At 33.2% G+C, this 122,296-nt stretch overlaps 1 protein-coding gene across 2 annotated transcripts; it reads right to left on the bottom strand.

The window, feature by feature from the left end:
- Positions 1 to 6,094: 6,094 nt before the first annotated feature.
- Positions 6,095 to 95,798, bottom strand: WDR17 (WD repeat domain 17). 2 transcript variants are annotated; one of them, XM_051964800.1, is made up of 29 exons: positions 95,676 to 95,798; positions 92,286 to 92,469; positions 81,051 to 81,281; positions 78,050 to 78,301; positions 74,959 to 75,081; positions 71,196 to 71,380; positions 65,500 to 65,668; positions 61,853 to 61,944; positions 59,588 to 59,670; positions 55,845 to 55,931; positions 52,510 to 52,674; positions 50,550 to 50,752; positions 49,647 to 49,796; positions 49,433 to 49,563; positions 48,954 to 49,079; positions 47,313 to 47,468; positions 45,288 to 45,352; positions 39,934 to 40,066; positions 38,579 to 38,670; positions 33,110 to 33,209; positions 32,298 to 32,437; positions 30,595 to 30,615; positions 27,691 to 27,802; positions 19,737 to 19,878; positions 19,252 to 19,354; positions 17,302 to 17,403; positions 11,308 to 11,406; positions 10,800 to 10,983; positions 6,095 to 8,907 (listed from the first exon to the last, which is right to left on the bottom strand). In XM_051964800.1, exons 1-29 carry the CDS (start codon positions 95,796 to 95,798, stop codon positions 8,788 to 8,790), a joined length of 3,873 nt encoding a protein of 1,290 aa, XP_051820760.1. In that variant the 3' UTR covers positions 6,095 to 8,787. The 2 variants fall into 2 exon arrangements, with proteins under 2 accessions (XP_051820760.1, XP_051820761.1); XM_051964801.1 differs by lacking the exon at positions 30,595 to 30,615.
- Positions 95,799 to 122,296: the final 26,498 nt, after the last annotated feature.

Genomic DNA, 122,296 nt, shown 5'->3' with positions numbered 1-122,296 from the left:
ATCACTTGGCATACATATATTTAGTATCAATATTACTTCACTGACTATGGTACATCTTAGCAAGATTCTTTTTAAATTAGATCTAGTTTTACTTTTGTTTTGTCTGAGATTGATTGCTATCTACAGTTTTTAAAACCTCAGCTGAAGTATAATAGATTCCTTTCCAATCTTTTTTTTTTTACTTTGCATGTCTCTCTCCATTTCAAGTATGTTTTTTATAAACAATATATTTTAGGATTCTAGTTTTCATTCCACTCTTATATCTGCTTCCATTTTATAAGTAAGTTCATCCCATTCACTATCCATGATGATTACTGTGAATTTCCATCCATCCCATTTCCAGTGTTTATCCTTTTTCCTCTCTCTCTCTCTCTCTCTCTCTCTCTCTCTCTCTCTCTCTCTCTCTTTCTCTCTCTCTTTCTCAAATCTCTCTCTCTCTCCTTTTACTTGTCCCTCCTCAAAATTCTGTTTTGCTTATTTCCCCATCCCCATTACCCCCTCTTTACTTACCCTTTTCCTCTCCTATTTGATTTGAAATATTCAAGTTGTTTGGAGGAGAATTTGGGAGAACTTGGCCAAGTCCCATTTATTACTCTCCAATCTTGGCAACATACCCCAAAAATATATTCTTGAAAATGTAACATCCTACCACTGGTATGAAATGAATAAAATATGACTTTTTTGCATTTATCATGTTCATTTCTTCTTTAATTTCTTTGTTTATTATAGCTTTTTATATACAAAACATAGGCATGGATAATTTTTCAACATTGACCCTTGCAAAAATTTCTGTTTCAACTTTTCCCCTCCTTCCTTCCACCTCCTCCCCTAGATGGCAGGTAGTCCCATACATGTTAAATATGTTCAAGTTTATGTTAAATACAATATATGTATACATATTTATATAGTTATCTTGATGCACAAGAAAGATTGGATCAAATATGATTTTTAAGTTGCTTTGTAACATGATATGCTATGACTTAACAAAAAAGTAAGATATCTATGTCTCTCACTCTGTGTCTCTGTCTCTCCCTGGTTTTCTCTTATCTCTTTCTCTCAAACTTTTAAGAGAATTAGACACATAGTCAAGGAACTTAGGTTTGATTCTTGGATCTAACAATTATTTGTTGTGTACACTAGATAATCTATAAGGTTTCTCCTAGTTCTTAAGTATGTGAGTCAGAGCCTCAGGTTTATCTTCTCTTAAAATGGGGATGATAATAACACTTATATGTTTACATAATTTATTAATTTTGAGTAGACTCTGTGAGTATCTTTATATTATTCTAGATTCACAGAATCTCAGACAAGAAAATATCTACAAGGCCAATTCATCCAATCAAACCTGACCAAACATTCTTTCTGCAATGTCCCCAACGAGTGGTTCTCCAGTCATAGCTTGAAGACTTCAAAGGAAAGAGGATTCACTTTTTTATGAGGTAGCACATTTCACTTTTAGATAGTCCTATGCAAGAATCAAACAATTATTTGTTGTGTACACTAGATAATCTATAAGGTTTCTCCTAGTTCTTAAGTATGTGAGTCAGAGCCTCAGGTTTATCTTCTCTTAAAATGGGGATGATAATAACACTTATATGTTTACATAATTTATTAATTTTGAGTAGACTCTGTGAGTATCTTTATATTATTCTAGATTCACAGAATCTCAGACAAGAAAATATCTACAAGGCCAATTCATCCAATCAAACCTGACCAAACATTCTTTCTGCAATGTCCCCAACGAGTGGTTCTCCAGTCATAGATTGAAGACTTCAAAGGAAAGAGGATTCACTTTTTTATGAGGTAGCACATTTCACTTTTAGATAGTCCTATGCATTTCTTTGTGTCAAAACTAAATCGGCTTCTTTTTAATTTTGGCTTTTTCTCTTAACTGTGCTTTATAGAGCCAAGGAGTCTTGATTCTTCTTCATCCTTCAGAAACTTGGAGCTAGTTGTAATATCTTCCATTTATACAGTCTCTCCTCTAAACTACATAATTTCCAAACTTAATCTCATGTTAGCTTTTATTCCACTGCTCCCATCACACTGGTTCCTCTTTTCTGGATACACTCCATTTTGTAATTATCTTTACTGAAATGTGGTACTGAGAATTGAAAAAAAATACTACATATGTGGTTTGCCCAAAGCATACTATAATAGGATTATTTTTCTTGTTCTGGACTCTAAGATCTCTTGTTGTAGTATAGGAAAAGTTGACATTTCACATTTACAATTTATATTGATATTTCCCTCATTCTTTTTTTTTTTTGAATTTGATTTTTTAAAACCTACATGTAAATTTTGCATTTATCCTTGTTAAACTTAATACTATTTGGTTTGACCTATCATTTTGGCCTGTTGAAATACTTTAAAATCATTGAGACTATCATCTGACTGTATTCTTCTTTGTATTCTATCTGTTGAACAAACTCTTCACCTATGCATTTGTTCAAATCATTGATAAAAATGCTGGATATCACAGAACCATTGACATTACTTCAGATAATCTACTCAAGACACCTTGCTCAAATTGAAAATGAGTCATTAATGACTATTTTTTATTTCAATTACTCAATAGCTACAAATTTTACTTAACTACATACTATTGAATAGCCTCTGCATCTTTAAACATAGAATGAGAGACTGTTAAATACTTTTTGCCAAAACTAAGTTTACTATATCTGCAACATTTTTTGATCTTTTAGGATAGTTCCTCATCTAAAAAAAGGATAGTTTAATCTGCTGACTTGTTTCTGAGGAAGCCAACTTGGCTTACTGTGGTCTTGACTTCACAAAATGCTTACAAACCATCCCCTTACAAGTACATTTTAGGATTTTTCTAGAAATAAAAATCAAGTTCATTATATACTTCATCCCCCCCTTCCCCTTTATTGAAAATTGAAACCTTTGCTCATCTTTTGTACTTATATTTTCTGTTTTCTTTCAAAAAGCAATCATGTCTGCTAGTTCTTTTAGTAGTATAGGATATAATTCATATATGTGAACTCTTTGAGGATAACTAGATGCAGTCTGATCATCTTATTTGGGGCTTCAAATTTCTCCTAACAATTTTTGTACTAAATATGATAGTCTATAAGTTACTCTTTTGGGGAGAGAAAACAAAAGCAAAATTTTCTGACTTTTTTCTCTTATTCATTATCCCTATTTTTATACTATGAGTAGAAGTTCTGTTTCTTCTTTGAGAGAGAGTCACCATCACTTTGATGGGGGGAGGGGGGACAGGATATGTAACTTTTGTTTTTTGTTTTGTTTTGCTGAGGTAATTGAGGTTAAATGACTTGCCTGGGTACATTATGAAAGTATTAAGTGTCTGAGGCCAGATTTGAATTCAGGTCCTCCTGACTTCAGGGCTGGTGCTCTATCTTCTGTACCATCTAGATTCCCCTGGATATGTAACTTTTTAAAAATACCTTTTGTTACTCTTATTAATCATTGCTAACTTCAGGTCATTCCCAACTTAGAATTTGAGACTCCATAGAGGGTAAGTCACCATTGTGCATTCATCCTGTTAACTTGCTCTTGCTTTTATCTATTACATATTTATTTTTAACTGAGTCTGTAATTACAAACATCTTGTTTTTACATATGCACCTTGTGTAGTATTAGAGCACTTTGTGTACATCAGTCTCTTTTAGCATCTCTCTTTTCTCCTCTTAATTCAAATTACTTTTGCTTCTGTGTTGAGAATTTTGTTACTGAGAGTTTAACATCCTTCTTAGGCTAATTTTCTCTTTGAAATTTGCACCTTTTGAAATAGGATTTCCTTAATTTCAAACTTTGTCACACACTTCTTCATTACAATCTTTATGACAGAAGGGCTAATTTGTCTGTAATTCCTGTCATTTTCTTCTTCAGTAAGCAGCTTCTTGTTGAGAGATCCAGGTATAGTTTATCTTTCACCCTGTTAATTTTCCTTTATCACAAATACACACACATAAAATATGTGTATAAACACATATATGTATCCGTGTGTATGTGTATATATATATACACACACATATATATATATATATATATGTATGTATGTATGTATGTATGTATATGTATATAGAGAAGATAAAAAAGAGAAGAGAGGAGAGGAGAGGAGAGAAAGAGATCTGGAAGTTGTGGTTCCTCTGTATAATGTGATGTTTTCATACCAGGTTTGTGATCTGCATCTCCAAACATCTGATTCTTCATCCTAGCATCCTAGGTAATTGTTAAACTAATCTGACAACAGTATCGATTCTAGTTTTACTACTTTTGATACTCATTCACATGTTTAAACAAGTTCCTCCATTTAGGTCCTTAGATTTTCTCATAAAAATTTATGATCTTAATATACACTTCAATGATATCACTACTTCCTACCCCTCCTAGGCACCAGATTCACAGAATGACTTGTGGAGTCCTTTTAATAGGTACAGAGGAACAGCTCTTGATTTTTTTTCAGGGATATATTATCAACTTCCTGGTGGGTTTTACATTGACCAAAAATAGTAATTAAGTTAAATGAGGAGTAGAACAACAGTCTTTTCTATGAATGTCCTTAAATGTAGCTTCACCTGGGATGAAAGGACAGGAGTGGCATTCTTAGTCTATATGCCCTTGGCCATCTCAGATAGTTGTGTGTCTATCATTCAGAATGGGAATAAACTCAAGTACAATTGAGGTACCTTACTAAATATTTTCCCAAACTGTTTGTTCCAGCTTTATCATTTATAAAAATGGGGATATTAGCATCCATCACTAAAGACTGTTGTAAGGATTGAATGAAAAAGTATTTGTGACACATTTAGCAAACCTTTAAAGTTTTTTGTAAATGTTAACATTATTATTAGCTATTCTTGATTCATGAAGGTATATAAACTATTTCTGGAAGGGAAGCATTAATTAACCTCAATCGACATTTAGCAGGATGGGCAAAATTCCAAAAAAGAGGGATATACTTTTGCTTTGGGAAGATTCACAGAACCTATTTCTGAATGCTCAGGGGTTTGGATGACACAAATTATTTCACAGGTATCAGCATTTCAGTCACTTGAGAGAACTTTAGGAAATTTCCTTATTTTGCTAGCTAGGGTAAGATTTGGGATAGGGCTGAAATCTCTTGTCTGTCTCAAGGACAAAGTTCCTCAAACACATTATAAATATCAAGAAGTGCCTAGGAAGAGTTAAAGGTACTTTAAGACAACTCAAAGTCTTCATCTCATTACATGACGTATATGGAGTCAATACTTAGAATATATAGTAACTTTTAAGATAGGATTTATGCTGGTGGAAGACTGTTATAGTGATGACTGGAATTATTACATATTAGTACCTAGACCAACATGTCACAGTAAAGTAACAGCTAGAGGAACAGGTATATAAGCTCAAGATTATATAGAGAGAATATAGTAGGGAACTCTCTCTTGAGAGAGAGAGAGAGAGAGAGAGAGAGAGAGAGAGAGAGAGAGAGCGACCTGTGGGAAGGCCAGATTTTCTGCCAACACTGTAGCATTGAAGAAATCTTTATGTGGGACTTGAAGCTACTATGATATGTTTCTGTTCTTAATACCTCGTGTACTTTTGTGTGACCTCTCCATGGCCCAGTTAAAATTCTTTTTTGGAACATTACAGTCATTATGCTTGCAGAAGAATAGTTGATATCACTTTTCTTGACTGTTGGGTTTGTAAAGGAGGCCTTAAGCCTATAGAACCGTGATACCCACCAGGTTATTTGATGGTTACTACTACAGACATCTTTGACATGAACATTACAGATGTGGTTCCATTGGTAGATTGAATTAATACCTCCCTTTAGCATTTAACTCGTCTTTGGACAATATGCTGTTTTTTTTTTACTTGAGTCACATAGATAAAACCAACAGTCTCTATCCTCAAGGATCTTTCATTCTACCAGGAATCAGAAAGATGAACACCTATAAGCACAGCAAAACAATCATTAACAAAGGAAGAACTACTAAGAACAGAAATCAGATCAGGCTGCATAAAGACAATGGTGCCTAAGATGAGACTTAAAGACAAGGATTCTGAGAAGCAGAGACTAAGAGAGTACATTTTGGCACAAAGTTGTGTCTGTGTAAATTCATGGAGGCTGCATCTTGTGTTTGGAGAACAGGTGGGAGTTCAGTTTGGCTCTTTGATCTTGCCTAGTAACAGCCAGGAGGAACAGTGGATAGATAACTAGACTAAGAGTGAGGAAGACCCAAGTCATTTAACTTAGGTTTACCTCAGTTTTCTCATCTGTAAAAATGGGGATATTCACACCTGCCTCAATATTTGAAATATTTGTAAACTTTGAAATAACTCATAAATCCTAACTATTATTAGTAGTAGCTATTCAGAGTTTTCAAGGGAAAGTAGTATGAAATATGTCTGGAAAGGAAGAGAGAAATAATCAGATTGTGAAGGGATCCTAAATGCCAGACTAAGAAGTTTGCATATTATACCATAAGCAGCAGAGAGCCTTTGAAGGCATTTAAGCAAAGAAAGATAAAATGGGACTGAGGAGTCTCTATCTTGCTATTTTGATGAGTATGCATTGAAGAGGGGAGAGATTGGAAGCAGGGAAAACAATTAGGAGAGTATGATAGTAGTCTAGGCAAGAGATGATTATCTGAATGACAGTGGTGACTGAGTGGGGAAAAAAAGGACGATGTCAGAGTTGTTGGAGAAACTATATTCCATTAATTGTGAATGACAAAAGGTTACATTAAAAAAAATAGTATAACTGCAAATGCCAAAATTAACACAGCATCAGTTACAGCAATATAATTTCATTTTTTTATACATGGTACAATAGAATTATTTACATAGAAACCTTTTAAAGCTAGCCAACACCATCATGTTCACATTGTTATGTAACAATGCTAATAAATAAAGTATCCTTTTAATTATTTGGTTTTCTAATATTCAAAACTGAATAATAAAAATAATATTTAATGAATTGATTTTAAAGAGAAATTAAATCTGTATTGCCTTCTATACTAATGTCTCCTATATGTTAATGTCCCCAAATTGATTCAGTTAAGTAGCATATTTACAATTCTCAGAAAAATTAATGGTCATAGTACATTATATTAATTTACCATTTATGTTTAGAATATCACAAAATATTTTAAAAATAACAATGGAGGTTGAATTGATCCTTTCAGGTTTAATTTTTTCCCCAACAAATACTGTTTATGATTGTTTCCTTTGTCCAAAATGTTGTTTAATTTATCCATAATTTGCATTTTTACTAAAGAGTAATATTTAATGTTTATAATTTAATCCAAATAACACAATATTTGAAAGGTTTAATGTTTAAGCAGTAACTGAGGATAAACTGTCATTGGCTTAAAAAAATAAGAATGACAGTAGAAACTTGCTTTATTTTCCAAGGCATAGGATTTTTAATATTTACATAGTTATCAAGCTTTTCTCCACTTGGTAAATAATAGTTGAAGAAAGCTTTAAACTTTAGTAGAGTGAAAATTTTATTTGTGTATATTCATACACATCAATGGGAACAGGAAAAAAAAATTGAAACCCCCTTTTTGAGGCAGTAAAAATAGTCAATAAGAATATTTAAGTGTTTGTTCTCAATGCCGGCAGGCTACTCAAAAAAGGCATAAAGGGACTTTGGAAGCAGTTTAAAAGAGGTAAAAAATATTCTAAGTACAGTCTTATGCTCCCATCCTCTTAATTAGAACATTCTGTGTTATTATTCCCAAATAATTGGCTGAGAATCAAAACCAGAATATCTGTCCTATGTGTGTTTAACTTAAAAACCTTATCTATAGCTAAATACCAGGAGAAACCCGATCTAATTAAAATATTGTCCTTGTATTCAAAAGAACAAAGAGTTAAATTTACATAGCGTATTCCAATTGTTTTAAATAAATATGTGGTTTCCTTATAACAATTTCTTCCACATTGTTTTCATGAATACACTTTGTAGTATCTCAAAATTGTTAGTTAAGATCACACTAGGGATAGGTTCATTATATACATTTTAATGTTAATCAAAATAAAATTATGCTGTATCTATGTAATTTCAAGTATCTAGGTGAAAAGTGAGTAGTTGATTCACAGATTCTATAAATTCTCAGATACCTACTTGAATTTTATAATTTTGATCAGTGTGTTTTGTCAATATCAAAATACATTTGAGTGTATGTGATTAGATAGGTGAACTTTTAATGTGATCTTGAAAATTGTATTGATTGAACTATGAACACATTTATTTACACTTATCTAATTTCTAAGAGAAATATTTTATTAAATATGAGCCAAAGATAAAAAGGGACAATTACACATTTTACAAACCAAAAAATGTAAGTAGTCAGGTAATTTAAAACCCACTGTAGGATGGCAGAACTTAATGCTTATTTAGCCTTTTTATGTATTTGAAACATAAATGTCAGTGTTTTAACTACTTGGCATTTTGGTATTGTTCTTAGCGTGCAAAGGATTTTCATTCTTTGCATATAGTCTTTCATAATTTAAATATTTTGACTGTCTTATAAAAAGAATATTAACTTTTCTTTCCAACTTGGCTATCAGTTAAATAATGTGATAATTTTCCTTTAAATAACTTGAATATTTCATTTTCATCAATTTTTCATTTTCCTTTCCTTATGTGTGTAAATTCCACAATTCAAATACATTTGCCATTCAGGATAAAAATCAACTGTTATTTTTCTGTACTTCAGCATTTGAGGTTATGGTAATATTAACCTGCAGGAACTCTTCCCTCCCTACCCCTTATGCAATTTAGTAAGGAGAAAAGTAATTCTTTCAGAATGGATTAAGTCGTATTCCTGTCCCTAAGGGGGAGAATGGATTCACCTTTGCCCACATCAAAGCATCATTCAGTGAAACTGCTGATTTTCCATCTTCAAGGAAAAAGACAGGACCCTATAATACAAAAGTAATGGGAGAAATAAGAAAAGTTTATAATTAAGAAATTTGTTTTAAACTTCTAGAAAATAATCACTCTCAAAGTTAATATAAATATCAAAGGAAATGAAAATACATAGAGAATTACTACTAGTGATACAGACATATATACATATCTTAGATTATATAAAATGGAAGTCATTATATTTTACAATCCAAATCCTTATGTAAATATTAGTGATATCACTGAAAAAAGAATATTTTGAAGATATAGTATAGTTTACCTAGTTTTAAAAGAAAGTTTGCCCAGTGATATTGTGTGTGTGTGTATATATATAATCAAGTAAGCATGTATTCAAATGAAAATTTCCCCATTCACTGAGAAAAAGTGAAAGCACATGAATGTTTAACATCCTTACTAGGATTATTCATATATTAGAATATATTTATACTCCTAGCCCTCTTATGAAGAGTAACATACTATTTTGATTAAACTAGATTCAATAGATTAGATTAGATTGATTCTGTTCAGTTGTTTCAATCATGTACAATTCTTCATGATCCCATTTAAGGTTTGCTTGATAAAGATACTGGAGTAGTTTGCCATTTCTTTCTCTAGCTCATTTTTCAGATGAGAAATCTGCCAGCAAAGGGGATTAAGTGACTTGCCCAGCATCATACAGTAAGTATCTGAGGCCAGATTTGAACTCATTTGACTTTGAGTCTTAACTCCAATTTGAGTCTTTCTAACTCCAGGCCCAGCACTTTATCATGCCCAAAGGTAGAAACTGAATTAATTTCATATAATTGAATATTTTGGGTATTAGAAAACAAAACAAAGTGCTATCAGTTTTCATTAATTAAATTCATATAGTACTATGAGTTCTTCCTGTAAGACTTTAGAAATACCATAGTAGTACCTTGTGAAAACCTTAGCATGTCAGTTGGTTGTGTTTTGTGTGTTTTAATTCAAAAGGTATGAAGACCTTCCTTCCTCTTTAAAATACTTTGTCCATTGGCCATATAGTTTATCTTTGGGAACTCATTTCTTGGGTATGAAAGTTTTTTGATCTTCAATGAAAATTCCTTAAAATTGGGGGGCAAAGAATTGAATACCACAGGGGATAAATGCCTAGGAAGTGGCCATCATCAGGTAAAAATTCTAATGAAGACAAATTTTAAGTAAAATAGCCATACTGCTTATACTGACTTATACATGTTTGAGTTCTACCAAATGTCCTTAAGACATGAGATGTGTGCCATTTCGGTGTTCTGGTCTTACCAGAATTATTCTTTTAGATACTGGTGTCATTTCTTTGGGCACTCTCCAATTCCTTCCTAGTTAGCCTTTCTATTTTTGATTCCTGAAAATATTCATGGCTGATATTCTAAGGGGAATGTGCTATCCTGCCAAGAACACATAAGGGTCAACTTTTTAGTATATTGCTGTTTGTGGACTTGTAAGGAAAGATGATCAATTCAACCATATTTTCTATAGATAGATAGATAGATAGATAGATAGATAGATAGATATGTGTATATATATATATATGTATGTATGTATATATATATATATATTTGTATGCACCCAGTTCTGTTTATCATTTGGTTTGATCTCCCATATTATAATGCTAAATTATTTGAGAACTAGCTTCAAAATACCTACATGTAAATAATAATAATTGTGCATATTACTGAAAGTATTTCTATAAAATAATCACTGGCATTGTGCTTTAGAAAAGAAAAAAAGATATTTAAATCAAACACTGGAAATTGCTGAAATATAGATCTCTGCTGGATCCTACATTTTAATAGTACATATTAATTTTTGATAATCATATGCTTAAGAACATATTTTTAAATTAGATAAACTTATTTTTAATACCAATTTGCATAAGATAAGGATATACCTGAATCTTTAATCCTGTCAAACAAGAGATATGGATATCTGAATGACTTGGAAGATTTGATCCAGTGACAGAGTCTGGTCCAGTGATACCTATGAGTGGTTCTTCCTTCATTTTCTTTAGCAAACTTGCATAAATCATTCTTTGGGAGTCAGAAGGAGGGGTATGTGGAGGTTCTTCTGTTGATCTGTGTATACAATATATGTTAGTTTTTAATGGCTATGGAATCATAAAATGTTAATGATGTAAGGGGACCTGAAAAATCACCTATTCTAACACACATAAATGAGGAAAATTATCTATTTCATATTAATAGAAAAAACTAACACCTATAAAAAAACAACAAAAGGTTATGTGGTTAATGTAATTCAGAATATTGTTAAGTAATTTAAGATTTATTCATTCTGCCAACAAATAATGACTCAGCTATTTAATACTTTATTAAGGATTTATTTTCTGAAAATAAGACGCCATTTTCCTTTCTGCATTTCATTTTCTACATTATACTCACTTGTTGGCTGAATGTAGGCAAGCTCTCCAGGCATCCAGTTCTTCAGAAAGTTGTTCAATTCTCAAAGGCACTAACACATCCCTCCGTTTTAAAAGTTGGCTGAAATAGAGGAAAATAATTGATGTTTTCATATCACTTGAAGGTTTGCAAAATGCTTTACATATTCACTTGATCTTCACAACCTCCCTCCCCATTCCCTGCCAGGAGTTATTATGATTGTTATTTTACAAAAGAGGAAATTAAAGATCCCAGAGGTTGGGTCCATGATTATAAAGGTGATAGATCCCAATGACATGTTAATAACACGACACTCCATGTCAACTAGAAAAAGGAATGGTCAAATATTAGATTTCACCATTAACCACAAATATTTGGTTTCCCTATTTAGAAACTCTTGATATCCTCTTTCTGACAATAAACTTTTATCCTTCCATCTCTCCCAACTCTATTATTAATATTGACAACTTTTACTAAGACTTTCAATTTCTCCACCCCCAATAATTTCTAAGGTCATCATTCTTGTTCAGATTAATTTTTCTCCTCTAATCTCAACCAAAGAGGTAGCCATTTCATCTCCACGGGTATTTTGCTTTTGAACCTCTTGCCTCCCCATCCTCTCACCACTCATCTCTTGCCAGAACTCTGCCCTGAATAACTCCCACCTACCTCCCATCTACCTTTTCCACTCCTGTTTACAGCTGGATGCAGCTGAAATCTCATACAACTTGGCTATCTGGTATATGACACAAATTTGTTATCTAACCTCAATGGGCCCTATCTGCAGCAAAGGAATTTATTCCTTGCTGATAATTGTATTTTTCACAAAGGCTATTCAAAACCTGCTCTTTCTTTCTCAAACCTTGCACATCTCTTTCCCCCAAAGTTTACTTTTTATTTTACTGAGAAAATTGGCCCTGAAAATGTGTCCATTCTATGGTCCCCTCCCCTGACTGGTGAGTTCCTGGCCTGGACCATCATTTCATCTGTCTAACAATTCAGAAATCAGCAAACCAAAGCTCGATACATTGTTTTGTTGATTGTTTAGACTTAAGTGATGGAGAAAAAGTCTTAATAGTGAAGATCATTAAAAAGGGAAAAGGACCCACATATGCAAAAAATGTTTGTAGCAACTTTTTTGGTAGTGCCAAGGAACAGGAAATTAAGTGGATGCTCATTATTTGGGGAATGATATAATAAGTTATGATATATAAATTTTATGGAAAATTATTACTCTATAAGAAACGGTGAGCAGGCTGCTTGCAGAGAGGCCTGCAGAGACTTACATGAGCTGATGTTAAATGAAGTGAGTGGAATCAAGAACATTGTACATAGCAACAAGAAGATTATGTGATAATTCTGATAGATGTGGATCGTTTAAACAATGAGGTGATTCAGGCCAGTACCAATAGACTTGTGATGGAGAGAGCCATCTGCATGCAGAGAGAAGACTATGGGGTCTGAATTTGGATCACAACATAGTTTTTTCACCTTTTTGTTGTTTGCTTGTTTGGTTTTTTTTTCTCATTTTGCCCCTTTTTGATCTGATTTTTCTTGTGCAGTATGGTAATTGTAGAAATATGTATAGAAGAATTATACATGTTTAATATATATTGGATTGCTTACTATCTAGGAAAGAGGATGGAAGAGAGAAAAATTTGCAACACAAGGTTTTGCAAAGGTCAATGTTGAAAACTATATTTTTAAGTAAATAAGCTATTATTTTTAAAAAATGTATATCATGCATATACCTTGGTTTTGGAGAAGCTCGTGTTAGACTTTTACCAGCATTCTATATATATGCAATGTATATTGCCTCCCAAAATTAATACTTGAAAATAAAAAATTAATGTACCGTAATAGCAAATGCCATTTAAAATAACATATTATTCAAATCTTAAGCTTTTTCTTTATAGCAGAAAAATGTAGGAAGCATTAAATGAATATATCAGTCAATACTAATAAAAACACTGGTAGGAGTGTTTAACTTACAGAGAAATAGAAGGTAAAGACAGGCTGAAGTGCTTTCAAATGGAATAAGAAAGCAAGCAGAAAAGACTTTTATTTCCTGTTTTTATTGTTCATGGAAGAAATATTAAAATGTGTAAAATAAAAATATATGGTCAATTGAAATTTGAAACTTAAGTATCAATTTAGAGTCACAGATGAGAATAGTAAGCAGAATTAGGAAATAACACACACAATCGCAATAACACACACAAAAAATGAAAGGTAGCTGTACTCAAATTAGTTGCAATGATTATTCTTAGTTCTGGAGATGAGAAGATGAAAAATATTTCCCTTATCTCAGCAGAGGAGACTACAGAGATAGCTTTCCAAAGGAAGTCAAGCTGTTGGTTTTGCTTTGTTACAAGAAAAATGTTCAGTTTGCCCCTTTTTTTTTGGGGGGGGGGAAGATTATATTAGGAAACAATTATGATGTAAAAAAATAAAAACATCAGAAAAAGTCTGAAAATGTTATTGGTGCAGTTGGAAAATATGGAGACTTGGACTTATAAAGAAAAATGTTATCTACTTTAAGAGAAAGAGCAAATTAGCATAGTAGAGTCTTTTATAGATGTATTATGTGCATGATTATAGATACATGTGTGTGTATATATAATATACACATATTTATGCTTATATGTATGTATATATGTATATGTATCCATGCTTAATTATCTTCTTTGGGGGTGAAGGGAAGAGGAAAAAAAGAATAAAGTAAAAAGTGCACAGCAGAGAACAAAAGAAAACCTACAAGGAAGCAGAGAAAAGATGGACAATTCTGAGTACAATGTGTAGTATTTATTATATAGGCTTTCTTGAAATGGAAATTTATTGTTTTATATTTTGAACCCTCATGTTGTTCTGTAAATATAGCAATATTATGTTTTCTTATTTTGTATTTAAGTTTAAAATAGAAAGGAAATATTATAAGCACATAGATGGAAAATTACATTTCAGAACAAAAAGGAATTTTATCAGTTTCAACCCCATCATTTCACTGATAGAGAAATTTGAAGCTCTGAGAGGTTACATGATTTGTCGGTGGTTACCAACGTAGTACCAAAAGTCTTTTGACTTTATTTATTTTTCAGAGTTTTCCAGGTTTGTCATTGCTCTTGCTATTTGTTATTTTTCAATGAAATTGCATTTTGAGAGAACTCATTTTGAGAGGGTTCTAAGTAGAAGAAACTTTTTACTAAGTATGGTTTATTGTAATCTTTTCTGCTTATGTGTTATCTTTGAATCATAGCAGTGTATAATCTAACACTTTTGCAGATGCATTTGAAAATAAAAATGCAACTCTGCCTGACTTTGGGATGATCATTTCTTTGGGCCTTGTTGTACTCTTTTGAAAATTTAGGGGGCTGAACTAGATTGTGTCTGAGTTCTTTTTACAATTCTAAAAAACTTGAAAATTGATCTTTCCCAATCATAGTGCTTAATCTACTTCATTTATGTGAAATTGGAAAATGTTAAATATAAATAAAATTGACAGTCAAAGTTAGGTCTCATAGGGAAAAGACTGAAAACTAAGGAAGCAAAAATGTTTTAGATGAGAAAAAATAAAACATTAAAACAACATTCAATGCAATATCAATATGAACAAAAGGGGAAAGAGTGAAAAATCAACTACATTTAAGTCTAATGTAGTCTGAGAAGGCCTAGATTAAGTATGACAAACATGCAAATTCATAGTTGGGATTCCAAAGACCATCTACTCCAACCTACAACTGCACAGAAATCCTCTCTACAACATTCACGAGAAAAAAGTTTTTCTGGCTTCACTTAAAAGCTACACAAGACAGTCCAATCATTTCTCAGGACAGGTCTAAAAAGGTATTTTCCCTTAAATTGAACCCAGATCTACATCTCTGTAGTTTCTACTCATAACTAGCCTAAAACGTCAGGTTTTTGGTGGTCACACCGCTCTACTTTTTGTTTCTCTCACCTTTTCTGTCTGCCCTCCAGTAAATCTTCCTGTCATTTGGACAATGAATTTCTTTCTCTATGATTTCCCCAATACTTTGTCAGAATGATGCCACCTCTTATTGCTTGCCAGAAAATTCTCACCGTGTGGATACACCCTTTATATCAAAATAGGAAGCTTTATAAAATGATCAATACGTGAGAATTATGACAGTATTGTTTCAGAAAAAATGTAGGAATCTTAAAGGTTAGAAGAGTGGTAAAATTTCAATTGATTGGAAGCACTAGTATGCTAGTATGAATCAACACCTAAATCCACTTTTATGACACTGTGAAATATCAAAAACAAGATGGCCTGCTGTGGAAGTGGACAAGACAGTGGAAATAGGGGTTTTAATTAGGGATTGATTCATTGCTTTAAAGACCTGAGTAAACAATTTCCATACAATTTCCTCTTTCAGTTTATCAAGAATCTGTGATTTCATCAGTGTAAAAAGTCCCTCTACTGATGCAGATTGCAACCTTTCTGACTTGGTAAAGCAATTGAGCTGCTGTGGTCAAAAATATGTCACCTTGTAGCCATCCTTCTGGTGATGTTCCTCTCGAAAGTCATCTAGACTGGTCCCAGGAAGACAAACATACAGTCTATCACTAGATCCCTCCTGAAGCCTTTCCCTTAGAATTGCCATTTTGTTCTCTGTTGGCATAACCTTCCAGAGGTAATCTTCCTGCTCTGCCACTGTCGGTATGACCTTAGGAAAGCTGTCTTGTAACCTTTCTGAGCCTTCAGTGCCTTTATTCATAAAATGAGGGAGTGTGAATAAAATGAATTCTTAGGATGCCTTTCAACTTTGTCTTTAAGCACATGAATTTTTATTAAAATCTCTAAAAAGAAAAATTTTTAGCAGGTTTTCCATGGAACCAGCTACCAGAAACTCAACAGGTATTTGAGAATAAAAGAAAAAGGAACCTAGAGATTTCAGATAAAGTTTGAAAAAGGTAAATATGTGTGGTGAAAGTTTGCTTTCATGCTTCCTGAAATGAAATTCCTTACAATTTGATAAGATTAGAAAGGTAAAATATGACCCCCATACGACCGTGTATGTTTACATCATACAAATCAGTTGTATAACATATTGGGTTTTCTCAATTACTAGTTTTAACCCTAAGTAACATAGCCAAAAATTTAACTAAAATTTTGCCTAATATAGCTAATATTTGAATTCATTTTTAATAGATATAATTTTCTAGATTATAATTTTTTATCTATTCTTAGAATATTGACATATGATCGATCATGTTTCATTCTTTGTTCAAGCTAAGATATTTCAGCATGATTAACAGTCAATTCTGGGAAGAAAACCATCTCCATCCCTTCTACTCCTATGATTATATATTAGTTTTTTGTTTTCAAAGTACACCATTGATATCCTGGGATCGTGTCTTAAATTGTACATGAATTTGTTTTAAGCGAGACAGAGTTGTTCCAGAGTCATCAAAATCCAGAGGCAGACAAAAGTCAAGATGATCTGGTGTGACCAAATAATTTGGAGCCCATAATAGAACTTGCATCATCTGCCTTTATGACCATTGAATTAAATTGTTCTCATCCTCTCATTCCTTAAGAAAAAGTATTCATAAGTGCTTTGGGGGAAGATCCTCATAGCTCACCAATGGGTTTGAGGCCTGTTGATTACGCTCAATATGGTTTAGTTCTTTTTGGGAGCCACAAGTAAGATGTGGACACCAAAGCACAAGAATGAGCAGTCCTCCTCTCTGAACACTCTGTATATGTCTTTTATCTATACCAGCAAGGAGTTAATGTCTTTCCCATCCTGTAGAACCAATGGGAAAACTGGCACTACTAAACACTCACTGATCTATCCAGCGTTAATCATTTTCAAGGACAGTCCATTTGGCATGGTAACCCTGGAATAAGAAGAATATTCCTCTTGCTCTCCCCACTGAATAATTTTTATTGGTTTTAGTCAAAGAAATAAGGAAGCAAGGGAAAAGAATGACTTCAATTCCCTATTTTGAAAAACAAATTGCTTTTCCAAGTACCTTGTGTACTCATAAAGGGCTGGAACGATACTCTGATATTGTCTTCTGATTGCTAGCAAAGCACCAACGTAACCACATAATATCAGCAACTCATTTCGGAGTCTAAAAGAGAACACATATATTTAAATGCAAGTTATCTGGGGACTAAAACATTATTCTAATGTTCATATAATAGCATCTACATATATCTAAAGACATTACTAAGCATGATTAAAATTTCAGTGAAAGCTACAACTTGAATTGTTGAAGATGTGTAGCTTAATGATATTTCATAAATGTTTTCAAATTTAAAACGTTTAATATCTTAAATGGAAATTCTCACTAACCACTTACTTTACACATCCCACTTTTCTTATGCATACCAGGGACAAGGTAGGGTCCTGTGGGCATGTCTAGAAATAACATTGAACTACACTGTTTTTATATTTAGTAGAGATCTACAAGGAGGTTTCCTTGCCCATTTACTACTTAGGCTTCTTAAAGCCATCCTAACCATTTCCATAAGGAAATTAAAATAGGATTATCCCTAGTGGTTTTCTACACGGTCACAAGTCAACAAGAATTCATTAAACTTCCTGGATGCCAGACACTGTGCTAAGTGCTAGGGTTAAAAAGAAATGCAGAAAATGGCCTCTGCCTAAAAGAAGCTCACTGAAGCTTTGAAGTCCATGATACCAGTTCTTAACACTGGCTAAAAGTTTAGAACTAATTCTGCTTGAGCCATGTGTAGATTTATGCATCCCTATTATTATGTGGGGTCCTCTACACCAGTGATGTCAAACTGAAATAGAAATGAATTCCTGTTGCTGCATAGTGACCTAGAAAATCCATAAATTAACATCATCTTTGTTGTAATGTATTTTTATTTCATTCGATAAACATTTCCCAATTAGCCTTTACTCTGGTACCGACACCAGAGTAATCCAAGCATGTGGGCTTGGAGTTTGACACCTCTGCTCTAAATGATATTTCACAAACTGTGCATACCCTTTGATCCAGCAGTGTTTCTATTGGGCTTATACCCCAAAGAGATACTAAAAAAGGGAAAGGGACCTGTATGTGCCAAAATGTTTGTAGCAGCTCTGTTTGTAGTGGCTAGAAACTGGAAAATGAGTGGATGCCCATCAATTGGAGAATGGCTGGGTAAATTGTGGTATATGAATGTTATGGAATATTATTGCTCTGTAAGGAATGACCAGCAGGATGAATACAGAGAGGCTTGGAGAGATCTACATGGACTGATGCTAAGTGAGATGAGCAGAACCAGGAGATCATTATACACTTCGACAACGATATTGTATGAGGATGTATTCTGATGGAAGTGGATTTCTATTACAAAGAGACTTAACTGAGTTTCAATGGATAAATGATGGACAGAAACAGCTACACCCAAAGAAGGAACACTGGGAAATGAATGTGAACTATTTGCATTTTTGATTTTCTTCCTGAGTTATTTTTACCTTCTGAATCCAATTCTCCCTGTGCAGCGGGAGAACTGTTCGGTTCTGCAAATATGTATTGTATCTAGGATATACTGCAACATATTTAATATATATAGGACTGCTTGCCATCTTGGGGGGGGGTGGAGGGAGGGAGGGGAAAAAACGAAACATAAGCGAGTGCAAGGGATAATGTTGTAAAAAAAAAAATTATCCTGGCATGGATTCTGTCAATACAAAGTTATTATTAAATAAAATAAAATTTAAAAAATAAATAAATAAATGATATTTCACTTCAAATTGATTCCACTGTAATTTTCCTAAATTCTATATTACTCTTACCCTTTTGCCCCTTCCATCTCCACCCCCATGGGACAATTTTAATGAACCAGATGCTCATTCATCAAGAAAGAAACCATCTCAAACTAACAATAGCTTAATACTAACGGTAACAAGAAATATCTTTAGAAAGGAAATTCAATTTCAGTATCTGAAAGAAAAATGTACTCACTCACTACATTTATGTAGCATTAGTCTTTCAGTGCGGACATAACTCAGAAGGTCAAGAACTGGATACACTGTATCCACAGTCCAGTCTGAATGGCTCATTTGTTCTGATTTAAAGAAAGAAAATATTTTGCAATTAAAGAATTACCTGCCAAACTATAAACTACGTGTAAAAACATTGCCCTTCTCTTTATAAATCAATTTCAATACTAGTACTGCTTCCTAAACCACTAAAGTAGATCATGAACATTTACTTAAGGCATACTCACTCAGAGTTGCCTCTGAGATACTAAGTCCTAAGCAGACCGAACTAAAGGAAAGAAAAAGCAGCTCATCAAATTGAGTCCAAGTCTTCTGCTGGATTTTCTTTTTAAATTTTAGAACCATGGATTTCTTTGTCTTAATACATGAGCTGATCTTTAATTTTAGGACTGACTGCAAAAATGAATGAAAAGAGATTGCACATAAATATGCCATGTAAAAACTCACGTTTGATGAACTGAATACCAATAGGAAGGGCTTTTTCAGGTTCTTTACTTAACAAGTAATACTTTATAGTTTCAAATATATTTCCATCTGCAAGGGCAGTCTCTGCTAATCCTGTACATTCTTCTATTGTGGGTAGATTACACTAGAAAAGAATTGTTAAAAGAAGAAATAATTCTAGACATGTTAATAAAGAATTTAGGGGAAAACAACTAAAATTACAGTTGTAGAGAGATATACAAAGACAAGTAAAGTTTCATTGTTTTCTTTGACAATGGCCTTCACTTGGTTCTATCATCCTGACTTTCCTCAAGCTATAATCTGACATATTTTCTCCCTGTCAGAGTGACAGCCCAAGAAAAAGTGATTTATGGTCATCGTTCCCACTCCCTTATCTCCAGTTCATTTTTCAACCTTTTGAGATCTGCCTTTCATTATGACTGTTGAACTGAAAAAGTTCTCTTTAAAATAACTTCTTTATTGCTAAATCTTTATTGCTAAACAGATTTTTCTCAGTTCTATTTCTTTATCTCTTGACAATGTTTGACTTTGTTGACTACTGCAGATAGTCTTTCTGGGTTTGTCAGGCACTGCTCTGTGTTGGTTTTCTTTTTATATGATTAGTCTTTCTCAGTCCTTTTTTTTTTAGAAATGTCATCTACATTCTCACCCATTTTATGTATCAAAAGCATCTGCTGGGGCCCTGTTCTCTTCTTATTCCCGATTTCATTAGCAATCATGTCTTTACATATAATTCCCATACTACATATTCAGTCTTCAATTCTTTCCTGAGTTCTAGTTCCCAGTCTCATAATTGTCTGGTGAATGACTATAATACTTATTGAAATGATTGAAAAAGATTGAGAGATAAAGGCCAGATCTGGAATTATCAATAAAGTCAACTTGGAGGGTGATCTCTAGTGTGTGATATCCTTAATCCCATTTTAAAAATAAAAATGTTTTTATTAATGACTTGAAGAAGGGCAAAGGCAATCACATTTTTAAAAGGAGCTATGGGAGGGAGGGAGAGAGAGACTCTGGTACTCAAAAGTTTTGCAAACAAATGTTAAAAATTATTTTACATGTGACTAGGAAAAAAATAAAATAATAGAATGTTAAAAAATGGAGGCAGGCATTAACACATTAGATAACAGAATTGAAATACAAGTATGCTTCAACAAGCTGATGGGTTGGATCTAATAAAATGGAATTAATAAAATGAAGAGCAATTTTAAAATTCCAAACTTAGGGTAAAAATCTTCACTAGTAATAGTTTGGGGAAGGCATGGCTTCCATAAAAATATCTGGATTTTTAATGTACTGTAGCAATATTAAGAATAGGTCACAAGAATCTAAACAGATAATGCAATCTTAGGTTTCAAATTGGAGGATTAGCAACAAGGATAAAGGGGGGGGGGCTGAGATCACCTTCTTGTATGTAGTCTGCCTAGGTCAGAATATATCTGGAGGACTGAATGAGTTCTGAATGTGATATTTTAGAATAGACATTTATCAGATGAAATGAGTCTAGATCAGGCCAGCAAGGCAAATAGAGACATGTTTGGCAAATAGAGACAAAGGCTTGGCAGAAGGAATTGGGAATGTTTGTTCTGGAGAAAAGAAGACTTGAATGAGATAGCTGCTTTCTATGATTTGCAAAGCTGTTACATGAGAGGATTTGTTTTGTTTGGTCCGAAAGAGAAGAAGCAAGAAGTGAGAATTTGTTGCAGAGGGTAAATTACGACTGAATAGCAAGGACAAACTATTTAATAAAAAGAACTGTGTAAAAGTGCTTTCAGCTTCTTTCTGAGTTAATCAGTTCCTCATCACTGGATGCATTCAAACAGAATCTGAATTTTTCCAATTTGTCAGAGATAGTGTAAATGGTTTTACACTTTTAGATTGAGATTGAGATCTTTTCTAATCCATACCAATAAACCTTTAAATTATGAAATTCTGTGATTCTGATATCAGTTATATGAACCAGCTCTTAGTCCTTTTCTGTTCAATAATTTTATCTATAACTGAGATTAAGTTGGATACTTCTGTCTCTAAATAAATTTCTTATCAAATTTGGGACTGACACAAACTGGGAGAGGGAACTAGAATCATGAAATCTCAGACCTGACAGGTCCTCAGTGATCAAACAATTCAATAATCCACACTTGAATCACCCTTTCTACAACATTTTCCTAAAATAGTCATACATTGCTTCTTGAACACAGCCAGTAAATAGGATCTTAGCACTCTAAGGTAATCCAGTCTACTCTTGGACTAATTTGTTACAGTTTGCTTCCTTATATGTAGCCAAAATTGTTAATTTGTGACTTCTGTTCATTTGTTCTAATTATATATTAAGGCTAAGTAATAATAATAACAATAATAATAATGATAATCCTAAATTTTCTTGCACATATCAATTTCTTAAATATTTTATTTTAGCGATTACTAATAATTTAATCTTTTCCAACTTAAAAATCCCCAATTCCTTCAGATCTTTCTTTTATAACATGATTATCAGTTCTCTCACTATCCTAATCACTCTTCTCTATTCATACTACAACTCATCAATGTTATGCCTGATATGAGAAGTTAACAGTGAATACCATATTCCAGATATGGTCTTACCAAGACAAATGATTATACTTGTATATATGGTTGCCATTTCACCCTAACTCCTCTACATCTGTTTCATGCCAACTGTCATCTACCCATGGTTTCCCTATATTATACTTGTAGAATTTATTTTTGAACCCAAATATAGAACTTCATACTAATGTCTATTAAATTTCATTTTGCTAGATTTGTGCTACTATTCCAACTATCAATATATACTTGATAAGATCTCCAAAGTAATCTCAGCAATATGTCTGAGTATTGTGTACTATTTTTTTTTAAATTTTATTAAAAAACAGAATTTTTAAAAAAAGGAAAACAAAACAAAACAAAATATTGTCATGTGCTCCGTAGGACATCAGGGAGGATTCAAAATATATAACAACAAATTACTAGTTCAAGAAAGGATATATATTATGGTAGAAGAGATTATATTCAAAAGTGTCCATCTTTTCATTATTTCCTTGTAGATTATTTGTTGTTGCTGTTTTCTGCTGCACAGTATTTTTACTTTATTCTTTTATTCCCTTTTCATCCTCCCCATTTTCCCCAAGCAAGGATATGTGGATGTATACTTAGAGAGATATATTACACACACAGCTCTCTGTCCCCCACATACCTTTTCTATCTCTGATAATTCTCTGCTTTAATTCTACTCCTCCAACTTACCTTGCTATTATTTAACCTCCCCCCATTCATGGATCCTTCTTTTGTCATCTTCCTCTACCTTTTGCTTCCCCTTTCCCCCATCCCTTCCCCCTTATTTCTTTTATATCCTTCATTGTATATATAATATATATGTATACCTCTTTATCCATTCCCGATCTGAGTAGGTTTTTAGAACTATGAGCCCTGCTCATGCCTGTGTATCTATTTTTCCTCTGCACTTCATTTGTATAACATAATTACTATTTTTACCTTAACTTTGACCTAATCTTGAGCTACCCAATTGCTGATGTCAACTTTAAACATGGTATACATTTCCATGTAAGAAACAATTTGTTCATGTTAAATTCCAATCAGCAGCTTTGTTGAATGTCCATTTTAAAATTCAACATAATGAATAATTTTGGGAGATATATTTTTGGCCACAGCCCTATTAATTGCCAGTATATATGATTCCAGGTCTTTTATTATGGCTCCTGATAAGTCCTGTACAATTATAGCTCCAGCACATTTGAATTGATTTTTTTCTTGTTGAAAATTTTTCTCTTTGATCTGGGGGTTTCAGAATTTGGCAATAAAATTCCTATGTGTTTTCTAATAAGGATTTCTTTGATGGGGTGATCATGAGTTTTTTTTTTTCTTTTTCTATTTCCCCCTTATGTTCTATCATGCCAGGACAATTTTCTTGGATTATTTCTTGCATTATTATGTCAAGGTTCTTTTTTTGGTAACAGCTTTCAGGTAGTCTGATTTTTCTTATATTTTTTCTTCTTGATCTATTCTCCAGATCTGTTGTTTTTCTTATGTTTCACATTCTGTTCTATTTTTTTTTCATTCTTTATAATCTGTTTTGTTATTTTTTGGTCTTTTATAGTTTTACTGGCTTCCACTTGCCTAATTCTAATTTTCAAAGAGTTATTTTTGTCTTTTAGACTCTGTATATCCTTTTCTAGTTGGTTAATTTAAAAAAAATTCTTCTTGTTTTTCTTGAATGGTTTTCATTTATTTATTTACTTACTTATTTTAGTTTTTCCTCAATGTCTCATATTTGATTTTTAAGTTCTTTTTAAACTTCTTCTATAAATTCTCTTTGGGAAAGGGAGCCATTTAATGTTACTCTTTGGGGTAGAAGGTTTTTTGTTTTTGTTTTTTACTTCAGTGTCCTCTGAAGACTCTAACCTATTCCCATAATAAGTTTCTATGGTTGGATTCTTTCTTATTTACTGGTTCATTTTTTTTTTCAAATGAGAAGTATTAGTGTAAGCACCTCTCACTGTTGGGTGGGAGATGCTATTTCTGCCTTCACGCTTCACTTCAGCTCCCCTTCTGACCTGGAACCCCAAACCAAAAGCTCTTCTCCCTGCAAGTGACCTCAGCCAGCAGCAGCATCCCTGCCTCACTGCCTCTGCAGTTTGCTGGCTTCTTCTAACCCAGGGCAGGGTCTTTGTATTGGGCTGGTGTTCCTAATCAATCAAGGCTCCTCACTCTTCCAGATACAGATCCCCAGTAGGCACACAGTCTGGAAGGTGAAATTGTTTGTGGTTCTCAAGGAGTCTCCACCCAAACCCAGCTAGCCCCAGATATTCCCACTTGGAGTTTCTGGGGAGCTAAACATCTGTAGATATTTGCACTTCACATTGGCTAATCCCCAGCCTAGTATCTGTCTTTGGATCTTCTTGTGCTGTTCCAGGAAGATCTCAGTTCTGTCCTAAGTCTTGATTTTTCATCAGTCTATGTCCTAAGGCACAAATTTGTTCTGTTTGTGGGGGAAATATGAAGAGCTTGAAATTTATCAACCTAACTCTGCCTCTTTCCCAGAATTCTCCCCTCCTGTACTGTTTTTAAAAAGCAAATTGCATCAATAAAGAAGCAACTCTTGTCTAAAAGCTGAAGAATAGTTCCTCACCTATATTGGTAGACAAAGATTTCCTTATCAGAAGTTTCTTGCTCCAGTGAAATCACAGAATGTGGGAGATGTGCCTATATTATATAATTCATATGAATAATATCTGATTATTTTAATGGACTATAAGCTTAATATAACTCAGTAAAAAAAAATCTAACATGATCTTTGGCAGCATTAGCACTACTAATTCAGGAAAAAGATACTAATTTTCACTGTACTACTTGCTAGTTAGATCACAACTGTAACATTGTTTTTAGGTATGATGAATGTTTTAGGATGGATCTGGGAACCAAAAGAGACCAAGATGGTAGAGAGAGAGATTACCAAGATGGAAAAAGGACTTAAAGTCATTTGAGGGATCGAAGAAACGATAAACATAGCTACAAGGAACAGAAGATTTAGGGTAGACGTAGGATCACAGAAATAGAGCTGGAATAAGCAAAGGATTATAGATTAAAAACTGAATCTTAAATGTCACGTAATCTAACCATTTTATTTCACAATTGAGGAAACAAAGATAGCTAAGCGGAAGAGCTAGAAACTAAACACTATTTTTCTGCTTCCAAATGCAGTATTCCTTCTGCTACATGGATGATTTCAAATATTTTAAACGTACTATAGAAGCCTTATATAACAAAAAGTCATATTCCAACAATTTAGCATGGCATAGAAGTGATCCATCTGGAAATGCAAGAAGGAAAAATGTCCATTGTCTAGATCAGATCTGTCAAACTCACTGCTCCAAATATAGTGAAGCAAATTTAAAATATAATTGGGAAATATTCCACAAAATAAATAAAAATATGTTATAGTACAAATAATATTAATTTATAGTTGGTTAAGCCAATATGCCATAGGGATCTATTCCTATTTGATTTTGATACTATCGGTCCATACTATCTAATATAAAGCTGGATGAACAGCCCATATACAGCTGTCCCCTCAATATGTACATTTTGGGCAGGCAATGTAGATGGTCAATGATCTTGATCCAGAAACGAATAAGTAAAATTGTTAGATTATACTTGGAAAATTCCACAGTACTCTCAATGATCCCAAGTTTCTCCCTGAAACAAAAACTCATTTAAAAAACACTAATATATAAAACACTATAAGCTCTTATAGAACAGTTTGCCAAAAAGTAATGAAGACACACTTGGTAGAAATATCAGGAATGCATATTATCTGTGATCATATGCACCAAGAAGTGGCTTACAAGATTTGCACTACCAGAAATTATTTCAGTCGTATATTGAAATGAGGATTAATGATAATCTCTAAACAGCCCACCTACAAAGCTGGTACACAGGTAATATTCAAAGACCTAAAGAAAGCTTGGCATTTTTGTGGATTTCAGAGAGGACATGAATAAGAACTTTGTTGGAAAAGTTTGGATGGATTTGTCTGTACACAGCTGGACTAAGCACTGAGCATATGCATCCACTAAAAATATTGAGGTGGTGTAGTAGTGTTTATTCTGGGCAGCTGAGAATAGACCTCAAACAAGGAGGGAAGCAAATTTTAGCCCCATAGCAGATCTCCCTAAATAGAATAGGTGTGAGCCCTGTCCGACATGTGCATGAAGGCTCACAGTTAAAGTGTGTTTCTTTACACTTTATTCAGTTAAAGAACTGAAGATGTATCTATAAGGATGTATAATTTCAATGACATAAGGAAATCCCAGTATGGGAACTTCTTTTACCAATACAAATGAGCAACTTATTCAGCAATTAATTGGCTTAGAGAGTAGCACAGGGACAGTAAAAGGTAAGAGACAGCCAGATAGCCAGTGGGTATTAGGCAGAAGTTAAACCAAACTTTTCCTGTCCTGAAGCCAGTTATCTACCTATTATGTTATATAACACTCTTGTTCTACTTCTAATTGTCAATATAATTAAAAGAAAAATATTCTCATCAGATTAGGATCACTGATTTATTTCTTTATATGCTATAGTTTCTTAAGTACAAAGAGAAATTAAAACATAGCAGCCTCTGTGTCCATCAAAAATATTTATTCTCACTAGTTTATCTTCTCATAGGGCAGCTAGATGGCACAGTGGATAGAATTACAGGCCAGGAGTCCGGAGGACCTGAGTTCAAATTTGATATCAGACATTTACTAGCTGTGTCACTCTGAATGGGATAAACTGAGTGAAGACCTCTCACAAAAATATGGCCTTGACCTATGCCTTAGTTGTGACTAGAGATTTTGCAATAACAAGTTGAGTTATAGCTAAAAGCTGCAGGTGTTCAATCTGCAGATTATTGAATTTACACCTTCCCCTCTTGTTTCCACCCCCCACCAACTTTTCATTAGTATTTAAGTACCTAATACAGTAAAGAGTGTGATATTGACTATTAGTTTTTGTTTCTGAGCTCTGTGTAAATTAGACCTCCCCAGCCAATGGGAAAAAGATGAAAAGGCAGGGTGGGAGCTTCTGGTTAGGGTCTATATAATCTTGTATTTTTGAATTTGCACTTTGAGCTCCTCTACTGACACCTTGTCTGTTGGAAGTTGCCCTTTCTCAGGATATCGTAATAAATTCTTTTTTGCTTTTTACTTTGAGAGTCTCTGATTTTAATTTGGGTAAGGATCGCTATCCCACACAACCCTGTGCACATCACTTAACCCTATTTGCTGCAGTTCCTCATATGTAAAATGAGCTGAAGAAGGAAATGGCAAACCACTCCAGTATCTTTGCTAAGAAATCCCCAAAGAGGGTCACAGAGAATGGGATGTAACTAAAACAACTCAACAAGAAAACATACCTTCTCATGTAGGTCATTTATCTCTTCAGTACATCCTGAGTAGAAAGCACAAATTTTTACTAAGTGTAGCTCATTATTAGGTATCCTCAAGAGAAGGTCTGTTGCCAAATCCCTATTCAAATGATAAAAGGGGGGGATGGGCAGTTATTCAGGAAAATCTGAATATAATGTTTCTAAAATTTTCAAAATTATAACACTTTTAATATTTCTTCCTTGCATATCTGTTTACATAAAAACAGTAATTTTACACTGAATCTTAAAGCAAATTCATCAAAATTAGATACATCAATTTATTAGTAGATTAAAATACAAAACTGGTTTGAGAGATTTACAATTTTAAATAGACTTTTTAAAATGCAACCTCCTAAGTCACAATGCGAAAGTTTTCAGCTATTAAAGAAAGTATATAATAGTTTTAGAAATGTGCATAATTAACACAATAAGTTGAATACAAAGTTATACAAAGATGAATTATTATTATTTTTTCTGGTTCTTTGCTTTTCCTTCTCTTCCTGCTTCCTATTTTTATTATTTGATATGCAGACTTAATAGTAAATGAAGAAAAGGAAACTTTTAAAACTCAAAACTATTTGAATAATAATGTCCTGTGAAAGAGGCAGTTTGAAGACTGTTCAATGTTATAGTATATGAAATTATTAATACTGTGAAATTATAATTTTATATTAATAAAACATTATATTTATAAATAACAGAATCTTACAATATTTCAAACCAGAAATTCTTAACCCTTTTGTGTCATACACATGTTTGGCAGAAAGTGAATGAAGCCTGTGGATTAACCCTTCTCAAAATAATGTTTTCAAATGAATTAAATAAAATGCTTAGGCTTGAAGAAGGAACCCGAAACTCTCTAAAACTCCCTGAAGGAGAGATTCTCGAACCCTATATCTGAAGGGACCCCCACCTGAGGACAAGCAGCTTCATTCTGTTGTCTGGGTGGGGCTGGAGATACCAACCTTATTCAACTGAAAATTTTCTACTCAATTCCAACTCCAATCACCCGCTTCATCAGGAGGGGGAGCGGGCCTTGGAATGCAGCCAAAGACTTCCTTATAAAAACGGCAATTAAAAACTCATTTCTTAGCAGAGCTCCTAACATGCCAGGCCATGCCATGCCATGTCATGCTATGCCATGCCATGCTATGCCATGCTATGCCAAGGAAACCTCTGCCCACTGGAATAATATTCTCTTCCAGTGCTACCCTCTCTTTATCCTCACCTAGTTTCCACACAAGACTTTATGCCTCTCTGTCAGTATTTCTCTACTAGAAACTTTACTTAGGCTGACTTCCCAATGCCAATAATAAACCTCTTTTATCAATCTAGGTTTTCGGGTTTGTAAATTCCTTTATAGAGAATCTCTGTACCACCAGAAGGGGGTTCCAAAACTTCCTATCCTCGTGCCGAATCCCAAGAGGGTATAGGGGAGCCAAACCTCTCTATTTGGTTCCCTGAACCCCAAACCTGCTACTAGACCTTATTATTTAACTCCCTGACACCAGAAATCTCATTTTGGTTCCCTAAATCTAGACCTCATCATTTGGTTCCCTGACAAAGGGAACCCCAAAAACCTAAACCTCATCAAGGATTACTAAGGAAAAAAATTAAATTGAAATATGGTTGTTCAGTTTTTTTGATAATTCACAGAACCCCTAAAATCTATTACCAGACTCTAGGCTAAGAATCTTCGTTCTAAACTAATAAAATATTATCATTCCTTACTTTGAAACTTCAAATACTTAATTATATTTGTGATTACCAGTGTGGGTACTTTTACATAGATGCAGATTATAACTCTATCCATGATTTAGTAGAAGATCTTCTTGAGTTAAGGTGGAAAAACATATAATCGTCCTTGATTAGTTCAGATCCTTCCTTACTTGAAGCTTTTCAGCTCAAGTTCAGCAGGACTTGCCAGAGCTTTGGCTCCACTAGCATACTCAGAACTGATTGCCCTTATTGACAAAGTTACCACTAGCCAGTCTAGTCATGAGCCTCTCACATACTGGGGATGGCCTTTATTGACAAAGTTATCACCCTGTAGCTAGTCTAGTGATGAGCTGCTCCAATACTGGGGATGATATTCTTCAGATGCCAGCCACATTGCCTGTTGTTAAGCCCATACTTGAAGCTTTTTCAGTGGGATATATGTTGGGATTCAAATTTTCCCCACATTGCTTGTTGACCTGTTACCATAATCATTACAATAATTTAAGAAGATTTTTATGGGCAACACACGAATTTTAAAAAAGAGAAATTTGTACTTTTTTGTAAATTTCCCACTGAAACTAAGAACTTATTAACGAAATAAATTTTACTAAACTTATTTAAGGTATTTTGTGTATTTACTAAACTCATTTAAGGTATATTATTTTATAAATAATCTGTATTATTTATAGTTAAAGGGGGAATTGGAATTTATATTAAATGTCTTAGGTTTGCAGATTCTCTCCTCCTACTCCTCCTACCCAAGCTTGTAAAGCCACTGGAACAATGAAATTTACTTATAATTATTTCTTGAAGTGAGGCTTATAAGACTTATAACTGTACTTTAAGTTTTAAACTGACTTACTTTAAGATAATTACACATAAATACCAATGATAAATTACTACTGATCTGTTAAAGACTACACAAAAAAATTAAAACTCCTAATTTTTTCTCAGAATATACTGGATAATTTTTTTTATTATATAATATTCAAAGCAATTTATTAGACAAGATATGGATATGAAGTAATAGAATTTATTTTCATGTGTGACACTGGAAACAGCCTCATTTCTTTGCAATTTGGTATAGTAAGAAAAATAATAATTCATGAATTTCAATAATGTAAAACTGTGTTTTTTAATGTTAAATGGCAGCTTTATAAAATTATAAAATACCTGTATCCAAGAAATGGAAAGCTAAAAGGGAGATGTTAAAATAGCAATGAATACCCAGAGGAATCAAATTTTTCATTTTAAACCCTAAATGGAAAAAAACACATACTTTTATTTATTAATAATGATTAAATTTATATTCTTATATTCTGTTATGTGAAGGCTGATCTAAAAGTATATTTTCATCATCTATCCTCTTTTAGAAGCTACAAAGATTATAGTTGCTCAATGGAAATTACTATGATTCTAAATAAATGCTTCTATTTTCAACTCCTCTCAGAAAATATGTATACATTACTGTGACATAAAATACAACTGGAGAATTGGAAGGGATTTTTGAGACTCAATTAATCCATGAGCATCTATATTAAGTACCTATTACATTTCAGGTACTGAGGATATAAAGACAAAATAAAATAGCTGTTGTCTCAAAGAGCTTCTATCCTATCGGGGAAACAAAATTTACATATTATACAAAATCTTAATATCATTTTACTGGCAAGGTATTAGCATTTGGATGGATCAATAAAAGATTCACATACAAGGGAGTTTGAGATGAATATTGATAAACATGGGGAATTCTAAGAGGCAGAGATTAGGAGAAAGTAAAGTAATATATAACTAAGCTAAAAATATTGAGAGTGGGGAGACAGCTGTGTGGTATAGTGAATAGAGTATCAGACTTGGAGTCAGTAAGACCTGATTCAAACCTGGCCTTTGGCACTTACAAACTGTTGTGACCCTGTCCAAGTCACTTACCTCCAATTGCCTCTACTTCCCCCCCAAAAAAATTTGTATTAGATCATAGAGGTAATAATATTGGAATTTCTTAAGTAGAGGACTAGCATAAGCAACCCTGTCCTTTCATAGTTACATGTACTATATAATGGAAAGGGAAAACACAAAAAGCAAATAAACTATTGGAATAATCTAGGTAAGAAGAGATGAGAATCTTAAGCTGGATGGTACCCATATGAGTAAAGGGAAGGATACAAAATATGAGAGATGTAGAAGTAGAATTTTGGGGTACCTATGAAAAGGAAGAGTTAATATTTTTATACATTTGGTTTAGCTTTACAGATCTTTCATTTTTAATATCACTTCATACCAATTTTTTGGCTAAGCATATTTTTCTTTTTTTTCAGGATATATGTTTACTTTTAATTTGGAATAACTGCTACCTAAAGGAATAATCACTGAGAGGTAACTAATATAAACTGGTTTGTTTCTGTGCTTGGGATAAGCTGTGGCCACTAAAAAACTATTATAATCTCAAGGGACAACTAGCATTCAATGACTATATTGTCAGATGGGTGTTAATAAAGATTGGTTATGGGACAACTTCACATGCTACTGGTCCTCTGAAAGGTGGTAGCTTTTAAGTAGAAAAACCCTAGGAGATCTGATTCAAGATAGAGTGATGCTCTTGATATTTGCTGCTACTAGAGAATTGAGCTGCTTGATTATAATATAATGTACACCAAGAAGTTCTCATTATTTTAACATCATAGCTCATTCTGATCATCTTACTTTTATTTCATTCTGATTTCTGGTCACTTCTTTCACATATTCTTTTTTTGTGTGTGAAGAAAGGAACCTAGATCCTTCCACATATTTATTATCCAAAGCACCTAACAATTATTATTTTTTTTAAAGAAATACTTGACAAGATCTGATGAAAATCCTTGAGATTTAGAAATCCTTACCATGTTGTAATTGTCATACACTTTCTTGCTAGTAATTGTAAGGCGTAATGGGTTGCTGGTGCCGCCTTCTCTCCTAAGACGGTGCCCACACTGACAGCCAATTCAAGTTCATTTCCACGAATCAGGTATGCCATAGCAAGCTGTCTCAATAAGAAAATATTATCTTCAGTAACATAGATTCCAAACAAGTTCATTTTTCACCCTTCTCCACCACCTTTTGTACAAGTTATATTCACAAAAATGTCAATCTCATTAAACCATGGGGTCATATAGTCCTTATAAACTAAGTGAGATTAGCTACATTCTTTAAAGAAACAGATTGAAAAAAAGGGAACTGAGGAAAGTATATAGCCACAGGTTTTAATGTCAGAGGCAGATTACTCTAAGGTACTACTGGTATTGTTATTTTTGTAATTAATACCAGTCCCTCTCAAAATATGTTTATTGTTAACTTTTTATTAAGAATTATTAGGAACAGTTTATTTTTATATACTATTTGTTTGATACCAAAAGTTCAAATAGCTCAAAAATTAATTTCATATTAAGAGTTTAAATATCAAGAAAAATTATTATAAAATTAAGATAATTTTTATTTTAATTTGATAAATTAATTGAAAAAGTTCATATTTTCAAAAATCAATCAAGCAGTGAGGATTATTCAAATGTGAACTTAAGTATAATGTACTAAATAAATAGTTCCTTTCCATATAAAATACATTTTAAAACAACATTTTTCCTGAGCACTATTATATTTTATATCAAAAAGAGCTACTGGCTTTTAATTTATATAAAGAAATGCACAAATGTTGTACCTCAATATTATCTATAGCCAGATAACAACATGCTGCCAGCACTGCTCGGCCATCTTGGAAATACCATTCTGCTAGTTCTTTACTGACTCTCTGTAAGAGACTGGAGAAAAACAAAAACTATAAATACTTTAACACAAGCAAAGAAATAAGCCATTTTCCATTCTCATAGGTTATTAAAAATAATCTTTGGATAACTAAAAATAGGCACTTTAAGATGGACAGAAGAGTTTCCCCACAACCTAGGTAAAACAACTGAAACTTACACAAATGAAGGGACTTGTTTGAGGTCCCTCCACATGGTTGAGTACCAGAGGATGAACTCAAACTTAACTTCCTGACTTGAAGTTCAGTGATTTTTTTCCTCTGTACCAAAATGTATGCAATATGAGCAGGTAGACTGTTAAGTAGGTTTCTGTAATCAGAACAGTACTCAAGATGGATCACGAGTCAGGGAATTTGTCCTAGACTGCAGAAATTTTAGGGGCCATTAATAAATGTTCTTATTACTGCCTCTAAAAAATTCCTACCAAGGAAGAAGTTGAGGGATAAGGGGAGGAGATAGGATAGATGTAGAGTTGGTAATCAAATAGTCAAAGGGAAAGCAAAAGTAATTTTCTTGATTGTTTTGGAGATTCCTTTATTTTATTGACCAGGACCATCCTGCAAAGGGCGGAGTAGTGCATTTCAAGGATCCTAGAATTATTTCCACAGATAGAATAGATAGAGAGCCATGGCTTCCTGAAAATACCTTTGATTTCGCTATCCCTCCCTGAGACTTTATCTTTAAATCTTTACCCCCCAAGCTTCCTAACTTTTTGGAGGAAAAAGAGGGATTAAAGTTGTGGAGAGCAGGAGGTTAGGTTGTTCCTACAAGGACTGAGGGGCTCCTTCCTTGTTTCACTGCTTTAGTCAGGAAATCAGGAGCCACTGCTTTGGAGGGTTAGTGCCCTTCTGCCTTCGAGGAAAGCCAAATTTCAACAATTTGGCAAAAAGACTACTGGCCTGGGACTCATGAAAACTAGGTTCAAGTGCTGCCATGAAACAAACTCTAGGTCTTTCTTTACTTTTCTATAAAATGAAGGAGTTGGAAAAGTTGCTTCTAGTTTCTAACAAGTGCAGTCTATGAAATTTGAGTTTCATATGACTATCTCAATTCAACCTCAATTTCAACAAAGGTTTCATGAATCTCTTGTAATAATAAGTAATAAACTTTGAATAAGTAACTTCCCTTCTCTGGGGATTCACTTTCCTTCTTTGTAAAAATCAAGAAATTAGATTAAACTCTTAAATGTTCAGAGGGTTTGGGGAGTTGATTTCAAGCTTTTTTTCAGGTCCCTATCCAAAACATCTATATGTTTTCTCTAAAACTTATTTCTCAGGTTCCAGTAACCAACCTTAAATATCTATATCTATGTAGGTAAATATAGATATAACTAGATATAGTAGATATATAAACAGACAGAGCCATATATATATATAGCTATGAAGAAACAATTAATTATGACTCATAAGTAAGTGTTAAGGTACTTTAAATAGTAAGCTGGTCTTTTTTTCATAGGAATAGTATCCTAAGAACATGCTTATCCTGGAGTTTCTATCTCTACTCCTTCCCAATTAAACTTGTATTCAGTGATGTTCGTGCTTGTGCTATTTGCCCCAGGTGCAAAAATTCCACCTATACCCCCAGTTTAGGAGCTTATGCTGAGGTAAAATCCTAATTGCTGGAAATCCAGAGAAGCAGGGCTTCCTGTTGCATGACATCTATAAAACCCCACCATTAACTGGGACATATAATTACTTTGCAAACATTCTAATCTTAAATCTTGTTCTTCATTCGACAATAAATATTAAATGTTTACTGTGTGCAGAGTACTATGGTAAACAGTGAGGAATAGACAATGACTAAATAAATCAGCAATAAGCACTTACTATGTGAAGTAATTGGGATACAAATAGAAATGACGAGGGAGCCCCAAAACTTTCTAAAATTCCTTCAAGGAGAAAATCTCCTTGAATCTTGGCCTCTGTAAAAAACCCTGCCCGAGGACAAACAGCTTCATTCTGTTATCTAGGTGGGGCTGGTTGAGTCCGGAGCTGGAGAATTCCAACCCTATTGAATTGAAGAAACACCTTCTATTATAAAAAGAGCCAATTTTAAACTCAGTCTTTGGCAGAGGACCTAACATGCCATGCTATGCCAAAGAAACCTCTGCCTGCTGAAATAATATTTTCTTTCAGCGTTACCCTCTCTTTATCTCATACCTCATCTATTTCCCTAACAAGACTTTACTTCTCTGCTGGGACCTTGCCACTAAGGAATTCAGCCTTTCTATTCATGCATAGCAAAGGCTGATTTACCAATGCCTATAATAAATTTCTTTTTATCAGTCTGGCCTTTCAGGTTCCTAAATTCCTTTATGAAGGACCTCTGTACCACCAGAAGAGGGTTCCCACAACTCCCAACCCTGCGCCAAATCCTAAAGTGATTTAGGGGAGCCAAACCTCTTCATTTGGTTCCCTGAACCCCAAACCTGCCACTAACCTCATCATTTAACTCTCTGATCATCAGGAACCCTAATCTCATCATTTGGTTCCCTCACCGGGAACCCCAAAATCTAGACCTCATCAGAAACATAAAACATGATCCGTGCTCTGACTTCCAAGTCTTATTTCTTCCTTTATGTTATACTTTTTAGCTCTTTTTTATTCCTATTTGATAGGGGTTCCAGAATTTCTGGCATAGCCCTGGCATTTGGGTGGCACAGTAAATAGAGTGCCTGCCTAGAGTCAGGAAGATGAGTTCTTCCCGAGTTCAAATCTATCTTCTGACACTAGCTGTGTAACCCTGGACAAGTCACTCTACCATGTTTGCTTCAATTTCCTCATGAAGACAGAATGAAGCCAGATCATGAAGGGTTTTTAATGCCAAAGAGAAAATTTTGTATCTTATTTTAAAGGCAATAAGGAGCCACTGAAACTTTTGCTTTTTGGTTCATTAAAATATAACAATTCCTATAGAGTCCTTTAAGATAACTAAGGAATGGATATTCAAGGAAAGTCTTCTTAGATTCAGATATTTTTATCTTCTGTCAATGTTCTTTTGCCACAAATTCTAGCAAGAACAAGGCTTGATTACAAAGCCCATAAAGGGAAAAAAAGAAGAGATATTAAAAGTATCTAGTCTAGTGCTTCATTTTACAGATAAAATTTAAGCCTCAAGAGGTTAGACACCATTCTCAAGGATCTGTCCCATAAGCAGCAAAATAGGAGAATTAGAATTCAAACCCAGATCTTCTGAGTTCACATCAAAAGATGTCAACCCCACAGTCTGCAGACCCCATGCAGCTAACATGTCTCTCTAATCAGATGACAATGTAATTGAGAAATTTCTAACAAAAGAAATAAAAATATAATTCAATGTAGATATTAATTGATGGTTTTCTAGGTCTAATGCTAGAAAACAAAACCTGAATGTATTTCTGAAGTGATACAACATAAGGGAATTACCTCCATAACAACCTCAGTCATTTCCTTTCCATAGGAAGTTTCAAGTATTGGGCTACGGCCCAATGCCAAGAAATGCCCTTCTTCAGCCCTCAGGGAAAGATAAATAAAACAATAAAAAGAGAAGAAGCATCTTATTGACTATTAATGAGCTTCTGTGAATGCTTAATTTTGTTTTTCCATTTTCTGTGGAACAGAATAAAAACTGTTATTCTGTTTATATGGCACCTATGACCCGTTTCCCCACATGAGGGACATGGGCATAAGTTATTTTTTGAGATGTATTTTGAGATTTCATAAAAGCCATTCAGAGTTAGAAAAAGCAAAGTAATATGATTTGAGGGGTCATACCAAAGACTGAACCAATTCTGTAAGTCCAGAGCCAACCTTCCTGGCCATTCCTAACTTCCCTTAATATATTTCTTTTTTGAAAGATTTCATCCAGGAATCTTCCCACACAAGTTTTGGAGATAAATGATCCTTTTCACATTAGATTCTGTGCATTTTGAATGATCAGGCAGCATAAAAAAGATGAGAGGGAGGTCCCTTTCTCAGAGTTCTTTTTTTTAAGCAAGGCAAAGAAGTACTTAAACCAAGAATCTTTTCTTTCTTTTTTTAATCAAGTCTATGTCATTTGATTCATATTTATAACATATTCATAATAAGCATCTATTTATTCTTAAAAGATTGTATGACAAAGGCTCTGCTGAAGTTTTGTTTTTAAAAAAAGGGTTTTTTCAACTATAAAACATTTGGGAACCACCAGGTCAGCATCTAAAGAAAAACATATTTCTAAAAAATACAATCACATTTCCTTGAAACTGATAAGGTACATAGGAGCAGTTTGTTTGGGGAATTGTACCATGTTCCCAAATATGATGTTGATTTAAACTTTATGAAGCCCTAACATAGGATGGATTTTTTATTGGTCACAATGATTGAAATTAGGACTCTCCCAGGAAATCTGAGTAATTATAGCTACAAAAACCTAACTGTTAGAGTGGAAAGGCAGAATGTACTCCCGGGGTGACGTTGGCCAAGGCACCACAATTTCCTCAGCTACAAAATACAATTGGATTAGATGACTCTCTAATTCAAGATTCATAATACTTAGAGAATCCAGACCAAGTAAATAGAAGAAGTGAAGAATGTTCATGTTTCAATGGTGGGCTATTCAATGGCTCTCCAAAACTACATATTATTAAGTTAACTTTGCATTGTTATCATTTTCCACCAATTTCTTAAGTCTAGACAAAATAACAAAATAATAAATCAAATCCTAATAATAGTTAATAGTGTTACAGATTTCCATGATATAAATGCTTACACTAAAAATTTCCAAATACATTCCTGAGAAAGTGGATCTAGCACATCCCTACATCTGCAGGATACTTATTGCTTCAGCAGTGTCAATCTCCCCAGGTCTCAGTTTCCTTATATGTAAAATGAATGGGTTAGACTGGAAGTACCTTCATACTCAAGCTCTATTATCCCATGAGTAGTAGCAAAGTAGAGGGTGGTAGCAATGATGATAGTAATGGAGAGAAAAAGGAATAGAGTGGGCTATTGGATGTCAGAGCTGAAAAACCCTATTTGGATTCCCATTTTATAACTAAAATTTCTTCCATTTTTACAATGAAATGGCAGAATCCCAATTTTTAAAAATACAATTACTTCCTTATTAATCCCAAGTCCTTCAAATATTCTCCAAATTCCCTACTTCCCTCTTTCCTCATTATCTTTAGCTTTGCAAACAGCAGCTTAGAGATGTGTATAAATTGCTTCATTCCTTTTCCCTTATAGGTTTTTGCAAAAGGCCTAAATGAAGGAGAAAATTATAAGGGATTGTATAAGTCATCCCCCTTCTCTGTATGGGTAAGAGAGTGAAGGCCAGAACCAGGAAATAACAAATGGCAACAACAACAACTAATACTACATATGTATAGATATACATGTATTACTCACTCATTGTAATCATCCATGTTATTTGCATCAGAATATGAAGATTCATTATGTATAGATACTTGTGGAATCTGTATATTTCCCTCACAAGCAGCCTAGAATTAAATTAACACTGGTAAAACTGTTTTTAGTTTTCAGACAATTTCAGAATATTTCATTTTAGAATTAAGTAATATAAAATGTAATACATTAGTATGTAACAACTTATTTGAAACACATTTAACAATGTGGAATTCTAGTAAGATAGAGACTATCCTGGGGTTTTTTGGAGACCAGATCTGTTATGTCACTGACATAGTAAAAACCATCTACTGCATAGGTCCATAACTTATCAGTAACCTTTCTATATAGGCTTAGAGGTGCTTCAAGGCACTGACAGTTTAAATCTCTTATTCAGATTCATTTAATTCCTAAAAGATTGGCAGGAGGACCTGAGTCCAAATCTTGCATCAGATACTCAACACTTCCTAGCTGTGTGACACTGGGCAAGTCATTTAACCCCAATTGCCTTAGCAAAAAAAAAAAAAAAAAAAAAGATAAACCCTCAAATGTGTATACAGGGCAAATTCTATTCAATAAATCAGGCAAGAGACTGGTAAAATTTAACTTATTTCCTTTTAAAATTTTTATTTTTAATTTATGGAATAAAGTAAGCATTTCTATAACATAATACAATAAAAAGATAATTGGACATAGAACTGCAAATATACTATATACATCATGTAATTCCTTTCAAATATACAACAAAATTATTATATAATTTTTTCTTCTTTCTCCCACAGCCCTTGACCTGCCCTAAAGTTGGCTATCATTAGACACACACAAGCATATATGTTTACATTATATACTTTCTTCTATTTATCAGTTTTTTTCTCTTGATGCAGATAGCCTTTTTTTCATATGTCCTTTATAGTTAATTTGGATATTTAAAAGTTAGTCAAAATGACTTATTTGTTCAAAATTGTTCTTAAAACAACATTGCTATTACTGTAAAAAAAAAAAAAGACTGAACTTGAACTAGATCATCCTGATTTTATGGCTGCTTCTCTATTCACATGCCATGATGCTTCTCAGAAAGGAGAGAAGTTATCTTTCAAAAATTATCAGTAGCAAAAATATGAATAAGCCTATATTTTACCAGCAGAAACAATTTTAAAGAAATGATTATTTTTAAAAAGTTTATTCCAAAAACTCTATGTGTGTACAATAAATATGTGCAGATATATCACACACACATATAACATCTTTATGTTATATATATACAATCTTGTAATTTTTAAAAATCTAGTTTTCTACTTCCTAAAATAATCACAAACTCTCTCATGTTGTAAGAAAGTTATATTCGTTTTTTGTCATACCTGTGCAATAAGTAGGGCTTCTTTAAGTTGACCTCTTGAAGTAAAAAAATTAAGTAGCTTTTTCACATCCCCAGTAGCTATGCAATATGGGATGACATCATCATTTACTTCCAGGATTAATTGCTCTGCTCTCCTGATAAAAAACAAATATTCCAGTTACAAAACTTTAACAATAAATTAATATAAAGGCACAAGGGCTCTAAAATAATTTTGCACACATTATCTCATGTGGTACTAACAAGTTTTGTTGGTATTATTATCCCTATTTCACAGAGAAGGAAATTGAGGGTCAGACAAAGTGTGTGATCATGCTCACTTGACGGAATTGTCAGAATGGAAATTTCCCCGTGTTCTTACATTAAAACACACTCACTTTCTCTGTAGAAGAGAAATTCACAGGTCAACTAAGATAGATTTGGATGCCCACCTAAGGTTTCTGAACTTTTTGAATAGGAATTTAAAGAAAAAACTTTATTCTGGAAACTTCTTCTCTTCTGTCTCCATCAACTCTTATATTCACATGAGAAATATGGTCTCAGCAGAGTAATCAATGTCTTGGTTTCATTTTGAAAAAAATACCCATTCTATAACCTCCCCCAAAAAACTCATACAAAATCAATAGCACAGTGATATTCTTGAACTAACATCTAGGCCAGTTAGAAAATGGAATGAAAACTCCAAATGATAGCTCACTTTCCCCTAGTTATGCCTAAGACACAAAAGAGGAATAATAAATACTTTAAATGTTTCTTACTGATGAAAGAAAGAAGCTGTCCTATAATGAAAATGCCCTCCACTAACCTGTGCTTCACTTCACTGAAGATAAGTGAGTTGTTCAGTTTTGTAGCTAAGGACTGAAGACCTTGAGACACTGTAATCTTAGGGATTTTACTTAAAACACAAGCCTATGGCAGCAGCATTCACCTGTAAATAAGAGCTTCTGTTCCTTGTAGCCGTCATCACAGTTATGTCAAGTATGATAATAGTGAAGTGGGTAGTAATGTTTTCATTGTCATGGCAATCAACAACTAAAGATTTTGTGTCTAGTCTTTACTTTTAAAAAAAAAAATTTGGAGGAGGCCTAAAAATTTTTTGCAGATCAATGACCCATGGTAGAAAAAATTATTCCTTACTGTGCCTTAGAGGTGTGTAACTACAGTTCATAAATGAGAGTGGTGAACAGAGTTAATAAATCTCACTAAATAGATTTATTACTATCCTTCTTAAAAATTTTATTAGGACACTGGATCCTAGCATGGGAAGGGAATTGATTTCATGAAAATCCTTTTATTGCATCAATATATTCTCTTATACTCTATGAAGAAAAGAGACAGGAATACCAGAGATAATTTGAGGAGGGGGAGTTTATAGAGTGGGTATTTATTTTCAAAATGAAACCAAGAACAAGTGATGATCCCTGGGGTAATTCTTAGGATTTCACTTTTCTCTTACTTCCTCAATTCCACAAGGACAAATGATGACTCAATGAGGTCCTAATAACTAGCTGCCAAAGAGCCCTTTGTGCCAATTTTTAAGTAGTGGTCACAGCTGTATACATCCATCAAACTTTGGAATCCAATTAGTTAAACTATATAAATAATCTCACAGTTTGGGTACTTGGCTTATTTGGACATAGAATTAAACCTCAGAGAAGTTTAAATCAGGTTCAACTTCCTGGGCTGGCTCCAGGAAAGAAAACACTGAGCTCTGGGAATGGTTTGAGCAGAATCATCTGTAGTTCCTCTCCAGTTTTGAAAATGTTAGTTATATATAATTATATAACCACATTGGAAATGAAAAAAGTTAAATTTATGTCCTAAAATTATATTCTTTGATTTATCCTTAAAACTTTATCCATCTTTGAAAAACATCAACTTATCTTATGGCTTATCTAATTTATCCTTTTTTTAAAAGTTGCTACCTTTATTTTTTAAATTCTATTTTGAAACTTTTATTAATCTTTTCTTTGATTTTCAAGATTTCTTTTTGTTTTTAATCTATTTTTTAAAATACACTGATTTTCTAGTTAATCTGTTTTTTCTCTTTTGATGATAAAAGTGTTTCATGATATATACATTTTGGTTGTATCCCCAAAATTTTTTTAATATGCTATCTATCTCATTGCTATTGTTACTTTAATGAAATTCTGTATCCTCTCTCTGACTTGTTCTCTGACCCACAAGTCCTATAGCTAGTTATTCTAAAGTTAATTTTTAATCCTTTCTTCAATGGTCCTATGTTGAATGTTATTTTATTGCTTTATGGCCAATAAGTTTTAGCTATTTTTCTTCTCTTCTGCATTTGCAGAGTTTTTATGCTTTAATACATAATTAATTTTTACAAAGATGCTATGTGCAGATAAAAAAAAAAATGTATGTTTTTTCTATTCCTATCTAGTAATTGCCAGAGAGCTATCATATCTAGATTTTCTAAAATTCTATTCAGATCTCTTAATTTCTTTTTTATTTTCAATTTGGTCTAGCTCAAAAAGAAGTATATTGAGGTCCCTCACTATTTTAATTTTTACTGTCTATTTCACTCTGTAATTCATTTAGTTTTTCCTTTAAATATTTATATGCAATGCCATTTAGTGGATATACATCAAATATCGGCATTAATTCATCACTTTGGGGAACTTTTGAGCAAAATGTAGTTTTTCTTTTTCTCCCTTTTAATCTAGTTGGATTTTGTTATTATCTTAATAAATGAGATAATTGTAATTATCTTAATTAATTAAATTATAATCTTAATAACTTATTTGTTATTATCTTAACTGCCTATAATTAGTAGATAATTATAATAGATATAATTATTTATATCTAATCAAGGTAGAATATGATTGCTACTTTGACTTTTTCATGTTCCTGATCTAACTATAAAAAGTCACATAATAAACTAATTAGAAGAACAAAAAAGAAATGAATTTTTGGATCTATGGCTGGGGAAGAGTTTATGACCAAACAAGTAATAGAAAGAATTCACAGCAGATAAAATACATGATTTTGGTAAGATACAATTTAAAAAACTTTGTACCAACAAAAATAATGCAGATAAGATTAAAGAGAAGTTAATTCAGAAGAGAAAAAAGAAACTTCTGCAGCATGTTTCTCTGATGAATATCTCATTTTCAAATTATTTAAAGAATTATTCAGATTTATGACAAAAAGAGCCACTCCCTCATTGCCAAATGGTCAAAAATTACGAATAGGCAGTTCTCAAGGGAAGAAATTCAACTTAGCTATAGCCATATTACAAAAATATTTTAATTGCTAATAGAGAAATGTAAATAAAAACAATTTTGAGATTCTACCATATATAAACCATATAGATAAAGTTGACAGAAACATAATGACTGATATTGGAGGGTCAGTAGGTGTAATGACCACGTATTTAAAATCAGCCGGAGTCAGGAATTCAGGTTAAGGGAAAAATCTTCAATCTTTATTGAAGTGAAGAGATGAATAAGGATTGCGATAGCAATATGGGCAGCTGCGACGGGAAGCCAGCTAACAGAGAGAGATCTGAGCTGAGCAAACCATCGCAATGGCAAATGCAAGCAGTCTCTCCTCCCCTTCCTTTTCCACTTCTCTGCCTCCACCCACCAAAATCGTCATTTCCTATACAACACATCAGGACCTGCACAAAGAGTGGGCGGGGGCCATTCTTTCTCCAAGCTTATATATTAATAGAGTATGGTCCAATTACTATTTAGCCTCATGTGCTTGGGACCTCAGTGCATCAACTCAAGCCTCAGACCACTACAAGTAGGAAAACAGCACATAAATGTACTATTGGAAGAGCTATTAATTGGGCCAGCCATTCTCAAGAGAGGATGTGGGGGAAGGAGGGAATAAATGCAAGTTCACTAAATAGAAAATAATTTTAACTGCACTTATCTATGGAGAAATCCTACTTTTGATTGAGTCCTTTATCAATGGGGAAAGAGAAGCTGGCCAATCCAAATCACCATATGACACAAAAAACATTCCATAAACCCATAACCTCCTTAGCACTGCACCCAGGTTAAGTTTTGTCTCCTCTTTTGCTCCTTTACAACTACTGGAGAATCTGCTGAGGACTGATGAAAAAGTCAAGAACCAAATAATAGCAATAATAGCAAGAAGAAGGAAAGTGCTAGATCTTGAAGCCCCTTCCTTCAGGAGTTCAATAAAATCAGCATTCATTAAATTCCTGTGTAATGCATTACATTGAGTTTGGGGAAAAATATGAAGTTTAGCTTAGGAATGCAGGCTAACTGGAGTGGAGAATAAGATGTAAACCCAAGTAGCTATTATTCATAATAAGTACCCAGAACAAGAAAAAAAAAAAATCATTGTTTTTGGGAAGGTCATAGGAAGTTTCTTGGAAGTCGTGGCAGTGAAATAAGGCTAAAGTTGGAGGCAGGGGAACTGGGTTCAAAGCATCACTTTTGAAATTTTTTGAAAAGTGCATAGATAGAATACTTGGAATCACGGGGAATGGATTCAAACCCCACTACTGGCAATGGCTGTATGACTCTGGATAAGTCACTTAATCTCTACAAATCTGAGTTTCTTCATGTACAAAATGGAGGAGTTGCACTAAATAGTCTTTAAAATACCTTCCAGCTCTCAAATCCATGATTCTAAGATTCCCTCCTTTTACAGATGACAAACCTGAGGCCTACTGAGGGTAAATCATTTGTTAAACAAAATAGGAAGTTGTAAAAATAGAATGATCATAGTAATCAATTCTGAAAGAAAATTCAAAATCCACCATTTTTAGTTTTTCATTTGCAGCTTTCTTAATATATGAAGACTTAGTGGTCCCCTAATTCTGTGATTTGATTTTGCATATGAGTAGAGGGATATGACTGCTGACTGAATGAGAAACTTCAGGAATAGAGAAGCCATCCAGAGATCACTAAGAATTGACTTACATGAAATGATTCTCTCTCTAGTTGAGTTAAAATTTCATTTTGTTTCCAAGTTGCCTACCTCTCTTACACATTTTATTATTTAAACTAATAGATATGGTTTTCTCAACAACTATCTTTTTTTTTTTTCTGATAAATGTTTGCTTACTACATGATCACTTTTTGTGTAGTAAACATGTGGTGAGAAAGGGAAGATAAATTTAAGATTAAAAGTCAACTATTGCCCTCACTACTGGGAAGATTAACATCTATCTAAAAAACAATGTTACCCTACAAGTTTAGGATGCATTTACTTCCCTTTTATCCTGAACTCCATCAAAGAATGATGCATCTAAATTTCAAATATTTGTCATATAATAGATATAATTCTTTTGAAGATAAGAGAGAAATGATAATCTAGAAATGACTATCTGCTAACTACCCATATATTTTGTCTTACCTCTGCATTAACTTCTTCCAATATTTCATTGAGACCCCTGGTGCAACTGATAATGCTTTGTCCCACTAGAACAGAAAAACACACCATGACTAATCTGATTGCAGTCACATTTCACTCAAGTATTTTTTCACTTTCCAAAGCAATAGAAATTTTCAAAGCATTAATTCAAAGATAATTTTTATGCCTCTGTTTCATTTTATGTATAGAAAAGTTTTCTTTTTTCTTTGAATAGTCTGTTAACAGTGAAACAAACAAATATTAATATAGAAGTAAAGAAAACCTGAGTTTTATCATATTCTTACTAGCTGTGTGATCTAGGCAAGTATCCTAATCTCTATCTGCTGCAGTTTTTTTCACCTTTAAAATGAAGATAATTATAGCACCTATTCTCTGAGTTGTGAGAATAAAATGAGATAAAATTGTCAAGTGCTTTGCTTTAAGGCTTTAAGGCCTTAACTATCAAATATAATATAAATGTGGAAAAAATTAAGAAAATCACGCACTAGGATATATTTTTCTTTTGCATTACAAAGTTTTGAAGCCTTTCCTAAGAATATGTTTGCTAGCTATCAAATGAGAAGAATTTACCTTTCTTTAAACTATTCAGAACAAAGAAAAGAATGCTAAGTATGTGAGTGTGCACAATTATTTTCAAAGGACTAAGGACAAAAATACTTAGGATTTTGAAGCTTTTGGATCTCATGATGTACTTAACCCCAAATGTCAAGCAGGAAAATGAGATCTTTCAGTAGATGCCTAGATGAAGTAGCCATTTAAAATGTGAATTGGGGGAGCTAAATGATGCAGTGGATCAAATCCAACCTCAGACACTTAACATTTACTAGCTATGTGACCCTGGGCAAGTCACTTAACCTCAATTGCCTTACCAAAAAAAAAAAAAAAGAATTGTGATTCTAAATTAGATAGATTATAACTTGTGAAAACTATATTTTCTATCATTTTTTCTATTTCCTCCTTGACACTGAATTAATTTTATACAAAAAAGTGATCCTCATAATATCTAAGTACCTAGGACTTAATTGCTCAGATACTTTCAAATACTAAAGTTGGATTTTTTTGGGAGTAATTTGTTAGAATTCGTTAGTGTTTAGAACACTAAATTTAGTGTTTTCTCAAAAGTTTTCACTGTACTAATTTAAAATAAGAAATCATTGTTCAACTTTGAGATTGACACAGATTGAACACTAGGATTCCAACAACAGATAAAATAAATTTTAAAACCTGACTTACACATCTCTGTGTATGTAAGTGTATGAATGTGTGTGTGTGTGTGTGTGTGTGTGTGTGTGTGTGCGCATGCGCACCCACACATATTAAATGTATAATAGAGTACTTTGGAACTTTCAATTAAAAAAAACACACAACACAAAACATTTATTATAATGATAAATTGTGAACATGACCATCACAAAAAGTTTTTAAGTTTGTTCTATAGCATCAGAATTATGATAGTTTAATTTCTGAGGCCCTTTAATTGATACTTTTTGGTAGAAATGCTTTATCTGGTTATTTGAAGTTCAGCTGTTAGTATTACCCTGGAACTACTTCCCTCCAGAACAAATAAGAAAAGTTAACGTTTATACTGAATCCCACCAAAGAATGATACCTCTAAATTTCAAATATTTCTTATATAATAAATATAATTCTCTAGGAGACAAGAGACAAAAGAAGTGATCATCTAGAGATAATCATTCTCTAACTACTCATATGTTTTGTCTTAGCTCTGCATTAACTTCTTCCAACAGTATTCTAATGTTAGAAATGAAATGGTAGAAACAGGCCAGTGTGTGTGTGTGTGTGTGTGTGTGTGTGTGTGTGTGTGTGTGTGGCGGGGGGGACAAAGTATTTAAGCAATTTAATTAATTCTACTTCCAAACTTGTATTCTCTTTGTACAGATGTATATGTTTTCATATGATTTTTAATCTGAAATTACTATATAAATTTAGTAAATGCAATTTATAAAGCTCTCAGTTGTGAGTCTTACTTGCTTTGAGGCATCTTACCTCTCCAAGTTCAACCATAAGCTCACAATATCTTTGAATGTGCCCTAATCTCAAGTGAATCTCAGCAGCTTCCTTTAGGCGTTCATCCTTACTAGGTATACCAATACCACCTCCAAACTTGGACATCTTGACCTTTGTTAGTTCTTGAGCTTTGGACTGGAAGAAAGGAAATTATTTAATGAATTCTGTGATTACAAATAGAAAATAATAAAAATACAAGAAGGACAAAAACCTCAACCAAAGAAGCTTTAAATAATGGGATCATGAAGTCTATTTTAAAATATCTATGAATTAAAGCTATTACTGACACTATCTCAAAAGTTAAGAAAAAGTAGAATTAAGATTTTCTGGGGACAGAAGGAAAAAGATGACAATTTTAATAATACCTGGGTATAAAATAAAATTGCAGTTACAAAAGCTAGTAGGGGATGCTAGGGGCTAAATTATACTTTTTGGATCCAAAGATGGAAAGTATTTTGTCTTTCAAATGCAAAAATTATTGACCCATTCTAAATAGCCAATATATTTTGAGTTATCCATCCCAAAATGGTTTGTAATGAGCCAACAATTTCCTCATCCAGTCTTTGTTGTGACTAATAGCACTGTATTTATGAGATGAATACCAGTTTAAGGATTCTATCTTTGTAGACCATTTTTCCCTTCTCTCAAACACTAAGCAACTTTAAAAGTCACATAACATATCTTGTTTATTGATCTCAAACTCTAAATAACAATTTTAAGTAATGATATATTTCCACTGTACACAAACACAATATCCCTATTTTTGGGGCTCAAAATTAGGTGTATCCAGAGATGTGTGGCCAAGTTATTATGGTGATGGTTAAGCTCAGGCCAGGTACAAGCAAACCCCAATAAGTAAGTTTCAACCTAGAATTTCAATATGCCCAAAAGAAGCCAAACCCCTAAAAAGGATTTTAATGCTAAAATGTGAGGTTAATGCAGCAACTTTATAATTATTTAATGAAATATGAGGCTAAAGGAATTCAGGGCATCTTCATATATATACACATATATATGGCTTTATATGGCTTTAGAAACAGTGTTACAGAAAACTTATTTATGAGGATAGATTAATTTGTGCTTTACTTACTTCATTTTTTTTCCTTTCACAGATAATCAGCAATGCCACATGATGCCCCAAATAGCTAATGCAATCTTAGGCTACAATAGGGGAAGGAAGCATAGAGTTCCAAAAAAATATATTATAGGGAAGACTTCATAACAGAGTTTTCCAAAGGTAATAATGCTCTACTTAGAAAAGCAGCAAGTCTTCCATCACTGAAAGACTTTCAAAGAAATTTGTTGAAACATTGTAGAGGGAAATGCTACTTAGAAGTGAGCTAGATGTGTTAGGACTTCTTCTAGCCCCAGATAATTGCTCATGGGTCTACATCACTTATGAAAGATGTAGAATATAATGATGTACCGAACAGAAGATGAGTGAATATTAACTCACTCCCTGCAGTGTTTATAACATACTTCTGAGTCTAGAGAACGGCTCAAGAGAACATGAACAAATCTTAGCAACTTTTTTCTTTTTATGCCTGCCTATGAAGAGTTTTCTCCCAACTCCAGCCAGTGTCATGCAGAGCAGCAGACTTGTTTGTTTGCTTTACTTACAGTTTTAAATCTAACCAGATGTTTCATATGCATAATTCCTTTGGAGTAGTCCTGGGGAAGTAAGCTATCATCTTGTCCTTGTATTACTGCAACTAGGTCCCATAAATTTTTGCTGCCTCCTGGTGGCTAGAGGTGAAAATATACATCAGATATATGCAAGTGAATTTAAGGGTTTTTAAAAATACCACCAATCATAATTCTCATTTATATCGTCCAAAAAAGTTTACAAAGAATTTCCCATAGGACTCCTAGGAGGTATATGATACAAATAATATGATTTATATGACTCCTTAAGAAATTGATGCTCAAAGAACTTAATGTGATTTGTCTGCAAATTTAAAATGAGGTCTCCTGATTCTCAATGCTGAACTCATTCCATTATTCTCTACTGCTCAATAAATATTTTTTAAAAAGGGAAAAAAAGGTCCATGGTTGCTAACTATAGCAAAAAGTTCATACTAAAGTTATACAATACTCACTGATAAGCATTCTGAAAACCATCTGAGTTTTTTCCCTCGAAGATTACTTGTTAGTTTTTCTACTTCTTGTTTAATATCTCTTGATACTTTCCCACACAAGAGAGGTGGTGCACCTGATTCCATAGCACGATCTGGAGTAGAAACTCAATGAGTAAGAAAAAAACCCTTGCAAAATATAAGCTAAGAGAATATAAAATTTGTATAAGTTCAGTACCAGTGTTCCCAATGATTTGTTCCCAAGATCTATCTGCTAGGATATTTATTTGTAGAGGAGTGATTAAAGCTGTTAATGACCAGAGTCTCACTGTGGAATCCCGGGAGCAAGATGCCATAGTAAAGGGACGACTTGGATGGCACGTTAACCCTAAATGGAAAGATTTAAAACTATTTAATCTAAAGCAACAATATATCATAACATTTACATTTTATGTATAAATCTAACAAAATTAAACTTGATGTATAAATACTATGAATAATTAAGGATTGAATTTTTCTTACATACTGCACATTGAAAGAATCTTAATATTTTTCTCTGCTTTATTTCTGGAGGGGAAAAAAACCCACAATATGACTGAAACTAAAGGGTTTTGTGTAAATAAAGAAATGTAAGACATGATTTTTAAAACTATAAAGCTATTTTTAAAGGGAAATGAATCTTACCACTCTAGACAAAAATGTGTCAACTGGATGGTGTAGCATGATTTATTAAATGACTACAAAATGTATATGATTGTATCAAGTAATGGTCGAAAGCAAGTTAAGATCTGTGAGATGAATATGTTATTGAAGAGCAATTAATTCTAAATTTGGAGATACCGAAGGAGGCGTACCCTTTCTTTTCTCCATTACTTCAATCAAATGCCTAGCAATCAAATCATCATGGGCTAGGTTTCTCAAAGCAGATATTCTTAGAACCCCAATATACCCCACTGAATTCTCCCAGCAAGAATTTAGGGCCATTGATTTGGATATGGTTAGTGATCTGGTTTCCTGTTCCTAATATGAGATAGTTCGATATTTTAGTCAAATATTATTAATTAAACAAATAAATGGATAATCATAAAATGCAAGAACTATTAATAAAAAAGGAATTTTAAAGGTAAAAATCAATAGTTACCATATACATCTGCACCATGGTCGTATACCGTATCCAAACAGATTCCTTCTCGAGTATCCCACACCCTAATAGTACTATCCCAACTGCCTGATATTAGCAGATAAGGGATTTCAGTGTTCCACATTAATCCCCTCACAGGTGCAGTATGTCCAGTAAGTGTATTTATACAAGTATCTTGTGTATAATCCCATATACGAACAGTACTGAAAAGAGGATAAACATAATAAGTTATAACTTAGCTAAAAAATTAAATTGTCCTAAAAGCATAACATAATCACTCAATAATCTTTTTTTGTTTCTAGAATGCATTAAAATAACCTCTTATTTCACAGCACATGAAAATGAAATTTAACTAGACTGTAATAATACCACTATATGACTTTTGAGTTTATAGCCCATTTCAAAATAATAATGGGAATATTAAGTGGTCTTAAAATTATTGATAATTTAGTTCTCTTAACAAAGAATTTAGCCAATGTAGTTTTTATAGTTTTGTTTTGTAATTCTTAAAAGCATACCAAAAATTTAGTGGTATGGTGTTTATACAAAAAAGTAATTTTTTGAAAAGTAAATGTTCATATAAATATAATGTTCACTATAATCAAAGAGAAAACATAGCTAGTTTGCTGAATTTCTCTTAAAATGCCATTTGCATAGTTTAAAAATGACAATAATAAAATATAAATAAAATAAAATCCCTGACTATTTCTACAATAGAAATTAATACCCAGAAAAAATGTTTTTTTTAATATTCAGGAAACAGTAAATCATTTTGCTTATGGACAAAAACATTATTATATCTTATTTATTTCAGTGGCTTTTTGTGTGTACCAATATTATCTTGGCCAGTATAGAAATACTATTAATTCAAATAAAGTTTTAACTATCACCATGAAAATTAGCCCTCTGATTAAAAATATATTAATTTTAAATATACAAATTTAATTTGTAGATTTATCAGAAGATGTTTATGTATCAATCATCTGTTTGTATCTCTGATATTTAGCACAGTGCTTTGCATGTAATGAACAATTTGAAATAATTTATGCATTCCCTTATTATTTTCAAAATATTTATAGCTATTGTAAATAGATGGGGATAGATTTGGAGTGAAGGACTAAAAGACTTCTAAGGTCTTTTCCAGACTTAAATATATGATACATTTACTCAATGTTTTTGAAGGAACAATAGCAACAGATGTCTCTGACCTTAAGGTTGGCTCTGCATGCCCCACTGCATACATTTGAGGACCATAAGATGTAATAGTTAAATATAGAAACCTAGAAAACCTCATAGTCATTCATTCTCACCCACACAAATCTCCCATTGGGGCAATATTACTACCTGATAAAAAAATCACAATTATAATTATAAGTATCATTCAATTGGGCAATATGCCAGTCAAATCTCAAAATTTCTAAATAGGAATGTATTTAATTATTAAATATTAGTTCTGCTTTAAATAAGTCAATAGATTGCTTTAAAAGAATGTTATTGTTGAATAGACTGGATCTTAATACATACATACATATGTACATATATATATATATATATGTCTATGGAGACACACACATATATATGTATATACATACATATAAGACTAATCAAAGTATAGAGGCAGTTAGAAGGCTCAGTAACTAGAACAATGGGCCTGGAGTTGGGAAGATTTGAGTTCAGATTTAACCTCAGACAGCTCTGTGACCCAGGGCAAGCACTTAATTTTTTTTTTCCTGAAGCAATTTGGGTTAAGTGACTTATCCTAGGGTTACACAGCTAGGAAGTGTTAAGTCCAGATTTGAACTCAGGTCTTCCTGACTTCAGGGATACCACTTAATTTTTTTTAAAATCTATGCTATGTTGAAATTAATGTGTCTAATTTCATCAAATTTAGATTCTAGGAACTAGAATTTAGACATAGACTAAAATAAGAATCAGGCATTTAGAATCCAAGAATACATACCCATCATCAGAACCACTACAAAGTATTCCTTCTCTCAGGGGAGACCATCTTACATGAAACACCTTTGCAGTATGTCCAGTAAACACTTTCAGTGGTTGATCAGAGCTGGTGGCTAAGTAATAAACACGGACATTTTTGTCTTCACAGCCAGTAGCTATCATGTCTCTGCAATATTATCAACATGATCATCAGAATTGGGAGTTTCTGGTTTTGTTAATACAAACTCAAAAATAGAGAGAAGCTGTAATTCCTAAATATGGAGGGAGTTTTGGACTTTATAAATAATGAGAGCTATTGAAAAACTTTGAAGAATGAAATGCCATGATCATAACGCCTTAAAAATTGTTAATGGGATAAGTGAATGAAGTCTTAGAGGTAGTTTTACAAACACTATTAAGAAATTATAAAAGGTTTGACTTAAAGGTTTGACCTTTCTAAACAGTTATTGTAACATTTTTATGTACACGCTCTGCCTTTCTATGATTTCTTATGGTCTTTTTGGCATGTACACATAAATACAGAAAACATATATATCCATACATGCAAATGTACATATACACATTCAGTCAGTTAACAAATACTTATAGGTGCCTAATATATGTTAGGAACCACGTTAGTGCCTAACATATTTCATTACACAAAGAAAGTTCTGATTTGTTGAGTGAACTTCCTGCAAAGTTTCCTAGCCTGGCAGGTTCACAGTTCCTTCTTTATTACTAAAAGTTCTCATAAAGCTTGTGCAAGCTAGCATCTATAGATAAACTTATTTTATAATTGCAACCCTGAGAGGTAGGTATTAATATTATACCCGCTTTACAGATGAGGAAACTAAGGCAGATAGTTAAATTACTTGCCCAGGATGGCATAGCATGTCTGAGGCTACATTTAACTCAAGTATTCCTTGCTCTAGTTCAACATTCTATCCAAAACTTCCTCTATTTGGCTCTAATGGAATGAGGGATGGGCATACCAGGAATAAATGATCAAAGGTATGGGACCTAAACAGAGTGGTAAGTCATTCAAAAAGTTGGAGGGGATAAAGGAGGAGGCAAGAAGGAACAAGGTCTTGGCCTGCTTTAGCAAATTATTCATCTGCTTCCAGGTCCTGCAGCTTCCTGAACTCAAAGACCCATCTCTCTTTCTCATGCCCTTTGCTAGCTGTTTGCTTGTTATTCACAGCAAAGAAGTCTTCTTAGGGGCCCAGGTTAGGAAAGAACTCAAACTAATATGAAATTGTATTAAAACATTTGGGGAAGACCACATCTATGCACACTTCTGCCATGCTGAGCAAGATCCCATAATTCTATGGGAAAATCTTGTGGTTTGAGAAATCTAGAAAAGTTGCTTAGCTGGAAAAACCCTGGGAAGGCCAGACTCAGGAAAGAAGAAAAAAGACTCTGCAGGACAAGGCCTTTTTTCTCTTCGCCTCTATCATCAGCATTATATTGGAGCTCTGAGGTTTGTCCCAGGTCCTTTTGATATTTGGGAAAAAATTGAGGGCACTCAGTATTAGATGAATGTCAAGAGAATGATATTTTCAGTCCTGCAACTGCCTGATTTGGCAAATCCAAGCTAAGAAGTTTAACTCCTTAGTTATCCACTTAAGTTTAAGCATTTAGTCTCCAAATGTAAAATAATAAGGTATTAAGAATCAGTTAGTTTAACCCTGACTTTATCTTGACTCTCAAGAATATGGCTATTCCATACTATACTTTTAAAAAGGTATGCTATATAATTAGTGCATATTTAATTCAATTTAACCATCATTTATTATGTGCCTACTATAAATAAAGCCTGAAACACATAATTTGACCCAGAATTCATTCCACTGTAATGTGAATTATCAGAGTTTTTAATATATTTCCAGTATTTCTGTCTCTAAGTCCAATGAAAAAACATGAGAAATTTCCTATGAAAATCTGAAGAAAATTGCTAAATGTATTATAAATAGTTTGTAAGTACACTGAGCTCAGGGACCATATCTGAACCAAGTGTCCTTAGTATAATTCTGTGTCTCCTGTAGTTTCCCCATAAATAACATTTATTCATAGTTGGACTTGGATTCACCTGTTTTGCATTGGTTATTTGATCAGTGCTTCCTCTCAAACAAGAATATCCTTTCGGTAAGGAAAAAAAAAACAAAACCCTCCACCTATGTTTTGCTTTTTAGATGCCTCAGATCACCACACATTGCAGCAGCAATACAGTCCCTGATTATGATAGGGTAGGATAGGAAAAGTTCATAAATGTACAAGAAACAGCAACTTGTGCAATGCCTAATTTCCTGCATAGATGCCAGAAGGGACAGGATAATGTTGGTAAGGCCAGAAATAAATGGGCTTTACTTCCTTTTATGGATTACAGCTTCACAGACATTAAAGTGAATCCCATTTGCAGAAGACTTGAAAATTTTGTCTTCTTTAATCATCAAGAAAGCACAATTTTAAAATAATAAGATAATTCTTTCCCATTATTTATATTACATGAAAACATAATAATGTTCAAAACATTTTTACAAACATTATATTACAATTATCTAGAGGGAAAATCTCTGGACCTGGGTTCAGTAGAAATAAGTCTAGTCCTTGCTTTATTATGAATTTACTTCCTATATTACTATGAAGATTAAATAAAATAATATATTTGAAAGTGTTCTGACATCTATAAAATTCTCTAAAATGTGTTCTAATTCTAATTATTATTATACAGAAATCATTTTGTTAGGTAGACAGAGCAGGACTTCTTATCCTCATGCTGTAAATAAGGACATCGAGATTCAGAATGTTAAGAGCCCATACTAGAGTATGTGACAAAAGAAGAGCTAGAGCCTTACTCTTATGACTTGGCATAGAGAACCTGACATTAAAACTGATCTGAGCATCGTGGGCCATCTTGTGTCCCCAGTGCAAATCATAACTCCACCCTGTTTTCTCATCCTACATGTTACTTGTTTATATTTTCTTATGGATCTTCCACAGAGGGGCCAGGTCAACATGCTGGAGGCTTTCCTCTGGGTCTCAGAACACTGTCTAGGTATTAGTGCAAACACTCAGATCATCCTCACTGGCAATGTAACTAGCTCACCTCCTTTTCCTGTCATAACTTTCTTCACAGAGTTTTCTCATAGAATGCTACAAATCATTACATAACTGGTCTTTTTTTAAGGATCTCCCTTACTCCTAAGGGCAACATCTGACATTAAAAAATGATAACCACTGGCTTTAAAGTTGTTATTGTTCTTCTTGTTTAATATTACAGCCATTGAGTTTGATGACTAGAATACATAAAATATCTTGCAAGTCACTGTTCATTTCATAAAAGAAAATTGTACTTACTTGTTATTTTGGCTCCAATCACAACCAAAAACTGCAGCAGGATGTTTGTATTTGTGGAGAATGTTTCCATCAATTGTTCGAATAATGCTGAAATTAATTACAATATTGTAATAGGAAAAAAGCAATATTCAGAATATATTAATCCACGGGACAACATCAGATTATATATAACTAAAGTATAAAATGTAAGTTCCATGGGACAGATGCTTTCTCTTCAAAGTACCAGATGCTCTAAATTTAATTTAATGATGCTCTAAAATTATTAATAATAATTATGTCCTTATTTATATTGCATAATAATTTGACTACTTAAAGTTAGTACATTTTGCTTTAGCAAATTCATTTCCTATATGTAACATTTCTCCTTGGATGTCATTTAAATAAGTAAGTTTATTTATTTATTTAGGGTAAGACCCATGAATTCATTAGAATAAGGAACTCCCAGTGAGAAAACTTTCTCTAAAAATGAAGGTCTATATTTTTACATCCTCTCTAAAAGGTTGCCTGGACCCAGAATCAATCAATATATGTTTGAGGCAGGACTTCAACACAGATCTTTCTGACACTGATCTGTATCCATTCTGCATCAATTATGCCATGACTGCTTTTCATAGGCTTTTATATATGTATTCAGTGCAAGCACTTATGTATTAAATTTACTGTTTTAAAATTTAGCAGAATAAGTTTTGCATAGAGTAACAATTGTATCTACAGAATTGCTTACCTTGGTAATAAAACAAAGCAATTGGCTACAATTCAAACATACCTATTGACATATCTCCACATTTTTTACTCCCTCCTAACCCCATCCAAAATACTTTTTGTGCTCTCTAAAACAGCAAAACAGGACACATTTCCTATTCCCCCCAACCCAACACAAAAGCTTTTTACTTTGTAAAAAAAAGAAAAAGAAATCAAGTTTCTCTTAGTTTGTTATTAGCTTGATATACTTTGTTTTGTACTTTGTTCAGTTCAGACTCTTAGCAAAATTAAAGCTTAAAATATTTTAAGCCCCATTTTAAATTAGTATAAATTCTACAAACTTAGAGGAATAAGTTTTAAGAATAGTTCATGGCAACAAAGCCTTTTGTAGACCAGATCACCATAAATTCAGGCTTCTGAGTTGATCTCTTGGAGCCATTTCCATTGACAAACTATCAAGTAGAGATTGTTTGTAAATTATGCATATATTTACTAAATACAGTATTTATTTGCCCCAGAACTAAGAAGGAGGAAGTAAGTAGATTTCTTGGACTTGGCACCAATATGGTAAGCCTCAGGGAAGAAAGGGTTACCACCTGCCTAGGGAATCTGATCATAGTAGCCACTGTACTCAAGAATCCCATTGAGCTAGGGAGAAAAAAAATCTCCAAAAAATCTTTCTTTTAATTTTTTTTAAGTTTGTGAATTTCTTGGTAAGGATTTCTGGATATTGTTCCGTAATTAATGTTCAATGGCTATTTATGTCTCATATGATGACTAAACCTACAACTACTACTGAAGCAGGAGGGAAACTGTTCCCTTTACTGAAGCTGTGTTCCCTTTAAGATTATTACTTTTAGAGATTGGGTCCCCTTTTCTGATCTCAGAGATCAAGATCTCCCAGGCTCCAAGGAGTCTAGAGACAGGGTCCATCCTCCCAAGATAAAAGAAGCAATAACTATTCAAGAGCAAATCAATTCCCATAGAAATTCTAAATTCTCATTCAACTGAGAAGTCCTGGTCAGATCAGCTCAGGCTGTCCCAACTCCACCCTAACCCCAACCAAGATGCCTATATAACAGCTTCCTTCAGCTAAGCTTCTTCAAAAAGAGACCCAAGCAACTTGCTAGGACCCTTTTGCCCGCTGAGGATACATTTCATTCTCAGCACCAAATTCCATTTTCCCACTAGGTCTTTGCCACTATAGAAGTCAGTCTCTTAGTAAACTGATTTCTATTCAACAATTAATAATTCATTTTGCAATTAATAATCCAGGAATAAGTGAATTCTTTCACTTTTAAACTTGTAGCTGATTAAAGGGGATTTTAACAACTCTCTTATTGCCTCTAACCTTATCACCACCAGGAATTGAGAGCATTTAAACTTCATCACTACTACTGACTACTACTATCTCCACCACCAACTCCACCACCCCCACCCCCACCACCACCACCACCACCACCACCACCACACCACCACCACCACCACTACAGCTAAAGTAGAAGGAGATTAGGTAGCATTTAGATTATTTTAAGGATTATAAAACATCTTATAAATATTATCTCATACTAGTTTCTAACAACCTTTGAGTTAAGTATATCAGAATTAATTAGAGAAATGTAACAAAGATACAAATATATACAAAAACCAAACTGTTTTAAAATATCTCAGCCAATTTTACTCAGTACTAATGTTGAGGTTGCCAAAAGGTCATGTTTGCTTGTAAACAATGACCTAAAGCTGTTTTCCTCTTGGAGTTTGTATTTTGTTTTGTTTTCAACTAGAAACTTCCTTTTGATGGAGCAAACTAGACAGGGTACATTATAGAATGTATTGGCCCAAACAATGATGGTGGCAGGGCAATCAGGTGCTACCATTAGTAGTGGGAGCAGCAGCAGCAGTAGCATCCACACTTATATGAGTCTGCTCTTGATGGGGGTGTGAATTAACATTCTGAAATTCTGTGCCCATTGATTCCTGACCTCCTCCACCCCCCCTATCCCAGGCTCCAGACAGTCTTATGAGAACATATTCTCCTGGCTGGGCCATTTCTAAGGCAAATCACCTCCATCGATAGCTGGATCTCCATTCAAATTCAGGCTGAAAAAGCCTTCAAAGCAATTTCATTTGGTAGATCCTGTTCTGATCAGCTCAAACTGCCCCAGCCCCCCACCATGATCTACTCATATAATAGGTTTCTGTTTATTCATTTCTTTGCAGAATGTCAAAGCAGTAGCTGCTAGGACCTGCCCACTGAGGTGTCTACTGTATCCCTTCATTTTTGTTTGTAACCTATTCCCCTAAATAAATCTACCTTTTGTCAAAGAGAAAGGCTATTGTGTATTCTTCGCATGACCAAATCCCAATTTTTGGTGCCTACCATCATCTATATCTATATCTGCCATATTAACAGGGTAATGATGACTAAATAAATGAGGGCAATTTTGTAAATTATAAAAGTACTCTATTAACTTTGGTATTATTATTATTTCTTCTTGGGTAAAATTGAGATAATAAATCTCCTAGAATTGTCATGAAAACCTTCTGAAGATTCTTAAAGATAAATTCTATATTTGGTTTTCATTTTCATTTTTCAATATAGATACACTAATATTCCCTTATCAATTTAGTATCTAACATTGTTTACAGATCAGGTTCATTTTGCATAGTTAGAAAGAAACTCTTAATTTTTTATCATCATTAAATACATATATGTGGATATGTGGGTGTCATGCATTCTATATTATCAGATACTAATATTACATTTTTAGTGATACTACTGCCCAAGTAATGACTTTAACAACATTTTTGTTCCCTAATACAAGAAACATAACAGAATCAGAGACTCTTTTTTAAAAAAGATTTTTACCTTTGATATAATTTAATTCAACTACCTCATTTTACATATGAAGAAACTGAGGCCCAAGAAGTTTAAATGGCTAAAATACAATCAATTCATTGTTCTTACTACCTATTCTAATATTATGCTACTATCAAATCTCTACATCATAAAAAGAGACATTTTTAAATACAGCACTCACCAGAATCCATCAGCACTGCATGTGGCTATTCTTCTGGAATCTTTATGACTCCAGGCAATGCAGAATATTCCATTTTTTCCATGCTTCAAAAAACGTAAAATACCTATCAATAAAAAATAATTCACCCCTTTTTTTCTCTTATTTATTCCTCTGGGGAAACTTTTTTTCTACTAAGAATTCTGTATTAATCACATGTCATTCCTTGTATTTCTAGAATTGAAAAGTACTAAAAAATTTTGAAGAGGAATTGGTCACTTTCAGTTGAATGGAATGGGAAAGACATCAAAAATAAGAGGTAATTCTTGAGTTGGCCCTTGAAGGAAAAGACAGATTTCAATGGTCAGAGATAGCAAGGAGGAATATGAGATGAATGAGTGGGCAATCTGGACCAATATAAAGTCAGAAGGATGGGATTAGGAAGCAGCTAGTTACTATCCAAATGTGGATGAACTATAGACTCAAGGCATCCTTAGCAATAATGAAAAACTGAAGATACACTTCTAACATACAGTGAACAGTATAAGTCTTTATTTTGTTTAGGGTTTAGAAAGGCAGCATGGTATAATGCTTAGAGAATTAAGTTTGAGAGTCAAGAAGGTGGAATTGTCTCACTTGTTAATATTGGATGTTTGACTTGGGCATAATACTTCATCTCTTAATTTTTCAGTCAGCTCTCTAAGAATATCAGTTGCATAAAAAATAGCTGATATGCTTTGGCAGAGGAAAGTTTCTAACAAGGAGTTCTAAACATTTATGGAAACACATCATTCAATCAAAAAATAATACAAATCATATGCCAAACCTACAGAAAGCAGCAGGATGACAGATTAGAGAAAGAGCTGGTCCTGGAGATAGGAGTACAAGGATTCAAGACCTACTTCAGAAACAAACTAGCTGCCCAAGCACTACAAGTGCTCAGTTCACTGCTATAAGAGAAACTGCAGAGAAGGTGATGACCTGCAATGGTAGTGGTTTTCCTCATCTAGAAGTTTCTAACACTGAGGAAGTCAAAGTTCCAGCCTCTATCTCTAATGAGTGTTAAGATACATATGGCAAAATTGAAAAGATTTTTATTCATAAGTTCATTTCAATTCATAATTCATAATTTCAATTCAAGTCAACAAACATTGATTAAGCACTCTCACTCTTCCTCCCTCCTTCCCTTCTTCCTTCTTTCTTCCCTTCCTTCCTTCTTTTCCTCCTCTCCCTCTTCCTATTTTTATGACTGGGTCGCTTGATTTCAGGTAAATTAGAAGGGTAAAGCTTAAAACCTGATCTTGCTCTAAATAGCATGAGTTTAGACCCACTCTATATCTAACTTGGGCTGCTTTGTCTCTAAACTTTTGCCTTTTTCATTGGCTCCTAGTAACGCATCATACTGACATAATACAGTGCACACACCTGACTAGCATTGCCCAGTAAAGCTCAGAACTCCTGAGCTCATGAGATCTGTCAGCCTCAATCAACTTGCTACTTGGGATTACATCTAGTAGTCATTTATTTCATAAATAGTATTCAGCCTTCAAATTTGATTTTATTTTAAAATTTTAAAATGAAGACACTTCAATGATAATATGCTGAAATTAAATTTACATAATTAAATGACAGTGGACATTTCAGGTTGAGTTATCTAAATGGTCTATAAATACAGTTCCTGAAGATAAATACAGATCCTGAAGATACTAATCCTGAAGATTATTATAAAGAATTATCTATTCCAACTCCATTACATTAAACAAACAAAGAAGAAAGTAGAATCCAGATAGAATAAATTCTATGCAACTCTTCCATTTTACAAATAAGGTAACTTAAGAGGTGAGGATACTGACTCAGAGTTACCAAGTAAATTAATGATAGACCCATTATCTATCTCCTGACTCTCAGGTAAAGTAGAAAATTTTTTCATAATAAGTATATTAGTTGGTCATAACAGAATCATGAGTAAGAAGCTATAGTGATTCCTTTCATTATACTTTGTTTTATATGACTACTTTTGTTAGGGGATGCTAAGTATTACATGTAATTTTAGGAGCCTAAGAATAATCTAAATCTTACAGAAATGCTGGAATTTTCAGAATTCATTTTTTAAATTAATAATATTATCTACTTTTCTATAATGCCTGGATAATTTAGAGGAAAACATGTTTTCTGGTTATTATCTACCCAAATATACAATATATGCAAGGAGTAAAGACACATTTTCTTTTAATTTTTTTGTAACCACCACCCTTTTTAAAAATTTAAATAACAATAAATAAATCTTACCTCATTGAATCGGGTTATTATTTTGCCTCTTTCAAAATCCCAAATAAAACCACCATTTCGGGAAGTTGCTCCAGCAATACAATTTAAATTACCTTATGAAATAATATCACATATAGATATTTCAGAGTTTTATAAACATGGTGTTTGTTTCTGCTTTTTACATTAGCAAGACAGCAGGTATTTTCCTTAGTCACTGAAGCATAACTAAGACTTTGGCTTTCTTCTTTTTATTGAAGCATTTTGTGTTAAAGCAGTGCATTTTGTTTTCTAAAAGTACATTTCCCCATAGAATTAAATAAAACAACTCAGAAATATAATTGTTATAATTTAATCACTTTCCACTTTCACAGTTTACTAATGGTTAACATAAAGGGTTACTGTGTTCTTTAACTTTACTAATATGGTACCAACACTATTCATTGTAAATGACCTGAATTGAATCTCTTTTTAGTATTATTTATATTGTTGTAGTCATTATATATGTTGTTGCTTTTATTTTGGGCTCTCTGCATCATTTCATTCAATTTTGCCTATGTTTCTCTGAATTACTTATTCCTTGTACTGCAATAATATTATATTATGGCAGTTTGTTCAGCCATTTTCCCCAATCATTGGGTATATTTTTGGATTTCCTATTTTCATCAGAGATGGTGCTTTTAATATTTAGGTCTTTTATTGTCATCATCCTCGTTGGAATATATTCAGTAATGGGATCTCTGGCTCTGGTATGATCAATTTAGTAACTTTTCTCGGAAATGTCAAATTGTTTTTCAGACTGACTGAATTAACTCACATCTCCATCAGCAGGGAATTAATGTTTCCCTTTTTTGACAACTCCTTCAGTGAAATATTTTTCTGTCTTTTGTGTGAGATGATATTTCAGGGTTATTTTAATTTGTAATCACCAGACTTAAGGATTTTGAACAATTTTTCAAGTGTTTGTTGATAGTTTTCATCTCTTCTTTGAAAAAATTATTTCCTTTGACCCCCTATCTTTTAGAAAAATATTAAATACCTATAGATGGTTTCTCTTTGAGGGCAAGGGACTATTTTACCTTTGCCTCTTCTCCCCTCCCCCATGTTACCTGGCACACAGTAATAGGCACTTAATATTTGTTAATTCATTAATTTATTGGTCTTATAAATTCATGTTAATTTCCTCTAGATTACTCTTTCTCCTCACCTTTCCCTCATAGTTCTGCTGGATTCCTTCAAGGTTCAACTCAAACCCCACCTTCTTCCAACCTTGCCTGGATCCTCCAGTAGCCAACAATCTTCCCCCTTGAGATGACCTTTTCTTCTAGCCATATCTTATACATACCTAGTTATTTATACCTTGGGTTCAACATTAGACTGTAGATTCCTTATGAGCAGGGCTTGTTATGGCCTTTTCATTTTTTTTGTATCTCCAGGACTTAGGACAGTGCCCGATTAGATTTTATCTGTTTAATAAAACCATGTTTCTCAGTCTTTGTCTTCTATTCTAATGTATGTTGCACTGATTTCATATGCACAAAGCATTGGTTGTTTTGTTGGGGGTTTTTTTTTGTTGTTTGTGTTTTGGGGTTTGTTTTTAGTTTTGTATAATAGATATTGCCTCTTTTTATTTTCAGAAAATTTTCTGTTTCATTCTGCTACTGAATTCTTGAACTATCTCCATGAAAGATATCTTTCCTTCATCCTCTCATTTTTAGAAGTGACTTCTAGTTTTTCCCATTTGTTTCAATAGAGAGTTTACCCCCAAGGCTTTGTGATTTTGAACTAATTGAAAATTAAGCAGCTGTTATTTGCTCCTAAGACTTAGTTATCTAATATAGTCTACTCCTCTGTACATCTATTCTTTTATTCCATATCAATTTTGCTCCTATTTTGTTTAATTCTACAAAGTAGTCCCAATTTGACTGGTTTAATATTAAACCTGTAGAATAATTTGGATAGTATTTTTATTTTACTATATACCTAGCTATGAGCACTGAACCTCTTTGCAAATAATTTAGGTCTTCCTAAAGAAAAGAAAAAAAAGTGTATTTATATGCATACATATATATGTACATACATATATATGCATATATACTTATGTTAATTGTTGTTATCTAAAACTGAATTTTTCTTCCTCTAATTTTCTTTTGTTTACATATGGAAATGCTGATGATTTGGGTGGTTTTATTTTGTATTTTGCTTTCGTGAATCTATTACCTCAATTTTAAAAAAAATTGATATTGCTTCTATATAGTTTGGAAAGTAACCCATTACCTCCCCCTGCTTATTCTCTTATTTTTTTCTTGTATTATTGCTATAGCCAGTTATTCTAGCACATTATCAAAAAATAGCACAAATATTACTACTATTATTTGCTTTATTCTGATCTCATTGGAAAAGCTCCCAGTGTTTCTCTGTTAAAAATTTTATTTCTTGAATATAGAGAAATGCTTTTGGTCTTTTTACAGAAAGATTTTTTCATTCTAAGAAACCATCTTATTTTCTTAATCTTTCTACACCTCCCCTTTTCCTCAATGATATTCTCACTTTCAAATGGGAAGGGGAAATTACATGGGCATCCAACCCTTGATCCATGGCCATCCTGAAAAGCAAAGTCTCTGTCATTCTTTCTTTGCATCCCCAGGATGAGCAGAGAACCTGCTCATTAAATTGGCATTTAATAAATTTATTATTTTATGAATTTCACCATCTTCTACCAAAGAAAGTGAATCCAGAGATATATAAAAACAATAACAAATATAATTATTTGTATAACTTAAAAATTCTCCTTTTCTTAAGTATAAAATTAAAGGTCAAAGAAACATAGATTGGGGCAGCTAAGTGGCGCAGTGGGTAGAGTACCAGCCCTGAAGTCAGGAGCACCTAAGTTCAAATCTGGTCTCAGACACTTAACACTTCCTACCTGTGTGACCCTGGGCAAGTCACTTAAACCCAATTGCCTCAGCAAAAAAAAAAAAAAAGAAAAAGAAAGGAAAAAAAAAGGAAGAAAAGAAAAGAAAAAGAAAAAGAAAGAAACATAGATTGAGAGCTTAATAGGGTTTCAAGGAGATCAAGCCTGATTTTTAAAGATAAGTAATTTGCTCAGGGTCACTCAGCTAGTATGTATGTGAGATAGAATTTAAACTCAGGTTTTCCTAATTCCAAGTCCAGTACTCTCTCCACTACTATACTTGTCATAATACAAATTTACAGCAAAATTTAATACATGAAAATCTAGATTTTTAATTGATTTTTTTTTTACAAAAAAGCATTTTACTGAAACACTGATCATAGTATTTCTTTAAAAAGCTCCATATTATATTTTTAATTAGGTTTATTTAGATAGCTGATTGATTTGCATATGCCTTCTTGAGGACACATTTGTAAAACTGAGAAACTTCATAAGGTCATATGTGAGAGCCATACATAAGCTCCTCCTGATTATCGGTGACCCTTCTTTTTAACACTGCCATTTGTCAGACACTCAAAAATGAGTTCTCTTTTTGCATGTTATTAAAATAACTATGAGTCCTGGGCTTCCAGAATGTTTTTTAAGAATAATTTCCAACAAACCAAGTGATTTTATAACAGAAAGAAAATAATTCAAATAGCAAAATATTTGGAAAAAATTATATAGTTTATTAAAAAGTCAAGAAAATAATCCTCACCTGGAGCCCAAGAAACAGAATAAATAACCCCTTCATTCCCAGGAGAGGTGTAGACTGCTGTCAGTGTATTTACATCCCAGACTTTTATAGTTCCATCAAATGAAGCTGTTGCTAAAAGATTAGGATTATCGGGTTTAAATTTGCAGTCAAAGATAGTTTCAACATGTCCCTACAAGGCAAACAAAAAAAATGAAACATACAATATGTAAGGCAAGCATATTCATTAAAAATGTTACATAAAAAATGTATAATTTACAAGCCAACTTTGAACATGAGCAACCTAACATCTCTACTGGAGTCTTCTAGAAAGACTGTATCAAAATAAGTACATAAACAACAACAACAAAAAAGATATGATGCTGGAAGAATTACTGGCTCAGCACTGAACTGATACATAATTTCACATATCACACAGTTCTAGATTTCATTAAACAGAAGTTCCTCAAAACTATACAAATGTTGGTTATCAACTGCAAATACTTGCAATAATATAATTTTCCAACTGGTGGAGACATTTGCTATCAAGTTCCCATAAAATCAACGTTTTAATATATTAAAGAGCAAGGATACAAATGAAACAAAATGCCTTAAAGGAGAAATACATTTTCTAGACTAAAATATAGTTGCTAAAAGAGCTTGATCATTTATCTACCATCTTATTATTAGAGATAAAAAGTATATATTTTTCATGCTATTTTTTGCTACTGTAATTCTATTTTTACCCTTTAAATCAAATAGCAACAACCAAATCTGCATTCAGTTAGTTCCTCACCCCTTACTTATCTAAAGATAGAATGCTTTCCTGGAATCAGGAAGCTCTGGGTTCAAATCCTGCTTAAGGTACTTACTATCTATGTTATACTGGGCAAATGGCTTGATCTCTTTCTGCTTCAGCTCTCTTATCTATAAATTGAGAACAACAATAGCACCTTCCTCACAAACTATGAGGATCAAGTGAGATATAAAATAATTTAGAGCCTTAAAGTGTTAAATAAATGCTAGTTATTGTTATTATTATTCTTACCAAAAGGATTCATATTAAGGTTGAATCTGCTAGAGAGTTATCTGTACTAGAACAGCTCACTTTTAATGGATTCTTGTGTATTCTTAATTATAATAAATCAAGTGTACATGAAAATTGTACAAATATAGGATAATTGTTCGATGTGTATGTATTAGGAACAATGCTTCAATGATTTGATATAAGAAGTATATGATCCCTACCAATATAAAGTTCCAATGTTTTTTCTAGGAAATATTTAAGTAGGATCTGGTTTTTGTTTACTTTTATGCTTTGTCCCTGCTCCCATCTTTCAAGAGACCACACAAATCTTTAGAGTTGTACCTTGACTTAATGAGGTGTTTAATGTAAAACGAATTTGAAGAAGATAGTATTATGACTCTCTCCGGGCTGGCATTTAGATAATAACCAAGAAGAGTCATTGAAACAACCTTTTTCTAAACAGTCTTTTTCTCAGTTCAAACTGCCAAGGGATTTCTTAAAGGTATGAAGGTGATCTGAGTCTCTATTACTGGGGAATTCTCTATAGAGGGAAGAAGAAGATAAGAATAGAATGACCTAACTGCAAATGCCCCTCCTGTTGAGCCAAAATTTCTCCTATTCCTGGTTTGTATTCATTTGTAAACCTACTAACAATCATTTGCCTTTTGCAGAAGAATACGTTTCTGAATTACTTTCTATGCCAGTGTCTGCATGCTGTTTTTAATGGGAAGGAGGACTTTAAAGGGGAAAAGGTGGTAGGACAGAAAAAAGGATTGAGAAAGGGGCAAAGTTTTACTCCAAGAAGTCTATTGAGAAAACTGCTACTAATGATCTAAGTATAACTTGGCAGAAATCAAACCCTTAAATTAAACCAAGACTTAAATTTAATTTTATGAAAAACACATAAGTCAACAAAACTAAGTTTCATTTGAAAATTGGAGTAGATTCACAAGGGAGATTTCAGAATTGTTTTTTTTTTTTTTTCTGAAAGCATAACATATTAGCAAAAATACTGGGATTGGATTCTATACCTGAGTTTTTTGACCTTTGTTGAATCACCAAAATTTGTCTGGACCTTCATTTCCTCATCTGCAAAATAGAGCATTTAGACTGGATAATCTCTGAGGCTCCTTTTTAATTTTAATGGTTTATGATTCTGTGGTATTTTTTTTTTGTTTCACATCAATCTTTAAGTGTTCTTTTCATCAAAGCAATTGTATTTTTATATGATTTTTTAAAAATTATAAATGTTTACAGTTTCAATCAACCAATTTCCTGGTATTATGCTAGATTCTGGGTATTCATGGACAAAATGAAGCAGCCCTTCTCAACTTTACTGATTGAAGGAAACCACATGGACCCAGACACATAGGAGGGGAAAAGTATACATATACACACAACACACACACACACACATATACATATTTATACATTTTTAAAGAATACACAGTAATTTGGGGGAAAAAAGCCCTACCACCAGAAGGAATCAGGAAAGGTAACTTATAGGACATTGCCTTTGAAAACCAGACACACTGGTTGATTGGCTCACTATGTGGCAAAAAGGCAAATATTTACCTGAGAGATGAAAAATAAATTCCAGAAATTGGCTCTGATCTGAGGTAATATGAGATTTCCTTAAAGAATGGGCAAATGAACCTGGCCATCTTGAAAATTCTATTTAGTGAGGGGAAGACAAAGTTGTAAACTAACATAAAGGTAACTTTTCCTGAGTTAGAAAATGACAAAATGCAATGTTATACACATCAAATTTTCCACCTGACTTGTGGATATTCATACCAATTCACACTCTCAGTATTCACTGGAGCTGGATTCCAACAGACACATTCTATACTCTGTTAAACTCTTTTATACTAAAATATACTTTGTTACTATAAAAAAATAATGAAAAAGATACTCTCAGAAAAACCTGAACATATATGAGCTCGAATGCAAAGTGAAATGTACCATGTACAAAGTAAAAGCAATATTATTTTAAGATGATCAGCTGTTAATGACTTTGCTATTTCAGTAATACAATGATCCAAGACAATTCTGAAGGACTTATGATGAAAAATACTATACATTCCCAGACAAAGAATTGATGGTAGTTAGTTACGGATTGAAGCATACTTCTTTTTAAACTTACTTTATTTTTCTTGAGTTTTTTTCCTGGTCTATATTTTCTTTTATAACATGACTATTATGGAAATCTCTGCATGATTACACATATATACACATTTTCTTCTCAATGTGAGGGGGGGGAAGAGAGAAAGAGAAAGAATTTGGTACTCAAAATTTTAAAAACAAATGTAAAAAACTGTTTTTACATGTAATTGATGGAAAATAAAATACTAAATAAAAATATTCTTTGTTATGTGGGATAGCTCTCTGGGAGAGGGGAGGGATGGAATGTTGGGAAAAATTTAGGAAATTGAAAGAAATTAAATCAGAAATTATTTTTATAAAAGAAAAACTAGCTACACAACTAAACATAATTCTAAAGTATTTATTTTATAACTAAAATATTCCACCTAAGCAGTAGAAATCAATCAACACCTTTAAAAGGTGCCTTTTTTATCAACTCAAACTGTCTTATAACAAATGGTTTTTGTAGGTAAGATGTATGCCTTAAGAGGCACTTAAATGTTTCATAAAGACTTGCAGAGCCCGATACAAGCAAGGCAAGCTTTGAAATAGAAAGAGAAGTAATATGTAATATTCTTTGAAAACTTCATTCTATTAATAGTATCCTTCATAATGATAATTAGAATAATAGAATTTTTACTTTTACAAGAGAACATTGAAATGATTTAGTCCAATTCACTTTTTTGAGTAAACTTGAGCCAAAATTGGTTAAGTAAAGCTAATCAGTGCCAGATCCAAAGTTTAAAGTCAAGTCATTTAATTCAGTGATTTAGTTATTTCCACATTACTGCCTTCCCAATGAAAATCTGAATATATGCTCTATTTTGAGCTTTATTACTGAGTTACAAAGAAATTAGATTCTTTTTATTCTGGAACATATGTAATATATATGACAATCACACATATATGACCAACGCATATGCAAAATATAAATTTTGTAAAAATACAAAACATTAATATTCTAGAATGATTTAATATATATAAATATTATGTAGCCATTTCTATCTCTATATCTCTCTTCTATTTCTGAAGCTTTTTAGTTAACTGAAAACTAACTGTAACAAGTAATGATCAAAGCATTGCTTCTAATCTTGAAATGAAACATGTCCTCTCACTTCATTTTTGCCTTTTCCCTTAAAAGGTACACTACAGTGATTTTAGGCTGGAGGAATAAGAAAAGCTATACGTTATGTTATGTTGTTATGTGATGATCCTCAAATCCACACAAACCTTGACAGTGAGGCATCTTGTAAAAAGAGGGAGAGCAGGGATTAGCAGTATAGGACATCTTGGGGGTAGCTATCCATGATCACTGTGGTTAAATGTATGCTTATTTAGGTTGAGATGCTGAAGAATAGCCCCGTTTTCAATTGTTCTCTGCAAATCAGAGACCTGTCCTTCAAGTCCATTGTTCTCTGGTGTCTAGCCTTCTTTCTTTCTCACCCCACCCCCCAGTGCAACCTGTCTAAAGAGTGGAATATGGGCTTTTCTAGTAAATACTTAACTTTCAGTCCTCACTCAGCAGGGAAACTTCCACTTCTTTGTTAACTTGTCATGTGATCTTGTCATAATAATGGTGCTAGCTGGCTGACTGCAAACAGGCATATACTTAAATTTACTAATCATGAACTGGTATATAACGTTTTGTTTATTTCTCAGAATTGAAAGGCAAAGAGATATACAGAACAATAAGAAACCAATACAATATAAAATAATTTCTACTGAGAAACCATAGGCTTACTATGCTACTTCAGTCTTAGTATTACACTAAGCCTTGGAATTCTAGGAACTATGTGAGTTGTGTGTATTTGTGGTTCCTCTGAAAATCATGTAAAAAGAGTATCTCTTTCCTTCTTGACTCACTATATGAACTGTCTGTATCTAGAAGAATTTCAAACCAGAACTCCCAGCCCAGGAAGCTGCCTAAGAATCCAAGTCAACTATGGAAGGATTTACATTCCCATGGAAGAAGATGTTTTCCATCCTGTCTGTCTTGTACAACCTTGGCTAGCCACTTAGCCTATGACATAGCAGGATCTGTATAATGGGTCCAGAAGTCCTTCTTGAACCAGATCCTTTATGCTATAGCCATTTAATGTTATGTCTTCTCTTATGCCCCCTGCCCAAAGATGGTTCTGCTTGGCACAAGGGGAGAAGCAGTAGTAAAGCTAGGGTAGAAGGCGGGGAAGGGAAGTTAACCCACAATTAAGAAAAAAAACTTTATTATTTGTAATATGACATCATTCAGCACCATCACCTTTGTAGTTATCAATGGTGGGGGTTTTGGTCCAGATCTCTGATTCCATTCATAGAACAGAATCCCCACTGTAGAAATTTCCCCCATCAATGTAGAATGGCAACTCCTCTTATAGTCTTAGTTGCCTGGGGCACTGAGAAATTAAGTGATTAATGCATGATCATGCTGTGAGAGACTAGACTTCAGCCTAGGTTTTCTTGATTCTAAATCTTGCCTTCTAATCACTATACAAGATGGTATAATGTAAAAAGCTAGTAAGTCATATAGTTTGGAATATGATAGTAGACATACCAAATCCCTAAGAAAATCCCATTTCTTGGCTCCCATATCATAAATTCCAACTCCACCATCCATAAAACAGCAGACTGCATGGCCCGGAGGAAGAGAAAATGCTTGATTCTGTGTCAAAGTTGGGGGAGGAACAGCTTCACTAGTTGAGGATGTATAATGATTTTTGGTTGGAGAATGAGCTGAAACTGTTTAATTTAAACAAAAAAATGCAAATCATATGGAAGTATTGGTCAAGTTATCAACAAATACTTAATTAAGCATCTATTATATGCCAAGCACTATGCTAAAACTAATAAACACACTTCTCATATACTAATCAATGCATGTTAGAATAAAGATGTTGAATTATTTATTGAACATAATTTAATTTTGTGAATGAAGCCAATATTCTGCACAAATTTTCTGCACAAATAAAGTATTATTTTTGAGACAATGCTTGTATGGGAAAAATGTGTATATTATACATATACATAAGCCTGATTTCCTGGTTAAATACACACACACACACACACACACACACACATTGACATAGTCTTACAAAACAGAAATATATATTGTTCAGAGGAATAAAAATTTAATTAAAATTTCATTAGAGAAGTATAGTTCGTCCCATTCCAGGGACATGACTTTAAAAAAATTTTAAACTGAAAAAAAAATGGACATAATGTTAAATGTAAAACTTTTCTCTGAATAAAGGCACAATGTTATAATCTTCTCTATTACCCATTATAGAGAGAGCTTCATTTATTTTAAAGTCTTAGAATTTAAAAAGTAGAAGGGACCATGTAGATTATCTGGTTCACTTCTCACATATTTGCAGATCAAGTAAATCAAGCCCAGGTTTTTTGTTAACTGTAAGAACAAGTAAGAAAAATGAACTGACTAGATCCAATGCTACCTATGAGCAGAATTGGGAAATGAATTCGTCTCGACTCCCAATTCAATGCATTTTTCCATGCTCCATTCTATTTGATCTCCAATGTTACATATAAAATATATACATTTACATATAATATTCTAGAAATTTTTAAACAATCAGAAAGGTGACATAAGATCTAAGGCTTTAAAATGGGTCTTAAACTTCAAATTCATATTTGCAATATAATTGATATTGGGATGTGACTAGAATGTCAATGGGGGAGTAGAACAGCTTCTCATAGAATAATCCACCTATTTCAAGAAGGCCTCCATGGCTTTTCACCTGTAGATTGCTCTATTTTTATTGCCAAGCTTAATCACAGGACATATGATCACATCAGGTTGCATACAAGGAAATGTTAATGTACCAGATAATTTATTTTAGGCCCTAACTACACTCATTATTTTGAGGCTTTGTAGCAAAAGTACTAGACCTTATAGGAATTAAGAAGTTCAGATTCAAGTTCTCGCTGCCACATGTGGCAACAGTGTTTTAGATTAGAATTCTAGACTTGGATTAGGAAAGCCATTCATTTTTGTCTCTGTTCTTAGCACTTAGCACCATTGCTTTATGTTTTGCAAATTACATTATACATATTCTACTTTGACTCCAATAACAATTCTTTGAAATAGGTACTACAAGCACTGAGTAAAAAAATTCAGAAATTTAAGTGACCTCAGTGGTCACTAGTTCAATCCATATACTATTCTCATAATGATCACATCAACTCTCATCATTTCAACTATCATTTCTATGCAGATGACACTTGGATTTACTTATCTAGACTTCACTTCTATTCTAACCTCTTCATATATGACATTACCAACTGCCTAATAGATGTCTCAAATCTATAAATGTCCCCTCTTCTCCTTTAATAATGTCAGAAGATATGGTGCAAGTCTTCATTAACTCATAACTGGACTAGTACAATAGCATGCAGATTGATCTCCCTGCATAAAGTCTGTCCCTGCTCTTAATCTATCCTCCCCTTAGCCATCAAATTGATCTTCCTAAAATTACATCTGATTCTATCACTGTATCATATTCAATCAATTCCAAGTGATTACCTTATTCTGCCAGGATCAAATATGAAATTAGATTTCATAGCTCTTTATAACTTAGTCCCCTCCTAGTTTCCCAGTCTTCTTAATATCTTACTCCCCTCCTTATATTCTTCATTTCAGTGACACTGACCTCTTGGCTGTTCCTCATAAATGGCATTCCATATACCATATAAGTGTTCCATATAATTATAAATATGGAATATTCTATATTCCATATAAGTGTTTTCACTTGCTATATCCTTTACATGAACACTCTCCTCAATTCTACCTGCTAGCTTTCCTAATTTTCTTCACATCTCAGCTAAAGCCCCAACTTCATCCAGAGATCTTCCTTAGTCATGCTTAATCTGAATGCCTTCCCTTTGAGACTATCTATCTGCAATTTATTCTACCTCTATCTATACATAGGTGTTTACATGTTGCCTCTCTCATTAGACTGAGTTCCTGGAGAGTAGGTACTACTTTTGGCCTTAGTGCATGGTACATAGTAGGCTCTTAATACATATTAGTTGGCTGACTTCTTGATAGAAGTACCCATTTAAAATCTTTCTTTAGGCCTTCTCCACTCATTTATTCTTCAAAGAATCTTCATTTCTCCAGGCTCTACTTTTATAAAATGCCTTTATGCCACAATCAGGTCCCATATTAATATTTTTTCTTTTGGTAATTACTTTCTGTCCAATGTAATCTTCTCAAGATACAAGTATTCTTTTGATTATCTCATCTGAAACAACTCTATTGAACTCTAAAATTATAACATAAATTTATCAATTGGAGCATATATTGCATGATTAATATATGCCTTAGAGTATGCTAGATTTAAGGAATTCTTCACATTAGATTGTTTAGACTTTAAGGCAAGGATTGTCTTTTGACTTTTTTCATCTTCCCAGCATTTAACACTATGCCTGGCACATAGTAGGTATTTAATATATGCATATTGACTAACTAACTAAGGAATACAAATACAGAAGCAAGAGAGTACCTGCACTCAAGAAGCTTACTTTTTTTTTTTTTTTTTTTAGGGGAAGATGATACATACACATATAAGTATATACAGAGTATTTGAAATATGAACACTACAAACTAAGTATGTCGCTCTGTATATGTAGGCACAAAACAGAGTAAGTTGTGGGTGTATATGTGCATACACATAGCAGTTGAGAAAGAGTAGGAAAGGCTTTAGAAGGAAGTGGTATCTGATCCGAATTATGAGGGAAGCTATGGATTCTAAAAAACAGAAGTGAGAAAGAAGAACATTTCAGGAATGGGGGATCATCTGTGAAAAGACATTCACTATATATTATAACATCACCTACTTTCAAGCCACTTTCTTTTTTGAGTCACATAAAAAGAAAAATCTTACTACTTTAATTCTGCTTCTTCCTTTCTCAAGTATCTTAAAATGTCTAATGTTGACTTGAGGACTATAGAAGACTCAAAAGGATGGCTTCTTAATGCTTTAATAAGCATTTACAAAAGGCTCTTTATCAAGCATCAGGGATTACAAGATCAAGGTAATTAAGCCCAGAGAGAATAAATAACTTGCCCAAATTCACATGGGGGGAGGGGGAGAAGGGGAGGCAAATGGTAGAACCAGGACTGAAATCTGAATTTTCTAACTATGTAGTCATTGCTCAAATATGTCAAAGTCCCAGGGCTTTTTATTTCTGTTACTCAGTCCAACCCAAGACATTTCATAAATTTGTGATATTTATTAACAGCTATTATATTTTATATTAACAAGAAATTTTTTTTCAAATAATGTATTTTTACTCACATTTTTTCTTTGGGGGAGAATTAAGTACATGTAAAACATGAAATCCTGTTTCCTTCAATTTAAAGTTCTCAATAGGTGTTGACCTTGAAACATTCCAAACTCTCAGTACCCCAACTTGGTAATCTAATAGGAACAAAAAAATTACTTTAATAAAGCCCATTTTTGAAATTGGATTGCCTACATGTAAAATATAATGAAACAATTTTGAAACTAAAATAGAAGGATTTTAGTGTATTTTGTTGTAATATAATATAATGTAATTATATAATTACAGTGTAATAAAATAATATACTCATATCACTATATATATATATATATATATATATATATATATATATATATATATATGAATTATATGTACATGACAAATTTTGTGTGTGTGTGTGTTTGTGTTTGTATTTGTGTGTGTAAATTCACTCCCAATTTCCTGGCCATCTGTTCCACAGCCTTAACAGCTGCCTTTACTTTCCTGCCCACCTATGCCCTAGAGACCATTCCCTATAGATGTGAGATCATTTTACTTCCTGATTTTGCCCTGAAATCTCTAAGTCTCTTATTTGGCCTCCTTAGTCATACTCTACTCCCTATTCATGGACCATCTTTTCATCTAGAGAAAAAGAAAATGCACTGGAGTTCAGTCCTTTGACCTTTGGAAAAATTTTGTCTGAGTACCTCAATCCACTTTCTAGTTCAGAATCATGATCAAAATCAAGTTTACATCTTTTCCTGAAAGGAGGAGTGGCAAATTACTTCCCTATAGCTCCATTTACTGTCTCTGTAACTTTCTGTAACAGAAGGCTCCACCTATCCATTATTCCCCTATGTGTATTGTTTCCCTAGGTGATAATATATGTCTGTCTTGAAGACAGGAGTTATCTTTGATTTTGCATATCTATCTCCAAGATTTGACACAGAGCTTAAGTTAAAGAGGAGATTCTTTGCCTCAATTGCTATCTATAATTAATTTCTTGAATGGGTGTGGCCTCAGTTAAAATGAGAACTGTTAAAGACCTTAGCTTAAAAAGGTCAAGTTCTCCCATTGCATGCAGGACCCTCTCCAGTTATCTTGATCTATGTCTTGCCATTGAACCCAGATGCCTCTGAAGGGGAGGGCAGATGACTTTGCACAGCCCTCCAATCCACTTGCATATCATGGCATCACATCCTTGATGAAAACTAAGGACAAACAACCTAATATAGTGGAGTAGCTAAGTGGTTCAGTAGACAAGAGTATCAGTTCAGGAAGACCTGAGATCAAATTTGGCCTCAGACACTAGCTCTGCAACCCTAAAGATATCACTTAAATCTGTTTACCTCAGTTTCCTCATCTGTAAAATGGAAATAATAGCATGGATTGTTGTGAAGATCAAATGAGATCATATTTGTAAAACACTTGACACAGTGCCTGGCACATAATAAGCACTATTTAATATTTAAATTTAATTAATTAATTAATTAAATTTAAATTAAATTAAATATTATCTATGTTATTATTATTAAGTGCTTTTTATTCATTTATTTATACATATACTTTTAAAGTAAGCTAAAGCTTTCAAAAATAACATTTACCTTCTTTTAGTTTTTTCCCACTATCATTCTGTAGCTCAAAAATATTCTTTTAATCATTATACAATCTCATACTTATTACTGTTTGTAGCCCCAAGTTTACTAAAATTTTTAAATCCATTGTAAAAATAATTTTAATCTGACCATTTCCCCAACTATTCCTTATTTGCAGAACAGTTTCACCCAGAAATTAAAACTAGGCAGAGAGAAAAACCTCCTTTTCTATTATTTCTATTTTTAATCTACAGAGATGAATGAGACAATCTCTTAGTCTTATTGCACTTGGCAAATAGAGAAGGAAGGAAAACATTTGATCTCCATCTCCTCTGCCTCTCATTCCTCTAAATCCTCTTTCTTGCTACCAAACTAACCTCTCTTCTCACCTAAGGTCTTGTTTCCTACTATCTTTGACAGAGTAAATGACTCTCTCCACTCACAGACATTTCTCCTCATGTTAGCCATGTGAAAGTATAAAAGCAGAAAAACTATTAAGGAAGGATTAAAAAAAAAAAAACTACAAACTAACCAAAAACAAATTTTAAAAATAATAAAACAAAGAAAGGATAAAGTCATATTTTCTATTTCAGACGTAAGCATAATTCGTAAAGGGATTATGCATGTTATCTTTGATATATCAAGTTAATAAATATTAGAAAATGTTGGTCATATCACCAGTGAAAATAAGAATGGAGGTTCAAGCTCAAAACCTAAACATAACAACCTATCCATGGGTATCTAGCTGTCTTAAAAATGCCTAAAATTGTCATCAAGTTGATCTAATGAAGAGTTTAAAGAAGTAGCATTATTTCTTAAAATAGCTCAAAGTATATGGCATCTTCTTTAAAAACACATAAAGACAACAAAATGTTTTAAATATTAAAATCTTAACCAAAGTTCTATACTAATGCCCTGTCATGTCATACAAATTACCTGAGATTCCTAAAGGCTATGCCAGAAGAGTGAAAGCTCTGTTCCATCAAAAACCCCAAACTTCTGAGTATTAACTAACCTATCCTTATCATCTTACCTGGGCCTATTTTCAGGCCTCGATCATAGCTGACCAATTTACTAATGAAACTAATAAAATCCCTATCCCTGTAACCCTTATCTATTTACTGACTATATTCATTCTTTCAAGACCTAATTTTGATCAAACTACTCTGGCAAAGTCACACACATATATACTTGATAATTAAAGATAACATGTCCATGGGAATGGACATCAGAAACATGTATGGTCCCAATTTAACTTTCCTATGAAGATGAAATTCAAATGAAACACAGAAAATTTAAATGGTTCTACTTTCACTTTTGTGAAAGTATATGCCATGATATAAAAATTCAAACTCCTAACAATCTTTTTCTATTTCCTTTTCAGATTTATATATTGGCTCAGGAAGATCTTAGGAGTACAGATTTTAAAATGTTTCAAGACATGTATAGAATTAATCAAAACAAAAGCTGAAATAAGATTTTTCTTCCCAGAATGCAATGACTTCAATAGAAATTCCTCAATAACACTTACCTCCTGTTATAAACATCCCAGGGGCAGTAGGAACCCAGGCTAAGCACTGGACTGATACTGCTGCAGTGGGAAAATTAAATGTTGTGATACAAGAAAGTGATTCAGAATCTACAAGGCGAATGCCATTAAGCAAATTTGCCACAAGGAGATAGTCAGTAGACAATGGGTCCCATTCCAGATCTGTAACAGGATCCTCTTCATCGGTCCCTTCAAGAGATTCAGGTCTCAGAACATGTTTCTGATTCTTAGAACCTATTTAAAAAAAAAAAAGAAATTATTTACAAAATCAATCACTTATAATTTATAGTGCATCAGGTTACTGTTCTCTGTACTCCATGAATCATTTGTGAACAGAATCATGAAGATGAGTGTATTTATAGAAGTAATAGTTATATAAAGGAAAATAATTTATTGTGTAAATATATTAAGATTGTGAATATATGTATTGTGTTTGGCAAGCATTTTATGGACCCATTGAGAGTCTTTTTTTCTATGAACTGAAAAGGGTGAAAAAGCAGAACTGTCTTCACTGTGCAGTGTATAAGTAGAAGAGATAACAAAGAAAAATAATTACCTAGATTAATGTGAAATCCTCTTAATAACTGACAAATAGCTTTGCAGTTTTCCAAAAAACTTTTGTATCTTAAAATAATTTATGTGATGACAACACTGTAAAAAACAAAACCACTTTGAAATTGGTATGAACAATATAATGATTTTCACAAGGCTGATGATGAAACATGCTAACCATAACAGAGAGGTAGTTTAAGATGCAGAATGAAATATATGTATATACTTTTATATAGGTACTGAGGAAATGTGTTTATATATAGATATATGTATATTTTGTTATGAGAAATTTTTTTTTCTTTTCTTTTTCAATAAGGTTAGGGCGCATGCAGGAGAGAAAAGAGGTTTCAGATGACTTTAAAAAACAGAAGAACGTGTATAGACATAGAATACTGCATGCACTTTCAGATGAGATTAATAGATTGTTAGTTTTACTAATGATATCTCCCATGCAGTGGGCACAATCTATAAATATTTGTAACGTAAAAATAAAATATATCAATAAAACTTTAAAAAGAGACTTTGCTGAATATTCTTGCATAAATGAAAAGGAAAAAGAACCCACAAGCATAATGACAAAATCGATGATTGAATTTGTCCTTTACTTCTTGTGATCCCCTTTATCTCATTTGTCATGAACTCTTCCTTTATTAATAAATCTGACAAATACCTTTTTCTAATGTATCTCCTTATATCACCTCATGTGTCTAAATCATAGTCATTATCTTGGATATTCATGTGAGATGTTCTGTGCCTAGTTTGTGACAGACTACTTTGCAGTTTCCCCTGAAATTTGTCAAATTAGTAGTTTCTTTACATTGTGTACCTGATCCAATCTACTGATTAACCACTCTGTTTCTTATCTAGTAGCAAACTGTTGAGATGACAACTGCTTTACAGAAGACTGGGAAATCTGATGCTGCTAAACAGTTCTGTTTCTGCCTCCACTGTCCTCACTCAAATTCTGTACTGAAGATGCTAATCTAGACTATCATCCTATTATTCTTAGGGTTGAGAAAAAAATATAGTTTAGACAACTATACATATACATATCAAATGGATCTGTGAATGGAAGTCAATTAATAGGTATACATTTAGAGAGTTCATTATTTCTTTAAAAAGTCTAAGTATTATTACAAATATCTGGGTCCCTGATACTTTGATATCTACTACCTCTGGCTCCAAATTGTAGAAATACTTACTTTATTTTCCAGACTTCAACTCCACAGCGATCATGGACCTTTTGTCTTTCCCTCTCTCCCACTGCTACTTTCAGTTCTTGAATCTTAATCAAATCAACTGCTATTTTTCTTCCCTCATTAGAATGTAAACTCTGTGGGGTCAAACACTGACTTGATTTTGTATTTGTATCCCTAACACATAGCAGAGTGCTTGGCACATAGTAAGCATTTATTTTTTTCTTTTTTCTCTTTATTTCTTTTTCTCACTCACCCATTCACATGAAGAAACTGAGACTCAGAAATGTGAAATAATTTACTCCAGTCACATAGCTAGAAAATGTCAAAACCAAAATTCAAAGCTGCCTTCTGATTCAAAGTTCAATACTCTTATAACTACACCAACAATGATATTCAAAAAATAAGAAAAGGTCTGAACAGTAAACCAAATTTTTTGTATAACATTGAACATATGTACTTATTGTACATATGTATAGTAAATGAAAATCATTAGCTTTCTCTTCAAAACATCATTTGTTGGGATGGGATCTTATACCCTTGTACCCTCCACATTGCCTCACACATAGCAGGTACTGATTAAATATGTGTCAAGTGAATGAATAAACTGGCAGTTTGACAAGCAGCAGAATTTCTGGTTCTCACTATGACATGTGTCAATCACTCATCACAGGATTTCTTGTGCATGAAATGAGGGCATAAAATGCTGTGTAACTAGGAATATTCCTGAAGCACAGTAAAAATCATAATGTTGCTTCTGCTGGCAGATTTACGAGCTCTTCACTGCATAATTAGTTAGACATACTGGAATAGGTATGAAACAAAATAGGAGTAGGATAAAGTCCAGTAGGCAAAAAAAGAAAATGATCTCTTGGTTCTTTCACATTCATGTTAACCTGTCCAAGCTTAAAGTTGTAATCATATAGCCAAAAATATAAAGAGAAAAAACAAAGAGGACTAAATATAACAATAGAACACTAAACTTCAAGGTTTTTAATTTCATATTAGAGAAGTCTATTCTTGATTATAAAGATAAGCTATTATATTTTACATAGCATCTCCAATGACATCATCAAAAGAGAAGAGAATATCATGTTTAGTAGAACTTTAAAAAGAGGCCAGGAGAAACACTTGTTTCTACTCTGCTTTCTATTACTCTACTGATCTGTCATATTAATTAAATATAAGCTCCAAGATGCATAGTTCTTAGGTTATTTAAATATCTAAATGCTTACCTGGCTGAAAAATTGAAAGGCTTCCATCAGAATGTCCAAATATAACTTTTCCTCTTTTTTGGGGATGCCATCTAAAGAGACAAATATCAGACAAGAAGCCATGGGCTTCTTTGTGTACAGTCACACCCATATCTGGTCCTGAAATAGTCCAAATATTCAGTGGACCTCTGTGAGAAACAAATGCCACAGTATCTCCAGCATTCCAGCACCAGCTAACAGAAGCAGGAATTCCTGGAACATATTTTAAAAAAGAGAGAAACTGGAATAAAAGATAAACAGTCCATTTATGTAAATATACCAAGAAATATTTTTAATTTGTCCTTCTTGAAAGTTAATTTTTAAAAAACAGAATACAATATGTTCCAAAAATCTTAGTGTAGTTTTAACCTTTAATATTTGAAACTCGTCATATGATTAACCAAAAAGTAAATCAAATTTAGAAATTAGAAACATGGCACATCCAAATTTTGGTTGCATATAGGTAGAGATGAGTCCATGTGTAGAGTATACCTTCATCGATTTTGCAATCTTTTTATCTACCTTTCTTCAGCCACATAAACCCACAGACCTTAAGTTTTAACATCATTTAGAACTTTATTGTATCACCTCTGGGATATTCTTCATGATCCTATGAATTCCCCTTATTATCCCAGTTCATGTCTATTCTGGCCTCATTTTTGCCTGCCATCTAAATAGGGACAAAAATGGTTTGTATTCCAGGGCTATGAGCACCACCATACCCAGAATCCCCTTTTGATGCTCTTCAATTTTATTATATATTCATGCTAGATAGATTAGCCCTCACTGCTTTCATTTGCCTGGCAATTGTTTTATTCAGCTCGTTACTTGGCATGTTCTCCATGACAATAATTTCTTCTTTTCCTCCTAGTGTCTGAATTTTTCCATTCTCCATATTCAAAACAGATTATCAATCCTACCACTTTACTATGAAATTCAAGCCTATTTAATGGAAACTCTTTCACTTCCCTTCCTTCAATTTATAAAATTTCTGCATCTTCCCCTATCATTTCTTGGTAGAAGAAACAACTTCCCTTTCATCTCCGGAGTATCACCTACTCCACTATTCCTGGCAGGCCCCAGATATACTTCCTTTTACTCTCTACTCTCCATTTGCCTTTAAACCAGAGGTATCAAACTTGAGATAATAGTAGTGTGATTGGTGGCAAAACTCCAGAGTGCCCAACCAGATTAAAACATAATTGGGAAATGTTTAATAAAATAAATAAAAAATTTAATAAAACAGGTAATGTTAATTTTGTGGTTTTCTAAGTTAATATGTAGCCACAAGTATCCATTTCTATTTGAGTATGAGTTCTAAACAACTGTTTGTTTCCTAGACTAGTCACTATGCCTTGGAAGTTTTAAACTCTTTCTAGAACTTCCAGCCTCAGAAGTAATCCTGATGGTTATCCTGATTTGTAAGTGCCTCATTAAGTCTTTAGATCTGCCCTGGCTACCAAGCATGCTGTTATAATATTAAGATATTGCAAAACATTTTACAAATCTCATTTATAAAATATGGCAAGGCAAATTGGAAAGATCAAAATCAAAAGTATGAGGTGAGCAAGATAGGTAAGGCTAGAAGAAAAACAGAAAGACTATTCTTGAAAGAAACAAGATCACAGGGATGTGATTTATGAATGAGCTAATGTCTATGTAGTGCCTTAAGATTTTTAAGTTACTTTACATAAACTAAGTCATTTTTGACAGGATTATTACATTAGTAAATCAGAAGAATCCTATACTTCTAATTAATTTAGAATGTAAAAAAGCATTTACATTGTAAAAAAGCAAAGACTCAGTGCTATTACTGTGGAAGAAATGGAGAGACATATGTGATAGAGTATGCTGTTTGGTGGATTTTCAGGAACTGGATGAATGACTGAATTCAAAGAATAATTAATAGTTGGATTGATAGGAAGTTTTTTTAGCAAAATGTCCCTCGTGTATGTCCTTGGTCTTGAACCATTTAATAATTCAGCAATGACTTAAAGAAATAAATGGTATATTGATTAAATCTGCATATTAACAGTAAAAATTAATATACTACATTGCATTGTAACTTAGTATTATATTATTACATATATTATTACATCTTAGGATGCATAAAGATCTTAACAGGCCAGAATATGAGGATAAATTTATAATGATAACTATAAAGATGAGACTTGGACAACTTCATAATTACAAGAAGGAGGAATGTGCCTAAAAATGATCTGTTGATTTTAGTCCAAAGCAAATTTACTATAAAGCAACAATGTGTTATGTTAGCCATGCTCATAGGTTGCATGCAGTACTAATAGATAATTAGAAAGCTTTTATTTTCTTTGTATCATTTTTTAGACAACATACTGAGTTTCAGATTTGGTTTTCAAAGCTATATTTTAGAAAGGACCTTGATAAATTAGAGAGCATACAGTGGAAGTAAAGTAATATATTAAAAGCCTTACAATGATCCTCTGATTGGTTCACTTGACAGAATTGAGGATTTTCACTCTGGAGAACAGAAGTCATTGAAAGGACAAGATAGCTATCTTAAAAAGATCAAAACAAAAACACTCACTTTTATTTTTTTTCTCAATTACATGTAAAAAAAAATTATCATTGATTTTTCCAAAATTTTGATTTCTAAATTCTTTCCCTCTCTCTTTCCCTTTTTCTCCCTCCTTGAGAAGGCAAGCAATTTGATATAGGTTATATATGTACAGTCATGCAAAGCATTTCCATATTAGCCATGATGCAAAGAAAATGCAGACCCCTCTCAAAAAAACAAAACAAAATAAGAAAAATCAAAGGAAGTTTTTAAAGTATTCTTTGATCTGCATTCAAATTCCATTAGTTTTTTCATTGAAAGTGTATGGAATTTTTTTATCATATGTCTTTATGAACTGTCTTTGATCATTGCATTGCTAAAAATAGCTACTTCATCCCCAGCTGGTGATCAAACAACTTTGCTATCCCTGTGTATAGTCCTCTCCTAATTCTGCTCACTTCATTTTGAATCAATCAATATAAGTCTTCCAGGTTTTTCTGAAGCCATCCTTCTCATCATTTCTTATAGGACAGTAGAATCTATCACAATCACATTCCACAGCCTGTTTAGCCATTCCCCATTTGATAGGCATCCTCTTGATTTCCAATTTTTTTTTTGCCACCACAAGGAAAAAAAAAATTGATATAAATATTTTTGAAGATAAAAATTCACGTATTTTTTCTTTGATTTCTTTGGAATACAGACCTAATAATGGCATTGCTGGACCATTTTCAAGGATTTTCATTGTTTTATAGCTCTTTAAGTATAGTTCCAAATTTCTTTCTAGAATCGTTTGATCAGTTCACAACTCCACTAACAGTATATTAGTGTCCCTATTTTTCCAGATGGCCTCGAACATGTCATGTCAATCTCATAGGTTGTAAAGTGACATCTCCAAGTTGTTGTAGTTTTCATTTCTCTAATCAATAGTGATTTAGAACATTTTTATATGACTATAAATAATTTTTGTTTCTTCTTCTGAAAACTATCTGTTCACATACTTCTACAATTTATCAATTGGGGAATGATACATATACTTATAAATTTGACTACACTCTTAATGAAGACTTTATGAAAGAAAATTGCTACATTGCTTTTGTGCAAAGCCTTTTAAATTTAATGTAAACAAAATTATATGTTGTATATGGCATATAAAAATGTAAATCACTTATTTGATAATTTTTTTCTCTTATTCATAGATCTGACAAATAAAATTTCCCATGCCTTCCTCATTTGCTTATATCACCTTGTTTCTCTAAATCATGCATTCATTTTTGCTTTATTTTGGTAAATAATGAGATATTAATCTATGCTTAGTTTCTACTAACTAAACATTTGGTGTAGCTTCTCTAATTTTGCTCATCTCATGTTTCTTTTGAGCTAATTCAATTCTGCTTTACTCATCACATTCTCTGATTAGGGAATGCCATGCTGGGCAATCCCAAGCTAGGTCTCCCCAGTCATACAATTGATTCTAAAGTTCTTAGGAGACATCTTGAGAGTGTCTTGTATTGTTTTTTCTGACCATCTTGTGAGTATTTGCCCTGTGTGAGTTCTCCACAAAATAATTTTTTTGGCAAGTGTAATATCTGGCATTTGAGCAATGTGGCCAGTTCAATGGAGTTGTTCTCTCTGCAGTAAAGTTGGAATGCTTGGCAGTTTAGTTCGAGAAAGGATCTCAGTGTCTAGTGTCTTATCCTGCCAAATCATCTTCAAAATCTTCCTAAAACAATTCAAATGGAAGCAATTCAATTCCCTGGCACAGTGCTGGGGTACTGTCCAGATTTCACAAGCATACAACAATGAGGTCGGCATATTGGCTCTGTAGACCTTCAGTTTGGTAGTCATTGTAATACCTCTCCTCTCCCACACTTTTCTTCAGTCTCCCAAACACTGAGCTAGCTCTGGTAATATATGTGTCAATCTTATTATCAATGTGGACATCCCTGGAAGTATACTGCCAAGATAAGTAAACTTATCCATAGCATTCAAAATTACACCATTTACTGCAACTGATGGTTCCACATATGGATGGTATGGCGCTGGCTGATGGAGGATGACCTGTATTTTCTTGGAGTTAACTGTTAGGCCAAAATTAGCACAAGCAGCAGAGAATTGGTCCATACTTTGTTGCATCTCAGCTTGGGAGACTGCATTGAATACATAATCATCTGCAAACAAAAAAATCATACAGTAACATTCCCTCCACTTCAGTTTTGGCTTGTAACCTTTCCAAGTTGAAGAATTTACCATCACTAAGTTAGCTGATTGATTCCATGTTTGTCCTCTTTAAAAGCATTTGACAACATGGCTGAAAATATGCTTAAAAGCATGGGAGCAAACACACAGCCTCATTTTACTCCATTGCTGACTCAGAAAGCTAGAGCTCATTGTCCAGAACTCAACCAAGCATGCCATCATGAAATATACTCTCATGACTGATAGTATCAAAGCCCTTGGTCCAGACTACAAATGTTGTATACCTCTGTTTGCTCCTAAAATTTTTTCTGGAGTTGTTAGGCAGTAAAGATCATATGAACTGTTCTTCACTTCCTTCTGAAGCCACACTGGTCTCAAGTAAATGATCTTTTACTAGATGTAAGATCAGCCTATTAAGGATGACTCAGGCAAGAGTCTAGCCAGCAATGACTAAGAGAGAGACCCCTCATGATTGTCACAGGACAATTTATTCCCTTTACTTTTATAAAGATGGACAAATGCTTGAACTCCTGAGGCATAACTTCCTCTTGCCATATAATCTGGAAAATTTCAGTCAATTTTTGTATGAGAAATGAACCCCCCACCTTGTAAATTTCAGCTGGAATACAATCATCACGCAGTGCTTTATCACATGAAAGTAACCTAATAGCATTCAAAATCTCCTCTTCAGTTAAAACTTCAACTAGGGAGTGACTGATTTCAACTTGAGATAAACAAGTCAACAGCTTCAGCATTGATTGATGATGGTCTGCTGAAAACACTATGGACGTGTTTCGTCCATCTAAGATCATGTCCTTATCACTAATCAGTGTGGCACCATCAGCACTGAGTACTTGAGATGGACCATATGTCTTTGGCTCATAAATAGCCTTCAGTACATCATAAAAATGCTTTGGATTGTTGCTATCAGCATGAAACTGAATTCCATCTGCCTTAATGAGCCAAGAATCCTGAATCTCTAATATTGTACTTTATTTTTGATGGAATTCAATGCTACTTTCTTAGAGATGGATGAACTATCTTGCTGGTTCATTCTGTGGAGTTCTCATTTTTTATTTAGCAGCTTCTGAATTTCCAGACAATTTTCATCAAATTGATGAAATTGATATTTGTGAGTGTTCTGTCCTAGATGAGCAAATGCAGTGTTGTATACCATCCATGAAAAATTAATTCTTCTTTAGTTATTTATATTTAACTTATAATTGTATTCATATAGTAACTGGGTTTGTCTTGACAGATAGGCTCCAAAGTATTTTATATTGTCTAATTATTTTAAATAGAATTTCTTGTTCTACTTTTTCCTGATGGTCTTTGTTGGTAATATATAGAAATGCTGGTGATTTGTGTGGATTTATTTTTATCCTTCAACTTTGCTAAAGTTGTTCATTATTTCCATTAGAGTTTTAATTGATTCTCTAAGACTCTATAAATATACCATCATATAATCTGCAAAGAGTGAGTTTTGCTTGCCTATTCTAATTTCTTCAATTTTTTTTTAACTTTTCTTGTAGCGATAGCTAGCATTTCTAATATAATATTGCATAATAAAGGTGATAATGAGAATGCTTGATTCATCCCTGATCTTATTGAGAAGACTTCTATTTATTCCTATTTTATAGATGTTTGCTGATTATTTTAGATACTACTCATAATTTTAAAGAAAGCTCCTTTTATTTTTATGTTTCTATTGCATCTACTGAGATCATCTATTGAGATAACCGTATGATTTGTTATTTTTGTTATTGATACAGTCAATTATGGAGATAAGATCCTATTATTAATCATTATTATTTTTAGCTGAGGCAATTGGGGTTAAGTAATTTGCCCAGGGTCACACAGCCAGGAAGTATTAAGTGTCTGAGGCCAGATTTGAATTCAGGTCCTCCTGGATTCAGGGCTGGTGTCTATCCACTATGCCACTTAGCTACCCCAATAAGATCCTAATATTGAGTTCACATTCCTAGTACACATTCTATTTGGCCTTAGCCTATGTCTTTGTCATATATTGCTATAATATCCTTGTATTTGTTTGATAATTTATTGAAATATGATATCTAAGAGGGTTTTTTTTTATCATGGTTTTCATTAGATTAATACTTCTTAAATTATCTCTCCTTGCTATGCCCAAAGGACTATGAAACCATACACACCCTTTGACCCAGCAATACCATACAAGGTCTGTATCTCAAAGAAATTTTTAAAAAGGAAAAGGACATATATGTACAAAAATATTTATAGTAACTCTTTTTGTGGTAGCAAAGAATTGGAAATGGAGGGAATGTCTATCAATAGGGGAATGGCTGAACAAGCTGTGGTACATGGCTGTGACAAAATGCTACTTTGCTATAGGATATGACAAAGAGAATACTTTCAGAAAAAAAATTGGAATAACCTAAATAAAGTGATAGAAAGTGAAGTGAGCAAAACCAAGAAAAACATACATAGTAATAGCAAAATACAATCATCAGCATTAAAGAACTTAGCAATACGATTCAAGACAATTCCAAATGACTTATGATGAAAAATGCTATCCACCTTCACATAAAGAATTAATGAAGTCTGAATATGATTGAAGCAAACTTTTTTTTAACTTTATTTTTCCTGTATTTTGTTTTTTTAATTTTTTTTACAACATGACTGATATGGAAATGTTTTACATAACCATATATATGAAGCATATCAAATTGCTTGCCTTCTCAAGACAGGGAAAGGAAGGAAGAAAGAGAATTTAGAATTCAACAATTTAAAAAAATGAATGTTAAAAATTGTTTCTGAAAGTTGTTTTTGAGAATTTTTTACATTAAAAAAAAATCTCTCCTTGATCCATTGTGCAGGTCAAGTGTTTCTCCAATGAGGTATTTCAAATTTTTTTCATATTTTTCATTACTTTGATTTTGTTTCTTCTGTGAGCTTTTGTATCTTTTTTCTACTTGACAAATTCTACATTTTAAGGAGTTCTTTTCTTCAGTGAATTTTTATACCTCTTTTTCCATTTGAGTAATCCTGCATTTTAATGAGTTTTCTCTTCAATGCATTTTGGTGTCCTTTTTGCCATTAGTCAATTCTGGTTTTTAAGGTTCCCCCCATATTTTTTGTGCCTCTTTTACCAAGTTTTTAATATTCTTTTCATAATTTTTTTGCATTCCTCATTTCCCAATTTTTCCTCTTAACTGATTTTTTAAAAATTCTTTTGGAGCTCTTCCAAGAGTTCTTGGTGGGTTTGTGTCGTGATCACATTTTTTTTTTTTCTGTGAGGTTTTGCTTGTAGCTATTTTGACATCATTTTACATGTTCTTTTTAATTTGTGTCTTGATCTTCCCTGTCACCACTATAATTTTTATAGTCGGGTTCCTTTGTGTTTGTTTTTTACTCATTTTGCAGTCTATTTCTTGACTTTTAATTTTATGTTAAAGTTGGGCTCTATTTTTGGGGTGGAGAGAGCATTATCCCAAGCTTCAGGTTTTTCATGTTGCTGTTTTTAAACAATGTTCTAGGGGCCTGTGGGTTTTTAGTTTTTCCCTGATGTCACAATCTAAGTAGAAATGTGGCACGCCTCTCCTGGCCTGAACCCTTTGTCCTTTGCCCAGGAAGGGAACTTGTCCTCATGTAATTACATGTACTAGAATTCTTCTTGTCCTTAGAATAGTGATCAGGTCTTCTGCTCTCCTGTAGCCTGTAGCTCTCCTGTAGTATCACTAGAGCTCCATTCTGCCTTGAAATTGAGATGAAGATTCCTACTCCCTTTAGAACAACCACCCTGGAATTATGATGAAGACCCATGCATCCCTGTGACCACAAAAGCTATTGCTCCTTTTGGTCCTGGAACTATGACCAGGTATTCTATAGCCACAAATGCTCATGCTCTTTCTGTCTTAGGACTGAATGCCTTATAAGTGACCACAAATACTCTTTTCTACTCTGACTTCTCTGAGCAGGGCCACTATTCTCCTTCAGTTGCAAGTACCAGTGATCCTCTTAGTCCTGAGATTGCAATCCCAACTGCACATAGGCAATGCAACAGGGTCCTGAACCCAGCATCAGCAAAGAGTCCTCTATAATATCTTTATGACCAATTGTCAGATCTCTTTCCTGTCTATGGAATGAGATCACCTGAAGCTGTTAAAGCCACTGATACAGTCTCCTGCACTTGTACTCCAGGACAACTATCACCCTAATGAAACAGACCTTTTTTGCGTACCTCCTAAGTTGTCTTGTGCTAGAAAATTGTTTTTCCTTATCGTTTATTGGTTTTGCAGCTCCAGCATATGATTTGAAGCATTATTTTAAAGTTGTTTGTTGGGCTGTTTGGAAGAATGCAGGTGAACTCTTGCTCCTACTCTGCCACCTTGCCCCTTTGAGATAGCTATTTTCCAGTATCTGAAGGTATAACATGTAGAAGAGGAAATATCCTTTCCCTGTTTGCCCTGAGAGAAGAAATAGAAGCTTTGTAACTGCATAGAATGAAATAATGATTTGATACTAAAATACTACAATAATTTTAGTATTCATCAAGATCAGCATCACCTCCAACAATGCAGATTGCAAGAAATTCTTTTCTTTTTTATCCTGTGTAACTCTTATCCATATTTCTTCATACATTCTATACAGGAAGGTATATCCAACATGCTGGGGCCCATCTTCTAGTTCTCTTGAACTTGCATGGATATTAATGGAACAGGCAGAAATATATGTATATTTCTTGGTCTTACTACATGGAAGGACCTGATTACACATCTCTGAAGACATTATTACTCTTCTTATTATTAGCAGTAACTCATTAATAATGTATCATAGACTGTTTACCATGTATTTTGCTAGAAACCATACACTATAAGGTTGTTATTATCAAAAAGGTGGTTTCATAGTAATACAGATGTGAAATAGACTGATTTGGAAGATGGTTCTTTCTCACTCAGCTTCTTCAAGCAAAGACTGAAAGATTACTTGTTAGGTACAGAGAAAATTATTATTCAAGTTTGGGTTCAACTAGATGGCCTTCCTCCTGGCACTGTGAATGTTTATTATAGACAGGGCCAGGTCAAATTAAGCTCCTAATAATGGTCTGTTCAGTGTTTCTACTGGGCTTATACCCCAAAGAGATACTAAAGAAGGGAAAGGGACCTGTATGTGCCAAAATGTTTGTGGCAATCCTGTTTGTAGTGGCTAGAAGCTGGAAAATGAATGGATGCTCATCAATTGGAGAATGGTTGAGTAAATTGTGGTATATGAACGTTATGGAATATTATTGTTCTGTAAGGAATGACCAGCAGAATGAATACAGAGACGACTGGTGAGACTTATATGAACTGATGCTAAGTGAAATAAATGAGCAGAACCAGGAGATCATTATATACCTCAACAACGATACTGTTTGAAGATGTATTCTGATGGAAGTGGATCTCTTCAATAAACAGAGCTAATTCAGTTTCAATTGATCAAGGATGGACAGAAGCAGCTACACCCAAAGAAAGAACACTGGGAAATGAATATAAACTGCTTGCATTTTTGTTTTTCTTCCCAGGTTATTTATATCTTCTGAATCCAATTCTCCCTGTGCAACAAGAAAACTGTTTGGTTCTGCACACATATATTGTATCTAGGATATACTGTAACCTATTCAACATATAAAGGACTGCTTGCCATCTGGGGGAGGGGATGAAAGGAGGGAGGGGAAAAATCGGAACAGAATTTGAGTGCAAGGGATAATGCTGTAAAAAATTACCCTGGCATGGGTTCTATCAATAAAAAGTTATTTAAAAAATAATGGTCTGTTAAATTGCTATGAATATGCATATGGTAGGGAATCTTGACTTTTTTGTCATCGTTTTGATATCTGGGTATTAGATATTACAAGTTTTGCATATTTTAGATAGTTTTCAGGAACCCCAGGCCAATTTCATTCCACAATGTCTTCAGTGCAAGATAAAAGTGTAATTAGAAAAAAAAAAAGTAACTTATCCTTTTATTTTGTTGTTTACTAATAGTTCTCATTTATTCACCACTCAGTTAAGCATTTTTAGGACAGAAAGAAAAAGAACAGATTCTAAACTCTTTTGAACTAATTTAAACAGGAAAGCAAGAAAACCCAAGGAAGGTTTGAAAGTTTGTAGCCTGTAATTTTCAACTTCACTTCAGAATTAGATAATATTGATGATTCCTTGACTCTTATCACTTTCAATATCAGTATGTCTGAGCCCAGGAGAAAGAAAAACAAATTTTTGCTTCCTCACATGAACACGAATACTTTGTGTGTGTTACTGTTCTTATGTTAGAAAGAAAGTAAGAGAATTATTATATAACATGAATGCAATGTGATATGAAAGAGGTAAGCACTACAAAATTTTCACTAGACATAATTTTCCACAAAATTATGTGTCATACTTCAAGTCTTAAAGTTCATTAGTATTTGTCAAAAGAAAAATAATATTCATTGAATAAGTAAACTCCTATTGTAAAAATACCTTTTATATTGTCAAGTTTTGCAACAACTTTTTGTTCAGCCACATTCCAAATGATCACTATGTGGTCTGCACTGCCACTCACAAAGATGTCAGGGTTGTGGGGACACCAAGAAATTGCAGTGATTGTCTTTTTATGTTCAGACATAATTGCATGCAATTTGAATTCATTGTACTGATGATCCAGCTAAAAAAAAAAAAAGGATACACACAAAACAAATACATTAATATATCATTTAAGTTTATAGACTGTTAACTAAAAAGCGCGATAAAAACCACAGATTTAAATGTACAAGGAAACTAACCTTGACATTTGCTGTAAAAGAACTGAGACTAAGAATTAGGGATTTCAAATATTTTTATTTTAACTTTGAAACATACTTGCAAAGATACTGAGTATGTGAAAACTGCCTCTTTTTTGAGAAAGATGATAAATGTATTTTATGAAATAATCTATCTTGGACTCAAATTTTTCAAAGCTTGACTGATTCTAAGCTAATCCTTACATATCAATCAACCATTCTTCTTTTTTAATCAATCTTTAGAAACAAAATAAATAGAAGATTCCTATACCATTTATTTGAGCAAAATATATTTAACTTCATAGAATCTCAAAAGCCAGTGGGTCCCACCCATATATAAAAAAGAATTATTTTACAACAAAATGCTAAATAAGGGATAAACCCACCATGTCTCCAAGCAAACCATTACATCTTTGTAGATATTTAATATATTCATAAATTATATAATTCTAGAGCCCTCCTGTACAATAGAACTGCCTGTGGTATAATTGTGATCTTTAGCTACTTTCATCATTTCAGCAGAAAAAGACTGAACTATAAACTGTTCACATGATTTAATGATTGCTTGAAAGAATCCCTTTTGTAATACCCTGGTATCTTTTTGTTATTCTTTTCTAAATGCTGCCTATTCCTCATTATGATATTGTCTCTAAACTGGAATGAAAGAACATTTTTTCTCTATTTTTTTCTTACATAATTAAAAAATATGATTAAGACCTAATGATAGAGAGGGATTGTGGATATAGACTTAGCCTTGGAGTCAGATTTTCCTAAGTTCAAGACCTAAATATAAATTTACACAAACACACACACACACACACATATGCACATATATGTATGTGTACATGGGAGATATAGATATAAAATATACATAATATATTTCATTCACATACACATGTGTATGCACACATACATATACACGTATGCATGTTTTAATTAATCTATTTCTGACTCACAATGACTCAGTGACTCTGAGCAAGTCACTTAACTACTCAGGACTCCCAGAAATTCTTTAACACCATAACAATACATATATACATAATTGCTGATCTGTTTTGGTAAAGGGAGATTCCTCGTCAGGAGTTCATTACACTTAAATAAGATGCAATTAATGTATCAGTAAAAAAAACTGGCTAATTATTGAAGGGAAAATTTTACCATTGTAATTAAGTTTTAGTGACAGACTAAACACTTGAGTGAATATTTAATACTGAAAGGGATAATAATGTCTTGCATGTTTATAATACTTCATAGTATTATAAACATTCACATAAATTATTATATTTAAAGTTAACAGATCTTCTAGTTTGGCTTATTTATCTTTTATTTCAATTTTTTAAAGCACACATTTTCCATTAGCATGCTATTTTATTTAAATAAGGCTTTAGGACGAGGCTCTGTAACTAAACTAACTTCTATTTTTATGTATATTAAATTTTTGAGGTTACTAATTTTGAGTTTATTTTGATGTTTTATGGACACAAAATTTTCTCATAGGTTGTTTTAAAAATTATTTTTAATATATTGTAATATAATATAATAAGTTTTATAGATCCTAGCTTCTTAAACTGTGGTTCACGGCTCCATAAAAGGTCTCATAACTAAATGTGGGAGTTGTGAAATTATGATTTATTATTAGTAAATGTTTGATTTGTACACATTTGTAGAAAGAGTTTAAGAATCCTCTTCTAGATGATCTATTTTTTTAAAAATTACATATTTTTAAAGTGTCAATGATAGAACATGTTTCAATTTTTTCACTAGGGTTCATATCAATATGTACGATATTCTAATATTTCTAAAGTGAATGTTACTTATCTGGTTAAAAAAACATTTGCAATGACATTTACTAAAAAGTAATAATAAATCATTAACAATCAGAAAGTTAAACTATTCAAACTTTTAACTTAAAAAATCCTTTAGTACAGATTATGGCTACACAATAGTTTTTGCTAATAGTTCATAAATCTTTGGTTTCACTATAGTGTACATGGCATTGGCCCGATATTCTCAAAGTCTATGCCAAATCCATGCTATGGGCAGCAAATCCTGGAAAATACTCCAAAGAACATCTCATTGACAAAGTATATACACTGATTGTCTGGGGACCATCTTAGATAAATTCAAAAACTATCTACTAAGAGCTGAGCAATACAACAATAATGAAACTAGATTTTTTGAGAACTAAAACTGAAGTATATACTTGAGTGTTTGTATACAACATTTGGTTTATCTTTATTAGTTTCACAAACTTCAGATAGATCAACTCCCCTTGCAGTATACTGAACTCAAAAAGGCTATCAGAATTCTTTTCTTATATTGGAATTTTCTTACATTAAATGCTGCTTGAAACATAGGCCACAGACAACAAGTTGAAAGACATGAAAAATTGTTCCCTAATCATTGTACCAAAGGCATTTAAATGGCTTGGTGGATAGAAGCTTGGAGTCAGAAAGATCTGAGTTCAAATCTGATCTCACATGACTGACTGATGCTGGGCAAGTCACTTAACCCTGTTTGCCTCAGTTCCTCTTCTATAAAATGAACTGCAGAAGGAAATGGTAAACCAATATAGTATCTTTGTCAAAAAAAAAAAAAAAGCCAAAATGGTTCCTCAAATGGAACCAGAAAAAACCAGACATGACTGAAACAATTGAAAAACAACAATTATAGAAGTACATAAGTAAAATGGAATGTATATTTATTCTCTGTGTGTGTGTGTATGTGTGTGTATCTACAGATATAGATATAGATATATATATTTGGGGACATAAATATCTATAATATAAATATCATAAATAATACAATACTTATATATAATAAATTATTTAAAATTTAAATCAATCTATTAAATATTATATATAAAATTTTCACATAATATAAATGCACAGCATTTAAATATTTACATATATAATATATTTAAATCCTTAAAGGAATCTTTTTATAAGCCAAATACTATTTTTTAAAAATCTTATTACCATATTTCTGTAATTCTCTATTAATAAATTTGATAATAATTAAAATTAAAATACAAACCCCTAACATTACAATTTCCATGAAGTGTTGGATTATTAATAAGTATTAGTTTTACCTGATAAATGTAGATGGCCAGAGTGGCACAGTAAGCAAATCTGTCTCCGCTGGCTGCACAGACATCTTTGTTCCAAGGTTGACACCCAGCAGCCAACAGACCCACTTGCTTGACTTGGGACATCATTAACTAGAAGAGAAAGAGGTGTGAAGAAATACCAGAATCATTCCCATTGTTCAACAAAACAATGATAAAGTATTCCATTGTGCTATAATAGCCAGAGAGGTTATAAACATACACAGGAGCCCTAGAAAAATCTACCTTCACATATTCTTTTTCCTCTATTTTAATAGCTTTTTATTTTACCAAATACATGCAAAGATGGTTTTCAACATTCACTTTTGCAAAAACTCATGTTCCAAACTTTTCTCCCTTCCTCCCTCCCTGCACTCCCTCATATAGATAGCAAGCAATCCAATATTTTATAGATTAAATATGTGCAATTCTTCTAAGCATATTTCCATATTCATCATACTGTGTAAGAAAAATCAGGTCAAAAAGTACAAGTGAAAACAAACATGAGAGAAAAAAAAAAACAAGCAAATAAACAACAACAAAATAAGGTTAAAATACCATGCTTTGATCTATATTCAATGTCCAGTTCTCTCTTTGGATGAAGATGTTTCTTTCCATCCATGACATTTTTATTTGGTAAGGCAAATGGGGTTAAGTGACTTCTCCAGGGTCACACAGATAGAAAGGATTAAGTACTTGAGGCTGGATTGGAACTCAGTTCCTCCTGACTTCAGGGTTGTTCTATTCACTGTACCATCTAGTTGCCTCTCACATTTCTTCTGATGACTATACTATAATCTGTTCCTTTGAGATAATGGGAGAATTGCCTACTTAATGATATTTCTATATTTTATAATACTGAATCAAATAAATTTTCTCAGCTTGAATGTCAGTACCTTCGTATCAAAAGATAGTTATATTTTCATCTTTTACAAATTTGAATTACTTTGACGTTTAGGAGACCTTTTCTGATCATTGTCTCAGTTGAATATTTATTTCTTCAGAATAATTGGAGAATAGAGTCCTATATTTATAAAATGCTTAATATTGATTTTTATTAAATATTTATCACAATATCCCAGTGTATACTTTTCTATAGACTGGTTCTATGATTATATTGGTATAGGGAACTCCAAGTGAGAGAACTCTCTCTACCAATTCGGATGACATCAGCATTACAAATTATATTATAAAGAGCTACCTGGAGCACTGAGAGGTTAAGTAAGTTGCTCTGGTTCACAGAGCCAAAATGTGTCAGAAATGGGACATGATTAACCAAGTCTTCCTAGTCTTCCTAACTCTGAGGTCGCTCGATCCACCATGCCAAACTACGTTTCTCAAAATTAAAGTCAAAACAAAATAAAATAACCTTGATTTAGTTTATATACACATATGTGTCTGTAGATAATATGTGTGTGTGTGTATATATATGTACATGTATATACATATATATGTAGATAATGTGTATATATATTTACACACAAATATATAAACAATGTATATGGTTAATCTCAGAGAAAAGGCACTAATAGCTAAACTGTCGCGGAGCAAGGTGGGAGGAAGAGACTGGCAAAAGCCTTTTGCAATGATCTGATTTGAGTCAAGTCTGGAAAAAACAAAAAAAGCTAAGAGGCAGAGGAGAAAAGGGAAAATATTCAATGCACAGGGTTAAACAGTGAAAAGATACAGAATCAAAAGATGTATTGTCATTGGATCTTATAGTACATGGAGGAGAGGAGAGTGTAAAAAGGCTAGAAAAAGTAGGAAGGACCAGGTTATAAAGGGTTTTAAAAAGCAAATGGATTTATATTTGATCTTGTAAGTAAAAGGATGCACTGGAAATGGGAGTGGCATAATTAGAATTGTGCTTAGGAAGATTACTTTGATAACTCATAGAAGATGGACTAGAATAGAGAGAGTCTTGGGAAGACCAACCAGAAGGCTATTCATTAATAGTTCAGGTGTGAGGCAATGAAGGCCAAAGAGGATGTTAATTTTGTGCATAAAAAGGATATACATACAACACAAAGAATTTTGTGAAGATCGAAATAAGACTTTGCAACAGGTTGGATATATGGAGTAAATATGAGTAAGCAATTGAGGATGACATCAAGGTTGTAAGGCTGGATGATTGAAAGGTGATATAGTACCTTCAACAGTAACAGGGATGTTGTGAAGAAGGGAGAATGGGTGGTGGGGAGTGGAAGGTGGATGTTTTGACTTGATGAGTTGGCCAATTTAAGATATCTAGTATATAGCTGATAGGAAACCAGAGGAAAAATAAGTAAATAAATCTGAGAATTTTTCTTTATGATATTTATTTTACATCAAATTGTCATAGGAAATGATAATAATTGGTGTTGATATGCATTATTTTATTCATTTTTCCATTCTATGGAAAGTTTTTTTTTTAATAGGTCTGGTTGGAGTTGCTTCAACTGTACATCCTAGTTTATTTTATTTCATTCTTTTATTTTAGTATTAATTGATCCACTCTAATAAGTTCGTTTCAAAGTTATTTGTATCTGTAAAATATTTGTTTTAAAATCTACTTCATATGTAGTAAGTCCTGCAGGCTAAAATAGAATTATTTTAATTTCTTTTGTATTATCTAGTGCTTATCATATCTGGAACCTCCTAATTCTGATCTCAAAAAAAAAAAAAAAGTTTTCATCATACTTAAGTGGGAGGTTTCAGTATAAGCATTTAGCTTCATTCACTTTTACTTATAAACAATTTTTTCAACTTTTTTTCACTTTTCCTCCACATGTTCACCTTTGCACTGAAGTCATAATGTACTAAAGTATATAGGTATTATCAAGATTTTCAAAAGGACATATCAAGGTTTTCATAGAATTTTTCTACTTCCTCATACTTTTTATGACTTGAAGTTAAAGCCATGGTCGAGATTCTTTGTAAATGTTTATTATTAATACTACATGATATGATATTTCATGTTGCTTTAATTTGCAGAATAAATTGGATTTGTTAAACTTCTTTATCTATTGGGTTTTTTTTTTTTTTGGAAGGAGAATCTATGAGCCATCCTTTCATTAAGCAATAACTTCATTCTTTTTGTTATTTATTTATAAGGATAATATTAAAATTTATGTAATTAATTTCCTTCATCAATATACTCACAATTTGGTCACTAACCAAACAACAAAGTTAATGTTAAGTAATTCCAAAATCTATATGATTCTTAACTCTCTTACTCTTCATTTTACCCCCCCCCCACACACTGTCACTGCTAAAGTGAAATAGGATATACAAAATTAAAAGACATTTTGTATTTTTATTTGTTTCATGGATTACTATGGTCAAAAAATTCATTTTTAAATGACTAGTCCACTAATGATAAGACTCATACTTAAGTGATTACAACAAAAGCAAAAAGAAGACATAATTTCAGTCTTTCCAATATGACAGACTTTTCACTTCACTGGAACAACCTATGAAGAACCAGAGTTCTTCATTAATTATTTATGTCCATATGAAAAATTCTTCTCTATTTAAAATGTCACAACTCAATAATATCAATAACAGTTGACATAAAATGCAGCATTTTCAGGGAATATACATTCGGTCCATTACAGTTTTGATTAATTTTAAATCCATTATCCCTCAAATAAAAGTATGGCTTCCAAACTGAAGGAAGCCAAACTAAACATCTCAATAATCACTTGATGCAGATCACATCAATCTATAAGGCTCCATTAAAAACACCTTAAACAGCATCTTTGTGCTCATGGAAATTTTCTCTAATAATATTAAAATGCCCACTGGATTTGATGTATAAAAAAAATCTTAAAATACATTAAATAAAAATAGAAACAATGTTTTAGTTTGAATCTGTAAGTCATACTGAATAAACAGATAAGGAAAATATCATTAACTTGATCTCGTTGTTTCTTTCTTTTTTTCTTTCTTTCTTTCTTTTTTTGCTGAGACAATTGGGGTTAAGTGACTTGCCCAGAGTGGCACAGCTAGGAAGTATCAAGTCTCTGAAACAGATTTGAGCTCAGGTCCTCTTGACTTCAAGGCTCGTGCTCTATCCATTGCGCCACCTATCTGTACCCCATATTATCTTTTAAAAAGAGTACATTAAAACTGGTATTATGGCCACAGAGGCCAGATTTAGAACTCAGATTCTCCTGACTTCAGGGTTGGTGCTCTACCAACTGCATCACCTAGCTGCCTTACCTTGATCTCTTTCAAGAAAGACATGTCAAGCATAAAACTTTTAAAGAGAATTAGCTGTGGCCAAATATATAAAGAGACTCATCAACATGCTGAAACCAAAACTCAATAAGAAGAATAAATTTAAAGTAAATATTTCCTACATAATACCAATTATTTTATCCACCTATGAAATAGTCTGTGGACTACTGAATATGAAGAAATCAAGATAACAATTTGTTCCAGAACTAATTCTATCTGATTCTCAAATAATATTAAAAATAAATTATAATAGTCACTAGAAATTGCAGAAGGGTTATTATTAAGGAACTTAAACTTCATTTATTAATATAGTTCATATTGGGAAAAGAAACAAATTATGCAACATCACTGCAGGCTATAAAAATTGAGTTTTTGCTAGGGAATTGAGTCATTGAGTAATTGCTAGGAAATACCTAGCAAGACACAATCTGGTAGTTAGCATTATATATCAGAAACTTGCAATCTTTTTGTGTTAATAAAGGACATTTCCATTCTGCAAATAGACCACCAAAAAATCCTATGGAACTCAATCAATAAGCTGTACTAAAAACTGGATAATTATCACAACCTAAACTGTGAAGAGTCTACAATTATACAAATATAACAATGACCCAGAGAAATTTAAGAACATTTTAAACAGATCTTTCCATAAAATTTTTAAAATATAGAGACTTAACAGAGGATTCAGAATCATGACAGAATAGGGAATGGAATCTGTACCAAAGATGCTTTCAATGATTCTACAGAAGATGCGTTTAAAAGCTAACGGTTTTATTCAATTACAAAAAGCAATTATTTTATCTGTGCAATAGTCTATAAAGTTTAAGAAATAAAAGGACAGCAGAAGGATAATGTCTCATGGCCATTACCATTTGAACCCCATTGAACAAAATGAGAATAAGATAATAAAAAATAAGTAATACAATTATGAAGCACATTTGAATTATGTCATATGTTTGATTAAAGATCAATAGATTGCAAATGAAGAAACTGAGACTCAAAGAGATTATGTGACTTCCTTGTGGTTACTAGGAAAAATAATCTCCTTCCTGCTGGTATGGAGAAATAGCACAGAGGTGATATGATGTTTATATTGTCAGAAATGGTAATTAAGTTTTGTTTACATATTTCTTATATTAAGGATGGTTCAATTAAAGAAAAATGGTTTATCAAAAAGATTCCAATTTTTAGTAAAAGGTATAAATAAAAATTATTAATTACGTAAAAATGTCACTTGTACCTAATGATACAGAAATACTGACATTACCTAGACCTTGAAGATATGATGGTCAGTTTATCTACAAGGGTCCCAGCTATACAAGTAGTTTCTCAGTCAAGTGTAGACTGACACCTGTCTTGACTCCCAAGTTATACACAGAGAGTCAGGTTTGGCATATAAATAACAAATTATCTCATCTGGGGGGAGCACTTTATTTTTGACATATATGTTTAGGGTTTCTTGTATACTCTCTGTCTAATGTTTCTAGAAAATAGAGCAACTCAAGAAGTCAAGTCAAGATGTTTAACATCTACTAACATCTTTCAAACTTTGCTTGACTCCTCTCTTTGCCTACTTAGTTCAGGATTTCCTTTCCTCCCTCTACCCCTCAATTTACTCCTCCTTCTTCCTCTCTTTTCTTCTCTTATTCCATCTATCTCTCCCTTTCTCCTCTTCCCTTTTTGAGATAGGAAGAAAGACAAAATTTTGAAGTGATTTTAGACCTAAGAATCATTTCAATTAATACAACCCATTAAGATCCTTCACTAGTTAAACAAATTGTTACAACTTGTATTATTATTTTTCATTATAAATATATAGTATGTCATTAGAAGTCATGACATTGAATTTGGAATCAAAATGTTTGGGTTCAAATTATGACTCTATTATTGTGAACTCTACCTGTAGGCACTCAGATAAGTCAGTTAACCAGTTTGAGATTTAGTTCCCTCATATAAAAACATAGGGGTTAAACTAGATGTCAGAGGTCTCTTATAATGAAAAATTCTATAATTTGTGATTTATATATCTATGACATATAAGTACATAAATATCTATAACCTCCATAATTTGCAATTTATTATATGATTCCATAATGATCATTATGTATATCAAGCAAGTTTTTGTGAGCTGACCTCTTAGCCACCATTTATAAGATTAGCTCTATATTTTTAAAGTTTCAAACAAGAAATGTAATAAGAAATGCAAACTATAAATTGCAGATTGCCTATAATTTGTAAAATAAAATGTTACTTTGACCATTTTCATTTACAGACAGCTATGGCAGTTTAAAATTCAACTTTAATCAAAATATATTATATATCTATATCTATCTATCTATCCACACACACACACACACGTGGTTAGGTGTATAGTTATGATCTTACCTAATAAACTCTGTATTACTATTATAAACTTATTAATTTGATCCTATACTTTATTCAGTGTCCATGCTATATTTATAAAATGCTATTGTGTTACACAACTGGGAATACTTGGCCATAAATTTTTAAGTTGGTCTTATATCTCATATCTTAAATTCTTTAAAACAATCAAGATGGCAGTTGAATAGCTTGGCCAAGTCAAGAATGAAAATTATGAAGCATACTGAAGAAAAATGACAGCCAATAGACATAATGTATCAAAACAATTCAGGACTCATTAGATTCTCTAATACAATACTCCCAATTATTTGTATTTTGAATCTAAATGGTACGTATAAATAATTTATAGGACTTGAGAAATCATAGATAATTTTTTATAAAATACTACAAATATAGACAGTAATCTGGCAGCTGTTATTTGATAATGTCTTCAGTTTCCAAGGAGATAAAAAAATGACAAAGATTTTGTCATTTTTGTATTAGCTCAGATTGTTCATACATTATTCTTAATTACTAAAAATAGAAATCAACATTAAATTTAAATTAAATTAAATTTACCAAAAATATATTAGTGAACTTGAAAATCTAACAACAACTTGCCTTATATATATATATATATATATATATATATGTATGTGTGTGTGTGTGTGTGTGTGTGTATATATATATATCCATATATGACTGAACTATATCACACACACACACACACACACACATACACAGAATAAATATTGTACATGCCTACATTATCCCTACCTTGGAATAAGTGTCATGTGGGAGGGTATTAGCTAAATATTTCCATGACCAATCCAAAGCTTTGCTAATTCAAAAAATGCAATTCCTTTTTACAGCAGCTACAAATCACTTCACTGGAAAGGAAAGAACTAAATCCTGACTGTTCACTAAATAATGCAGATTTGCTACAGAAAGAGACTGAGCATTGTCAGGCCACACACAAATCAGCAATGTCAGTAGTTTGGCAACTGCATCCCTTTAAGAGATGATATTTTCTTTTTTTTTTTCTTTTTCTTTTTAAAAATTTTTTACCTAAACTCTTGTTCTTGCTCTCTTTCTCAATAATATGCATTTTATATATTTACTATATGGTTATATTCAACATGAAGAAATGGCATCCCAGAAATGGGGAGAGGCATTTTGATAGGTATCTGATATTCTGATAGCTTAGGATGGGGAGAGGCATTCTGATTTCTAAAACATAAGATCTTTTATCCTTCTCAAATATTCTGATGATTAAGATGGAGGGATGTTTTTGCAAGATTGAGCAGAACAATTAGAAACTGAGGCAGGACAATTTAGGGAGACTGAGTCAGGATAATTAGGGAAACTGAGTCAGGACAATAAAAGAGAACTGTGGCATAATAAAACAAGCACTAAAATTTCATTTGCAAATCTCAAGGCTGAAGTCTCTATAGCCTAAACATAAATATATTATAAGTTTCATACTATAAACTACTTCATTATTAGTCTCTGCTAACAAATAAAACTATCTTTTCATTACTCTTAGAATGCTTCTGCACAAAAATATTCATATCAGTGGCACAGAGAAAACAGCTATGTGCAAAGAAATAATAATCACAGGAAAACATAAATGCCGCATAAATGTGTCTTATCCTTTCTTGTCCTTTATACCAATCATCTTGCTCTGTAAATCATCCAAGCCAGAGAACACTCCTAATTTAAATTAAGGCAATTGTAAATCCAGCATTAAGAAAATTCAGCACCTGAAGTAAGGACAATATCTAAAAGGGCTTTAAACTAAACAAAAATCTGTCTAAACTCTGTTATATGAGATTCAGTGGTAGAAGATATTTCCTCTAAAATGTTTTAAATTAGAATTTAAGTCAAAAGAATAATAAATGAAAACTGAAAGCCTACATTTAAATAAGTACAAAATAAAAAAGTACTACAACTGATAGTTTCAAAATAACCAGATATAATCTAGATGAAAATATACTCTCAACTAATAGACAATTGAAAAGAGTTATTATAAAGTTCCAAATAAGCAATCTAAAATTCCGTTATAAGAGAAAGTGAAAAATTAAGTTCCATCCTCCATCCATAAAATTGGCAAGAAGCTGGAGTAAAGCGTGGGAAGAATATTCTCCTACAATCAACGGAATGATCAAAATATGCCACAGGGCTCTTCCAAACTAAGCTCCTTATAAACTGTTCAAGTGAAATTTGCACAGAAAAGATAGCTAAACTACTTGTGGTTGCCATTAGCTAAGATACTAACAATAGATTTCTTTACAAACTACCTTAGAAAGTTTAAAGAGACTAGGTCCCAAAGATCTGGAATTAAATTAGTTTCATTTTATTAATATTTCCCAGTTTTCTAATCCAAGTTGCATCATTAAATATGCTCATTTCCTGATAACTGGTACACTGAAAAACAAAGAAACAAACACTTCATTGAATGTCTTCCCAAAGATGTAAGATTTAAAATACTATTTCTCTTTACGTTCCCACAAGCCCAGGTCTTAGTGATGTGATGGTTTAGGAGATCAAATGATCGCTGTGATCTAGGAGAGCAATTTCTAATCACCCAAATGATCATTGTAGGCACTAAATGTTGGAGCGGGGTAATGTAAAGAAGTCACAATAACCATTATCTTTAGCAAAAGGTAAGTTTATTTAGGAGAAGAGGCAATAGACAAAACAAAGAGATACAATAAGCAGCAGGTATGGTAAATATGAAATAGAGCTGGGAGAGCATATAGTTAGCAAAGAAAAGGGTTTTAACAATTAATGATGGAAAAGATGAGTTTCCTAGTGGAACTCATAATTTACCAGGAGAAAGGAAAGACCAACCCCGTGAGGTGGGAGCATGCTGGTGTTAAAACTTTAAAAAAAGAACCCTGTTGATTTCTCATGAGAATCCGAACTTGGCCTTCTCACATCATAAATCAAAATGACAAGTATAATCAAAAGATTGCCTCTTCCCATTCCTGTTTTTCTGCAGATACGGTTCATCATACCTGCCAGATGTTTTCCAAAGTAAGACCATTGGGGGCAGCTAGATGGCACAATGGATAGAGCACCAGCCCTGAAGTCAGGAGGACCTGCCTGAGTTCAAATCTCGTCTCAGACACTTTGTTCTTTCTTGCTGTGTGACCCTGAACAAGTCATTTAACCCCAATTGCCTCAGCAGAAAAATAATAATAATAATAATAATATCATTGTTCTCTGAAATTACTGACCCTGGAAAGTCCCCTTAGGCCCATTTCCACAATTGTTTGCATCCTAAACCCATTCCCACCATTGTATGCATCCTCTTTTTGCTTCAGGCTGTGAAAAACATTTTTCTTGAATAACAGCTGCCTGGTGATAAATAAGGAAACTACCTAACTGCATTCTTTTTGCTTCTGTTATCACCTGCTTTCTTTGCTAGTTACAATCTATAGAAGTTCACTTCAAAAGTTGTTTGGCACCATGTGTTTTGGACCATAGTCCTATTCAATAAACTAGCTTATCATTAAACTCTCCACTTTAAAATTAAACCTGTCTCAACTTTCTTCAGTTTCCCTGGTATTATACTGGCAGGCTAAATAATAAGAGATTTAGGACTCTAAAAGAATTAGTTAGCTGTAAGAAGGAGAAAGTCACCACAAGGCATGATAGAGGGTTGAGAGGACAGACACTAAGTGGCATGGGGGTGGGAGGAAGAGAAAGATACCACAAGGCAGTGTGCCATAGTGGGCTATTAGCCCAAGAGGGATTCAGCAAAGATGGCATGAGCCATGGACAGATTATAAGGGAAATTTAACTTCAGAGGTTTGACATAATTCAATTCCTGATTGGACATAGCAAGATGGGGCTACCTTCAGAAGGGGAACCCCAAAGAGGGTGGGACCAAAAGACTAAATTGATTTCTATCAGTGTTCTTTCCTACCTGTCCCAGAGAGCAATTCCATCAAAGCTCCAGTTCCTTTCTGCCAATTGCACCCAGTTACTGAGGACCTCATAATTAGTAGTCTCCTCCCAAATTTCTTTCTGTTTTCTATACATTTTGCATATTCTTATCTATGAACAGAGGAGCAGCTAAGTGGCTCATTGGATAAAACACCTTGCCCTAAAGTCAGCAAGAGCTAAATTAAATTTGGGCCTCAGACACTAGCTGAGACTCTGGGCAAATCACTTACTCCTTTCAAACTTAGTTTCTTCATCTTTAAAATGGGGGATAATAATAACACTACCTCTCAAATGAAATAGTAATTTATTAAGCACTATTATTGGCACTATATAAGCCCATAAATGTTAGCTATTGTTATTAAATGCTATTTTGAGATAGATAAAAGAAATTGTCTTTTCTCTCTTTAAATCCACAGACAAGCTTCATCATTTCCACCTGCAAACTTAACTATAGCCATGCTTGGACACAGGCCCCTGCTGTTACAGATCATCTCATATATACTGACAATCATTATGTTGGGACTGATATCACTCAAATCCCAAGTTCAATATTGCATTGCATTCTTTGGGCACTTTTTCCCCCATGAGATCACTAGTGGGGACTTAAAAAGGTACCATTCAGACATGCAGGATCTAAACTGTTCTTTCATTATTGCTTCTCTTATGTTGCTATGAGGCAGCCAGAAGCTCTCACAGTCTCTCAGGGAATGATGCATTGGGAGAGTGTGTGAACTTCTATATACCCTAGAGCTATTTAGTTTTCACATGGTCACTCAAGTTAAGGTTCACAAAAATCCCAGCAACCATCCTAAGCACCTTCAGACATTCTTCCTAACTCTCACTTATACACAATCACTGGCACTTCAAACTCTCACAATCCCTAGCACATGTTATACTTTGTGGCAGTGGACAATCTCATTCTATTTTTTTTCAAGAAAACTCCATTTCTCTGCTCCAAGTATCCTTCACAAATTCAGGAATTAATCTCTACTACCACAGCTATTGAATATGCTTTGTTATTGTTGTTCAGTCTTTTGGCTTATGTTTGACTCTTCATGACCCAATTTGGAATTTTCTTGGCAAAGATATTAAAGTGATTTATCATCTCCTTCTCCAGCTAACTTTAGAGATGAGGAAACTGAGGCAAACAGCAGTAAGTGACTTGCCTAATGTCACACAACTAGCAACTGTCTAAGGGGAAATTTGAATCTGGGTCTCCTAACTCCAGGTCTGACACTCTATCCACTATGCTGAGTTGTCCCTTTAAGTTCCTAAATCCATGCAAAATTACTACACCCTATTAGTTGAACTAATAATCTAGCCCACCTAAACAACTAAAGGAAGTACACTTCAAGGCCAAGATCTCAGAAGCTATAACATCCCTCCTTCATGAGACCCTAGAGGCCTCAGCTTCCATAAAGACTATTTTTTTAAAAATACATCTTATTTGGACATCTATGTTTGTGTTGATGTGGCTCTCTCTTTTCCCTGTTCTAGGGAACTAAATGACTCCATGAGGATGGCAGAAGTACTGAGGCCCTGTACTAAAGGAAACACATGGCAACAGCACCTCTGACTATCCCAATAGTCCCTGGAACTGGGGTAAGGGCAAAGAAGACTGGCAGTGAATCCTGGAGCTACCCACCAAAAGCTTTAAAAAAAAATTGGAGAAAAGTTCTGTCTAATATCCTCTCTTTGGAGTAATTTATTTTGGGGATTTGCCAGCTTTCCCCGGGGTGAAACTGATGAGATACAAATGATGAGGCTAGTGGTACTGAAGAGGTGCAGGAATTGGGATGGGGAATGCCTTCTGGTCCAATGGGAAAGAATTTGCAAACCCGAAAAACTATGGCAAAAGGAAATTTTATTGGGACTGAGAAGCCAGCTTTGCTAAGAAGACAGACTTCTTAGTGGCAAGGTCCTGTTAGGAAAATGGCAAATTAGTCAGAATATCTTCACAGTGTGTTGGGCCCTGAGTGGGCAAAAGTTCTGTCAGAGCAGCTTCCTTAGCAAGCATAATCCTATTTCAAACTTCTGCAAAGATTTGGGGTTCAGAGTTGTCTTTTACTAGCCCTCTGAGGCTTGAGCTTCAATGCCTCAGGCCTGGATTTCCAGTTGAAAAGAGATTACTTATCTTGGAATTTAGAGCCACTCAATAGGTATCAGCCCAAGATCTCCAAGAGAATGAGACCACTTACCTTGAGGAGGCCATTGTCTGGGAAAGGTATGCTTTTCCCAGGGGAGAGCCTGAGACTCTTCTTTGAGAGTGCCACTGACTTCTTTTTAAAGGGGACATAGTTTCAGGGTTTACCCCCATCAGTTTTCTCTACACACTGAGACTGAGACTATAAAAAACTGTCTTCTCTTCTGCACCCAAAGTAAAAACATAGAACAAAAACTGCTGTGTGGAAGCAGGATCTCTGTAGGGAGCTTTAATCTCAAGATCTTTGGTTAGCATGCAAATTAAGCTAGGTAAAACTGGTAAAGTCCTTATTCCAGCCTTTATTATGCATATCTATCTACATTTCTCCCTCAAAGACCCTTATTTTTAATTGCACTTATATAAGCATATAACTTATATAAGTATAAAACCTCTCAGTCTCCCTACAAACTAATTCTATTGTTTGGAAAATAGTCTAGATTTATTTAATTTATGCAACAGCTAGGAAGGGAAGAAGAGTGAACAGGAGAAGAAATATTAATTGAATAAGGTACCCATATATTTCTGATTCCTATTCGCACTGACTGGACAGAAAGTATTTCTGTAAGAAAGAAGAATGGAGAAAAACTATCTTCTTCCCCTTTAAAAAAAAAAAAAAAAAACTGATCACGTTAATCGTCAAATATTAAATTGGGGAGAACCAAGTTTGTTTTTTTTTCCCCCTACCTAATTTTCTCATCTAATCTCTCAAGGACAGAGCTAACTTAAGATAGAATTAACATTCCCCTCATTCTGAATATTGCTATTCCATCCAACAAGATCAGGCATCTAATCTGAGATGAAACTCCCAGTCCATTGTCTTTAGCTCAGGCTTGGGTGGGGGATATAGATTCTTTGTCTATGTTCACCAAGACTAGGGGTGGTCTGGGTGTAAACAGATTTTTTTGTCTAAGAGTGATCTGATGTCACTCAGTCCCTCAATGGAGTGAGCCCACTTCTTATTGTAATATTCATTCTCTCACTATTAACCAATCAGAATTAATTGCCATCCTAGGAAAAATTACTCTTCTAAGAATACATAAATCGTGAGCCTATTGCCAAAAGTGGTCTTTGAATTTAAGAGTGCCACTGACTTCTTTTATAAGTACCATGTTAGCCTTATTTTAAAAAATTATTGAATTACCCCAAAACTATTTCTCTTGAATTTTTTTAATATAGCTAAAACCAGGAAGCCATGGTAGCATGAAGAGCTAAACTTATGTATTTAACTCTAATGGTCAGCAATTGTTGAAAATTAGTTTTAAAAATATCTTCACCGTAAATCTGCCTAGACTCTCAAATTAAAAACAAATATAAGTAAAAGGTTGGTAGAGTTACTAGTGAGAAGACTTCAAAATAAAGTGTAGGTCAAAGTAAACTGCCACTGTCTACTTATAAACTATTAACATTGAGGAATCTGGAGCAATATAAGTATGTGGCTACCTGTAGACTTCTGTTTTCTTTATAATGTTGCTTTAAAAGATAACTTTTCTAACAAAATCTGTGATTGTGAATAAAATAGTTTTTGTCTTGATCATAAAGGGTAAATTTTTCTAAAAATTGATACTGATTTTGCATAAAGTTAATGATCACAATTATTAAATCTGTCTTCCATAGAGTGAACTTACAGGTCTGACTAATAAAAAGTTTAAAAGATCACCACCTAGTGATGGTATTAGAGCTGAAGATGTATCTCTTGATCTTGGGTTTTGAAATTATAAAAATGTATTTAATTTTAAAAGTTATAACTTCTCAAATCTAAAATACTTGTGAAAGTTGCAAGCTATTTTGCTTTAAACTATCTTTTTAAAAAGGGGAGAGATAGATAATTTAAATTTAATTATAGTTATTAATTTGTTTATCAAAGGTTTAATTTATTCTCTTATCAAATGAGAAACATAATGAAAATTAATATCAAGACTACTTGTTCCATAATGCTCTTGTTGAGGTCTAGATTTGGGGTATCTAAATGAAATTAGGGTTAAGGTCTGGTGGCAGGTTTAGGGTACAGATTCGGTGCAAGGGGGTCTAGTAGCGGCGCGAGTTCCCAATAAAAGCATTTATTGGCCCAGAGAGCTAGATTGATAAAAGAGATTTATTATTGGATAAGCAAAGTTAAAGTACAGGAGAAGGTAGAGATAAGGAGGGCATTGGACAGAGGGTCCAGTGGACAGAGGGTTTTCACATGGTAGCCATGTTTGGAATCTCTGCAAAGAGGGATTCCCAGCGTGGCCTTTTTATAATAGGAGACTTAGTTCGAGGGGCTTTTAGGTGTAGCCCCAAAGTTGACTCAGATCGGGATGGGGCTGGGAACAGGTCAGATCTTCTATTGGAATTCAAAGGCACCAGGATTTGTGGGTTAAAGGGCAATTTACATTATTAACTAGGAGAGGATGGGAATCTAGAAAGGAATCTTTCCCACATCACTCTCTTTAAAGATTCTTTCATGAACTATTTGCCAGTTTTGCCAAAGTTTGTGAAATTAGTTGTAATTCATTTATATACAGGTCACCTTAAATCTTTGGACACAAATACATATTTTAAAAATTCCAAACACTGTATTAGGTACCAGGGAACACATACATACACAGATTTAGAAAGTGAGCATATGCCATTAGTGCCTGTACTTACTGGAGGCAGAGGAATTACACACACAAGGGCATCCTACTAGTTATCATGAGCATTAATTAGCAAATGAAACAAGGCACTAGTGGGAATGTTAAGAGTCCATTAGCCCTAAGCAACCTGCAAATTCAACTTCTGTTCTGTAGTCAAACTTCTTACCTAATTTGATTGAGTGGGAACCAGAGATCACAAGGAGCAAACATGTTCCTCCTTTTGTGGTAGAAAACAATTTACTTCAGTATTCCAGTGAACCTAAAGAACTCATCAGTGTGGTATTTGCTTCAGTGGTACAGATTTTAGCCCATCCATGCCTTGTAGGGATTTGGTGGATTCTGGTTCACATCTGCCATTAATCCTCTATTGAAAATTTCCCATTGCTTTGGAGATTTTCCTCTAAATTTCTTTTACATTTTATGAGTCTCACTATGGCATTCAGAATCTGTTCTCTCTCCTCTCATCCTTACTATGTTACCAATCTACCTCCTTTTACAACTAATTATTCTGTCCCAGAAAAATATCTTCTATGATACTTCTTCCACATAAGTTGTTCTTGATAATATATTGTCACTTATTCATGCTGATTATGCTTTTTTCATCACTCATCACCTAATTTGGATTATTTGATGATTTTAGTATTTTAAGACATAGTCATATATCATTAGGAGATAAATATTGGCATGAAAAAGATGAGGCTTTGTTTCAGAGAATATTGTTGGATTGTTGAAAGCACTGTGCAGTTTATCAAAATCACTCCAGCCTCTTTTCTTACTGCTATTTTATTCTAGATGAACTTCCATAGTTGGACTGAGTTCACACTCCAGGTAAGTCACAACCCAGGTAACAGACTTTCTTCCATTTTGTTTTTCTTATGTACATTTTTAGAATCACCTCTTTTAAAAGTGATGGATTCATCTCTTTAAGAAGCCCTGCATTATTCTAGAATTTGACATAGTCAATCCTATATCACCTGTAGGCAGGAACATCTGGAAAACTTCATTTCCCATAGGGAAAACTTTTTCTATTGGGACTCCAATACAAAGCAGACTCCATGATAATGGCAAACACGTATACAGAGCAAACATCCCCTTGTTTTATACTTCATTTGATGTTGATACTGAGAACATAGAAAAAAATGTTATTCCAGTTTCTCAAGAAATCTTATATAACACTTTGTTGCCAGTCTTTAAGCCTTTATTTTGCTCTACTGATTAAAAAATTTGCTTATGATTTAAAAAAAAAAAAAGTCAATGGGAGCTCTATATCTGTTAGTCAATTATGTGACTATGAATAAGAAAAATGACAATAGCCACTATTTATACAGCCCTTACCATGTGCTAAGCACTCTGCTAACACTTTACAATTACCTCATTTGATCTTCATAACAACCCTGGAAGGAAGATGCTATTATTATCCTTATTTACAAATGAGAACACACTGAGAAAAACAAAATGATCACACAGATAGCATGTTATCTGAGACCTAATTTGAATTCAGTTTTCTTGATGTCTGGGCCAACATTCTCTCCACTGCTCCACCTAACTGCCACCTAGCTTAGGATGTGATCTGTTATTTAAAAAATCTTTTGTAAATGTTTCATTGTTCTATTCTTCTGTTTTCATCATCCTCATGGAAAATCATACGGAGATAAAAAAAGCAAATGTAAATTGGACATTACAGACACCTTCTTGATCTCATGTGTAGGGTGGGAGTTAGGGGAAGGACAATACAATACCAATTGTACTTTTCTCCAATTATTTACTATTTTCTCTGATTAGGTATCTTCAAATTTTCTACCCCAATGCTTTCAGGTTTTTGTTGCCTCTACCATGAATTTCTTCTACTGCTCTTCCTGACTTCATTTTTTTAAAATTGCATTGCTTTACTCATATAATAGTACATCAGGGAATGAGCTGTTACAATTCAAAAATAGTGGTTTCTATGTCACCATTGATGAAAGTAAATCACTAGAAGAGAGATAAATCCATTTTTCACCTCTTTCTTTTCCTCTTCCCAATTTCTAGTTTAGAAATGCTTTTGGAGTTGATTTGGCTTGGATGGGTTTTTAAATAGGTTTTAAGACACATTTTCCAATCACTCAGTTTTCCTTCTGCCACTATTCATTGTTTTGTCAGGTGACATTTGATGCATATTGTAAAGAAGGCATTAGGAGAAGAAATTCTTTAAGAGTTGCTGCGCATACAAATGAAATAATAGGTCTGGTCTAAAATATTAAGCTCTAAGTGTTAGCAGGTGGAGAACTTTTTAAAATGCCTAAGTCTTGGCTGATGCTCCACATTCCTTAGATTCAAGTACTTGTAATAACCTTAACTCTCATTCTGTGAAAGATCCCGAACCTGACAGTCTTTACCAACTTCCACTAAGAAGGGAGTTTAAAATCACTCTTGAATCAGTCATTCTGTTGGATGAACCTACTAATCTAAACAGATTTGGAGATACCATTCCTTTTCTGCTATTTTCTGGAGTTTGGTTTGATTTCTGTACTTTCATTTACATCACTGTGTAGAGTAGCAGTGAGACATTGGTTTTTTATGTTGTTGGTTTTTGGTTTGTTTTTGTTCTTAACATTCAAAATTGGGACTAAGAATCAAAAGATTTGAATTTTCGTCAAATCTTTCATTTACTAGCTGTGTGATCCTAGGCAAGTTTTTCTGAACCTCATTCTCTTCATATGTAAAATGGGGATTCAAAATATTGTTAGTAAAAAATGTCCTTAGACATCTTTAAGTATCTTATTAATATGAGTTATAATAACACTTTTTGCCACTGACCTCTTATTGTATGGGTTTCTATGTGTGGATCGTGGTTTGTCTATTTAGATTCTATGTCTTATTTGTTTCCTTCAGTTTGGCTTACCGCTTTACATTTTGACCTTATACTCTGCATTCATAGTAGACTCAGAATTCATCTTTCTATAATAAATGAAGTTCTGAATGTAATCTTATACTCAAAACCCTGTGCTATCTAACATACCTTTCTATCCTGACCTCTTAATCTTGGTCCCTTTGTGCCTACCCTGTCACACTAGTGATCATGAACTAATGCTGTTATTATAATTTTAGTAAACTCATGAGTATATCTGAACCGAATTATAAATATAAATATTAACAAATAAATATAAATTAATCTCTTTACTACCAAAAGAGATAGAAGTGCCATCTTGAGTAATTATCTTCCATATCTGCATTTAGAACTGGTAAGGATAATTCTAATTGGAGAATGAACCTTTGAGACAAAATTGTCAGCTAGTTTTAGAATACCATTTATCATATGAGAATATACTAAGTTTTCTAGGAGTTTACCAAATTATACTTAGATATGTCATTTCTGGTATAATCCATATCTTTGGAATAAATATATACATATATGAAATATATATTCAATTTGATAAATATCATACACACTAAAATATACATAAAATTCTGATATTATTTTACAAATTCTGAATTTGCAAATTACTGTTCTGAAATTATTTTATAAATAATTTTTTTTCCTCCTTTTCACAAAAAAAAAAAAACAAGAAAATTATCTAAAAGTAGCTGGACACTTTTTTTAAGAAACAAGGCAATATTACATTAGGAAAAAAAGATTTTAAAACATACAAGTAGCTTTTTGTTAGAATCCTTACAAAATATTAACTCACTGGAATTGATAGAAACAATGCTTAAGTTTACACCTTTGAGAGTTTACACATTAGCTCACACATTAGAGTTCACAAGTCCGGGAGATTCACAAGTTACACTTCCCACAATCCCACTCTCAGAGGAGGAGTCAACTTTTGGGTTCACACCTTTAAGAGATCATATATAAGAAGCTCTTAGAGCCTCAGTTGCAGTCAGTGAAGTCAGTCAGTTAGGGAGATTGACAGAGCCAGAATTCAGTTGAGAAGATTCAGAACTGGAGATTCAGAGAGAGCTGGAGGCAGAAGCTGGAAGAGCTAAAGGACAAGTTGCAAGAGCTCTTGGAACAAGGAGGGAGATAGGCCTCTAAGAAAACTAACTGGGCTCTTTTGGAAGAGACAATAAAGGATCTGTACTTTAACAGCTGGCTGCATTTGAGGTGAATATTGATCTGAACTGAAACTAAGGCTGCTACCTGAAGTCCCCCAAGAAACTTGCACCCAGAGAACCATCAATATAATGGTTCTCTGGGGAGCAGAGGCTCTAAGAGCTTCTTATATATGATCTTTTAAAGGTGTGAACCCAAAGGTTGACTCCTCTTCCGAGAGAGGGATTGTGGAAGGTATAACATGTGAATTTCCTGGACTTGTGAACTCTAATGTGTGAGCTAATGTGTGAACTCTCAAAGGTGTAAACTTAAGCATTGTTTCTATCAATTTTAGTGAGTTAACACTTTGTAAGGATTCTAACAGCCTTTAAAAGCTAAACTAGCTTAGGATTTGGAGCCAATATGTCCAGAATGATTCTCATAATGAAGAACTGTCTTTGCTTTAAGGAAGAAGTGTAAAACCTCTAGAAGTTCAACGGAACAGTAGAAATGGAGTCTTTCTACCTGAGTGGCTGTGTAAATCAGTGGGGAAGACAGAGGGGGGATGGGAGTTGTTTTAGAGGGAAGCAAATATATTTCAAGGCTTTGAGTCTAGTTACCTGGAAGAATGGTATCACCATTAATAAAATGATGCAACCATTATTAAGAACTGGTGTGGGAGAATATATGTTAAATTTGATTTTTACATCTATTCTATAAGACATTAATGAAACATGCAAATGAAGTTGTCCAGAAGGTAGTATAGACAAGGGTTTTGAAGCTCAGGAAAAAAGATTAAAGATATACTTAGGAATCATTTAAGTAATGAAAAGGAATGAGATTGTCATAAGAAAGAGTATAATGGCAGATGATCAGTGACAAAATATTGAGAAATATTTACAGTTAAGTCGAGAGAAGGAAAAAGAGGTGCTAACAAAAGCAAAAACGAAGAAACAGAGAAACAGGACAACAAAAATACTGCCATGTCATAGAGGCCTTGAGGAAGAAAGAATTGTCAGGGGACAATGGGCAGCAGTATTGCTGAGAGATCAAGGAGAAAAAGGACTAAGAAAAGATTGAAATTTGGCAATTAAGAGTTTACATGTGACCCTTAAGAAGAAAGTTTCTGAAAGGTGTTGAGGATTACAATTAGATTACAGAGCTGAAAGAGTGACTGGTGTTGCAGACTATCTTTAAAGAAATATAACAGTAAAGGAACAGGAGGCGGAGAGAGGACACTGTGGTTTGAATTAGAGTATAGTTGATGTGGCTTGAGGTTCTATTTGTTATTGTTTTGCCAATAAAACTAATCATAAAACTAAGCCAAAAATAATTCTTTATAATCGCTAATTCAGCAAAGCCATAGAATTAGATGTATTCCAACATACTTTTTGTCCATCTCTTCCAACTATAGAGATGAGAAATAGATTTCACTGAGATGTAAATAATTCTTCCCCTTTTGTTTATATGCTAACAGTCACATGTGTCTTTATTATGTTATGTGAGCAGCTGTTTTGTCCCAATCACACTTTTCCTCCTCTTCAGTTCCCAGGACTCTGTGCTATAAGGTGAATGCTTCTGACCTCTCTCTTTCCCTCTGCTTCTGATTTCAGTAAAGCTTGCTCATTTTCCATTTCTGGCATAATTTCTCATAAGTGGCATGTACACAATTGTACAAATGCATTAGTGTCCACTACTTCTTTGGAATATACTCCCAAAAGAAGTGGTTCTCTAGCTACATTGGTGTTTGTAATAATTTGAATATAGCTGTTTCCAATAACTACAAATAAGTTAGGTCTTTTATGAGTTAGGACAATAGGTATGATTCTTCATTTTTGTGTCTGTATCCAGCACTGTATCTATTGTGCTTTGCATATAATTAGATCCTTACTAAATATTTCTTGAATTAAGGTTTGTCCTTTACTAAAAGATTTTTATGCCATCCAAAATGACTTCACAGATCAAGTCAGGGAGGAATATGAACGAAAATTGCTCTCATTCTTATTTCCAAATGTTAATCACAAAAACTAACATATCTCAAAGCGAATATGGGTTCAGATATACATAGCTAATTGAATTTGTTTCCACGATAGCAAACAGAGCTTCCTGTAAGATACTAAATGCAATATTATTCCCTCATTATAACAGTAGTCTTTACTCATTTTAGCCTGACTCTCACCTTAGCCATGTATAGCATGAGTGGCCATGGTCAGAAGATTGTTCAATCATAATAAAATAGGAGTGATTTACTAGGTTTATCGTAAAGGGCTGAATCTCTGAGCAGATGCCCTTGGATAACCAAGCACTTAAGGCTAATTATCAATTGGACAATACTCTATTAGCATTTGCTTGGAAAATGGCCCACCCCACCATTCTGTGCTGACTGGATCTGTTGGCCTATAGAGAGATCTGGAGGAGGGAATAAAGGGTAGAGTAGGACTAGCAAGGTGACTCCAGGGGTAGATTAATTTGTTATTTACTACATATGCATTTAAGAGCATCATTGGGGGTTTTTTGGGAGGTGGGTATTGCACATATATCATAAGCACTGAAATAAAATAGCCTGCCAAATGTTTACAATGGAAAGCTTGGGAAAAGTAAAAAGTAACATTAAGAAATTAATGTAATGCTGCTATCTAAGCAGAATCCCAAAGCTGCCTAATCCTTTTTCTGGATCTGTGATTCCATTAGTATAGTTTGAAATTTGTGGGAGATAACTTTTAGAAATTTCAATTCCTTTGAAATCTAGAAACAATCTACCATAGTCATCATCACTGTTTCAATAAATTAATTTTTGACATTAGAAGATAGGGGAACGTATGTACATTCAAAAAATATTGTGCCATTGACCTATTATCATTTTAGATAAATCCTCTAATTCACATTTTATAATTTAGAACTTTTGTATGTTGAGAATAATCAAACACACTTGGTGCACAAAGTATTCCTCTTTGTACAGGAACAGTGTGAGGTGACATTATTTGGTTTCAGACACTCTTGATCAATAACTGTGGCTTGCCCTGGGGTGTCATTATGGTATTTTTGTACTGAAGAGAGTCCTCCACCAGTCAAACATCCTGACATTTAATTGTGGCTCTACCTCTGAGCTTCTCTGTGGGCAAGTTTCTTGTCCTCCATCTCTTCATCTTTATAATGAAAGGATTACAAAAGAGCCAACCAGATTTAAATTCCAATTCCTATGTACACCAGTCCAATGCTCAGTAAAGTTGCCTGAACTAAGCCTTGGAATGGATCCCAGAGGCTCCCTTCTTCCACATAAGTGTGGCCTCACTACCTCCCAAGTTGGGCTCCCACAGGACTTCCAGTTCAGTTATTTAAGCCCTAGAGGGAGGGCAGGGTTGCTTCCCATTGCTCCCCAATAATGCCAGCAGGCTGCTCCATCCCAGGCTCTTGATCATCTCCATGTCAACACACACTTATTTAACTTCCTAGTTAAATTGTTGTCTGTTCCTGAAAAAAAGGAAGGGATTGGATTAGATGACTTCTAAGGCTCCTTTCAGCCCTATGATTCAAAATAAGCTACAGGAAAGAAATGGAGGAAGAAAAAGGAGTACAATGAAGGGGAAGAAAGAAGTAGACTAAACCTCCAACAATATACACAAAATCCCTTGTGGGACCCACATTTAGAGCTTTCCTATCTTGCTTTACCAACAGTGCCTTAAAGAGCTTAAAGTCACAACTACTCCATGATGAAACAACATAATGGAGCTTTGTGAAGGAAAAATACTTTAGAGTAAAAGCAAACTTTCTCTGTTTTTTTGGATCTGACTTGTGACTTCAATAGTATAGAAAAATCTCTATAAGAAAACTTCTTCCATCACTGAAGATCATATTCTGCTGTACAACTTTTAGAGTAGCTTGAGGCACTGAGAGATTAAATAACTGGTTCAAAGTCACACAGCTAATATCTGCAAGACGTAAGACTAAATCTACGTGTCCGTGAATCTACCATTGCTCTCATTTTCTTTTAGATGTTTTATATTATTTTATAATTTATAATTTACAAGTTCTTTCCCTGATATCATCACCCCTAATTTAAAAGAGAAAAAGAAAAACAAAACCCCAATTACAAATATATAATTCACTATGTTATGGCATCTTTTCTATTAATTATCCATTAATTCTCTAATTTAGGGTGCAGAAAATATAGCATAAAGGATACTAACAATTGTTCTAGCCTCAAGATCTGTTCAAAGTTGATATAATTCAAAATAAGTAAAAAAAAAATTTGTCTTGCGCTTCATTGTTCATGCTTTGTAATTAATTCTAAATAATTAAGGACTTTAAAAATGAAATTAACAACAGGATAAAAATAGCACATTTTACAATGATATTTTATTAAATTGCAAACTATATAAAATCATGTAAAGTGTCCCTACTATTAGAAAATAGTTTCCCATAAATCTAAGTCATTTCTTAGGCAATCCTTTCTTTTCCTTCACATTTGGTCATCTAAACACAAATCTCTACAGAATACTTTCATAGATAGCTAAAAATGAATCTCTTTAGTTTAATACATCATAAATTATGTTACAAAACTGACTTCTGCAAAGATTTCTAATCAGTGATATATTTGCAGAACTTCCTAGAATGTTATCCTTGACTGTTCAAAATATTTACCATTTCTTACTTCTGTAATTTTCATATATATATATATATATGTAAAAGGTACAGCTGAAATATTCCATGACAAACCATAATATTGCATGATAATCTTAGAACTGGTAGGAACAATATAGAGAGACAGAGACAGAGAGACACAGACACACACACACACACACACACACACACACACACACACACACACACACAGACCAGTATGATTTTTTTTTTAAAAGCTACTAGTTTTTACTACTTTAGTAAATACAGTAGTCAAAATAGCCCATTGCTGTAACAATACAAAGGAAGAATAAAAATTAGTAAGAAAGAAATTTCTAATTTTTAATATTCTGAATCATTTATCACCATTTGTTGAAAAATATTTTTTATTAATTCTCTTTTTCTAAATACATATTAAGATCCATGACATGAAGATAGAAGAAATCCAAAAGGGTATATAATCAGAAGAAATTGATTCAAAAACACAAAATCATAATAGAAATTGTTTTTTTGTGGGGGAGCATTAATTACAGAAAAACAAAGACCAAAAGAATATTTAAAGTTAGGTTACAGTTGGATTTTATAACATCTGATAATTTCCTACTCAAAAGCCCTCCCCCTCCCCACTCCATGGTGGGCCCTACACTAGAAGAATAAAAGCCTTGACAAAAACTCTCCCAAGCCGAAATGTTTGGGGGTACAGATTTCATGACCTATTGTCTAAAGACCAGTCCTCCCATGCTTAGAAAAGGTGTGATGCTAGAATTATGGTCATCTGGTGGTTTTATTTCAGTCTCAATTCACAAAACTTTCTAAGATATAGAAGAATTTTAATTTCTAGTGCTGCTCATATAAATGAAATCACTCTTCTGAAATCCTAAAGAAACAGTATCAACATTAGAATCACTAAATGCTTTTTGGACTAAATTTAAACTGTAAATTCCTGAATTTCATTATTTCATGAATCTATGATTTCATCTACATGAATACTCTCTCCACCAGAGCAGCTTGATTGTTTCCCCTGATCCAAAAAATCACCTTTGCAAATTGTTGAGGCCTGGAAAGAATTCATCAACCTGAAGTCAAGCTTCTCAGAATATAAAACAATATGGTTCTTTTTAATTAACTGTTGCTATAACTTCAGGTGTTGGATTTCAATCTAATTCAAAGATGTAGGCAGGAGATTTAAGTACTTCAATATAGGAGGTTCTTGCTTTCCTTTGTAAAAATAAACGTTATTGTGGTCCATGTAATGGTAAAAAGTAATTTTGTGAAATATTTCAAATTCAAGTGTTATTTTTAGCTTTGTTATTATGCAGGGATATTGGGCAAATAACTGGAGCACAGGGTATTAGAATTGGAAGGAAATTACAGTTTAAAAATGACTAAACTATAACCTGATCCTAGGTGTTTCTGTGTCCCAGCCCAGTTTCATTTCCATTCTACTAAATTGAGACTAAGATTAAAGGTTATGTTTAAAACAAATGTGAATAAAAAATTTAAAGTATTAATACAAGTATTTTCTACAAATGTATCTACAGTGTTCATAATCTCTCTGTAAGAACTTAAAATTGTACAAAGTAAAAGACCAACACAAATAATTAAACTCAAGCGACCATTATAATACACTATAATTTTAGAAACTCACAAATACATGTAATTTTCACTCTGTGCAAGCATTTTGCAACAATTATTTACTCTCTCATATATTTCAAGTTTAAATAGCATTTCCCACAAATTCTTTTTTTTTCCCCCCCGGGGAAGTTTAAAATGTGATACATTTATTTATTAGTTTATTTTTATTTTTTTAATAACTTTTTATTGACAGAACCCATGCCAGGGTAATTTTCCCACAAACTCTTGAAGCAATGACCTAAAATTATTTCTGAACAGCAATTTCTAAACAAGTCAATTAAACTGGCAAAAAATTTTCATACATATCTTGATATGAAATAAAAATATCAAGGTTGCTTAATTCATTATTTACATGTTGAATGCACTCATGTAATCTGTACCTGGAAGGGACCCCAAGAAGTCATCTGATCCAGATAATCAGCTTAGACAAAATATGCTGTCATCATTATTCTAATTACACATATGTAAAAAGGGATAGAATCTCACATGATCTCACATGACTTTTTCTGGAGGGGTGTGTAGAGAAAGGGTTTTAAACACTATCACCTGATCCAAAAGCAAAAGTTATGGAGTCCTGAATGATGTCCTTACATCTATAGTCTTTGGCAATGGGGGAACTCGAGGTCAGTGGATCACTTGAGCTCAGGAGTTTTCAGCTGAAGTAGGCTAAGTGGATTGTAAATCTAGTACCAATATAGTGGGTCACCAGAACCCACCAGGCTGCCTAAGGAGAAGCAAACTAGTTAGGTTTGAAAATCCAATTCAAAGCTTCCTTACTATTTAGGCCATCACTCTACTTTATGTTTACTATCCTTCCTGATTTCAGCCCTACAGAACAAGATGCCTTTCCCAAGATTTGCTCACACCAAGAAGCTAACTTGAACCTTAATTGGTATTACCTCTCTCAGTCTTCTCTCCCCTCTGATTAGAGAACTGTAGGATAGAGTACTGAGCTTCTCCCAAGACCTTCCTTTTATAAGGCAAA

Source organism: Antechinus flavipes, chromosome 6, assembly GCF_016432865.1.
Source record: "Antechinus flavipes isolate AdamAnt ecotype Samford, QLD, Australia chromosome 6, AdamAnt_v2, whole genome shotgun sequence".
NCBI classification, from domain to species: domain Eukaryota; kingdom Metazoa; phylum Chordata; class Mammalia; order Dasyuromorphia; family Dasyuridae; genus Antechinus; species Antechinus flavipes.
This window is presented reverse-complemented; position numbering and strand designations above follow the sequence as displayed.

What these genes read in the sequence shown, in the direction of transcription:
- WDR17 (XM_051964800.1), bottom strand. Translation starts at nt 95,798, where the DNA reads ATGTCCCAAGTCAAGCAAGTGGGTCTGTTGGCTGCTGGGTGTCAACCT. An exon ending in TGGCCATCTACATTTATCAG is followed by an intron (nt 92,470 to 95,675) that starts GTAAAACTAATA and finishes TTTTTTTTTTAG; the next exon opens with CTGGATCATCAGTACAATGA. An exon ending in TGACAGGATTAAAGATTCAG is followed by an intron (nt 8,908 to 10,799) that starts GTATATCCTTAT and finishes TTTGTATTATAG; the next exon opens with GGTCCTGTCTTTTTCCTTGA.